Raw genomic sequence first — 136,221 nt, 5'->3', positions numbered from 1 at the left:
GTGTAATTTAAAATTTTTACACACAAATTAAAAATAACAAAATAATTAATATATTTTTAAATATAATTTACTAAAATAATTTCATCATTTTAATAAATGCATTTTTAATTATAGTAGTTAAAAAATAAAAATAAAAAATAGAAAAAATAATATTTAACATTATATTGTGTAACAGTATGAGTTTCGTTAATTATTATGTTTTATCAATAATTATGATATTCTGAGGTGTAGTGTTGAAAGATTTTAGAACTAAGAAATTCTTTAAGAATTTTTAGGTATTTTAAGAAGTTTTTATAGACATATTTAGTTTGACCATAAGAGAAAATGACCTAGAGACATGAACTAGAGAAAATGACTCTAGAATCATGATTTTTCCTTTCTTATTTTTAGATTCCCTAAAGGCGTGGGAGATCATTGTTGATCATCGAAGTTGTGATTCAAAGCTATTGAAACTAAGGATTAATGTTGGTGTGGACCTTGTCTTTTCTCCTTTTCTACCTCGTTGGATTTGATCGATCTCGAGATAAGGAAAGCTAAATTCTTAATTCTTATTGGATTGTTGGGTTGTTGGTGGACTGATTACATAATTTAGATGATAAATAATGACAGTTATATTGTTGAATTGCATGGTTTTCAATGATAATAATTAAACTTTGTACTTTTTGGGTTTCAAGGAGAAAAACATGGTGATTTGGAGAATTATGGTTGCATGTTGGGGAATTAGTTGGTGGTGCAGCCATGATGCATGTGTATGTATTGTTATTGGGACTTTTAGGAACGATGTGTTAATCTTAGGAAGTTGAATTTTTTTGTTACTAGTCATCGATTTTATAAAGTGTAATGATTATAATGGATCGTTACATATTAAGAAATAAAAATATTATTTATTTTAAAATATTTTTAAATGTCAAAACTATAGTTAATTTGGGATGGAGAGAGTAATAAAAATTCAAACTTTTAAATGCATTAATAGAGAGTAGAAGAATCAAACGTACCATAAATGATACATTATGACTAATAAAATAAATTATAAAAATTAAACATGTAATTTTGCGAGAAGTCATGCAATAAAGCAAATATAACAAATGAGTGGGAAAATTGAAACATAAAATATGCCAAAAATAGTAAATAGTAGCACATATAAAGAAAACAAAAGAAAAAAAACATTAAACTAATATTTTTTATACATCTATACAAATCTATAAAGAGGATACCATTTTCGCTAACTACCTTGATCTCTACTTTTTTTGACCATTATACCCTTTTAATTTAAAAAATTAGAAAAAAAAATTTTTAATCAAATTTAACAACTTCGAAATAATAAATCTACACTAATATATAAAAGGGATACTACTTTCAATAATTATTTTTGTTTACAGTTTTACATGGACCATTTTATCCTTTATTTATTTGTCAATAACTACTTTTTTTTATGAGTAACATCTTATTTTTTCCTTTTTTATTTATTTATTTTTCAAAATATAATGCAGGTGTGAAGTGCCTTTTTCTTGCAAGTAATATATAAAGGGAATACCACTTTCAATAACTATCTTTGGTAACCACCTTATCTCTACTTTTTTTTACTATTATACCCTTTTATTTTAAAAAAATTAGAAAAAATATTTTTTTACTCAATTTTAAGTTACTACTTTAATAATTATTTTGGGTTTCTATTTTTACATGGATCATTTTATCTTTTATTTATTTTTAATAACTACATTTTTATGAGTAATTTCTCATTTTTTTCTTTTTATTTATTTGTTTATTTTTTTAATACAATGTAGGCACGGAAGGCCTTTTTCCTACTAATCTATACTAATATATAAAGGGGATACCCTTTTTGCTAACTACCTTGGTCTTCACTTTTTTTAACCATTATACTCTTTTAATTTAAAAAATTAGAAAAAAAATATTTTTTAATCAAATTTAAGAACTTCAAACTAATAAATCTATACTAATATATAAAAAGGATACTACTTTCAATAACTATTTTTGTTTCCATTTTTACATTGACCATTTTATCCTTCATTTATTTGTCAATAACTACTTTTTTTTATGAATAACATCTCATTTTTCCTTTTTTATTTCTTTATTTTTTAAAATATTCTATACTAATATATAATGAGGATACCCTTTTCGCTAACTACTTTGATCTCTACTTTTTTTGACCATTATAACCTTTTAATTTAAAAAATTAGAAATAAAATATTTTTTAATCAAATTTAAGAACTTCAAACTAATAAATCTATACTAATATATAAAAGGAATATTACTTTCAATAACTATTTTTGTTTCCATTTTTACATGAACCATTTTATCCTTTATTTATTTACCAATAACTACTTTTTTTATGAGCAACATCTCATTTTTTTCTTATTTATTTATTTATTTTTTAAAATATAATGCAGGTACAAAGTGCCTTTTTCTTGCTAGTTATAATAAGGGAGTTGCTATGGTACCCTCAAAGATTGAGGGGTTTCAATACATTTTTTTTTGTAAATTTATAAAAATTAAAAAAAATTAATTTAATTATAAAATAAATAATCTATATTATATTTATAAAATGAAAAGTAAGAAAAAATTATAAAAATTAAAATTATAAGATTTCAATAATGTTATACAATATTAAAAATAAAAAATTAATAAATAATAAAAATAAAAATTATTAAAATTACAATATAGAAATTCAAAAATTTAAGATAAAAGACAAAAATATATTTAAAAAATTATTAAAATTAAAATATAGAAATTTAAAAATTTTAAGTGAAATTATTAAAAATATAAAATATAAAATAAAATTATAATTACAACTGTACCGGTACCCTCCTAAATATTATGGGTACCGTAGAATTTCTCTTATAATAATAGGTTTTGTCTGTGTAGATTAATATTTGAAATTATACGCGTGTTTGAGTGTGACGTGGAGAAACGAGTCGGTTGGCATAGGAACTACGAGTGCGCAAAATCAGTACTAGTGGCTAACCAAACTCTACGTGTCGACTCCTTATTAAAACCAACTTTATGTGGTTGTTACACAATCTTTAAAAGGAATCATAATAAATATACGGTTAAACAAAAACTAGTTGTCATTAAATTATAGTGAGTTTATATATTTCTTTAATTTTTATAATTTTACTTAATTTATTTTTTAGTTTTTATAATTTAAAATGATTTTTTTAAGAAATTTTTTATGATATCCTTCTAAATTACGATATTTTGTTACAGTCAATTTTTAAAGTTAATAAAAATATTTTAAAGTGTAATTTTTTTCTTTTTACTTTTATTTTTTTTCCTCTACACTAAGTGATGTGTTATTGACAAAAATATAATTTAAGTAATTGATTTAGTCTTTTTCTCACTAAATACTAGTCAAGTATTTTAAATCATTTTGTAAAAGTCAAAATAACCCAAAAAAATATAATAAAATTTTATTTGTTGAAATAGAGAAATATTTTGTGAGTTTTTTATTTAATTTGTTTCTTAAAATTTACATACAAATATAAAAAATCTCAATTTATCATGATTTATAATATATATAAAATATTGTTAGTAAATCCAAATGTTTTATGTAATATATATATATATATATATATATTAAGAATTTTAAGAAAATAATAAATGTAATCAAATTATTCTAAAATATCAAATGTTCACATATATATTTTTTTTTAAAAGATAAAAATAGTTTCAAAACCCTTTAAATTTTCAAGGGTACTGTAGAATTTCTCATTTTTTTAATTCTTATATTTATCTTTTTCAAACTTTTAAAGTTTTTTATGATATAATATAGAATTTTTTAGTTTTTATACTTGTAGGATACAAAAGAGATATAAAGTGTCGAGAAACCTAAGTTAGAGTAATTCAGACAAAATAAATTCAACATAAAATACATATAAGGTTAAATTAATACTTCATTTATCATATCAATACAAAAAAAAGACAATGTTACAAAAAAATAACAAAAAACTCTAACATAATTAAAAATTACAAGTATAGGGACTAAAAAGATTTATCTTAAACTATAAGAATTATAAAAGATAAAAAATATATAAATATAAGAACTAAAAATATTTATTTTAAACTATAAAATTAAAAATAGTATATAAAATTATAAGAATTAAAAAAAATATTTTAATCATTTACTATTAACTATGTCAATGCAATTAATAATAATATCATGTTATGACTGTATATAAAATTTTTAGATTATCTTATATTATTAATAAAATTTCTATATTTAATCGGTAATATTTTGTACACTACAACAAAATAGATATTTAGTGACATTAATAGATATTTAGTGACATTTCTTACTTTCTACTCGATGTGCGACTTGTAAGATGAAAATTATCTTTTACTTATATATTTTTTAATTGTCTTATCTTCTAATTAATTATTTTATCAATGGTCGATGTGAGATTTGAATTTTTTCCAATACACCCCTCAAGTTTAGGGACTATTGAGAATAGTAAGTTATAGGTCTAACTTAACCCTACAAAATAAACTTGTAAGGTGAGAGTTATCATCCATTTATATACTCATTAATTATCTTATTTCTGGTCGATGTGAAACTTAAGTTTTTCTAAATATATAATTGTCTCTAATAGTAAATTTTGGTGTGATATAAATACATTTTTAGTGACCATTATATATTAGTTATTAATATTTTTATTAAATAATAAAATAAAAATAATTAATTTATTACCATTAAATAATTGTCGATAATAATCAATTTTATTGTAATGGTATAAAATTATATTATATTTATAATGATGTGATATTATGAATTTTGACTTAAGTTTTATATTTACTTTATTTCACAATTTAATCATACGTATTAATATTGATATTTTATCATGTTAATAAACTGATCTTACCAATTTTGTTAAATTATCTTGTTTTGATTGAGCTTGATTTTGTTTCCCGTAAATGATTAAAAGATAACTTTTAAATAATAAAGAAAATTGATTTTAACAAAGTTCAAATTATGGAAAGGATAGATAAACACATTTTAATTAACTTGTCTAATGTTCCTATTAACAATGTTAGAAAATATTATGTAAAGAAACTATTTTAGAGGTTTGATCTTATATCTCATGAACAACCTAGTTATTATTGATTTTTATCATTATGAAATACCACCTTATTCTCCTTGTGTCAAAGAATATTCAATGCAACAACAATACAACACCTAAGTTAGTTATGATAAGATACAAACTAAATTTATAATTATATATCCATGCATGTTAGTTTGTTGTTGTGTTTTATTATAATTTAGGGAATTGCTTGGTACATGTTTGAATTTCCATTTGAGAAGCTTCAAACGGACAATCCTGATTTTCGAAGCATGAAACGAAGAAGTAAGTTTGAGACATCTTTAGACAAATGTACGTTAATGTTTAGATGAACGTTTATACAAACATACTCTTGGTAGTCCAAGCTGAATTTTGGACTATCTATCATGGTTTGAAGATTTTTCGAGATACAAATATTCACTATTCTAGTGAAATCTAATTCTATCTTGGCAACTAAGTTTTTAAATGAGGAGTGTCTCAATTACCATGCTTGTTATTCTTTGGTGAATAAAGTGGTAGAACTTTGCTTGAAGACATTCATATTTATCAAATTAAATTACTAGTAACTTAGTTAAACGTGATAGAACTTTGCTTGAAGACATTCATATTTATCAGTTACGTGCTCCATAAATTCAAATTGCTTTGCATACTGATATTTTAGAAGATTTTAATTTGACATTTAACCCCATTGTACCCAAAAAAATTATTTAATATTTTATGATATGTTTAACTATGATTGAAATTCAATTACACCTTAAAACATTGTCTCAATTGATTCCATAACAGGTTAAGTTCTAAAAATCTTGGTTCAAATTATTATTAGGGATAAACAACAAATGTGGAAGTAAAATCACGTGGCCTTATATAATGACAAACAAATAACCTAAATTTAGATTGAACATTAAAACCTCTAATACATATTTATATATTTTTATGTTTGTTCGTACTACCAATGATATTTCTAACTTGATAATTGAGACTTAGTTTGAAATGTACAAATAACCAAAGTGAATGCAACAAAATATTTTTTTTATACATATGGTGAGAAATCGAACTTCTAAAAACATATATTTAAAAACACAACTATTTATCTATTATACCAAACCTTGTTGGTAGTACTCTTTTAGAAACTAACAATATTGTTTTTGCATTTCTTTAGTAGTATAATTTTGTAGACTTTTTTTACATAAAATTATAAGTGTTGGAAGTTTTGTTAATTATTAATTAAAGGCTTTGAGATAATTTACTTAAAAGGTTTTTGTAACGCTATAAGTATTTAATTATTGTCTTTTAGTAATAATTGTTTATCTATATGGTATTTGAGATATGTTGTGGGGTTTTGAGAGTTGAGGGACTTAAGAACCTAGTTAGTTTTGAATGTCTGTGGCCAAAGGTCTAGTTGACCATGAGGAGAGAAAGTATATAAGATTTTTTTTAAAAAAACTAAGTCTCATAAACTCAACTTTTCAGATACCTTAGAGAGAGGGTAGAGTGAGAAGCTCTAGTGGCTAAATCTTATTCTTCCTCTTCTACTACTTCTCTTAAATTATCAAGAGCCTTAAAGCTATGATCTTGGTGGTGGTGATTCAAAGCTACTTGAAGTTGAGAATTTGACTTTGGGTGGTTGTGAAGCTTACAAAAGTTTGAAGTTCTTCCTTCTCCTCTTCCTCAGTTTCGATTGCTCGGAGTCGAAGTAAAGGAAGTAAGGACTATTTTGCTTGTGATGTGTGGGTTATGCATGAATCAAATGAAGAATGAGTGTGATTATGTTGGTGAATTTCATGATTTTTGGTTGAAAATGTTAAACTTGAGTGAGTTGGAACCATGAAGGTGAAAACTGGGTTATTTACTTGATTGGTGGTTGCATGTTGTTTCTTATGTTAAGATCGAGTTGGAGGTGTTTTAAATGTATGATACAATGCTTTGCATGTTAGGTTTTTTTTTTCTTTTGAGTTTTAGGTCTTAGGGGCAATTTCCGTGATCTGTAAATGCAGATTCCTAATATGACGTTGGGTGCATCTTCGTGACATCAGGCACTGTTCCAACCAGAGGTGTTTATCTTATTCATGTCGGGTGCATCTTCGTGACATCAGGCACTGTTCCAACCAAAGGTGTTTATCTTGTTCATGTCGGGTGCAAGATCAATGACACCGGGTATGAGGAGAAAGACTTGTCTTAGGTTGGGATGATGTTAGGCATGGTTTGAATAATGTCGGGCGTGACAACATTGAAAAGTCTCAAACTTTGTGACAATAGGCCCCCAAATTGGGTGGCACCAAGTGTAGGTAGAGGCTCTCTATCTAGACGACACCGAGTGCGAATGAGGTGACATTGGGAATGAGTTAAGCAAAGACTCTCTACCTGATATGAGGTCGAGTATGGATTTTACCATATCAGACGTGAGGCCTCAAGGGTTCTCTACCTCAGCCATGTCAGACATAGGTTGAGTGACATCGGGCATGAACGAGATAGAGAGCCCATTACCTTAGTGGCACCAATCGCGGGTTATGTTGTTAATATGTGTTGGTTGATGAATGTTTTGGTGAACATGAATAGAGTATGTGAGTCTATTGCATGTTGTATGATATATGATGAATGTTGAGTTTATATATATTCAGTTATGATAATATATGTAGATGTGATAAGATGTATTATGATGGTGAATATTGATGTGCTATGTGAGAATAGTATATTATAGTTGTATGATTGGAGTGTGAATAGGCATTGATGTGCTATTATTGAATAAATCATTGAGCATTGGTATGTTAGTCTTGGATGAGTTGTATAACATTGATATGCTAATTATATGATTGACGTGATTTGATCTCTATATACATTGACTTGTAATATATATAGATGATGTATGTTGAAGTATTGATGCTAAAAATATTGTAGACATTAAAGCATGTTGATTGGCTTAAGACTAAAGTAAAAACTGATATTTGAAAGTTGAAGATCACATATAGGGAATCCTGTTTCGGTGCTTTAGGAGGTCAATTATTGAAAACCCTCCTTAAGTAAGTGTGAAACTCTTAGAGTATATTTTGTTGAGTCTCTTCTAAGTTCCTAGTCAATATGGAGTAAAGTATGAATTTGAGGGTTACACCTCTCAATTGATTACTAGAAAGGTTGTGTAGTTCTTTATGGATAGTTAGTGGATTAACTCCATATGTAACTTGATAATGTATGTCATGGTCGTGATACGACTATATCCAACTATATCATTATTGACAGTGAAATCAAATTTTCCTAGTGTAACTGGCGACACCTAAGAGATCAAAGGTATGGATTAATATCCCATTTTAGTTGTTAATCCAGTAGGCACATTGAGCATGAAAATGATTGAGTTGGTTTGATAAGATCAAATCACTTAGACTGTTCAGGTGTATTAAGAGATTTTCATAGGTGAATGCGTGATAGTGCATTAGTTGTGATGTGAGCATGTGATGTGGTTTGAGTTGATTGTTGTTCATATGCACTAGATAAATACCTTGTTGTATGGTATGATTGTGATGAATGTTTGAATTGCTTGGATGTTTAGCTTGCAAACATGTCAACTTTTGTATGTTATAAACCATGTGGCATGTTTTTTGTTGCCTTACATGTTAGTGAGTAGTATAGACATTCCTTCTTATACTTGTATGTTTTTGAAATCTAGTTGATCGTTACATGTTCTCCATGTAATTTGGATTGCGATGTTTATGATTTCTAATGAAGTAGGGCTAGTTGGAGAGGGCTTTTGGAATTGCCATGAGGCCATGTTATTGACGATGTAATTGACGACTACTTTAGTTGACCTATATAGACGTTACTTGACTAACAACTTAGAATTTTATATTTTGTACTTTGGATTATTATACATATACTTATATAGTTATTTTAATTATATCCACATATATACTTGATATAGTGAACACATTTTAATATCGTGAGTATATAATCCTAAGTAGTAGTTATAATTTCACTATAGTAGTTGTGAATTGTGAGTGTAATGGTTACAACAAATCATTACGATTTTGATGCCTTTAATTGATAAAAATGGTTTAATTGATATTATGTGATAGTAGTAGTGAAGTAAAAGTGTTAGTTTATAAAATTTTGAATAATAACTAAACTTTTGAATTTTGTGAGGATTAAAACTGAATTTTTTATTTTACAAAGATTTAAATTAAAGCTTAAATTTTGTAGGAATTTAAATTAAACTTTAAAAATACTTGTATTTTTTCCTATACATTTTTTCTTTCAAATCAATCATGGTAGAATTTTATTTTCTGGTCAATACTATACTTTTTAATAAATCAAATTGACCTTTAGCCTGTTAATGCATGTAAAGTTTATTCCCAATATTAAAGAGAAAAATGTTACATTAAAAAAAACAAGAGAAATGATTATTCAATCTATTCAAACTCTATTTTTCTCCTCAAATAAGCATCTTACACTTTAACTTTTATTTTAATTGATATTTTATCAATAGGCATGTCGAATTTCAATTTCATTCCAATTAATCTTTAATTTTTTTCCTCTTCATAAATATATTTTTTTCCACCAAATTACAGTTGAATTACTAATAAAAAGAAAGATCCCAACAAATTTTTCATCTAAATAATTATAATTTTTTTTTATTAAAAATCATATTTTCATTTATTAAAATGTAAAATTAGAAAAATAAAAATAAAAGGCATAAAATTATCAACACAAAAAAAATATTTAATTTTTAAACTCTAACTTTTATTATGTTTCAATTTTAAAGTCATTTAAAAAATAAACTAATCAATTATTGATATTAAAATAAATAAAGGGTTGACGTTTACTTTTTTGTCAGTAATTTAACCTTAATTTAGCATAATTTTTATAAAATAAATAAATTTTAAGGATTAATTTGACATAAAATAAAAATATAGCTACACATATATATACATATATATATATAGTTAATTATTTATATACTACAAAGTTTTTTACTGTAACGACCCGGCTGGCCACTACACTTCCAACCACCGCACACCGGAAACACTAGACAGAATAGAACGAGTATATAATTATAGGGTCTAGAATATAAATATATACAGAGTTCCAATCCAACTAGAGTTAGAGTGTACAAAAGAGATTACAATCAAATGCTACTATCCCAAGTAGCTACACAGCAAAAAAATCATAAAAGCAATCAGCTCTACAGGTCCGCTGGAGACTCATCATCAGACGCCCACCTATCCCTGCTCTGCTCCCATACATAGTATGATCATTGCAGTCCAACATCATGGAGACAACAAAAGGGTAAGCTAGTGTAATTAAAATTCAACATACAAATATATATATCAATATAAATAAACAACAGATACAGTTATCAGCACACTTGTACAGCTTATACCACTCAACAATATCAGCACCGCAATGCGGCAATATCAGCACTGCTTAGCAGCAACAACAGCACCACTCGAGTGGCTATAACGGCACCGCAAAGCGGCAACAACAGCACCGCCTTAGCGGTTAGAATCAGCACCACATGTGTGGCTAACAACAGCACCGACTTAGCGGCTATAATATCACACAACTCAGTACAGCCCAGCCCAACACAACACAGCACAACACAGCATAACACAACACAACATTTCAACACAATTATTATTTTCTACAATTCAGCCCAACCGTCTATAATTCCACTATATTATAAAATTTCACTTATTAATCCATTGATTTCAGCTCAACAATACACCTCTAATACAGCTAACATATTTATCTCAGCTTTATCCCCTAGTCATCACAACATATTCATCAAATACAACTTGGTTCAGCATATAACATCATTGATTAACAATCTCAGCACAATTCAACAGCCAACATCATATAGGTCATCATCTCCTTGCGCGCCCGGCGTACTCGAGGTCGCGCCCAGCGCGGCTTAACCCGAGAGCACCAGGGCCAGCGCGCCCAGCACAGGAGTACTCGCACCCGGCGAGACTCAACCCGAGAGCACCAAGGCTCTCCCGCGCCTGGCACAATTCTAAATTGCGCCTAGCGCCTGCCTGGCAGAGACTCAAGGAGTCTCGTGCGCCCAGCGGGGCCTAACCCGCGCCCAGCGTGGGGAAGGCAGAGACCTACCAAGGTCTCGCGCCCGGCGCAATTCGTATTGCGCCCGGCGTGCTCTTGGCAGAGACTTCCAAGGAGCCTCCGCGCCGAGCGAGTCCAAACGTGCGCCTAGCGCGACACCAATTATCCCAAAGCATGTTACTCTTGATATCGCGCCCAACGCAGCTCGAGTCACGCCCGGCGCGGGCCAACCAGAGACTCCCATTTGCAAGCTCGCCCAGCGCACACAGCCTTGCACCTGGCGGGCTTGCCTAAACAGAGTCTCCTGGTGGTCGCGTGCCCGGCGCGAAGAACAGTGCCCAGCGCGAACTCATCAGTAACTTCCCCAAGTTCGAAAAATTTCCAAAAACCTGCAAAACTTAACAAAAAAACCACATGCAAACGGTTCAAAGTGTCACAATTTCATCATACATCATGAAAAACATCTCCTTTTCAGCATGCATTCACAGATTATGAAGATCCCCCAAATTTTCACCCTACCCCGAAAACCCCAAAGGTGAGTGTTCCTCACCACAGCTCATCAATTTCACGAAATCAGTTATGCCATGTGATTATGCATTCTTTCACAAACCAAACAGCCATAAGTCTAGCTTCCCTTACCTCGGTAAAGAATACGAGCTTCCGGGAATAAAACAACGAGAAGAAGATGAAGAAGAGTTTGAACACCCACTGAAGGAGAAGAGTGAACCCCGAAACCAACTATGCACTCCACTTACTCAGCTCTACCACCTTGAATCAGCCAAAAAGAAAGGTCCCAAATCAAATGAGTGAGCAAAGAGAACCAAGAGTTAGGGAGTTAGGGAAGGGAGAACAAATTCGTACGGGTCTCACCAAAAAGCTTGAGCAACGAAGGAGGAGAAGAAGAGAGAAGGTTCCGAACACTCAGCTAGCACCTCCCAACTCTAGCTCAGCACCTAAAGGTACCAAAGGTCAGAGAAAGGAAAACAAGGCAAAGAGAGGAAGAGTGAATGGGGGAGAAGAAAAGAGTGAAGGGAAAAGTTGAGAGGGAAGAGGGGTCTCACATTTACACTAGCAACCAATCATATCTTTTAAATTATTTTACTTTTTTTTATTTTATTAAATAAATAACTGATATGACACTATTAAAAGATATGATTGGTTGTCAATGTAAAAAAAATTTATACTGACGATGTATAAGTGATTAACTTTTATATGTATATATATATATATATATATATGAAAGAGTTTAATAATTGAATAGGGCAAATGAAATCAAAGTTAAAAATATTTACTTGTAAAAGACAAAGTTTAACATATTTATTTATGGTTATATTAAAAATTGTTGTTGACTATGTTTTGGTATTTGTAATCAATTTTTTCCATCCTGTACTTTTTTTAGTCTCTATTTACATTCTTCATTTTTATTTTTATTAATAATAGGTTTTTTTTTTTTTTTTAACTTTGTCTACTCACCCTGCAGAGCATGGATTTATTGTTCTAGTTTGTACAAAAATTAAAGTTTAACAAAGTTGGATATTCTTAAAAAAAAAAAAAAAACTTATATAAACTACATGTTAAAATGTAAATTTCAAACACACTATGCATTTTAAAAAATTACACGACAGCAAAAAAAATAAAATAAAAATTATATTTTATTAATAAGAAAAGATATTATATATTTATTGTTAAAACTATTTTGAAAGAATTTTTTTTATTAAATCTAAGAATAATTGAATATAAAAGTAAAAATAAAAAAAAAAAGTGCGATAATCAAAATTTATTCCGACTGATACTTAGTGTGTGTTTGACACACGTCCATATGATGCAAAAACTATAACTGAGAGCGTTAGATCTGAGGTAGAAAATCACGTCCATAATGGTTACCAAACACTGTGTTATTCCTTCACACACGTCACACGTGAATTAGTATGTGTGTCAGTGACATGCTCAAAGCTCGTCCGGGGATTGTAGATTTTTCTCTCGTTTCTTGTTTCTTTCCTAAGCAAGTTCATGCAAATCGCCACGGGTGTTTTTGTGTATTTTCTTAAAAGTACAATTTAACTTCACATCAAATTAAAAATAACTAAAACTGGTTATGAAAAACAACAACAACAACTTATTTCAAAATATAAAATTATTGAAATAAAATAAATATTTAGTCGCTATTGCTTAGTAATTTAATAACTTAATAATAATGGTGTGAACGAAAAGGTTGGACTTTTAAAGCAATTTCATTTTGGCCAATTACACGACGAGGTTGGTTAGTTAATTTCGCTAACCACAATAGGTTAGAAAGAAAAGTTTACGAAGAAGCTATAGTTGGAGGTGCTTACACATCATGATAATTTTCAATACATCTCTTTTATGTTTTTCTCGTGAGAAGGGAGGAATTAAAAGAAAAGAGGAAATAAGATTGATTTCATAGAAAATTGATAGAAAATAAAATGTAATTTATAATTAATTGATAGAGTAAAATTATTTAAAAAATAGAAGAAAATTGATATTTTAAAATTATATTTTATGTTGTTAAAATAATTTCTATATATTAAATATTATTTATATATTTAGGACTTTCTTCGACTAGATGATTTGTAGGAATTTTTTAAACTTATTATTTAATTTAATTTTTATTTATCATAATTAATTATAAATTAAATATTAATACTTTAAATTTTCTGTCATAATACAAATTATTTATCTTAAATCTAAAATATTATTTATATATTTAAAAATATTTATATATACTAATTTTAAATATAATTTATATATTCACATAATATTTATTTTTATATATAATTTATTATAAATTTTAATTATATATAATAAACATGTCTTTATATTATACAGATTAAAGTATTAATTTTTATGTATAAATAAATAATATATACAATTATCATTTTACTCTTCTCTTTTTATTCACATTTGTTTTTATGTTTATGAACATAATGCATTACCAATTCTATCATATTAGAACATGATGATTTTCATGCACAATGCATTATCTATTAACATAATACAATACTCATGAGAGAAATTTTGTTTTTAATAATACAATATCCATTACCATAATGCATTACATGATAAAACTTTATTTCTTCAATCATGAATGATTATAATAAAAAAGAAATATAAATTATTTTTGTTTTCTTTATTCAATTTCACACGACACTCTTCTTATCTTAAAGGATAAATTTTCATCCCATGAAACAAATCATCTTCACTTAATCATTCACTAAGCCCTCTACCAAGCACATGTAATTTTTGAATATACCCGTAAACCGTCTCTTATATGAGATTTTTTTTTATTAAAAAAATTCAAGTTTCACATCAACTAGAATTAAATAGTATATAAGTAAAAAGAAACCATTACCTTATAAGTTAATTTTATAGGGTTAAGTTAGGTTCAAATCTACTATTATAAAACTTATAAATCTACGTAGGGGTTAATTTCTCTAACCCCCTATACGGTGAATCCTAATCCAAAACACTCAAACTATATAACGTGTTAAGATAAGTTCTCCAAATTTTACCTTTATGTTAGAATTGGTAAGCTTCATACGAAACTTACGTGGTACATATTCCTTGTTATTTCTACTCAAGTAAAAGTGATGCTCTTCTATAGTTAGCCTTAATATTTCTAACTTTCCATTTATTTATTTTTTCATTCTCTAATCAAAACTATATCGTCTAAAGAAACATACATCTTGGCAGCCGCTCTGAGATATGTTGCGCAAGGGCATCCGAGAATAAGGTAAAGACTAAAGAGATGACGACTCAAAACTGACCCATGATGCAGTTCTATTATTATAGTATAATATTTTTAAAAAATACAAATGATTAATAAGAGTAGAAAAGGAAGTTGCTATTTCACAAGAATTGATACATGCTCACAATCCCCGAATCCTCAGGTAATGCTTGGTAATAATGTAAAATATAGAAAAGAGAAGAAAAAAGTAAGAAATATAGTAGAAATTAAAATTATTTGATAGGAGTAAGGTGACAGAGAAGGGAAGAAAAGATTATTTTTTAAATTAATTTATATTGAATTAAATAAATAAATTTCAATTTATTAAATATTTTCATTTATTATAATAATTTATTATTGTATTTTATATTTAAATTATTTAATTTTAAAATAAATATATACATATATATATATATATATATATATATATATATATATATATATATATATATATATATAATCAATTATTGTAATCATAGTCGATTATGTATATATATATCGATACATAATCGATTATCCCTGCATATATATGAATGTCGATAAATGCAGATGCCAAAGATGCTTTAGCTACCCGGTTACTTCCCCCTTCACTCCTCATGTTTGAGTGGAAGTTTTTGGTGGACCTATGCCAAAAACTTCCGACACACCTCCACTTCACCAAACACACTTCTAAATCCATCTTCCACACGCTTCCCTCTTCTTAGCTCCTCATCCTCTTCTCTTCTACTACACAAAACAAGGCATTATTGTCTTTAGATTATGAAAGCTGCACTGCACTGCATCAGCACTTCCATCTTTCAAAAAAGATCAGTTACGGCTACAAGCGTACAATTGCTAGTATGGTGTAAGGGCATCTATTTGTTGAAATTTTCAATTATTTCCACATTTGTTCAAGATTTCAAGGAGTTAAACGTCATCAATATTGTACACTTTTAACATCAATGCAAACATTGACAAAAGCAAAAACTGATAATAACAACCGTGAGTCGATATGTTCTTCAAAACCATTCACTGATCAGTTTATTTATCATTGCCCAATTAGACGGAAAAAGCAACAGGCAAGGATCACATGGAAGTTTTCAACGGTAAAGGCTTTCAGATCTCAGGTTCTCTGCAATTTCAGTCTCCCATCGGTCCCCATTTTCGAGCAGCTTCTCTTTGTCATATAAAAGCTCCTACAGCAAGCAAACACATAACCAGAACTAAATAAATAAGCACAGAAACAATTATTGGCACTTATTAATAGGTAGTACTTAAAAATATAATTAATAATAAAGATAGATAGAAAACATTATTAGCAAGCACCAACAGTTCGTATTATATAATTCAACGTAAAGGAAATGAAAACGAACCTCATGAGTCTCTGTAGCAAATTCAAAGTTTGGCCCTTCAACAATGGCATCAACAGGGCATGCCTCTTGACAAAACCCACAATAGATGCACTTGGTCATGTCAATATCATACCTGAAAGATTTATCAAATAAGAGAGCAAGAATAGAGTGGGGAAAGGTGGACAAGGGGCAGATAAGGCAGGTAATTCACCGAGTTGTCCTGCGGCTGCCATCTTCTCGCTCCTCAGCCTCAATTGTGATTGCTTGTGCCGGACATATCTAATATAAGAAGTATTATTTAGACAAAATAATAACATAAAGCTGCAACCTCTAAACAGAAAGGAGAGAAATGGGGAAAGTATGAACAAGGGGAAATAAAACACGGAAAAGGAATATTAGGACAATGATAATATGTAACGAATTGATCATTTATTGTAATTATTACTTAGGGTATTCATAAATAGATTACAGTTTAATTGTTTGGGGTTTTAGTGTGTTTGAGAAAGATTTTTCCCTCCAACTTTTAGCTGTTTCTATGAAAGAGGAAAAAAAAAAACTATTTGTGAAATATGCTGATTGTTTGGAACAATCTGAAATTTGTAAACACCTTTTTTTTCCTGAAAAATAAGTTTTTTTTTTCATGAATCTAAAAATTTAAAGCTTATAATTATTTTCCAATAGTTTTTTTTTCCTCCTAGCCCTGATTTATTATATAAAACTATTTTTTTTTTCTATTCTAAAACGAAATTAAATATTTTAAAATTGTTTTTCAACAAACTTATTTAAATAAAAAATTCATTCTAGTTACAATCAATTATTGAAACAATCTAATTTTCAGTTTTTCCAGACACTCTTAATTTGTTGATACTTTAGGATTACTGGTAAAAAAAAGTTTTAATATAAAATCATAATCACTAGCCTATCAAGCATTCCCTTATTGAACTATCTGGATTTCAATATTTAGAGATTGCCATATGGTTTGAGCTAAAAACCTATGGTTTGAGACTGAACTATACCCAGACATTCTCCTTAACACACGCCTATACAATGTAAATTAATATGCCTTTATTCCTATTCTCTACTAGCCCTATTTGGTTATCCTCCATAGAGGGAGATAATGCTGCAGTACTACAACTGTATCAGTTAAAGAGAAAGTATCTCAAAGTAAATAAAACTGCTATTTTGATGTATATGAAATATACCTATTACAGCCTCCAAGGATGAGAGGGTTTGACTTTGACAGCTCTATTTGGGACAACTCAATTAGACAGATTTCTACCTTAGTAATCACAAGTATATTTTTCTACACCTGATTCAACTAATGACAACTCAGATTATAAACCTACCTAGGGTCTAAGCCTTACACTCTAGGCAGTGTGGTGTTCAAATTTGAAAATAGCTGCACATTTGTTTCTACATAAACCAACGACAACCTACACTTGGTAAAATCTACACACGACAGGAAAATGCAAAATAGTCTTAAAAGTTGGCTAGTCCAGTTTATGCAAACAACAGGAAAATGCTGTCATGCAGTTACATGCCATTTGGTAGTATGCATGCTCTCAAGGATCATTGTTAAACCAACATTATTGGATAAACAGTCAAAGCCTTACAGCTTCACAAAGTTTGCAAGCAATACAACGTTCCTCCCCAGTTGGATATCGTCGGAGTGCATGTTCACCACGGAAACGAGGGCTCAAAGGGCCTTTCTCAAATGGATAATTAATCTGCATTAGAGAATTCATGCATTAAGCATTTAATTAAAAGCTGCAACAGTATTGGCCAGCAAAAAGTTATAGTAGATACTTACTGTAACTTTTGTTTCAAAAAAGTATTTCAGCGTCAACATTAGACCTCGAACCATTTCAGTGAGAAAGAGAGTGTTGATGCTACGATCAAAAACTGTCATCCAGAGCATCAGCAATGAGTCAGTTGCATTATAAGCAGAAAAAACACAAAAATCAAACTGAAAATTAATGGCTTCCTAATAAATACCAGAACTCCAATCCTTTGAAATTTCCTTTGCAAGTTGCTCCCTTTCTTCATCCTCTGCAGTTTGTACATCAAAAAATTATGATATACATGAAGGGGGCATAAATTTGCAAAACATGCGTGTGAAAAGAAAATGGAGATCCAATAGATATCTCACTTGACAGACAAATGATGATACCGTTGAAGGTATTTTGTAAAGTTAAAGAAATGTCATGTTTGTTCACTGTAACCAATTCTGAAAAGTCATTCCCTTGACCGGTTGACACACTTAATTATCTGCTGGGGGAGGGGGTGATGTTAGGGGAAAGGTAAAAACTCAAAGGGCCAGTACCACAGTGAGGATGGGGGAGGGCATTGCAGTGTTTCAACCTGCGCACTCTCCTTGCATGTTACACAGCTCTACCAACTGAAATGTCCGCAAGGAATACATATATTTTTTAACAGTGCATGCGAACCCAGCTCATTACCACCTTTCAGAAAGTTCATTTATTGTACAGAACAAACTACGAAGAACCTAAACTAGATCATGATTTTCATAAAAATTGGTGCAGGAAACAATCAATATTCATATAGTCAGTCCTCAATAATTTTGCTTGCTAACCATTCTATAAGAGAAAAGACAGATGCTACGCCTGCAAAGATGGTAAGAGAAATGACAGACCTTTTTTGGTAGAGAAGGAGTGAGCACTTAATCGAAGGCCATAGTATTGGGAGCTGTGCAGCCCTTGTCCGCTTACAGCCTAAACGAGCAGAACAAAGAGGGTAGCTTAATCTAAGTATTTGATTTTGCCCCCTAAAATAAAAATGATCCATATCTAATTCACAACAAGCGTTAATATATCTAGTTAATTATCAGGAGCATCACATAACCTAAGGGAGAGGGGAAGAAATACAGGGTACTCAGATAACATTTGGTGTTCTGAACTCAATCAACATCTAATTAAGAGCTTTTTCTTGATTATTTAATTTCAACAAATAACGAAGAATCGAAATCAAATTAATGTTACCAGCTGGCGGGTACGAAGAGCAAGAAGTGATTTCCGAGCTAAGATTGCAGCCATTTGTGATTGCCGTGAAACCTGGAAATGAAAACATTAGATAATCAAATGCAGTATACGATTTATTTCAAATAGAACAATCAAGTTGAAGCGAATCAATTATTTACAAGGACTTGAAGGTAAAACGAGGAACCGAAAAAGTGGGAAGAGGATATTGAATTAAGGGGGGAAAACAAGTGGCGGTTTGAGAAAGCAGCGCGAAATTGAAGCAATTGGAGAATAAAAGGATTTGTTAGGGCTGAGCATTGAACGTTGATGGAGAAAAGAAAAAGAAAGCGAAGAGAAATACCTGATGGCTGATGCAAGTTTGATCTCAGAACAAATGACTGAGAAACGAGAAAACAATGAAGTACGGGAATGGAGTATGAAATATTTTCGACTGTTCCTGTTGAGATTGGAATAACGGGTAGCCCACAATTACCACAGTCAAGCCCAGCCCACTGAGCCCAGCCCAACACAAACTAATCCAACCCATTTCTTGTCACGGGTATTTAATTCTTGAGAGTTGAGAGGTTGCTCCATGTACCAAAACAATAATATTTTGAAAAGAATGTAACTGCGTGAAGAATTAAAAATTGAGAAAATTTTTATGTGTATTCTCCCTGCATAACATTAAGTATATGCATAGGGAGTAATAATTTTACACAAATAATAATAATTATAGTAGTGATTGTACTGTAATCTTAATCCTAGGTATAATAATGTAGGAGTACTGTACATCTTATATTCTTACTGTAGTAACTAAATATTGAAAAATAGGGAGTGAAGACAGCAACCCCGATGAGCAAAAAACAAACAAACAGAACATGTCTCTCTTCAAAATTTAAAGGCAGTTTCTCTCTCTCTCTCTCTCTCTCTCTCCACTCCTTTAATTTATGGCCATTTACAAGGCAAGCACTTTCTCTGCCAAAAGAAAGTTGAAAGTGGAAGCATTTTGAAACCCCTCCTTCCTCCTCCATGTCGAAACTTTCTCTCCACTTCCCCTTCATCCTACTCCACCGCCTCAAAAGATCCATGCTTTCTCTCCTCTTCTCCCTCCCCACTTCATTCTTCGCCCTCCTCCTCCTCCTCCTCCTCTCCTACAACGCCTTCACCGTCTTCTCCGTCCACGTCCCCAAAAACAGGAAACCCCTCCTTCTCCCTTCCCCTCCAACACTCTCCAATCTCTCTTCTCCCCACAATCCACCACCTTTTAACGACACCCACTTCCCCCTTCTCCCAAACACCACCCAAAGTTTCTCCCTTTCTGCTAAGTCCAGAAGAGTGAGGAAGCACAAGCGTGGCCTCAGAAGCCTCCGTTCAGAGCCCAACTCTCCCTTTTCACTTTTCCGTGCCAGACTCAAAGCATTCTTCGACAATTCTTCCTGCAAGCTCAGGTTCTTCATGACATGGATTTCGCCCTTGAAGGAATTCGGGGAGAGGGAGTTAGTCTCAGTGGAGAGCCTCTTCAAGTCGCACCCCGAAGCTTGTTTGATCATAGTGTCAAAGTCTCTAGACTCTCACTTAGGAACTCAGATTTTAAAACCATTCGTGAGTAACGGTTTCAAAGTCATGGCCATTGCGCCGGATTTCGGTTACATTTTCAAGGACACGCATGCTGAGGCGTGGTTTAATCGGTTAAAGGAAGGGAATGTGAACCCTGGCGAAGTCTCCTTAGGGCAGAATCTCTCCAATTTGCTTAGGCTTGCTCTCTTGTACAAATTTGGAGGTGCTTACATTGATGCTGATGTCATGGTGTTGAAGAGCTTCTCCAAGCTGAGGAACACCATTGGTGCACAGAACTTTGATGCTACTACAGGCAAGTGGAGCCGCTTGAACAATGCAGTGTTGATATTTGACAAGAGGCACCCTTTGCTTTTCAAGTTCATTGAGGAGTTTGCACTCACCTTTGATGGCAACAAGTGGGGACACAATGGTCCTTACTTGATCTCCAGGGTGGTGGCTAGGGTGAGTGGGAGACCAGGGTTCAATTTCACTGTTCTGCCTCCTTCTGCGTTTTATCCTGTGGATTGGAGAGGGATTAGGGGTTTGTTTATAGATCAGGTTCGTTCCAAATGGCTGGTCACAAAAATGGACCAAATTCGCAAAGAGAGCTTTGCGGTGCATCTATGGAACAGGCATAGTAGGAAACTTAGAGTGGTTAAGGGAAGCATTGTGGATAGCATCATTTCTAGTTGTTGCATCTTCTGCAACACTTAGCTTCATTTGTAGTTTTTATTAATTAGAGTTTGTAATTAGTGAGATAGAATGACTGTTGAAATAAAATGGTTACAAGCAATAAGTTGTTATGGGAGCAATTGTGTCTTCACTGTTAAAAAGGGTATATTAGATGGTTAAAATTGGAGGATTAAATAGATAATATGGGTTTGGAGTTTGGACCCTTTGTATGATCCTTTTGTTGTATCTATTTGAATTAAGGATCTATATGATGTGGAAAGTTTCAGTCATTTTCGTTCTCAGTAACACTGAAATCTGAATGGTGGAAGAGGGTGGCATGTTTGCATGTGGCTTGGGATTGTAAGTGGAAAGTAAACATGGGAAGATATTGAAGAAATTCATCGTGTTTGGGACTATTAAATTGTGAAAGGGATTTGTCAGCATCCAATCTTAATAGGGCACCTACTTTTTTCCTTCCACGTGACATTCGCTTTCATTTTGGCTTATCTTCTCGCGCATGTGTTTTGTTTGGGGAATTATACGTAGCCCTTTTTAATATAATCTTTTGCACAAATGAAAAGTTTGGCTCATTACTAGATCATAGAAGGGAAAAAGCAGAGAAAATTTTGGGAAGATAGGCTATGTAGTCATAATAGTAAGATGTTTGAGTCACTTTTGAGGTGCGATTTATTACTTGAAAAAAGCAATCATATGGAATATGGTTAGGTTCAACTTTAAGGAAAAAATAGATGATCAGATGAAGGCAGATTTCTGATCTACTAATCATAGAACTTTATTCTATATTGTGTTTTGTCGTGTTGATACTAATCGTAGGAATGTTGATAAAACTATTTTGAAAATTAAATTAAACTAAACTATAAAAAAATGAATTATATTTTATAAAAATTAAACTATATTTTAAATTCAATTAAAAAATAAATTACTATAAAATATAGTTTAGTGCACTATAATTATAAAATAAAAAAATGTTATAATAACTTTTACATAATTGTTGTATTTAACATGTGCAGTAATGATTTTTATTATAAATAAAATTATATATTTTTAAAATGTTTTTACTCAATTATATATTAATATGAATAATTAAAATATTTTCTTTTTAATAATTATTTGATAAATTATATTTACGGTGATCTTTAATTGATTTGACAGTATAAATAATGTATTAAAATTAAACTTTATTGTTAAAACACATTGACTATAAGTTAAATTATTTAACACTTAAGAAAATTTTTACGGTAACTTTAAATCATGTTTTTTTTACTAATTTGTTTTGTCTATGTTTAATTCACTTTTATTGTTTTTAGTTAAATGTAAATGAATAAAACAATATTTTTTTATGGATTACATACTTTTTCCTTTAAATAGTTAACTTGACTACATATTTATATATAACTTGAACTCGATATAATTGATTAAGTTGAAATAATTTTTTTACTAGTTGATAGGATTGTTCAAAAATTATCTCAAACTAAATTAATATAAAACTAAATTTAACTAGATTATAAAAAATACTCAACTATTTTTCATAAAAACTAAATTGAATTTAAGTTTGGTTTTAATAACTAAATTACTGCAAAAATTAATTTTTTTAGTTTAAATTACAAAAAAATGTTTGATTTAGTGTACAAAAATAGTTTAATACAATACAAAGTATAGTTCAAATAAATGGAATATTAACCGTGGTTCCATAATTACTTCTTATGAGTTTAAACTATTTTACTTTAATTTTTTATAAGTGATTTTTTGTAAGCGATTTTGGTTGACATATCACTTAAAAGATTTTAACTTTTCCAAATTAAACCATGTTTAACACTATTTATTTTATTAATATAAGTTTAAGAATAAAATTTAATTTAAAATAATTTTTATAATGTAACTTAGTTTAATTTATAGTAAAAAATAATAACTCATATTAAATTATAGTGTAGTTTGAACTATTATAACTATAGTTCATTAAATTAGAAAATAGTTTAACTTAGTTTTTGAAAATTATTTTATAATTTGTTTCAATTTAGATGAATTATTTTTATAATTTAGTATAGTTAACATATAATATAGTTTAGTTCAACCTTTTCAAACACCCCTAATTAATTGTGTATGGATCAACACGACATCAAGAGCAGCATGACACATGGTCACATGCAGATAGGTGATCCACCAAATTTCAGCTCTCAAGGATTCAACCACTGGTAGTTCAAACACACATTTGTTGCCTAGGATACAACCCCAAGCATATCTTTACTATTGACAACGAAATTTCAGAGATTTTCATGTCTCTAGGTCCTAGGATGTTACAGTGCTAGTATTTTTTGCTGTCAACCTTTCATTCTTATAAGTTACCATAATTTACTGTCATATAAAATTCGGTTTTATAATTTAGGGAAATTTCTCTCTATCTACGGTGGCTCAATGTCGATGTCTTTATTGATTGTTTAAATCCCAGAAAATGTTCACTTCAAACCCATAAATGCGATATGGGTATTTATTTTGAGCGGTTGCTGTTGTGCCTTTGTACTGATATTTTCGAAAGCACTTTAGCAATCAACGTGATGGTCTCAAGTCTCAACCTCTCTTGTCGTCGTTCCCTCCTTAAACTTAAGGACTAACTTTTAAATATATACAAATTAGTCTTAATTTTAAAATGTTGTATGGACTATATTTATAAATAAAAAAATACCTGTAAATTATAAAACACTTGGCAAGAAATGAAAATACTATTGTATTCTTGTCACGGAATAGACAATTTTCTCCCTTCTTAAACCATATTTTACTCAAGTGAAAATAAAATAAAATAATATATATAGGCACACGCATAAATAAATGAGAAATCAAATAATATCGATGTATTTTTACTAGTTATTATATTACTCAATAATTTTATATTAAAAATAAATTTTATTGATTCAAATTTTGTTAAAATTGAACAATAATTTAGAAGCTATCAAATTCTTTATATTTAGTATATTTTGAAATATATACTATATTAATTTTGATTTATATGAATGATGTATCAATTCATTTTATATTAATATGAAAGTTTATTTATATAATTTATATGTAAAAAACTTTTAATTTAACAATAAATTTTAAAAAATAATTATTTAATTAAACGTTATTAAATAGTATAATAATTGATAAAAATAAATGTTATATAAACATATAATAATAAATATTTTTTAAATAATTCCATAATAATAATTGTGGATTGTACATAAAATTTATTATTTCTATATTGTCAATTATGTTATTAGGTCTTATTTGTTACACACTTTTTTGTACAAATTATATATTAATTTAAATTAATAAATTGCTATATTCGTAATTGAAATTATAAGTATTAATGACTTCACTTTTTAAAAAAAAACTTTCATTTTGTTTTTAATCTTGTAAAAATTCATTTTCTTTAAACCTGGATGTTAATACAAAATGAGTTGGAAAAAACTGAAGATTTTTTTCTTCACAAAATTAGTGACTAAATGAAGAATTAAAATTAATGTTAAGACTACAGTGATTGATATTTGCAAATTCAAAGACTAATATAAAACTTTGCTCCAAAATTATTCATATACTTAATGTATTATTTATTAATATAATTTTTAATTCTTTCTTGTTACCTGTGTCATTTTTTGTTTATGTAGATTGCATGTCTCTATCTTTTTTTCCTTGGTGTCATCTCTATCTATACACGTGAGACATAAATAATTTGATTATATTGATAACAAGTTTTTTAAAAAGTGGATTTTTGTTATAATTTTACGTCTAAATTAAGATTGAAATTGAGTTTAACTAACTTGAAAATTATAAATGACTTGATTCCTTCCAAACTTGGGCTATGTTACTTTGCAAATTTCATTATACAAAATGAAGAAGAAAGAAATTGCTAGAGAATAAAAGTACAAACTCTTCTAATTAAAATTAATTTGATCCACTAAGATCAGTCTAACAATTAGGGAATTCAGGTATTATACACGATATTATAGATTCTAACCACATAAAAAGTTGAAAATTTTCACTTATTTATTAAATAAGTTAACTTTGATAAATGAGTTGGTAGTTTAGTAGTAGCAGAAAGAAAACTACTCTATCTAGATTGTATATTTCTTATGCAATTTTAGCTTTCTAATTTTTTTAATTGATTAAGTTTTTTTCTCTTTCTTAACATAAGTAAATTTGGTTCCTCCGTCATGTTTATCTAAAACTTTCAAATTATTTTTCATCTAAATATTTTATAACGATAAATATATGATAAATGAAATAATGTTAAGAGTTTAAAAGCCAAAATCTAGAGAAAACTTGAAGGTTCATACAAGATATGAAATAAGGGTTTTGTTTAGTGAAATTTGATATTTGGGTTAATAAGTTTTGTATAAAAGAAAAATTAATTGATTTAATTTTGAATAAAAATGAAAATAAACATTTAAAATTAAAAAGAAAAGGAAAAAGGGTGAAATTTGTTTAATTTAAAAAATGAACTTAATAAAAAAATTGGGAAATCAAAATCACATATAATCTAAATTATGGAAGAAAATTACTATTTTAAACCTTGAAATTATTACAAGCTATTAAATAAGAGTTCTGTGTGTATATATATATATATATTTTTGAAGGGATTCTGTGTGTGTATGTACATTAAAAAAATGAAAGAATCGTATTAAATAAAATGGAATTGGACAACGCCCTAAACACTAACGGGTAAATAGAGACACAAAGCTCGTGATGCAAAAGAGACAATACAATTCCAATTATGGCTCCATGAAACAATTCTATATGAATTCATCTTCAACAGTCTGTAAAAAATAAATAGAATACATGCAAACACTAAGATATGCTACTAAAGCTTATATTGGTGCTGGTAGCTTGAAGGGCAACACAGGTCATGTTTCTCCTTGTTTTGTTAATAAATGTAAACCATGTCCCTCTCTATTTAGAACAAATCCTTCTATGATGTAAAAGCAGAAATGCCCGCTATTACAAAAGAACCAAACCAGTATAGTACTAGCTTTGACATATCAAGGATTTTAGTTTAAAGATTTGGTATGCTACCAACTCATGACTTCTGCATCAGACGCTCTACATCTCCCATTTCTACCTCACTTTCTTCCAAATCATCCTCGTCTTTGAAGAGTACTTCAATTTCCTCCAAAGTCTTTCCTCTAGTCTCTGGCACACAATAATGAACAAAGGCGACAGCACAACATGAAATAACACCAAAAACAAAGAATGTTCCTGCTACCGTGATTGCACGAGAGACTGAGAGGAAGGACATGGAGATTGCACCACTACTGACCCTACTTCCCACTGCTCCAAGAGCTGCTGCTTGAGCTCTAAGTCTCAATGGAAATATCTCAGATGACAGGACCCAGCATATGGGGCCAAGTCCCACTGAGAAGGAAGCTACATTTCCACACACTGCAAGAATTGCTAATGCGATCCCAACTTTTGCATGACTCAGAAAAGCTAGAGACAAGCTCAGGCTAAATAAACATACCGTCATCCCAATTGTGCTTGCGTAAAGCAAAGGCTTTCTCCCCAATTTGTCGATAAGAAATATAGCTATCAAGATGAAGAGAGTTTTGGTGAACCCAACAGCAACTGTTGCTGCCAGAAGCTCAGAGTTGCTGGTAATCCCCGCATTCTTGAAAATTGTGGGGCTATAATATACAGTTGTATCTATGCCTGTAACCTGTTGGAAACACTGAATTCCACAACCAGTTATGAGCATTCTTCTAACAGGAGGAGTAGGGCACAATATTTCTTTCCAGACAGCTTTTGATTCATACTTGTCAGCGTTAGCTGATCCAGCAGCTACCTGAATTTCTTGCAACTTTTCTTCAGCCTCCTTCTCACTATCATTTATCTTTAACAACACTACTCTAGCTTCTTCGATCCTATTCTGCACCACTAGCCATCTTGGGGATTCTGGTATGACAAACAGTGCAAGAGCAATAACAACTGAAGGGAGAAGTCCCACACCAAGCATTACCCTCCAATTTATATGTGACGGAAGCCCTGAAAATGCGTAGTTTGATATGTAGCCAAGAAGGATTCCAAAATTTATAAATATCTCGGGAAAAGAGGTAAGAGATCCCCTAGCAATGGCTGGAGAAATTTCGGCAATATAGACAGGTGCAATCATGACACCAAAACCTATACCCACCCCAGCCATGAGTCTGCCTATCATCAATACTTTAAAGGATGGAGCAAGAGCCATAACAGCTCCACCTGTTTGGAAGATAACTGCTGCCAAACCAATTGTCCATTTTCGACCGAGCACATCAGATGTCTTTCCACCTGCTAAACTACCCAACAGGGATATTATGCTCAAAATTCCAACGAGTACTTCTTGCTGAACCTCAGTTATCTTCAGATCCTCCTGAATGAATATAATTGCTCCACTCATAACACCCACATCTGCAAAATGATAAGCAAAGACAACCAGCTAGAGTCTCAGTTTTGGTCCCTATTAATAAGTGTAAAAAACCTTTACACTAAGTGTAAAATAATTTTGATAAATAAGTGTAAAAAACCTTTACACTGCCAACTACTTAGAAATTGACATAGACATGATTTTTACACTCTAACACATTCCTTCTAGTACACTCTTTTCTAATAGTTAAAATTTATTAAAAACTACAAAATCACAAGTGGAGCTTATTAAATAAAAAAACCAGACTCGCAAAATTTTATGATGTCCAAAAAATACACAATGAGATGTTTATGTAGTCCATATTATAAAATAAATTAATACAATGGTTGCAAACAAGGCATAAACCAGTTTAAGATTTAAGTTTTAAGTTTCTGTGTTCAATTATAAGTAAGTGTCTGACAGGAAAATTGCATATCATATTCAAGCAAAGCACATATATGATATAAGACTTACTAAGCACAAGCACAGACACAGATATACACAAACATACAGGTTCATAAATAGACACAATAATAACAGCCTTACAAGTGGGGATTGTACCCACATTATGTCCAAACACGCTTTTCCTCTACAATTCTTGAACACAAAACCGGTGTTGCAAATTACAAAACAGCCCCGAATTTTACATTCATCGCTGTGATTGATATAGTGAAGTAATCAAATAAAAGTCCTAAAATTAAACTATCAAGTCCCATAGAAGACAACAACCCCATCCGTTTTTTAATTTTAATTTTTTTATTGGCAGATATTGGGGAATTTATGAGCAGATCAAAATTAGAACAAAAAAGAAAAAAGAAAAAAAAAAGAAATAGAATTACCTACCATAGCCGAGAAGCACGGAATTGAGAGAGGCGAAAACGGCGCATGCAAAGATATATTTCTTGGTCTCGTGCTTCTTGTTCTGCAAAACTTGGTCTTCCTCAAGTGGATCAGAGGTCATCTTGATGTATTTCGTTTTGGCACCCATCGGAATCTCAGATATCCCGTCCTCATTCCCGTTTTCTTGGACCCCAACTAGCCCCATTCTTCTGCTTCTGTAACCCTTAAACAGTTAATGATAATAATATGGACCAATTGGAGCTCCTTGTTCTCTAACAACAGAGAGCGAGGAACTCAAATGGATTATGTTCCTAGATCTGAAATGCGGATAGGAATTGAATGAGAGAGGGAAGGAAGGATTAAGGTGGAAGAAAAAGGAGGAAAAACTGGCACCCCATTGGAAAATGATTTTCTCAAGTTTCGGTTTTGGCCAAAAGATGTGCGAGAAATTACCACATTGTCAAGTCAACACAGTGTGCCTTACTTGGACTTTTTACTTTTCTTCTCTTTCAATGAACCGTGTATCTAGGGAGAGAAACAAAAACAAAACACATACTATGAGTACCATATATTAATTGTACAATTAAAAAATAACACCAAGATTCTGTACGTTGATAGATCCAGAAATTTTAGGTAGTTGGGGTAATATTTACTCATATATTTGTAATATTAAAAATTTTATATATAATTTTTAAAAATATAAATATATATTATAATTATTTTATAATTTTTTATATTTATAATTATGATTAAGGATAGAAATAAATTGGATAAGACTAGATTATATTATAATTTAATATATTTGAACCTAACTTTCTTTAAAATTACATGTCTCTGATACAACTTATTTATCTGTCATAGATATTTTTTAAGTGTTTGATTAGAATTACAATTTTAAAAACCTACTTTATAATAATTTAACAGTAATAAAATCATAAAAATAAATATGAAATTTTATAAAAAAAAATAAGTTTAATTTATTTCATATAAAATGTTTTTAATATTTAACATAAATTTTTAGATGATAATTTATTTTAAAATATATTTTATAATACAAATTCAAAATAAAATATAAATCTTCCAACCTTTCCTATTTTGATTTTTTTAATTAACATATGCAATCTTACAATCTTTACTATTTTGATCTTTTTAATCAATATATACAATAAATAGAAAGTATAAAAGGTAAACATGCATAGTGCAAATTTTATTATATCAAAAATTAATATTTTAACATATTACTTTATATAAGTGAACATTAATATATATATATATATATATATATTATAATTAAACTTTTTTTTAAAAACTAATTCATTATTAATAGGTATTCTCTATCACATATGAAAACTAATTTCCTTCAAAAATTAAAAAAATATTAAATAAATGAGCACTTCCATCAAATTTATATTATATACATATGATAATTTAAATATATATATATATATATATATATATTATTAGAATATAAATTTTATTTTTTAAAATATATTATTTTTTGGATAAAAAAATATATACATAAAATGGTAGTGGGACAAGTGCCCCCACTATTTCCTATGTAGATCCATCCCTAATTCTGTACAAATGATGTTATAGAAATTGTTATATGAACTATATTTTTTATATTAAAAATAACATCATCTGCTAAGTATTTTTTAATAAGTTTCAAATTTCATTTTATAAATAAAAATGTGATTAAAAAATTGTTTATTAAAAATATTTAGTAGCTAAATTTTCTATAAAAAAAAAATATTGGAAAGCTAACGAATATTTTACATGGATGATTGGTTAATAAAAATATAATAAAAAATTATTGCACGTATATTTTACTTTAAAAAAAAGAAAAAAAAACATGTCTCAGGTTGTGTCTCTGCTGTTGGTACTAGGTATTCTGAGAGTAACGCCTACGACATTGTGACACGTCATCGTACGGAGGGAGAGTAACGCCGTTCCAGTTCATACTATGCGGTGTGGAAAAGAGGATTCCACCGACGGCGAGGGGTACTTTTGGATTCACGAATGCATGGTGCTCTTCCTTTAATACCCCTAGTAGTGTGGGCCCTTCACTCGCTTTTACTTTTACAATAAGTATATATACTTTTTTTTCTTCTTAATATAGGCATAATTAAATTATAGTTATTTTTTTAAAAAATTAAACTTTAAGAAATTAATATGCAATAATTTATTTTTTAATAAAAAATAATCAAAGTCAAACATTCTGAAAAAGCAATTAAAAGTCAAAATTTTTCTTTCAAATTACCTACAAATGTTTAGTGTTATAAGTTTCATGCTCTAAATATTCAGTCATCGGTGCAGGGAAGTGTATTGGATATCATACAATGATTAGTAATATGACCAAAATAGTATATGTAAGTGAAAAACAATTATCACCTTACAAATTGATTTTGTAAGATTGAGAAACTTGAGTTTGAGTTAGACTCAATATGTTTGTAGGTCATGGTTTAAAGGATTTAGAAGAGAAAAGGAATGATTTGCATAGAATTGAAAAAAAGTTAAGTTATATGGGAGAGTGATTTATGAGGAATTGAGGGTAAATAGAGGTGGATGCCATAAAAAAAACACTCTTAAATTGAGGGATGACCAAGTAAGTATATATAAGTGAAAAATATTCCTCATCTTATACACTAACTTTGTAAGATTGAGAAACTTGAGTTTGAGTTAGACTCAATGTGTATGAAGATCATAATTTAGACGGGATTAAAAGAGAAGAGGAATGTTTTGCATGAAATTAAAAAAAAGTTATTTGAGAGAGTAATTTGTGAGAATTTGAAGATAAATAATGATTGAATATAATAAAAATATAAATATAATTTTTTTTTTTTTTGCATAATACTAATTTTTTAAATAATTATAAAATTTGCTATATTTTCTAATAATCAATTTTCATCTTTCTCTCTCATTTTCTTCCATTCCTCAACCTCTCCCAAACAAAGCAAAATACCAATAAGGAGAAAGGTAACTTCTTTGAAAAGAGTGAACATATGCCTTGATTGAATTAGGCTTTGTTGAATGGATTGCATTAAAGCCCAAACGGCCCAAAGCACGCTGAACCGTTACACGTGCCCAGGTTCGAATGCAAGGTATTTATTAACCAATGTTCTTCATCATTTGTGTTTCTTTCATCTTCTTCACTTGTCATCTGATTCTTATCCCTCGCACTGAACTCTGGTGTTAATCGAATTTATCGATTTCGGGAAAACCTCCAACGATGGCCGCGGAGACGCTCCCCTACCAGAATGGCGTCGTTGCCAACTCCACCGACTCCACCGCCTCTGCCAAGAAATCGCGCGAGAGCGAGCGTCGCCGCCGCCGTCGCAAGCAGAAGAAAAACAACAGAGCATCGGAGGTTCCGGCGTCCGACGCCGCGGAACAAAGCGACGATGCGAAGGAGAACACTGAATCAAAGCAGGTTCTCATCGTTCCAACTTTTATTACTCTGATACTTTCTCAGGTTTTAGTACGTTGGTTATTATCCTTACTCCATTTCAAGTTGTAATCAATAATTGCTTTGTTGCTGGAAAGGATAGATAAGAAGGAAATGGATTCTAGATGCGTTTTGTTCCAATAATGTTGCAGTGAAATTAGGGTTTTCGTACTTGAACAGAGCTCGTCGTTAGTCGATTCAGAGATTTTGGTTGAGGATTAGCTAGTGAGAGAATCTATAGGGCTTTGCTTCGTGAAAGGATTTGGAGGGAAAAGATAGGAAAATGATCCGTCTAGTTGGACTAGACCATGTTCCATGTCCACGGAATTTATTCCGCCGTTGCACCAAACATAGTTATTCATCCGTTGCAAATTTAGTTTGTTTCGATTGAAGTTCTTAAACTGGACTAATTACTATTATTATTCTATTGAGCGTCATTGTTGAGTGTTTTTGAGGTATATAGGTGATTAGATCATGTCTCGTGGCAGATCATTGTTTCCTTTGATAACAGAGTGAAATATTCTGGATGTCATTGAAATATATCATAATTTGTGCACAAATTATGTCGGTATTTTCTTCAATTGCAGGTTGTTGAACAGATTGAAATCGAGTATGTGCCAGAGAAGGCAGAGTTAGAGGAAGGCATGGACGAAGAATTTAGAAAAATCTTTGAGAAATTTAGTTTCAGCGATGTCACTGCTTTGGAGGTAATCTTTGTGTCTCAATTGTCTTCTTCTCGTTGCAACTTTTTTGTATATTGTGACTGAAGGTTTTTTATTATACTACTAGGATACTGATAAGAAGGATGGTTCAGAAGAAAATGCAGCTGCTAAGAAGAAGGCTGATTCTGATTCTGAAGAGGAAGAAAACGATAACGAGCAAAGAGAGAAAGGCATCTCAAACAAGAAAAAAAAGGTGTAGGAATTTGTAACTTGTTTTTTTTATCTGTTTATTCGTTTCTCACTAAACTCTTCCTTTTGATAATTATTCTAAAAGTTTTAATTCTTTCTCGTTCAGCTTCAACGGAGGATGAAAATTGCTGAACTGAAACAAATCTCCTCAAGGCCAGATGTTGTTGAGGTATGAATTCTTTGTATAGCAAATTTTGATTTAAATTGTTGAGCATCCCCTTCCTACTACTAGGTTGGTCTCAAGGCCATTATGCTAATCTTATGTAAGTTTCTTTTTCATTTTGAAGGTGTGGGATGCTACTGCATCAGACCCAAAGTTGCTGGTGTTCTTGAAGTCTTATCGGAATACTGTACCTGTACCTAGGCATTGGTGTCAGAAGAGAAAATTTTTACAGGTTAGTCTGCATTCTAGATGTATGGGGTTAACAATGCAAGCATGTATGATAGTTGTGGCCTGCACAAGGGATGTAGTTATAGGGTGAGGAGGATAACGTCGATAAGGTTTCTCTTATATATATGTATGTGGTGCTTGCAGGGGAGCGGCTGTGGCAATCACCAACCCTGGACTTGTAGGTGTTTGGCAATGGGCGACCTTGAGTCATTTATCTTTTATTTTCTTTGTTAGATTGAATGGATATGGAGCTTGTATTATGTTATATATAATGGGGAACTATAATCAAATGGAATTTTTGCATAATATTAATGGGTATTTATTTATATCAAAGATGCTAATAGTTCTGCTTTGAATTTTCAGATGCCTTTCCATTGTGCTTAATGCTCGGGCTGAATTCCCTCTTATCTTCAATTTTTTATGATTGATATTACTTGGCCCAATTACATAGTGGTGTATGTTCATATAAGTATTTGTATCTCATCAAAAGTTGTTTTGTTTGACAGGGTAAACGAGGTATTGAGAAGCCACCCTTTCAACTTCCTGATTTCATTGCTGCTACTGGAATTGAGAAAATCAGACAGGTATTGTACCATCGTTTGCATATGTTTTTCAAGAAATCATCTGTTTGCATATGATGCGACTCTTTTTGGAGTGACCTTCTACAAAAAGAAATTAAGTATTCTCTGATTTATTTATAAATTTTGTATGTTATTTGTGTCCTTGAAACTGTATTTCTTTGTACTATCAAAAGCTGCTATTCTTTTTTCTTCCTGATGTTAGATTACGAAGGTCTGATTCTGGGAAGAAGCTCTTTTATGTTTTAGAATTTTGTTATTTATATTTGATGGATGGGCGGGGGTTGTTGGTTTTAATAAGAAGCTTGCAATGTATGATGCACGGATATGATACATAGCTGATACAACGATTTGTCAATTCTTGAAAATATAGGATAGGATACAGTTAGGATACATATTTAAAAATTCAAATTAATATATATAAAAATAGCAATTGCAAATAAATATCATTCAAAAGTCAAAGTTAAGAATACATTTCTTGTATTTTAATTTTTAAACATCACTAGAAAAATGTTAAATCATTTCTTATTGTCTAGAAATAGGAATAGTATCGATTTCACCCCTTCCTTGATTATCATCTGTAAATAAGACAACTTCCATTTCTGGTTCATTGAGAGATAATGATGCCATTTCAAGATTTTCAACACCATCAAAGCTACCCCATGCATCTCCATCAATGTCCCACATTCTAGTACTCCCTTGCATATATTCTTCACTTTTCCAAGATGAGTCGCAAATTAGTATGTGCATAAACCAAGTCTTTTGCTCTTTTAGGATTCAACTTATTTCTTTTCAACGAGTGAATGAAGGAATAAGTTCTCCAATTCCTTTGGCAACAAGATGAAGAACTAGGTTGTGCAAGAAACTTTAAAGAAAACTTTTGAAGGAGAGGAGTAGAAGAAGCTTGCATCACCCATCAAGATTTAGGATATAATGTCCATTTATCTTCAATTGAGTCAAAAGAAGCAAAATTATGAGCTTTTGATGAAAATTCAGCATATTCAAGAACAACCTTTCATTGAGAGGATGCCTTCACTTTTTCTATCAATAGTATCCCACATCTCATAAGACCAAATGAAGTGTGAGACTATCTGTGTTTGTGTCACAAGCTCTAAGCATATTATAAATAGGCTTAGTGAAATTAAGAATATATATAATTTTGTCCCACCATACATCATTCAAAATAAATTCTTTTGCAACTTTGACCTTACCCACATCATCTTCTCTGTAAGAGTTTCATTCGTCACTAATAACCATTGATTGCAAAGCTCCTTTTAGAATAGATGCCAAGCGTGATTAAAAATTGCCGATCTCATGGAGTGATTCATGATAAAGTTCCTAATGAAAGAAATATCATCAACAACTTGAGTAATCCAATTACATTCAACATAAGCTACCTCATTCCTTTCTGTGTTTTTGGCAGTAGTACATATGTTCTTCAATGCAAGGTTCAATGTGTGAACAACACAAGAAGTTCAAAAAAATTTAGGAAAAGAAATTTCAACAATCATTCCAACGCCTTTGCATATAGGAGCATTATCTGTTATAATTTGAACAACATCTTGTTCTCCTACTTCTCTTATAACTTCTTCCATCCTGTCAACCATATAATGTTTGTTTTTAATCTCATCATAAGCATTAATAGCTTTAAAAATATTGGACCCCCTTCCCTTGCAGCCATAAAATTAATTAAAGGTCTTCTTTGGACATCTATCCATCCCAATGATACTATGCTAAGACCTTTTGCTTTCCAAGTCGACTTAATAGGTTTAAGCAACCTCTCAACTTGTGCCTTCTCTTCTTGTAAGAGAGTTGTTCTCAAGACATTATATCCAAGAGGGAGAAAACCATTAAGCATGTGGTTTGCAACAAATAAATAAGAATTCACACAATAGGGATTTTTGGCAAGGTTGAAGGGCAGTCTAGAAGAATAAAACATTATTGCATTGGGAGCTTTGAGATTATCTCTATCTTCTACATTAAATGCTTTCTCTTAAGACCAAATTTTCTATTTTTCAATAAAGAACTCTAATGCATTTTCTCAGTAGGTTATGGAACATGCTTAGGTTTCACTTTATTTTAAGCTAATTCAATAACTACTTTCAATTCAGTCAAATATTGATCATTTACACTTTCGCACACAACTATACCAGTTCCATGAACCCTCAACAAATGAGCTTGAACTCTTGAATAAGAACTTTTAAAAGTTTTATGACAAAAATTACAAGACCAATTTTTATTTCCTCCCCCTTTTGATCTTTTATCTAATATGCTAACATATTACCATAGAGGAGCATGATCATCTTGTACAACATCAACAAAAAATAACTTGGAATTTTAAATTTGACATTAGAATTAGAACCAAAAGCATTTGGTGTTGACATTATAAATTTATAATTTTTATGCTTTTGCAAAAAAAAAGTGTCTATGTTAAATAAATTATAAAACTTATAAAACAATTTTTATTTTTATTCAAACTTATAACAAATAAATTTTATTATTTTATTAATTTGTTATAAGAAATATAAAATTACAAAACAATAAGTAATTTCACAAAAGACATTATAATTTGAAAATATAAAAATAATATATTATCAAAAAAATTTATTTTATAATTTTATACTAATATATTTGAATATAAAGAAATTATATAAATATTGAATATTTAAGTATTTAACTTATTTTAATATTATAATTTCATATAAATTAGTATATATTAAAATTAAGTAAAGATAATTAAAATAAAAAAAATTATGCGAGACCAAAATTTTGTCTGTATAAAAAGACTCTCTATTTTCTAGAAATTATTTTACAATTTTTTTAATGCTTTTTTAGAGACACCAAAAGAGAATTCAAATAAAGAAGAGAATTAAAAATAATTCCAGAAACCACGGATCACTATGAATCATGTTTCTCAATAACGTATCATATCGAGTCATGTTTCCAAAAATATGTATCGCGACGAATCTGTAATGTATCTCTTCTTTTCCTTTTTTTTTATAAATAAAATTACTGCGGATATAACCGAGATACATATCCGTAACATATCAGGACAACTCTGTAATGAATACGTATCTGGGAATAAAAATCATGTATGCGTGTCTTAGAGCTTGTAATCCTCTAAAATGTTGGTCATTTGTCATAAAATCAACATATTATTGACTCATTTGTAATATTGATTGAATTGGGGATGTTGATGGGATAGCCTTGTGAGTGTGACCGGTACTACATCTAGTTCTTCTTTCACATCCTCTGTTTAATTCTGTTCCCAACAACTTAACATATTTATGTATATTGGAAGCTTTTCTGTGCTTTATATTGTCTCTTTAACTAACTAACTACTTCTTTGCTGTAGTTCCTATCTTTTGATTATCTGATGTTGTCTCATGCAGGCTTATATTGAGAAAGAGGATAGTAAGAAGCTGAAACAAAAGCAAAGGGAGCGCATGCAACCAAAAATGGGGAAAATGGATATAGATTATCAGGTTTAATTTGTGTTTACCTTTATCCTTTGCACCATTTGCATTGCTTACTTGGTTTTCTGTTTACTCAAGTCTCAGAACTATTTTCATCCTTTCTAATTGTTCTTTTTCGTGGTTGCTAGGTTCTTCATGATGCATTCTTTAAATACCAAACAAAGCCTAAATTGACCTCTCTTGGAGACCTTTATCATGAAGGAAAAGAGTTTGAGGTATTTTTTTTTGCTTATTTTCTGTTGCAACATTTTTTTATTTTAATTTTGCTGTAGTATTAGCTTAGGACTCGACAGTATTAGAATCTTGTTCTTTTTATTATAGTAGAGTGGATCTTTAATGTGTAGCAATAGGTAGTTGATGAAATGATGGAGTTGACTAAAATACAGTCTGTAATTAAATTCAAGATAGGAATGCCCTTGCACCATCTATGCACTTTCATAAAAAAATGGAATTTTTTTGATGGAGCTAAATAAAGTTATTAAGTAGCAAGTATAGTTTGATATATATTTCTGTGTTTTTCTCCTTTCATTTGCAATGTTTTGTTTAAGTCATTTGATATTTTGAGGTTTGAATTTTAACTTTTATAGGCATTCAATTTGAAGTTCTAGTCCAAGAGTTCAGTTATTTCTGTTTAGATGGTTAAGCTGTGTTTTTTTTTTTTTTTTTTTTTTTTTTTTTACTTCTGACCTTTTAGAGGTATTCATTGATCTGTTGAGTGTCAGGGTTCTTGGCATCCTTACTAGTTTTAATTTGGTTTTTGGATTTTTATTTAAGCATATCTTTTGATAAAACAGGATCTTATATTTATGCTATGTCATTGGTTGGTGCACAGGTGAAATTGAGGGAGATGAAACCTGGCATGTTATCACATGAATTGAAAGAAGCTCTTGGTATGCCTGAGGGTGCTCCTCCTCCTTGGCTTATTAATATGCAGGTAATATTACTGCGTCTTCTGTTGCATTATTCATTTAATTCTGTTCTTGGCTCTTTGACCACATTCATTATGTTTTTTTCCCAGAGGTATGGTCCTCCACCATCATATCCTCATCTGAAGATCCCTGGACTGAATGCTCCCATCCCCCCTGGAGCTAGCTTTGGTTATCATCCCGGTGGATGGGGCAAGCCCCCTGTTGACGAAGTATATTTTTATGCATATTCATTGTTTTACCATTTCTTTTTTGGTATTGATGGTTTCCTGATTTTTTTTTTCAGTGAAAAGCCCTCCTTTTATCTCACTGACTTGTTTACTTGTGTTAATGTGAACAGTATGGGCGTCCACTGTATGGAGATGTTTTTGGTGTTCAACAACAAGAACAGCCTAACTATGAGGTTTGGTTTCAAGGCCACTAAAATTTAACTTATAATATTTTGTTCAACTAGGATTAAACTCTACATCAAGTGGTCATATAGAGGTTCAAATATCATGAAGCAAAAATCAACAGAACTTGAGCTGTTGGGGCATAGTAGTCAATAGCGGGCGGAGCGGCCGCTCTGGAGCGGAGTGGCCTGACCCCGCAACCTCGTTGCTGTCGCGTGGCGGATTTGTGTCGCGGCCGGAGCGGCCGCGTCGGTGGCGTCGGTGGCGTAGCGGAGCGGCAAAAATCGCGGAAACGCGGCACGATTTCGACATACCCTTCATTAAGGATAAGTCCGTCTTTTCAATTGGGCTTTTTTTGCCCTAATGCTCCGTTTTCCCTCTCGCGGTTTCGGTTCTCGCCCTCCTCTCCTCTCTCTCTCTCGGATTGTTTCTTTCTTCTCTGGCGATCGTGCGCGCAGTCCTCCATTTTGGCGACGAACTCCAGCTCCGACGAACTCCAGCTCCGACGCACCTCCAACTCCGACGCGCCTCCGTCCGCTTAGTTTGTCTTCTGTTCTCCTTTGACTCTTCTCTCTTTTATGCAACATTGCAACATAATTTTATTTTTAATTTTTTATTAAATTATTTCAGCTGATTTTGTTTTTAATTTCTGATTAAATTTAATTCAACAAATTTTATTTTTAATTTCTGATTAAATTTAATTCAGCAAATTTTTTTTTAATTTCTGATTAAATTTAATTCAGCAAATTTTATTTTTAATTTCTGATTAAATTTAATTCAGCTGATTTTATTTTTAATTTCTGATTAAATTTAATTCAGAAAATTTTATTTTAAATTTCTGATTAAATTTAATTCAGCAAATTTTATTTTTAATTTCTGATTAAATTTAATTCAGAAAATTTTATTTTTAATTTCTGATTAAATTTAATTTAGCAAATTTTTTTTTTTAATTTTTGATTAAATTTAATTCAGCTGATTTTATTTTAGAGTTATTTTTTGTTTTTTTTAGCTTTTATATATATTATTAATTATTTAATATATATAAATTAATATTAAAATAGCGGTTATCCCGCTCCGCGTCATCCCGCTATCCCAATTTTAGGGTCTCCGCTCCGCTATCCGGGATTGACTACTATTGGGTGACAACTCAAGCTTTGTGGATTTTTGCTTGACGACGTAGTATCATAACGCATTAATGGTTTTATATTAACACCTTGTGATTAAATAAAACATTTCTCTTTTTACTCTTAAGAGAATGTCATGTTATTTGCTTGAATGCAAAAATTTCTTTGGGTGAGAAATAAATATAATAAATTTTTCATAGGATTGCAGTAATATATCAACTCAAAAAGGTCATCAAATTCTGTGGTATTCCATTTTGATATTTTACTTGATGTATCAAAATGCAGGAAGAGCCAGTTGACAAGACCAAACATTGGGGAGACTTGGAGGAGGAAGAGGAAGAAGAGGAGGAGGAAGAGGAGGAAGAAGAAGAAATGGAGGAAGAGGAACTTGAAGCTGGTATTCAGTCTGTTGATAGTCTGTCAAGGTATTGTTAATTAACCATTTTTTTTTCTTGTTTATATATTATGATAGTAGCATTGGATTTTTTAAATGCCTCAGCTTGACTAGAGTAGTTAACATTTTTTTTGTGATTAGGATTGCTATTCTTCATGATTATTAACTTGTGAAATTATTTAAAAATGATGTGGCATGATTAGCTGTCCTTGGACTAGCTTGTGTTAACTAGAGCTCATAATCAAAATCTTATTATGAGAACTTAAAAATATATTTTTTTTTGCCCCAAGCATTTGAGCACAACCAAATATGCACTAGCTGTTAAACATTTACAAAAAGAAAAAAAGTTGAATGATGGTTGTCAATTAAGAAATGACTTTGTAGAATTTAATTTGAACATTTAGCATTTCTATTTTACAATTGTTATTATTGCAATTATTGATTGGTTGAGAGTAAATATATAAGAAACACTTACCACTCTTGAAATAAATAATGGTGTTCTTTACCTCTCAAAATGAAATGATCTCATGAATAGATTAGTTAACAGATTTTTTAGTGTAAATTTTTTGTTATACCATTTTATTCTTATAATTCTCCATTTATTTTATTTGGGTGTATGTGTGTCGATTGGTGGGAGATTTTTTTTTTGGGGGGTATGTGTATGTTTGTCGATTGATCGTCATTACCGTCCCATCTCTTAACTCTTTTCCTCTGCATTTTTCACCTCAGTACTCCCACTGGAGTGGAAACACCTGATGTTATTGACCTCCGGAAGCAACAGAGAAAGGAACCTGAGAGGCCTCTTTATCAAGTAAATATTTTCTATTGCTGTTTTTCATCAGCCTTGACTTCTGATTTGACTTGTTTTGTAATTATCTTTATGTTGTTTTCAATGAAGGTACTTGAAGAGAAGGAAGAAAAAATTGCTCCCGGAACTTTGCTTGGAACAACACACACGTATGCAAAATACTTGTTCCTCTTTTTTTTTTTTTAGTGTAGTATTTGAGTAGCATATTATTTTTCCCTTCACAGTCGTTTGTTTACTGGGTTGCCACGTTTTTTTTCCTCCTATCTACAGCTATGTTGTTGGCACTGGCACTCAGGACAAGTCAGGTGCTAAAAGGGTAAGTTTTCTCATGTTTAAGATGATGATATTTGTTTGTTTTGAAGGGTAGCGTATTTCATGTATTATGGCTTTGGCACTTTCAGGTTGATTTGCTTAGGGGTCAGAAAACAGATAAGGTGGATGTCACTTTACAGCCAGAAGAATTGGAAGCGATGGAAAATGTTTTGCCTGCGAAGTATGATTTTTTCTATCTTTTTTATAATTTTTTAGAGTTGGTTAGTTTTGTTTGTGTAAGCTAGATGAGGCAGTGATTTCTTACTTCTAATGGAACAATACAGGTACGAAGAAGCAAGAGAGGAAGAGAAGATGCGTAGTCAGCGTGAAGATTTCAGTGACATGGTTGCAGAGGTGTGTTTACATTCACCTTTCAAATCATATATAGACATGCATATTAGATTTTGTAACTCGCCAATTTGACTTATAATGAATGTTGTTATCTGGTGCAGAACGAGAAGAAGAGGAAAAGAAAGATGCAAGAAAAGGAGGGCAAGTCAAAGAAGAAAGACTTTAAGTTTTAGGGTGCACCTGGTTCTTTTCTATTGCTGGAAAATGGGGCTGCGACCCTTTTGTACTGGGGCAGTTCTCACATTCCATTAGTTGAGAATTTGTCGTTAGCAGCGGTAACGCGACTGTATTATTGCTTGAAAGAAAGCTGTGAATGTTCTGGATAGGAATATAGGACTACATAATACTATGAAGACTCTACGCATACGCGTGGTAGGTAGTTCAGGCTTTACAAGTGTCCTAAATGTAGTTTAATAGAAATATTCTCACTACTGTCATGAATATTTGTAGGCTTATTTTCATTTTTGGAATGACTCATTGTTGTATTTTCTTTTCTTTTTTCATTTTTGTATGGCAACTTTTCGAGTTAAGGAAGAGCCGGTTTGTCTAAATTAGTTCTCCCTGCGAAAGTTGAATACTTTTACAACACTGATGTATCTATTTGGGGGAGAGGTGGGATAGGAACTACTTGGGGTTTAATTATTTTTTATTAATTTTGATATAATTATGAATAGTTGAACTTAAAATTCTTAAAATTAACATGTATAATTATATCAATTTCAATTATAAATTTTGTATTAAAATGTGTAATATGATTAGAGAGATTGATTTTAGATGTTTGTAAAACGTACATTCAGTTTACTTGTTGAGTTACTTCTTTAGGGTGTTAAAGATAGAGAGGAATACACAAACTATAAAATAAAATTTGATGTTATAAAAAAAATCTTTAAAAATTGGGTTGCTTTTCTTTTCGGAGACTCGGATAATTTATGTATGTATTTCTTAATTCAAATTTGATAAACTTCTCTGATGATTTTGAATAATATATTTAATAAAAGACCAGAGAAATGAAAGCAACATTTTTTATAACACTCTTAAATCTTTATTATTGATTAAATTTTCCCTAGTTTTTGTAATTTTTAACAAATCTTTATTACTATTATAAAGAATATTAGGAAGTGTTTGAGAAGGCGTTAGCTAGTACTCTTCAAAATATTTATCATACATGTATTAATATAAAAATGTTATGATAAATCATCAATAACTATTTATAATATTTTTCAAAAACTTGAGATATTTACACTATCAATGGATTAAGTATGTTTTTATTTCATTTAATCTCTTATTATTATTTTTTTATTTTTCCTTAAGTCATGACAATAGTAATTCTTTTTCTTCTATTTATTACAATTAAAAAAGTTAAATTTCTCTCTTTAATATATTAGAATTTTAAAATTCATTAAATTGTTAACTTGGAACGGATTTTGAGACATTTTGTGGACATTTATTTGACAGACAAAATTCATCGAATAATATTTTTATTTTTGAGGACAATAATTTTTTTTTATATCAGTCAAATTTTTTTAAAATTATACAATTAAAATATTTGATTGTTTCACCGAAATTTTAATCGAATCGGGTTGTCCAATTTTTACACATGAAATAAAACAAATATACAAAGTGAAAGTATAGTACAAGGGGACAATATTCCCGACTTTAATTTGGTTCTTACACATACAAAGATATCTGATTTTAATAGATTCTCAAATGCCTCGTTAGTGTAACTTTCACAGCTTTGTATGTAGTGTCTCTTTAATCAATCAGACAATGAGTACATCATTTTCGTGTTGTAATAAAAACCTCAAAGAAGAAAAATCACATATGTTTGTCTGCATACTGCACAGGATTATTTTGTGTCCACATTCCACTTCACAGTAAACATTTACCGCAAAATATGCAATCTTTCAAATCAATCATTTTCTTATTTATTTATTTTTAAAGAAAAAACACCTTTTATAAACTTTTCAATAGCAAAATCTCACATGGTAGCAAACCACACGCAGAAGTTTCGAAATGGATGGAGTTATAAACTTTATAATAATAATAACACTTCCCTCGTAACATTCTTTCCGAATAATATATAATATATAGTAATGGAAAACGTCAAATTGGGTCACTTAGCCGATAAGATAACGAAACATGGAAGTCGCAATCACAGTCTTTGTTTCTGAAAGCATCAGTGGCCCAAATGGTTCAATCAGGTGGCCCAGCTTCTCCCGTAATGGCCCAACACGTGTCCTTCTTAAGATAAGCAATTGCAATAAAATAAACTAACGAGTAATTGATTCGAACGATTACGAAACTAAAACCACGTGGTTGCTGGTTCCACCTGTTACAGCAAGAGCATCAAAACCTCTTATTTCCACCCTTAATCACTTTTTTTATTTTTTATTTTATTTATTTTAACGGACATAGTAGTTTAGTTTAGTTTAGTTTAGGTGGCATCGCAGATGGACTTAATCCCTTCAACTTGGATTTAATTCACTCTGTCCTTTTCATATTTCTCCGACAAACATTCTTTCTTTTGTCGTTTATCACTCCATCACACTAGACCCTTTACCTAACCAACCGACCAACATTCATTTACTTCCAAATTAACCATTAAAAATTAAAATACTACTAATCAATATCTTAAGAGTAATAAAGTGTTATTTCAATAAAATCTCTGTCATTGATTCCTTAAGACACTGGTTAAAAATAATGATAACATCTCTGAATATGGTAAATGTGATCAAGCACATTTAATTGTGATTTCTTACCGTAGTCGTGGCTTAATTATATATGTGCAAGTGGCTTTTGGTTTCTCATTTCCAATAATAATTAATCTTGTGAGTTGTGACTACCACCAGCACCATGTTGGAGAAATTATTACTACTCTTTAGTATTTCATTCATTCATGCGTTAGAAAACAAAACCAAATAAACATGTGCAAAACGATAGAAAAATCCCTTTATTTAATTTATTTAATATCTAGAATTAATAAAGGAATAAAAAATTTCATTTCATTACATCAATCTGAACTGAGGAGATTTCGGAAGAAATAGTTGTTTATAAAGAAAGAAAAAGCACAATTTCGGAAGAAAGAGTTACTATCAAGGTAAAGAAAGAAAATCACCCCCATAATTTATTCGAAGCTTTTTTTATTTCTTCTTCTTTCTTTTGCCATTGTGGTAAACACATTATTGAAATTAAAATTCTCAAGTAATTAGCTCGAAACTGACATTATTGAGCATGTTGCTGTCATTGTGTTTGTGTGAGACATGCACTTGGTTTATTCTTTGCCCCAAAGTGTCGGCTGGTACGGATCCAATGTATATGAATTCGTGTCAAGACATTCAAATATGACACCTTCTACAATTCATTTTAAAACCCTCTATTCAATTGTTTCTACAGTAATGATACCTTCTATCAACATATTTTAATAAATAAATCTCTTATGTATTCGGTGCTTTAATTGTGAAAAAAAAAATTTATTTAAAGATTATGGGTTTGAATTTTATCAACAACTTGTTAATATATAAAAAAAATAACTAATATCAGATGATTTCCACAAGAATTCCCTTGTTTTAAAGGTGTCGAATGTTGAACTTATTCGCCTCAGGTTTTTTTTGACCTGATATTTGACTCAGGGTTGTTGTGATGTCTCTGACAATCAAATCCTGTAGTACGTGTCACCTAATCATCCTATTAATTAGTAGAATTTGGGTCGTCCTCTATAACATCCTAAAATGCTGCTTCAAACATTCAAACTCTCCTCTTGGTAAAACAAAATTAAGTATATTATATAGTATAATACCAATTACCAATTCTATATGTATCCTTATAAAGAACAAATTATACGAGAGCCACACACGAGCCAGGACTTAATTTTTAAATTTTGCGCTTAGCTAACGAATGATGAATGGTTCAATCAACAGCAATAGGCCAAGACATGAGACCTACACGTGCATGTAACATAGAGATATATACCCAATTCGCAGCATGTAATCACATGACATAGGTCCATAGAACACCACTACATGCACTCTTTCTTCCATTGTGTCCCACAAGAAACCATGTGTTGCCAACTGTTTTTAACCTTCCTAAGAATCTTTGGCCCCACTATTACCACCCTTCGCTTTCCTCTAATGTCTATCAATTAAGAAAAAAACATGACCGTAGTGTACTTGCCAACTTTGTGTTTGTATTGGTGGCCAAGTTTGCTGCTTAAATTATTATAGCACAGCATCATGCACATCTACGTGCCTTTTAAAGCCAAAACACAAAGCACTATCAATGGTCTATAATAGTCCACGTGTCACCCACCCACCTTCACCTTAGGGGTTAAGTATCTCTCTATTTCCCCTTTTATAATACTTATGTGTAGAGAGAACCAAATGAGAAGTTGTTACCTTAGTCTGCATAAGTTTCATGAGATTTCATTTTCCTCCACTTCCACCACACACAAACACAACTTCAAGTAATTCTTTCTGCTCTTCTTGTTATAATTATTGATCCTTTACAGATAGATAAGATCATAAATAGGTATTAGATTTAGACAGATTGGAGAAAAGACATGCTCACTTCTTCTCATCTTCCTACGCCTTTCCTTCTGTCACCAATTTCTTTAGACCCTCACAAGGTTTTGGCTATAAGCAGCAATCTCATCCTCTTCTTATCCCTCAGATTCATTTCTCTTCTCACATCTCGATCAAAGGGATAAACTTGCCACCTTTCTCATCTAATTTCAGAAGGAAAAAAAGAAGAAAAACTTGGCCTTTGACTCTAACTTTCTGGTTAATAGTGCTTTCAGATATGGGTTTGAGTTCTAAGCAGGTTTCTAATAGAGGACTTGATTGGAAGCAGACCTTGTTGCAGGCTCAAAACTTGGAGCTTCCAAAGCCTCCACCTATGAGGAAACAACAGCAACAAACGCAGCAACCAGAGCCTTTGAAGTGTCCAAGATGTGACTCTATTAACACCAAATTTTGTTACTACAACAACTACAACAAGGCTCAGCCTCGCCATTTCTGCAGAGCTTGCAAGAGGCACTGGACTAAAGGTGGAACTCTACGCAATGTTCCTGTCGGCGGTGGCAGGAAGAATAAGCGAGCCAAGAAATCAACCACTCAAACCACAACCACAGCCACAGCCACCACTTCTATTAGTACCACCACCTCAAATGCCAACATGGATGGTGAGTTGAGTACTCGCATCAAAGTTCCTCCTCTTGCAGTGGATGATCATCACAAAACCATACCTTCCTCTCTCTATCTTCCACAGCAGAATCTGATGAGTTCCAAAGACTCCGAAGACAAAGACTTTGGTATTGGTAATGGCATCTTTCTGAGTTCGACTGCGCCTTATCCTCAAAACCAAGGCCTTCTCTTCCCCTTCACAACATCGAACTCTTTTGACACGAACACGTGTGCAATATCAACCTCTTTGCGATCCTCCAGTGTGTATAACTATGGTGAAGAGTTTAAAATAATGGAGGAGCCAACCATCAACAGTGTTATGCCCGGCACCAACACTCAGCCATGGGAGATAGCTGCAACAAGTTCTGGCTTGGAAATGTCTAACTATTGGAGTTGGGAGGACATCGATTCGTTGGTCTCAACTGATCTTAATGTTCCTTGGGATGATTCTGATATCAAACCCTGACAAAAGAAAAGAAAACAGTAACCCATGTCCATAGATTAGTTATTTTAGTTTTGGTGTTTTGTGTTTCATACGGATTAGTAAGTGTTCTTGTTTTCAGATGGATCTTATTATCCACTGGTTTTTCTACACCTATAAGTCTTGCAAAGAAAAGTATTTGGAGCTGTCTTATTTTAGTTTCAGCTTCAGATTCAAGCAAGGGGGTCCGATTAACTGTAACCCAATGAGTTTGCCTGTTCATCTCTCTATCATTTCCTGTAATAAAATGTTACGTTAATGTCTGCAAGTAGTTTGGCATTATTCATTAGTATAGGCAATTTTGTTTGTTTGTTTTCGTTGGAGATCCCATATTTACTATCCATTTCACAAACTAATTTTATAAAATTGAATTAGATTTATAATTTATTTATTTATAGATAGTATTAAAATCTATTTTAACAATTATTAAATTTTTAATTATTATTAAAATTATTATGTCATTTATTATCGGACTACTATGAGGTACGTTTGATATAATTAGTTTTCCATGTAAGGAAGATGAATCCGAGATCCACTTTGAATAAGTGATAAGAGATCAGACTAATGCATATAACTGTAAAACTATTTTCATTTTATAAACTAATTTTGTATTGTTTTAATGGTTTCTTCTGATGGGGGATGAGTGGATAACTATTGACAATTTGACATGGGGTCTGCTCCAGCATAGCTGAACTGACAGAATGTGACGGAAGATTCTTGTGGATATGTATATATGCATGTGTTGGAATGATTTAACATGGATTTGGTTGGCCAAGATTCATCACCACCACTTGTTGAGAATCATTCTTTGCTAATGGGCCAGAAGGAATTCTGGTTGCAGAGTAGTTTATTGATATTATGATATTCTGTTACTATTATATCCCTCACGGATCTTTATCTGTGGGCTTATACTTCACATGGTGTTTTCATATCTGCTCCTGTTTAATAGAACAATGTATGGTATCTTGGCCCACCATATTTTTCAAGACTTGTTTTTGCTCGTCATTTCTTCTATGATTGCATAGTCAGGACCAATAGTAGACCCCTTTAATGTATGAAATTTCGCACATAGAACATAGAAGATAGATATATATCATGATTTTGAAATGTAACTGTATCAAATTCAGAACTAACTTGAGGAATAGTACTCGCGTACCTTCTTTTGGGGACAGGCTTTTGAAGGAAGGTTAACAAACAGGTATTGCACAGAAATGCATGCTTTTATCATATGTAACCTATATAATAATGCACATGATTAGGTTGAGCATTGATTTTTACACATAGTGTTGTAACAAAAACTAGCCATCAAATTTACTTTTGGGTGTGTAATTACTGAAGTTAACAAATGCTATATAAGATATATAAAACAAACAACATGACTAAGGATATACATGAAGAAATAATAAGACTCAAATTAGTGAAGTAAAAGCTACTTCTAAAAGCTTCAACGAGACTTGAGTCTAAAACTTAAATAATATTTTCTAACACAATGTCAAACCAAAGTCCTGGTTTAATGTGGGGAGGAAAATACTGCTCACATTCTATTCTCAAGCAGATTTTCATATAACATTTGGAGAGTGTGTTATAGGTAGGCAGGGGAACAAGGTACATTGCCAATGGAATAAAAAGAAACAGATTTAAGGTCTCTGATTTTTCTTTTTAAAATTTGATCATATTCTAGGTCTAAAACTAATTCTGAATCGAAATTTTTTTAGATAGCTTTATATTGGATAAAAAAATTATACCGAATTTTACTATCAACTTACTTTTATAATAAAAAAATCCAAATATAAATCACATTATTTTAAAATTAATTTGACGAAATTAATTTTACAACTTAACCAAACACAGAGTAAGTCGGTTCTACCTTGAAAGAGATGCCCATGAGTTTGAAAATCTTGACATGAACAATCACCTTGCAAGTTGGGTGCAGAAAACGACAGCTTCAAAGCCCACTCCATCTTTACAATTGTTATGTAATTGTAATGCCTAAATGTTTTTCTTTTTCTTCTTTTGTCGGTAAAATGTGGTGACTAAAATTTTACACAAATACACAAAGGAATAATATACAGTGTCAATGAATAAAATTGGCATAATTTTGAACAGATTTTGAGATGAAACAAATTACGCAGAAGGGGTGGACTTTTGTTTCTAACTTTGGTATGTATATATTGTCCTATTTATATGTACTGAGTCTATGACATTCCATAAACTTTTAATTTTTTTAGAACTGTCTCTGGTAAATATATACTGCAAGTATCTTTCTCCCACATAATTTTACAAAACAATGCTAATTTTTTTTGGGTGAAGACAACAATGCTGATTAGTACGAAAGTGACGAGCACGAAAGTACACAAGATTGAATAAAGTTATCTTCTATTATTAAAGTTGTTTTTCTTACTGTACATCATTATTTAAATATATAACAACGAAATGTCAAATTTCAATGCCATTGAGTTGTAATATACATGCGAGTTACGCGAGTTGTAACATATGCGGAAAGCCAATACCCACTTAAGAATTTAAAAGTCAAAAGCTATAAATTGTTATTGATATTAGAAATTACCAGTCATGTTCCACATTGAACCATGAATTTGTACACAACAATGGAACCAAAAGAGAAAACTAGATATCCCAAAAGCACTAAAAGCTAAGAGTCACCTCCATCATATTAGGTTACTCCTTTCACCACTCAAAAGTGTTTTTTTTTTTCTTAAAAAAGAAAGTTGGACTATGACTATGATTGATCAGGCAAGCTTGTCATCTCCAATCCAATTGGCCCAATTAGCTTCACTTCCAACACGAGGCATGAGGTGGATGTTTGACTGAGAGTCAACATTGAAGATGGCCCCACAAATAACCCCTTGGCTGTCAATCCGAGGCATTGGTTTCATCTTCTTTGTTGGATGTTCAAAGCTCATGAGACCATGCTGACTATGAAACATACACCCTGCAATTTCAACACCAGTTATGGCTTCAATACACCCTTTGAAATGTAGTAATCTGAATGAGTGGAAAATTACATACCAGTTGGAAATGGTGCAAATGATTTAGCACAGGTGGCTTTAACAAGGTGGAGATTTTCAGAAATAACTAGGGAAGCATGAGGTGCAATACCCCAGTAGAGAGGAATATGGGCATTAGAAGCCTGTTGAGTGTTGAGAAGATGTGGTTATTAGATTGTGATGTGAAATGAGAATAGAAAGAGAAGAGTGAAGAGACATACAGATGCAAGAAAAAGAGTTCGATCCCTGTTGTCATATATGAGAAATCCAAAAGAGCCTTCAAGTTCTTTGAGGACTTGATGAGCAGGGTATGGAGCCCTATCACGAAGAGTCCGATATGCTTGAATGATAAACATTGCCTCATTTCCTCCCTTTGATAGCCCATACTGCTTGTTCAGCATGCTAAGGTTGTGCAGCTCACCCAAGAAAACACAGTATATGTCATCCAAAACACTAAACAACCTCTGATTGTGATTGTGATCGCCATCCATGGAAGGAGCATAACCTAACACACCATCACCATTCCCAAACCTCATCCACAAACCATTCCACCAATTCCCAAATCTCATCAAATCCTTCATCATCTCATCCCTTTCCTTACCCTTACTGCATGAATTCAAACATGCTGGACTCTTCAGCTCCTTCGGTGCATTCACTAACTTCTCATTGAAAATTCCCAACATCTTTGTTTGCCTCTTACCTTCCAATCTCACTGCACAATCAACATCAATAACCTATCAACTTCTCCACAATAATAATAATAATAATAATAAATCAAATCATCATCCATACGCAAAAGTTAAAACCACACTCTTAAAAACTGAGAAACCTACCCTACCAATATTAATAATCACCAATCCAAATAGCTTCAGATGAAGAATCAGTGGATCGTGCTTTCATATATATACATAACTTTCAATAATAGGAAGACAGAAACTGCGTGTCATGTGAACGTGGCAATTCTATCCGAACAAGAAAAAGCAGATAAAGATGAAAAAGTGACTAATCGTTACGTTTACAATAATATAATATGCTGTCAGAACTGATTTAAAATGTTTAAACTATGGGCTAGGCTGATTCGGAATGATGCTTCCATATATGAAATTGTGGATATATATTATTATGTGTAAATTAGATTTGGCTGAAAAGTTAAGAGCATACTCATAAAGCAGTCATGAAATATTTTCTAAAAAAGGAAAAAAGTTTATTTTCAAAAGATAAAAGAAATGTTATTTGTAGATATATTTAGGGTGTCTCGCAAATCTATTCACTCTTGTTAGATAACATCTGAAATCAAATTTAACTTTATATTATTTAATGAACTTACCTCAGATAAAGTAAAATATTTGTAATTCCATATATATATATATATATATATATATGCAAACTTTGAGATAGATAACATGTAATCTCATTGAAAATATGCAAACATTCCACTTGGATGGGATACACAATAATAATACTTCCGAAAAGTATGCAACAATGTGGTTGTAAACATAGGGTATGCCTCATCCATGATGTTTAAAATTAATTCTACTGTTTAAAATAATTAAAATTATGTTTATTGTATGCTTAACTATTAGCAAAATTAATTTTAAAATATAAAAATTTTCATTTACTTAAAAATAACTATTAATAATTTTTTCATCAAACAAAATCAATTATGAAATTTTATCTAATTAGATTAATAATTATACATTTAAAATCAATTTTGATAATAAATTTTTAAACAACATTTAATATAAAAATCAAGATTATATCTTTTATTAATCAAATAAAAAAAATTGTATTACTTTTAATTTATATTTATTTAATCAATTTTTAAAATTTACGTTATTTCTAAATTAATTATATCAATTCATACTTCAACTCATACATAATTGATGTTGTTGGAAATTGAAATGAAAACTACCAAAATTAGAAAACAGAAAAAAGGCAAAGTCTTATCCATATCGATATGACAATGATCTGACTCGGCTACTTAGAGCATCTCCAGTGAGCAACTCCCAACCACTTTAAATGGGTCTCATTGTGCCACGTCACTCATAAGCAACTCATACTATATTTTTACAATTTTTGCTCCAATGACAATTGCTTATAAGCACTCCTACTTTTTTACAACTCATACTACACTTTTTGACAACTCACATTATACTTTATGGTAAATTTTTAAAAAATTAATTATTATAGATAATATATAAATATGAATAAAAAACAAAAGAAATTACATAATAAAAAGAATTACAAAATAAATTGATAAAAATTTATAAAAAAAAAATAATATCTAAAATATTAAAAATTTCTAAAATAATTTTTTAAATTTTTACTTATTCGATTTATTTGAAATTTAAATTATTTTTTCAACACTTTTCAATTTATTAAAAAACATGAAATGTTTTTATTTTTTAAAAATATGAATCAATAATCGTGTGCTTTTAATATAAAAATAAGCATGTAAAAAATATTATCAGCATGTTATGGTTTTTTTTATCATATACAAGCCGCATAAAATTTTTACCATGTTAAATTTCAATAAAATTAATGTACATTTAAATTAATTTTTTTAATTATTACATATGAAGTAAAATTTTATTTAATTTTAAAAAATAATATTCTAAATATGTAATAATTTTTTAATTTAAAATAATAAATTTATTATTATTATTATTCTTATTTACATTTTCTTCTTCTCACCAACTGCTCTTTCATCATTTTATTTTTTTTTGTTTTCTTCTTCTTCTCTCTTCTCTCCTCTTCTCTCTTCTTCTTCTTCTCTCCACTGCCACGTCTTGGCGGGTTTGGTCGCGCGGAGCCGCACGCGCCGGGGGGTCTGGTCAGACGGATCTGCGCGCCAGAGGGGGTTCCGGTCGGAGCCGCGCGCGCAGGGGGAGAGGGTCTGGTCGGAGCTGCGCGCAGGGGGAGGGGGTCCGGTCGGAGCCGCGCGCAGGGAGAGGGGGTCTGGTCGGAGCTGCGAGCAGGGGGAGGGGGTCCGGTCAAGAGCTGCACGCGAGGAAGGGGTTCGCGGGGGGAGGGGGTTCTGGCGCGGGGGCTGTCGGGACTGGCTGTTTGGAGGTTCCACGTAGATCCGATTCAACCAATCAAATGCCTCTCCTCAGTGCTAAGCACCGTTGCTTGGAGAAGCAACAAAGAAATTTTTTTAAGCAACTGGGTTGCCACGTGAGATCACTCTAACGGGGATTTCTTCTAAGCACCGTTGCTTGTCAGGAAGCAACGCTCTAAGAACTTGCCGCAGGAGGTGCTCTTACAACTTCCAAGCGCGTGTTCTACCATCCGTACATCATGCCTCGTTTTAATTTCCTGCTGTCAAAAAGATAATATTCTTGTTAAAAAATATATTATATTATCATTATATTATAAATTTAAATACTGCCAAAAAATTATAATTTTCAATATCTCTTTTTATTAATGTTTTATCTTTTAAAAACTATTATTTAAATATAAATTTAGACACATAATGCTAGTTTGAAAATTATTGTTTTAAAAACATTAAATTTTAAGATTATTATAATTATAACAAATTTAAATTCATATTATATTTTAAGCATAATATCAGATTAATATGCATGAAAATAAAGTCCTAGCAAATAAAATAAATCATTGATCTACTCATAAAAACAATTTAGTCATTGATAATGATATGAATATATCATTTTGTTTTTATTTAGTTCGTAAAAAATAAGTGAAAAATGAAAAGAGGAGTAAACATAAAATTGATTGTTTGATTAGTAAAAAATGTGAAGCGACACTTTATTTTCACAAACAACCAAAATGATATAAGAATAATGGTCATTGCATTTCATTTTGCTGCAATCTTTTTTTTTTTAAGCAATTTTATTTCGGTTCAAAACCGCTATAAAATATATCATTTTCTAAATATTTTTTTTTAGATATTTATCAATTAATTCTTATATTTTTTTAGTATGTATTAGTGAGATCAAGTCATTTCATACATTTATAATAGTTGATTATCATTATTTTTATATCTTTAACCTTATTTATAATCGGTAATATTTGATATGAAGTATGATTATTTCGACCATTTATATTAAAAATATATAATTTATTCTTCTTCTAATAATAAAAGATAAAAAGAAAAAAATAAATTTAATATATCAAAGTTTATTATCGTTTTTATTTATTGTTATATATTACCAGTTTAAACTACCTATTTATTAATATGGATTAAAGAAATTCATAGCAAATAAATATCCACAAAGCAAAAATAATTTTATCATAAAAAATTGATTATATTATTATGACTAGTGAGGTAGAGGCATTTCGTGCCTCTAATAATTATTTACTAATAAAATATTAAAAATTTGTGTATAATTATTTAAAGAAAATTTAAGATTTTTTTTTATATCTGGGAATATAATGGTATATTAAAAAATGGAGACCAAAAAGCGGTTACAGCTCCTATATCTCCTTTATAATAGTTATAAATTATAATTTTTTTTATTTTATACATTTTTATTTATTTTATATTTTAATCTTTATAATTTAAAATAAACATTTTTAGTTCTTAAACTTTTTTTTTTAGTTCTTTTTGGTCCCTTTAATTTAAGATAAGTCTTTTTAGTTTTTATATTTGGAGTTTTGTAATCTATTTAGTTACTGTTGTTATTTAAATTTTTTTTATGACATTCTCTCTTTTGTATTAATGTGATAGATGTTTTCAATTTTCTACCCTCACAATTGTAAGGGTAAAAAATTGAAAACTTCTACCACATCAACACAAAACAAAAAATATTACAAAAAAAAATTAATGATAGAAACTGAAAAAATTTAAAAAAATGTAAGTATATTGACTAAAAAGACTTATTTTGAACTATAAAAATTAAAAAAGAATTTAAAAAACAAGTATGTGTAACGATCCGCTATAGTCCACACATTTGACAGTTCAACTACTACTAACAATAAAAATTAAAAAGAGAACTACCAGATTCACATTTATATAATACTTGGATATACATGTCATAAGGTCTATATGCATACAAATAACAATATATCTACTATTGAATTAGAAATAGTGTACACATAACTATATAGTAATTGGATATAAAAGTATGAAAGAAAATGTTAGTTGTAGGTCAAGCAACATACTACACCAATTATACAAGGGTAGCTCTAAGAGATCCTTATTACATCCATCAACATGACCTCAAAATGAGTTTCAACAGTAACTTATTCTTGTTCTACCCCCTTACCAAATATGATCATCGTGATCCAATCATATGAAAAAATGCAAGGGTGAGTTAGAACTTAAAAGAAATAAATGTAAACAACTCAACTTAATTCATCACATTATCAACTTAAAACTTTTTAACACAATATAATATATTATCAACTCGAACAATACAACATTCACACCCATATTTGCAACACAACAACATATCTCATCACAAGTCAACATAGCATATGAATAACATAACTCAATCAACACATCATATGTACAACACAACAACTATATGTGTCATCACACATTTCAACTGGGAGATCCCCTGCAACACAGGTGAGTTGTTTATGACTTGACCTTACCAAACCAACAACCTATCTTTTCAATCAAGCTAGATCAACAGCCAATTGGGATACAAATTTCTAACAATATGGTTGCTCAGATGTTGTCACTTAAATTAAGAAGTTTAGTATTTTTTTCAAGCTAAAACAACTTAGATGTGAGTCTACCATGACATTAGCTAGCTTAGCTAAACCACATATAAACTACTTTCCAAATACTATGCTCTTATAGTATTTAGTTAGGGATTTTAACTCTCAACATACCTTACTCTAAATTTGGTCGCTTTATACATGTTTGTCTCGACCTTGCTCACATACGAGTCAACATTGATTGCTTATAGCTAGTATGTTTTGACCTGACTCACATACCACATCAATTTAGGTCCTAGAGGAGACTCAACTATCCACTTCAAGGGTTAACTTCCCATGAAAAGTTTTAACAAACTGGGCTCTCGGAACACCACAACACAATATCCTCACCATGGGATATGCAACTATAAAACAACTTCTTTAGTACCAGGTTAATCAACATAGCTATTCAGCAATGTCACGCAAACCAACTCAATCATATAGCACAACTAAATCATCATATAACATGTAATAGATCCAACTATCTTATACATGTTCACCAATTTTATCATAAAATAACAAGTTAAATAAAAGGAACCTGCCCTAATACTATCCACCCTACACTTGGCACCATCGAGGCAAGGAGCCCTCTATCTCATCCAATTTGACGTCATATAACTCGCATCTGTCATGGCTGAGGTAGAGAACCCTTAAGACCTCACGCTTAGCGTGACAAAGTCCCACGCCCAACCTCATGCCAACCCAAGATAATTCTCTCTCCTCACATCTAGCATCACTCCTTTGGTGCTTGTCATCGATCCAAGTAGGGCCAATTCTCTCACCTCACGTCTAGTGCCAATCAAACTATGCCAGATGCTAGTTCAACTTGATGCAATTCACTCTCTCCATGCCCAACACCACCAATTATGCACCTAGTGTGAGCTAAACAGAATACCCCCTAATTGAACCATGTTCAATGCCACGAAGGTGTGCTCAACGCAACAATGAGTTCTACACCCTACAAATTACAAATTTGGCTTAAACCACCTAAAAAATAGAAGAAGCCAACATGCAATGCACTACAATACACTTATACACCATCAACAACTTGAATCAACTCAAAGCAACAACATGCATTCACAAATCATTACAATCCATCAATTTTTCTCAATTCATTCGAGAGAACACCAACTCCCAACCTCAACATTCAATCTACACCAAATCAACCAACACAACTACAAATTCCATGAATAACATTCAACTTCATGAATCAAAAACTAAACAATTTATAGCTCCCTTTACCTCCAAGTTTCATAATTTGAGGTAGAGAAGAGGAAGAAGAAGATGAAGCTTTTCAAGAACTCTGTACAACACCATACTCACTCTGATTTCTCAGTTACGAAGCTTCAAATCACTACTCCAACCCTCAATAATGAGCTCTTATTGCCCTTAGGAATTTGGGAGAAGAAAAAGTTTAGAAAAATCATAGCTCCTTTAACTGCTATCTCTCTAAGTGTTATGAATAAGTGAACTTATGAACTTCACTTCTAAGGAAAAGTCTTATATACTCTTCTGTTATAGGTCCAACTTGATCTTTGCTCAAAGATACTCTTAAACAATTAAAAACTCATAAGAAATTTTATAATTTCAAAGTTTCTCAACATTCACGCAATAATTCAACACAACACTAATTTTTTAATTAAATCAATAGCACTTATTAAAAGTGTGCAATGATATAATATGGATTAAAAAAATATATTTTAAGTTGTAGGGACTAAAAGGTAAAGTAAGTGAAACTATACGATTAAAAAAATATTTTAACCTAATATTATTTTATTTTCATCTTATTTATTTTTCACTTATTTTTCTTAAATCAAACAACTAAATTTCAACTTTAATTTTTTGCTTATTTTTATCTTCTTTATTTCTTTTTGTTCTATTTCTCACCTATTTTTTTTCCTTCTCTACTAAACACACCCTTTTGTTCTATGAAGTATTTTCTTTCTCATAGATAGGGGTGTTCACGGCTCAAATTTATAAAATTTATAAAATTTTATAAAATTGGATCAGTTAACCAATATGTTTTTTATAAAGTGTATCAGTTTGATTTTTTAAAAACATATGGATCAAATTTTTTAAAATCGTGTTGATTTAATACAATATGATTATCCACTTTATACTTATATATGGATTGATTTTAAAGAAACTAAATCAAGTCAAATTGATTCACTCTACAAAAATGAATTAAGTAACTATACCAATTTTGTAAAATAAATCAATTTAATTTTTTTTTTCAAAATAAATCAAATTTTTTAATATGAATAAAATCGATTTAAATTTTTTAACACCCCTAAGTCATAGAATTAGTAACTTGGATAAATATTGTAACTCAAAATCTAGAGGACAAGTGAGATAACAACACATTTATTTGGTGTAAAAAAATAACCACATTTCTAATTTGTTTGTTATCAATTCTAACCGTGTATCAGCATAAAATGACCTATAATGAAGACAACTTTCTGGCTTCTTCCCCTCTGCCACGAACTCAATCAAAAGACCTGCTTCTGACAATTTCAAATGGCTAAAATCGGGTGTATTATGCTTGACGAAGGGATGCTCAACGAATACGAGTACTTAATTATCAGATTTACAATAAGACCATGTAAGGTAACAATACCCAATTGATATAAAGGAGTTCAAGAATAGATGCGACAAAAAAAAATAGCTGTCACAGTTAATACCTTAAGGAGTCAATGAACTCAATACGATAATAAACGAAAGAGTTATAACGCTTGAAGAACAACCATACGATCACGAGCACCGACTCAAGCCGAACCCAAAAAATGGGAAGGACTTTTCCATCTTCATACAAATTTTAGATTCAACATTGAATATCCAGTTGTTAATATAAAATTTAAAATTTAAATATATATATATATAAAATAAAAAATAAAAAAAAGTGATGCATAAAAAAGTAGGATGTTGATGGTATTATTCTAATTCATGTATATATTCCATAGCTCACTGCCAGTTCTCTGCTTGGAACAACGAAATTAGCTTCTGACTTCTGATTTGCAGTATTTTGTTCACTAAAAGTAAACCATTAAGGAATTGGTTTCAACTTTCAAATTTCAATGAAGTCTCACTAACATTCAACCAAATAACCAAAGAGACACATATAATTAACAACAAGCCTATTTTAACAGAGAGAGCCGTAAGGGATATTTAGTTGCCAACAAGAAACATTGTATGGAAAAACAAGCAGCCTATCTTAGTAGCCAAAATGGATACAATAATTAAGCTAACAGCTTACTATTTTTTTTACAAAAACCACCATGAAGAAAAATTTGTTCAGTAACTTTGCCTGCCATCACCCTCGGTTATGACATCCTGGAATGTTCCATTGCTAGGAATCATGGGCAAGACATGCTCCTGATGGGGTACAATGACATCAAGAAGATAGGGGCCAGGGGTATCCAACATTTTCTGCATTGCCCCTCTAAGCTCTCCTTTCTTGGCCACACGAGCTGCCGGTATCCCACAAGCATCTGCAAACTTCAACATATTGGGGAATATAGCATTCTCATTAGAGGGGTCTCCAAGATAAGTGTGAGCCCTGTTGGACTTATAGAACCGATCCTCCCACTGAACAACCATTCCCAAGTGCTGATTATTCAACAACAATATCTTAACAGGGAGCTTCTCCACCTTGATAGTGGCCAGCTCCTGAACATTCATCATGAAACTCCCATCCCCATCAATGTCAACCACAACAGCACCCGGGTTGGCCACGGCTGCGCCCATCGCCGCTGGCAATCCAAACCCCATGGCACCAAGGCCACCCGATGTTAGCCACTGCCTAGGCCTCTTGTACTTGTAAAACTGGGCTGCCCACATCTGGTGCTGCCCAACTCCAGTACTCACAATGGCATCCCCATTAGTCAACTCATCAAGAACCTCTATAGCATATTGAGGACAAATCTCTTCCTCAAAAGTCTTGTAACTCAAAGGAAACCTCTTTTTCTGCTCATTCAGCTCTTCCCTCCAACCTCTAAAATCAAGCTTTTTCCCAAGCCCTCTGCTCTCCAACAATCGATTAATCCCTCTCAATGCCAGCTTCAAATCCGCGCAAACCGACACGTGCGGCTGCTTGTTCTTCCCAATCTCAGCAGAATCAATGTCAATGTGAACAATCTTAGCCCGGCTAGCAAAAGCCTCAAGCTTCCCAGTGACACGATCATCAAACCTCACCCCAAAAGCAAGCAAAAGATCACACTTATCAACCGCATAATTAGCATAAACAGTTCCATGCATCCCAAGCATTTGAAGGGATTTCTCATCACCAACAGGATAAGCACCAAGACCCATCAAAGTGCTAGCAACAGGAACACCAGTGAGTTCCACAAAACGCCTCAACTCCTCACTAGAGTTCAAACAACCACCACCAACATACAAAACCGGTTTCTTGGACTCCAAAAGAAACCTCACAATAATCTCTAAAAGATTCTCATTGGGGGACTTGGGCAACCTAGCAGTGTAACCAGGTAACCGAATCGATTGATCCCATCTGGGAATAGCGAGCTGCTGCTGAATATCTTTGGGTATGTCAATCAACACAGGACCAGGCCTTCCCGAAGTGGCTAAGAAAAACGCTTCGTTAACGATTCTGGGGATGTCATCGATATCAAGGACGAGGTAATTGTGCTTCGTGATGGAACGCGTTACCTCCACGATCGGGGTTTCTTGGAAGGCGTCGGTGCCGATCATGCGCCGAGGGACCTGCCCGGTGATGGCCACCAGGGGGACGCTGTCCAGCATGGCGTCCGCCAGCCCGCTCACCAGGTTCGTGGCGCCGGGGCCGGAGGTGGCGATGCAGACGCCGGGGAGGCCGGAGGACCGCGCGTATCCCTCGGCCGCGAACACGCCGCCCTGCTCGTGGCGGGGGAGGACGTTGCGGATGGCGGCGGAGCGAGTCAGCGCCTGGTGGATCTCCATGGAGGCGCCGCCGGGGTACGCGAAGACGTCGGTGACGCCCTGCCGCTCCAGCGCCTCCACCAGGATGTCGGCGCCCTTGCGGGGCTCATCTAGGGCAAACCGCGAGGCGAAAGGCTCGGCGGCGGCGGCGGTGTCCGATAGAGCGGCGGAGATACGGAGGGAGCGGCGTTGAGAGCGGGATGGGGTGTTTGGGATGGAGAAGGGTGCGAATCGGAGAAGGGGTTTGGGGGATGGCGAGGATGAAGGGAGGGTGGTGAAAGAAATGGTTGTTTTCGAAAGAGTTGACGCCATGGTGTTGCAGCCTGCAGGCCCTAGGAATCTCCGATGCTCAAATCTAATATAGTACCAACCATGCATCAATATCAAATGTCAATTCTCAATACTGTCTTTCTCTTTTTCACTCACAAAATTAATTTAAAATGTTTTTTATTTTCATTTTTTTCTTTATTTTTTTACTCATTTTTTGTCTTCTTTAATTTCATCTTATATATTTTAAGATTCATCTTTCAATATATTGTTATTTATTTTTATATTTTTATTTACATTTTATTCCCACAACTATTAACAACAGTATCATAAATCACATTTAATTAACCAATTAATGAATAATAACATATCCTCATATCATATATTAAATCTTTTATTCAATTATTAGGTACTTTTTTTAAAATGTATTTTTACTTTTATCTAAACAACTCTAATGGAAGAAACTATCATGGTTCTTAATTTTAAGAACTAATTTTTCCAAGAACCTTCCATTAAAGCTTAGTTGGTTAGTAACATGAGTTTCTTAAAATTAAGTAACAAGTTTTTAAAGGAATTTTTTTTTGTCTCTTTCTTTGATCAACTAGCAATAGTTTTTTAAATTAAAATTTAAAATTATCAAAAAATAAAATATAAATACAAAATCATAAAAGTGTGAATTGTTTAGAAAATTTTATCATTAGAATAAAATTTGTAAACATTTAGTATAAATTATTTAAGAATTAATGTGATGAATTATTTATGTAAAGTATAAATCTCCTAATTAGAAATACTATCACTAAAATTACAATGACAAATACTCCACTACCATGCACACTTTTTATAAAAGCTTACATCGATCATTTGAATTTTTTTTTTTTATAAAGATAAATATCAATCATCCAAATCAACTAAATTTATTAGAATTCTTTTTTTTTTTTCAAGTTGATTCAACCGTTGATAAGACTATTTGTAAGTATTGCTTATAATATTAAAAAAAAAGTTATATTTATTCAGTAAGTAATTTTTATGATACCTTTTAAATAATAATTATTTTTAACTATCTCCTAACATCCTTTTGAACTTCTAATTAACATGAACTATTCTTACCCGAAGTTAGGATGAAGTCATTGTCTCATACAAATTACTTTTTTTTCTTCTTTCGACTGAAGTGAAACATTTTACTTTTTCCACCCTTTACATGTTTAGTTCATGTAAAATTATTCTTTATTTCTTTAATCATTATGATTTTGGGAAAGTAAACTATTTTCTGTTACATATGCTAATAAAAAAAATCGAAAAAAAAATAGAATATCATAAGTCGTTTAGTTATATAAACAACCCTTTCTTCTTAGTTCTTTAACATTTGTGTGTTAAATAAATTTTAAAAAATATAATGTTAATTATTTAAATATTTTAATTATTATATTTTTATTTAAAATTTTAAGTGTACTATATGAGATTCAAACATCTTATTACATGATTAAGTATTTTATATTGACTAAGTATTAGCAAGACATTTATTCGAATTTTATTCCAATAACTATTTAACGATCATGATTAAAATTGTATAATAAATGTAAAATTCATTGTTAACATTAAAGTATCATTAATCACATTTAATAAATAAATGAATGAATAAGAATGTATCATTGTATAATATATTAAACTTTTTTGGTGTCTAAAAAATATATTAAACCTTTTTATTCAATCATTAGGTAATTTTTATATATATATTTTTACTTTTATTAAAGCAACTCCAATAGAAGGCTGTTATCATGGTTCTTGTTCTTGATTTTAAGAACTAGTTTTTATAAGAACCTTCTATGGAAGCATGTTTAGTTAGTAATATGAGTTTCTTAAAATTAAAATATTAATTTTTTCTGTCTCTTCCCTCCCTTAATTAGCCAACAATAGTTTCATAAATTAATTTTTTTAAATTACAAATAAAAAATTATAGAAACATGAATAGTTTATAAGATTCTATTATTTGAAACAAAATTTATAAAAATAATTAGTATAAATTATTTAAGAGTGATGACAAATGACAAGGCCTATTTAAAATAGAATAAAAACCTTGGTGAATTGTTTATATAAATCGACCATTAGATATACTCTGCAAAACTTACAATGACAGATACTCCCCCAACCTGCGCAATGTATCCTATTTACATAATCTTACATTATCTGAAAACCTTTAGGTTTTATTTATTTATATATATATATAAATATTAATCATTCTCGAATCGACTAAATATATTATAAGTAAATATGTATCGAGAATTCAAATTTGTTTGAAGTTAATTTTTTTTTAAGTTAATATTCCACTGTTAGTAAGACCGTTTGTAAGTGTTGTTTATAATATAAAAAATCATATAAATATTTTTTATATTTATTAATTTATTTAATAAGTAATTTTTTTCAATTCCTTTTAAATAATAATTATTTTTAACTATCTCCTAACAATCTTTTAAATTTCCAAATAACATGAATTATTCTTATCGGACGTGCTTGAAGTCATTGTGTCATACCTTTCTTTTTAAGTCAACATTTTACAACCCTTAACTTGTTTAGCTTAGTAAAAATTTTGTCAATTACTTTAATTATTACTTTCCCCTCTTCTTTTTTATCTATTATATTTTAAGAAAAAAATTATTTTTATTTATTTATTATTTTCAAATTTCAAAACAACATTTATATTTTACTTAATTTTTAATTCATATATGACAATTAATATATATATAATAAAATAAAAAATAAAAGAGGATATAACAAAAAATATTAAAATCATTATAATGCTATTAAAAAAATTGATTACATTTATTGATTTGTGTAAAACAAGTTTAGATAGATTATTATAAATGAATGGTGATATTTTGGGAAAATAAATTAGTTTCTATTAGAATATTTATAAAGGGAGTTGATTATAAGCAACTCTCATTTATTTTAAGTAAGTCTCACTGTGTCACATTATTTATAAGTAACTCATATTATATTTTTACAATTTTTGTTCTAATGGGTGTTGTTTATAAACACCTTCATTTTTTTATTGTTTTAGGATGAACCATTGAAGGCTCTCCATTTAAAATTTTATAGTTCCAAACATCGAAGTTTTAAGAAAGAATGGATCTAAAAAAATTTCAAATTTTTTTTGTCACGTCAGATTATTTCAATAACAATTTCTTGTAAGCTCTGTCCCTTATTTTTAAGATACATCTTAAGTACTACGGTTGAATTTGCTCTTATATATATTAATAAAAAATTAAAAAAAGATCATATGCTGTTTGATTGGTTCATGTAAATGTAGTTGTCTTTTCAAGTATTTTTTTAAAAAAGAAGAAGAAAGAAGAAGTTGAGATGGGGGGACGAAGCTTTTGAATGATACTAACACGTGTTTCAACCGATGATAAAGAAAAAATTGAAGTTGAAGTTGAATAAGTGCCTGTTGGGTATTACTTTGGTGATCCACATTTGAGAATGAATATCTTTGGGTACGTCTATGATGCCTTTCCGAAGTGGCTAAGAAGAATGCTTCGTTGACGATTCTGGGAATGCCGTGGACGTCGAGTACGAGGTAATTGTGAATTATATAATTTATCTTTATAATTATTATATATACATGTGTATCCTTATATTAGTACGATAGTAACATTTTTTAATTTATATTTTATGTATATTCATATATCTATTAGTTAAATTTTACAATTATAGTAAAGCTAATTTTTGCTAAGCTAATTTTTGCTAAGCTAATTTTTGCTACTAGTAGTAATCATTTTGTTTAGTGTGATGATAAAAATTGGTCATTATAAATTATATATAAATAAATATTTAATTTGTCATCCATTGCACATATGAAAATATCAGTAAAATAAATTTAGGTTAAAATTCTTATTTGGTCATGTTCTTATCGGAAATCTGCTGTAGAGTTGATCCACCAGGTAAGATTGGTGAGCCTCCTTCACTGGTACGCTTGTGTTCCAAGATGGGGGTAGTACTTTCAAAAGAGACTCCGATGCTAAAGTTAGGCTTTGTATGAGTATGAATCTCGTATATATAATGCACGTACCTTGATGTGTATTAAGATTTTGTTGGGCTTGGGCTTGAGATTAGTTGTGATTTGATTAGGTAGAGGATCTCGCCTAGACCGAGATTCCCCGAGATCGGTTACAATCTATTTAAGTGTCGAGCTGACGCAGCGTGGCGCGTGTCCGAGGTCAGCTCGTGCTGTGGTACCGAGTTCGGAGCTCGGTTTCGGAGTACGGATAGTACACTAGCCCTCCGAGCTCCGAAGACCGTAGGTCGAGGAGTTAAGACCGAGCTTGACAAGGGGTCGTGACTTTTCGCGTACGCCTATTTGTCATGACGCCATGTGTCATAACCATCACCTCGTTCCCATAACGCGTGGGCAGCGCGGTGACAAGATTGTATTTTTATTTGTTTGATGACGTGGCCTCTTTGGGCCGATGTGGTGTTCCGATGTCCATGTTTCATGGTCGGGCTGAGGAGCTCGGCAATAATGAGCTTACTGCTTGGTTAGGCTGGTAAACTTTTGACCGAGTCAGCAGATTGGTGAGGGACAAGTCGGCAACTCGGCTGGCCAGTACACTAGCCCCCCAAGCACCGAGTGATGTAAGAGCAAAGGGGCTTCTGAGGAGTTCCCAAATTTTTTGTTTGAAGGTTCAAATTCGACCTTGTTAAGTATATGTGATCTCAAGGTTCGGACTCGACCTTGGCATATCAAGGTTCGAACTCGACCTTGGTTAAGAAAATGTGATCTCAAGGTTCGGACTCGACCTTGGCATATCAAGGTTCGAACGAGTCCGAACCCGACCTTGGTTAAGAAAATGTGATCTCAAGGTTCGGACTTGACCTTGGCATATCAAGGTTCGAACTCGACCTTGGTTAAGAAAATGTGATCTCAAGGTTCGAACTCGACCTTGGCATATCAAGGTTCAAACTCGACCTTGGTTAAGAAAATGTGATCTCAAGGTTCGAACTCGACCTTGGCATATCAAGGTTCGAACTCGACCTTGGTTAAGAAAATGTGATTTCAAGGTTCGGACTCGACCTTGGCATATCAAGGTTCAGACTCGACCTTGGCATATCAAGGTTCGGACTCGACCTTGGCATATCAAGGTTCGAACTCGACCTTGGTTAAGAAAATATGATCTCAAGGTTCGAACTCGACCTTGGCATCAAGGTTCAGATTCGACCTTGGCATATCAAGGTTCGAACTCGACCTTGGTTAAGAAAATGTGATCTCAAGGTTCGGACTCGACCTTGGCATATCAAGGTTCGAACTCGACCTTGGTTAAGAAAATGTGATCTCAAGGTTCAGACTCGACCTTGGCATATTAAGGTTCGAACTCGACCTTGGTTAAGAAAATGTGATTTCAAGGTTCGGACTCGACCTTGGCATATCAAGGTTCGAACTCGACCTTGGTTAAGAAAATGTGATTTCAAGGTTCGGACTCGACCTTGGCATATCAAGGTTCGGACTCGACCTTGTCATATCAAGGTTCGAACTCGACCTTGGTTAAGAAAATGTGATCTCAAGGTTCGAACTCGACCTTGGCATCGAGGTTCGGCTTCGACCTTGGCATATCAAGGTTCGAACTCGACCTTGGTTAAGAAAATGTGATCTCAAGATTCGGACTCGACCTTGGCATATCAAGGTTCGAACTCGACCTTGGTTAAGAAAATGTGATCACAAGGTTCAGACTCGACCTTGGCATATCAAGGTTCGAACTCGACCTTGGTTAAGAAAATGTGATCTCAAGGTTCGAACTCGACCTTGACATCAAGGTTCGGATTCGACCTTAGTATATCAAGGTTCGAACTCGACCTTGGTTAAGAAAATGTGATCTCAAGGTTCGGACTCGACCTTGGCATATCAAGGTTCGAACTCGACCTTGGTTAAGAAAATGTGATCTCAAGGTTCGGACTCGACCTTGGCATATCAAGGTTCGAACTCGACCTTGGTTAAGAAAATGTGATTTTAAGGTTCAGACTCGACCTTGGCATATCAAGGTTCGCACTCGACCTTGGTTAGTCGTCATGGTTAATGTGCCAATACCGAAAATGTTTGGGAATGGAGTTGCTTTGTTGATTTATTTCTGAGGGGTGCCTCGTTAAAACCTTCATTGGCCAAAAACCCTTTTCTTTAGTGGGAAAAAAGACTGAGGAGGAAAAAGAGTACATCCCCTGAATTTACAAGTTAAGAGAAATAAAATTTGAGGTGGGTGGAATTTCAAGTTCCAAATTTTCCTTTGGAGGGGTCTGTTCTTGTTTCTCCCCGTAATCGCCAAATAAGGTCGCCAACTTTAAATGTTCGTGGCCTGACCTTGGTCTTGCTTTCCTTGTGGTTTGTCGCGAATTGCCTTGCGGAACTCGGCATGCTCTTCCATCTGGATGTACCCAGCAGCGCGAGCTCGGAGCTCGTCCATGTCGGGAGGAGGTCGTCGGCAAAGGCTGTCGACGAAAGGTCCTGGCTTCAACGCCATGAGCATGGAGTGCAGTGCAACCTCGGGGTTTAAGTTGCGAATTTTGACGGGGATGCCAGCGAAGCACTCCATGAATGTCATTAATGGTTCGTCGTCGCCCTGTCTGAGGATGGCCAAGGCGGCGGATGTGATGTGATGAGGTCGGCTCGTTGCGTATTGCGCCGTGAATCGTCTGACCAGGGTGCCGAAGCTGTCAATTGACTCGGCAGGTAGCTGGGTGTACCAGTTGAGCGCGGCCCCTTTGAGCGAGGTCGGAAAAACCCCACAGAATAGCATCGTTATTGGTGTAGAGGTTTACCTGTGTGGTGTACAGGTTGATGTGCTCGTCTGGGTTTGTCGTGCCGTCGTAGCGGTCGAGGTGGAGAGGCTTCCATCCGAGAGGGAGTGGCGTCTCCATAATGCCATCCACAAAAGGATGATGGCGGAAGGTTGGTTGATCCCCCGCGACATGAGTAGGAGCATTGCTGACCTCATGGGCTGATTTGTGTGTCGGTGCATGAGATCGATGTGTGGCAGGCTTTGGAGTCAATGTCCTATGCGCTATTGGCGGTTGAGAAACCGAGTGCCCCTCTTCCTCGTTTAGGTGACTCGATTGAGGGGGTTGATCAGAGGTGCGCCGTGGTAGCTGAGCGCGGATACGCTCATTCTCGGCGCACAGTGCCGCTAGGTCTGCTTCATTGACGGTTCGCATCGCGGCTAGGTCAGTTTCGTGTTTGGCACGCATGTTTTGCAGATCGGCGGTGTGTTGCTGCCGCATCTGCTTGACCTGCTCGATCAACCTTCTCAATGTTGCTTTGTTGTCCATGGTAGTTGCGTAATCTAGGTCGTCTGTTGCGCGTCTGCTATGGATTCTGGTAGAAACTATAAGAGTGGCCGATAAGAGCTGTCTTGATCGGCCCCACGGTGGGCGCCAAATGTTCTTACCGGAAATCTGCTGTAGAGCTGATCCACCAGGTAAGATCGGTGAGCCTCCTTCACTGGTACGCTTGTGTTCCAAGATGGGGGTGGTACCTGCAAAAGAGACTCCGATGCTAAAGTTAGGGTTTGTATGAGTATGAATCTCGTATATATAATGCATGTACCTTGATGTGTATTAGGATTTTGTTGGGCCTTGGGCCTGAGATTAGTTGTGATTTGATTAGGTAGAGGATCTCGCCTAGACCGAGATTCCCCGAGATCGGTTACGATCTATTTAAGTGTCGAGCTGACGCCGCGTGGCGCGTGTCCGAGGTCAGCTCGTGCTGTGGTACCGAGCTCGGAGCTTGGCTTCGGAGTACGGATAGTACAGGTCCTTTATAATATTTTTTTGTTTCAATTTAGTCCCGCTTTAATTTTTGTTTTCAATCTGGTCCCCAATAATTTAAATTATTGCAATTTGGGACTTCCGTCCAAATGATTTAAACGGAGTTAACTATTGGCCACGTGGATGTCAGGTAAATGTCACGTAGATGCATAGGTGGATGCTAAATTCCATGAATACACTTGGAACCAGAACGGTCTGTTCTAAAACTAGAACGGCCCGTTTTGCATGTACATTTTATGTGTTAATTTTGCAATTGGAACGGTCTGTTCTGAAACTAGAACGTCTCGTTCTAGTGTTAGAACTGTCCGTTCTGGATTCAGAACGGTCCGTTCTAGATGTCAAATTTACACACTAATAGTGTAACTAGAACCCGTTCCAGATGCCAAATTTACACACTAATAGTGTAACTATAACGGGAGGTTCTGGTTTCAGAATGATCCGTTTTGGTTCCAGGTGTATTCGAGCAATTTGGCATCCATCTATGTGGCATCCATCTGGCATCCACATGGCTAACAGTTAACTATGTTTAAATCATTTGGACGGAAGTACCAAATTACAATAATTTAAATTATTGAGAATCAAATTAAAACCAAAAATTAAAATTGAACTAAATTAAAACAAAAAAATATTATAAAAAACTAAATAAGGATTTTAACCATAAATTTTATAAATATCCGACTAATTGAGTGTTTGGATGTGCATTAGACAGCCGGGGAAATAGCCAATACTGACTTTTTCATTTTTTTTAAAGGAATTAACACGATTTTAACGTAAAACGTGTTCCTAAAAAGAAGAAAACATAAAACGTGAATATGTAGGCTGATGTACGCGCTATACATGGTGTGATTAAGATAAAAATAGTAAACCCAAAATCAGGAAACAATAATGGAGTGTGCCTGCCGGTTGTGACGTGAAAACGAGACAGCAAGGACAATGACCAAAAGCGACTTAACATTCGTTTCCTCATTCTCTGTCTCTGGATTAACCAAACTTCACTTTTGTTACATGATTTTCAAAAGAGCATTGTTACAGTGTCCAACATTTTCTTTTTCAAAATAACGCAAAATATACTCGATCGCATCCCTTTGTGATTCATGATTATAAAGGACCGGAATGAGTACTGATAAAAGGATATAAAAAAAAATATATGTAACTAGACAAGTTATAAAAAAAAAGTGGAAAATTATGTATATTTATTGTTTTAGATTTTGGGATAAATTCAAAAAAAAGAAAAAAGAAGAAGAGATTTTATAATAAATAAAGTAAGAAAAAATAAATGAGATAACAAAATAATAAAAACATAATATAAAAAATAATAATCATTATTTCAAATTCGAGTATAATAATATGTTTTATGACAATTAAACTGAATTGTCATAATTTTATCTTTAAAAAAATGTTTTGATAAGTTAATTCTTAAATAATGTAAAATTTTATAAACAATAATTTTATGAAATGAATTTAATTAATTATATTGATTAAAAAGAAATGATTTAATAATTGAATTAATTAAAGAGTATGTGGTGAGGGAAAATGGGCAGTTGGGTAATGAGTTGCGTATAAATATCCGAAGGGGGCCTTGTCTGAATGACAGCCAGAAATACCTGTCTCTCTCTCTGTTTCTCTGCAAAGCAAGAATCTGAAATCTCTCCTCCTCTTCCTTCCAACAATCATCAATCAGACAGTGCATGGCAGCAGCCAGATTGTCAAGGCATGAGATATCAGATCTGTGTCTTGGGAAGCCGGCGCTGAGGTCCCTCTCGGTGAGCGACACCGTAGGCGACGCCCTCGCGGCCCTCAAGGGGATCGACGACGCCTACGTCAGCGTCTGGACCTGCAACCACTCCTTCCTCAGGAACCAGAAGGAGAAGGAGAAGGAGAAGGAGGAGATTGGGAAATGCATCTGCATCGCTAAGGTGTGCATGGTGGACATGATATGCTTCCTCTCCAAGTCGCAGAGCCTGTGCGCCCCTCTCTCGGCCCTCATCCCGGAGTGCTCCCCCCTGGTGCGCCACCTGGCCCCCACGGCCACCATAGTGGAGGCCATAGATGTCATGTACGAAGGGGTGCACAACCTCGTCATCCCAATCCAAAACAAGTACCCAACAGAATCAGACACGCTCCACGCCAACAACACCGCCTACTGCTGGCTCACGCAAGAGGACGTCTTCCGCTACCTCCTCAACTCCATCGGCGTCTTCTCCCCCACGCCCTGTAACCCCATCAACACCCTCGCCATCATCGACACGCACAACCTCTTCGCCGTTGCCCACGACGACCCCGCCTCCTCCGCCCTCGACCTCCTCGCCCTCTCCCTCCTCTACCAGAGCTCCGTCGCCCTCCTCGACCCCCACGGCAAGTTCCTCGGGGAGATCTCCCCCTTCCGCCTCAACTCCTGCGACGAGGGCGTCGTCCCCGCCTTGGCCGTGCTCTCCGCCGCCGACTTCACCTCCTTCATCCACTGCGGCGGCCCCCCGGAGGACCTCCTCCACCTGCTCAGGGACACCCCGCCCACCGCCCTCTCCTCCTTCTCCTCCACCGGCTCCGACGACGACGACTACTGTTTCTCCGGGAAGAACTGGAAGGCCGGAGGGTACTCCGGCAGGGCGGCCAGGCGCTCCGAGGCCATCGTCTGCTACCGCTGGAGCTCCCTCGTGGCCGTCATGATTCAGGCCCTGGCGCATCGCGTCAGCTACGTGTGGGTCGTCGAGGACGACGGAACCTTGACGGGGATCGTTACTTTTCAGGGAATGTTGAAGGTTTTCAGAGACCACCTCAAATCCATGTGCTAACATGCACCCACCCACTCCTTTCTTCTAGATAACATAACATAGCATCCACTTCTCAGCACCCACAATCACAAACCATTTTTGTTCTTTCTTTTTACATTTAAATATTGGAATGGAAACCCGTCACCTGTACACAGATGCCAGGAGAGGAGAGAAACATGATTCTGCAAAAAAGAGAGAGAGAGAGAGAGAGAGGAAAAAAAAAATTTGAAACCACAAATGTTACCCAGGTATCTGCAAAATTTGGCTGTTTCAATGTTGTTATTCTTATTAAAATTAACTTAGTTTCCAAAAAATATATTACTAATTTATTTTTTAACACAAAAATATGTTCAAGAATTTTATCTCATTTTCATGCATGGATATTGTTAATTGTTAAAAATCATTATAAATATAATTTTAAGATAATTATAACATAAAATAATATGTGAAATGAATGTATAGCTAAACAGTGTAAAAATTCTTACAACTATCCGTATCTATTAAGTTTATAATAAATTTCATATCTTAAAGTTGCACGATATCATATAACTGCCGCTTTTTGTTTCAAGTTCTTTGTATTAGAAACGGCTACGATTTAACTTTGAATCAAATTTGATGATTACTTCTCCCATAAACTACTTAATCCTATATTAAGTGAAGAACCTATTAATTAGATAAATATTTATAATTTAAGGATCAATTAAGATAAATTAAAGTTGTTGTGAAAAAAAAATAATAATAATTAGGCGGATTCTACGAGCGTGTCGATGACATTAGCATATACCGTATAAAAAGATAAAGATCCCTTTGAAATGTCAAATCCAATTTCTAGGAAAAGCTGATCACGAAAGCTACGTGCAATGCAACGTAATTCGCAGAAAATGAATTATAGCAAATATTTATTCGATAAATTTTTTTTAAATTTCTCACTTAAGCTAGTTACCAAAAAATATGAAGAAAAAAAAAAAGCAAACACTATTTAATATATTTTATTTATAGAATAATAACGTGGTTGATTTTGAAGTTCTTTTTATTGACAAGGATTTTGATTATGGTATTTGGAAGTCGCAACCACGAATTTTCCAGAAAGAGACGGTTGATGATACAAATTAAAATCTTCCAATAAATTATCCTTTTCTTTCTGTTTACTAAAAAGTAAATTGTCAATATTCAATATGTGAGCTTTGTAATTGTTGGCTAGTTGGTACTAGTTAGGTGGGTGGATTCAAATTTGCATTCTGGAGGAATTGAATAGCCGTTGATATCTAAATAATTAGTTAGTGCTACAACCTACAGTAACTTGATTGACGATTGGTGAAGCACAAAATTGCATTATTTCCACATTGGAAACTTTATTATTTTATCGCATAGAAGCAGAATCCACCTTAATTTTACTGCATTTTCATCTGGAGGCTGCCACTTGCCAGGATGAAATTTCCTTATAAATCTCTTTCGGTAACACTTATTTTTATCTTAGTTTATTTTTGTGTGTACAAAATTTTGAACTATTTTATCTTATAACATTTAAATCACTCTCTTTCACTATCTTTTTTATTTAATTTCTATTTCCTTTTTTTTTCCACTTCCCATTAATTTCCAAAGAATCACTTATTTCGTTATTTTTTTTTATTTTTTAAACTATTTTCTACTAGCTGGCAATCATAATTGCAACATAACACAAAGGCTTTTGGTCCAAAAGGACCAAAACAAAATCCTTAATCTTGGTTAATATGTAAGCCTATTTATAGTTATATATGTAAGAGAAGCCCAGCCCATTATTTTTCCTGAGTCCTGACCTTTTTGATTCGCATTAGGCTTTGCAATTGCCAGTTGCCACATTTGCCTTCTACCTATATTTCAATTTATTTCTTTCCACAACTGCCTCATGTAATGAATTTTTTTTATAGTAATTTCATTTAAATATTTTATACATTCCTTTTGCATTAATCAATCTATACAAAATCACAAGAACGATTTTGACTACAAGAACGATAAAATCATGGATAAACTAAGTATGAAAACAAAAAGTAAAATTAAGCTTCTATGTAAGTAATTTTTTTATATAGATAAATGTATGTATTATTTATGGTTTATTATGGTTTATGTATGTGCAAGAAAAATATTGGCAGATGCAATCTATTTCTAAAATATTTAATCTGATATAGTAGCAATTAATTTTGTTTTCCACAGTGAGTGTTACGATGTTACTAGACATGACATTGCATTTTTTATGTCATTCAAATGTTTTTCAACATTATAATTTTGTCATACAATCCTTTTATATTTTTTAAAAAGTAATGCTGCAAAAAGAGTAACAAAAACATGTTCAAATCAATCGGTTTCACAATCTTATTATGTAACAGTATAAGTTTCGAAGTTTTAAATTAATTATATGAATTGGAGTTAATGTTATTTTAAAACTCTAATTAAGATTCTAAGAATCTTTAAGAGTTAAGTTGTCCATGAATCAGTTTTAGTTAGAGTTAGTTAAGTTCGTTGAAATAAGAATATATAAGATTTTTCTTAAGATGTAAATCTTATAAAATTTATGTTTTAAAGAAAATTAAAAAAAAAATAGAGAAAAGGTCTTTGAAACTCAATAAAACCCTTTTCAATTTCTTATTCCCTGATTCATCTTCTACTCTTGTAGTTGATTGAGTGGGTTGATTCAAAGCATGTATAGTCAAGAATCTCGAGTCTTAAGTCATGCAGAATTTTTTTCTTCTCATCTCTTTGGTTTGGATTGATTGGAGGTAAGAAAAGTTTGTGGATTAAAGATTGTTTGATTTTAATGGTTGTTTTCTATTTGAAGATCATCTATTGTAGTTGAGATTGATTGAATTCGTGATGGTTTGCTAAGTTGTGATTTTTCTCTCAGAGTTGTTCATGAGACAAAATATGATGATTCTTAGCTTTTGATGGATGCATGTTGTTTTTATGGTATAATTATGTTGTACGTGTTGTTTAGATGTGGTATAATGCAATGCATGTTGACAAGTTGTTGTTTTTCAGGTGGATTGGGCAAATTTTGCATAAGTGCAAAAATTAATATCACAATAGGTGCACCTTCATGGTGTCGTGGATGGTTCAAAGTTTTCTTAACATTGGGTACAAGACTAGTAGTATCAAATGTGAAAAGAGATAATCATCTCTAACTTGGTTACACTGAACGTGATTTGAATAACACCAAATGTGAGGAAAAAGAATCATCTTGTGTTGAAATCACATCGAGCACCAAATGAGTGGCATTGAATGTGGATCAAGTCAAGATCCTCTGCTTGTTTGGGGTTGGGCATGGATTTTTCCACACTAGGAATAAAAGAGTGGGAGACTTTTTGCTTCAGTCACTACCAAGTGCAAGTAGTTTGGCGTTAGGTGTTGAGATTTCCGTTGAAGTACTTTTGTTATAATTGAAATTTAGTTTAATTCTATCAACGGTCTCAAACACGGCAAGTATACCGGCCGTTCAAGTAGTAAAAATATCGTATCCACAGGGATTAGAAGGTAATATAAGCATTTATTGACTATTCGTGACTAAAGAATAATTCCAATTTCATAGTTTGTGCAGTGAATGCAAAGTTGTGACTATTGGAATGAAAGCTGTAAATAAATATTGTTTTGTGAGTGGAAAAGGTAAGGAATGGTATTGTGGTATTGTGAGGTTGTGGGGGTCAGATTTCACCAAACGTCAAACTAATGTATCCTTAATCTCTTGTTGAATTTATTGCTTAGTCAACCCATAAGTTTACTCAAACCTAATCCCTTAGAGCAAGAGCCTAGATGTGGATATTGAATATCAATCCCTTGAGTACCCAATATCTACATCCGCATTACGGGCTAGGGTTTAAGACTACTAATGGGCTAAGCTCCATTCCTAGATACATTTCCCACTAGGCATTTGTTTCAGAGCTAGTTTCAAGGGTTATTTTCCAATACCCAATGGAACCTATATCATGCAATGAGATTAAATCCAAAGCAAGCATTAAGAATAGAAACAAACACAACAACGAATAAAACAACATGTATATATATCATTAAAACCGTAAAGATTACAATAGAGTACGTTGGTTACATCTAACCCCACAAAATGGGTGAAACCACTCAACAAAGAGGGCAAATACAAAATAGAGATGGAAGAGGAAGTGAAGAACCAAAGGAAAGATCCGCACACGGACGATCCCAAGCCCTGGGAATCCCTTCCGCAGCTCCTGGAGGCGCCCAATGTGTGAATGGGGGTTTCTCCCCCGAAAATGGCTTCAAATACGAGCTTGGGGAGTCAGATTAGGGTTTCGCGCCCGGCGCACAATTCTTCGCGCCCGGCGCAAGTTCTTCCAGAGAAGTCAAGCACTCTCTGTCTCAACACAAGCCCGGCGCAATTCCTTTTGCGCCCGGCTTAATTCCTTTTGCGCCCGGCTTAATTCCTTTTGCGCCTGGCGCAATATAACTGGCAGAGATGAAATACTCTGTTTTTGTCACGCCCAGCGCAGGTTATATTGAGCCCGGCGCAGAACCTCTTCTCTGCTCCTTAGCTTCTTAGGTTTACAATCCTAAGAGTCTTCAATCCTCAAGTCACTAGCTCAATACCTGCACAAAAAATGAGGAGTATTAAGGTATTGTTAGCTGAATTTGGGTTAGTTATATCTGCACACAAAATGAACCAAAAAGAGAACAATTATATTGCAATGGTTCAAAGGATGAGTGGAATTTGTTCAATAAGTCTCATCCAAAAAGAGGTAAAATTGAGACTTAACATTAGGCATGTGTGAGACAAGAAGCCCCTTATCTCAATGGCGTTAAGTGTCTACGGGATGACGTTGGACGTGAGTTGCATGATTTTAAAGAAATATTTAAGTTGTTTTATAATTGATAGATGGCGATTAAGTTTTATGATGAAGATTATATGATGATAATTCATTATTTTTTGAGTTGATATACTATATGGTGATATTTAAATTGTTAAGTTATGAGCTAATAAATGATTAGGTTGTGAAGTTATATGTTGTTGTAGTTAATTAAGTTTTTGAGTTATTAGGCATGTGATGTAGATATATGTCTTTGTTGAGATATATAAAAATTAAAGGACACTAAAAGTTGTTTAAAAATTAAAATATCCTATTGTGTGGATATAAGTTGTGGTGCTCCACGAGCTTGATTGAGAACCCATTCAATAAGTAAATTGACTTTTGAATGGGTAGTTATTTTAAGTTGTCTCCTATAAGTTTTATGTGAAATCCATATGTGGACAAGGTTGAGGTCTACATGTGTAAAGCGACCAACTGAGTAAAATACAAGGCCGAGCACTTAGTACCTAATCAAGTATTGGAGGGACATAGTATTTAGAGGGTAGTCGATAGGCTAATTTCATACTTAGTATTGCAAGTTAATGTCATGGTAGACTTATATCTAAACTATTTTACCCTAATAAAGTATTCGACTTCCTAGTTTAATTGACAATATTTGAGAAATCAAAATAAGTTGTTAAATAGGTTCTCTTAGAGGCTTGAAGTTGTTTATAATGACATGATTGCAATAGGTCAAACATTGTGATTCAATAAGGTATAGCCACTTAAATTACTCACCTCTACTATGGAAATTCTCCACAATTGATATGTGTGATGACACATTAATTATTTATTGTTGTCTATGTTGATAATGTTGTTATGTTGAAGTTGTTAGGATGTGTTGTAGTGTAAGTTGTATGTGTTGTAGTTGGTGATGAGCTGAAATTGTGTCGTGTAAAGGGTTGTTGTTGTATATATTATTTCTTTTTCATAAGCTCACCCTTGCTTGTTTTTCTTGTGGTTGAAACTATATTTGATATGAGAGTAGGACAAGATTAACAAGTGGACTTGTGTTGTTTGGTGGAGGGTCATGCTGGTCATGACCCGATTTTGGAGATGTTACTCTTATATAACTTGTTTTTGGTATAAATGTTTGACTGAAAATTAGATTTATTTTTGCATATAGTGATGTAGTTGATGTATTTGTATATATGTAGAGGATATATATGTAACCACGTAAGGGAATTTATGTTTTCCCTTCGATATCTAAGGAGTAGGGACTATTTTAAGTTTTTTTACCTTTTATATATATATATATATATATATATATATATGTGTGTGTATATATCATATGCTTGAATGACCAAATAATTATTATATGATAAATCTAGATTAGTTGATTTTGTTTAATTTTATTGATATATAATAATTAAACTAAAATAATTATAGAAACTTATCATATCGTTACATATTAAATTATATTTTTTATTATATAACTCCTTATAATAAGTGTGTTTGATAAGGTATTATAGAAATTTAACTAACTTATAACTTCATTTGAACAAGTTTGATAAGATTTTAACATTTCAACTCCTAGCTTAAGCTATTCACTATCTTACAAGTTTTCTTTTAACTTATATTCTATTTATCAAACATACCTGATATCTAATACTTTTAATATATATATATATATATATATATAAATTAAATTAATCCATTCTTAACTTATATATGATATATATTAGGTCTTAATTAGATCGTATTTAATTGAAAATTTAAATTAATAAATACAGGGATAAATCATCTTAACTTCTCCCGCGAACATTCTTGATGGCAAATAAGGTGTATATATATCGTCGTAAAAGAAAAAGTGTATATATAACTTTATAGTATGGGTAGTGATTAATGTTTAGTTTATTTTGAAGCAGGTTGAAATGGACAAAATAGAGAGATAAAGAGAAAAGAAAAAAGAGTAAGAAATATGATAAATGATGTAATAAAAATGAGATAAAAGAAAATATCAAAATGATGACACTTGATTGATGATGATGTGGTGAGTTGGACACCACCCAATATATTTTGAATGGACCTAATCTTTGCATCACCCACTTGCCCCACTAGATATTTTTCTACCTTCTCCTTAGTCACCCGAGGGACATTCTCTCCCAACGCAAACCTTATCAAGTCTTTTCGTCTTATAAGTCCTCCCATAAGATATAAGGGTAAATTTGATGTTCTTATGTGTAATTTTTTTTATATTAAAATAATATTTGATTAATAAAAGATACATTTAATAAATATAGACTAAACCTTGATTAAGAGCTTTAATACAGCATGTGGATTATGCTAATGAAAAAAAAAATTATTTGCTTTTGTTCCACCTATTATCCTTACTACACCTTGTTAGGAATACAGATAAATAATGCAATTTGCTTTTAGGAATAGATAAATAATCTTGTATCGTTCTAATGTTATTTATTTAAAGTATCGACTTTCTAAACTCCAGAAATAAAAAAGGGACTGATAGAATTTTGCATAAAGAAAAAGTTGCATTGATGGCATCCTAGTCCTAGTTTATGATTCAACTTATTTCATAAGATGGGGTTCCCTTATTAGCGGGGCTACCTTGAAAAGCACTCTATTTGAAGAAAACGACAGTGGCAAATATATATTGCGTGCGTTTAATAACACCATTGAAGAACATAAGGCTTTAATCAATGGTCACTGTTGCTAATCATGGTTTTATCTTAAATCTTTTTCAGTGCCACATTGTTTGATACTCATACCGCCAGTAATTTAGCAAGAATTATTGTATTTTTCATTGCATTTTAACAGCAAAATTGTAAAATCTGAAACCTCTTCTTAGTTAGAGTCACTTGCGGAGTGAAAAAGTTTCATCTTCAATGAACAGTAAATGATTCACCACATGTATTTTAATTAAAGATTCAAATTCGATTTAGCTTGAACAAAAATCGTGATAAAAGCTATACTTTATTATACTCCCTCAAGCTAATTAGACAACACATTTTTTTTCTTCCACAAAGTCTTCGAATTAGACCCTAATTGATTTGTCCGATTAGTTGGATCCTAATTGTTCAGAGCAGAAAGGGTTAGGCAAAGAATTATTCTGTTGTTAAAAATTGGAACAAAAAGAACACATGATTTACCAAAAATTCATAAATTATTGGGTCATCTCATTGACAAATAAAAAAAAAGAAGTAAATACATATCATAAGTAATGTAATGGATGCTAGGTAAGTGGTTGATTGTTGGCTGTTGTGGCAACAAAATTATGGGAGCCATTTTCTTTAATTTCGGTTTACAATCATTCATTCACATAAATTATTTATAGATAGATGCTACTAAAATTTATTATTCTCTTTCTTATTTTGTTTAGATTTCTATAGACATTTTTTTGTTTATCACATCACATCATATTATTTATTTCTTTCTTCCTTTCTCTAAGTACCCAATATGAGGTGTCTATGAATATATTTTTTGAAAATTTACTCTTAAATGTAAATTCTGATATGTCAACTCTTGTCGAAGAGCAAGTAGCTTAACATTTTATACTGATATATATTTTTTTTTTGGTACATTTTGATACTTTTCTTACTTATACATCATTTTAACTTATTTTAACCCATTAACTTGGGATTTATTCTGAACATGCAAGTGATGCAACTAAGAGAAACAGGGGAAAAATCTCCATAGTCCTCTGTGTCATGAATGATAAATCTTAATTACTGGCTGAAAAAGTAAGGATGATTTATCTGAATGTGGTTGATCTACAACTTAATTAGTAGCATTCATGAATCATTGAGGAATTAAATAATAATGACTTCTTTTGTGGTCCCTTACAAAAGTCCAAGAATAATGTTCTGAAATTTATATTCTTTTTAAAAATAATTTATTGTATTCGAATAGAATTACTAATGTAAGCTTAATTGATTTTGACATGATATATGCTAACCAAGTTCACCGTGACAGATTGATTTACTTTTATTTTCCCTTGTCCAATACCATGTTAAGCCTTACCCGTTACATTACTTTAAAAAAAACATGAGGACATGTTATAAAATTTTCATATTCAACCGTTATGTCCCTTAAGAATCCAAAACTTTGTATACATACCATGTGCAAAATATATGGCAGTGAAGTTTTGCATCAACCAAGAGTAAAATCTCAAGCATATAATATTCAAACGAAGAAAAGAGAATGATTTTTTTTAAGGAAACAATATTTCATTTGAAAACAATTTTATTTGAATTTGATAAAATTATTATAAACGAATTTTTTTTAAAAAATATGTAAGATAAAAAAAATATCGTACTAATTGATATACACATTCAGTATTAGAAAATATAACAAAATAAGATGAGAGATTTATATATAAAAAAAAAAAAATAAAACTTGTCCATAATTAATTTATTAAATATTTTGATTTAAATAATGAATTTTCACCTTTTTAATTTTATATTGTTTTCCCAGAGAAATAAATTTTTAAAAAACAAGATCTCTCTTTTATCTGCTCCCAGAAAGGCGAAATAAATTAAGCAAGCTAGAAAACAGAAAAGATATGCATATATAGGGAACAATTTTCGTTTCAGTGATGATAAATCATTATTAACTAACATGTGATAATCAATAAATAAATATGAGTAACAAATAAAGTTTGTATCTATATTATGCATGAATTATTGCCAAACAATTATATTTTTGCCCTCTTTCGAGGATGAGGAATCACATTTGATTCCTAGATAAAAAGAAAAATATCCGTAGTTTCTCTAGAACTAAAATATCGCTATAGATAATAGATATCACTAATTCACTATCAGTTAAATATACCTATCAAGTTACATATATGTTTGAAAATAGAAAATTGGTATGACTTTTACTGTAATATTATTTTTTTAGGTTAACTATATAATTAAAAATTATTTTAGATATGATTTTAAAATAATTATTATAAAAATTAACAATTTTATTATATATGCTAATTTTTAATTGAATAATAATTTAATAAAATACATTATAATATCTTTCTAATTAAATTCATTTGGTATTACAATAGTTAAAATATAATTTTAGTCAATATTATTTACATAACCAAACCAACAATTAATTAATAGTTAATGTTTTACTTATTCTATTAGTTCATACAAATCACGTGATTGTTTTGTGGTATAATTGTGTACAATTTTTTTATTTACTAAATGTTAAATTCATTAGGCATTGCGATAGTTAAAAATTAATGTGATTATTATTTTTTAATAATTATAATTGTTTTTTTTAATATTTTTTTAAAGTAAAAGGAAAGTTGAAAACTTTCAAAATGAAAAGCAACTAGTTAATAAAAAAAATTATATGTCACTCATGGCCTTTTCAAATTCTATTTTCTTTTACTCTTTGGATGAAATGAAATAGCTTTTTAAATTTTTTTAAAAAAGTTGAAAATGTGCCTCTTTGTTTTGTTTCATTTAATAATAAATTTATTTTTTAAAAATATTATTAAAACTTTTAACTTGTTAGTATAAATTTTTAAAAAAATGTTTTTTTCTTCTTCTAAATTTACTTTAAATTTGAGAGGATCAAAATAAAAATAACTAGAATTAAGAAATAAAGAATATTTTTTGTTTAATATAATATATAAGAAATATGTGTAATGTAAAAAGAATTTTACTGTAATGTCCTTTTCCCACGATTTTCTTATATAGTTTTATATTCATACGTTATGATTTGTTTTGTTATTTTATCTTATTTTATATGTATTTTTTTACTCATTATTATGCTTATATTTTGTACACCGTAAAAATGATTGTGCTGTTATATGACTTTTACAAAATTATATTTTTTCATAACTTTTTTCTCTAACACATTAGTTATAGATTTTATGTTTTTACTTCATATAAGTGCATTTGTTTATATTTAAAAGCTTGTATTATATAATGTCGGCTCAATAGATAGATATTTAGTCCCTAAATAAAATAATTTTATTTTTATACTTTTAATTTAAGTTATTTTATTTTAATTCTCTCAAATTTTGATTTCTACTATTTTAATTTTTTTTATTTTATATTTTAACCTCATAATTTTTTTATAAAAAAATACAACTTTCACTTGATTGATCCTTAAAAAAGTAAAGTAATATATTTAATCATAATTTTATACTAAAAATAGAGATCTAACTAAAAATACAAGAGTCAAACCATTTAAACTAAGAACCAATTTTATATATGACAAAATGAATAAAAGTGAAACAATTTTTTTATAAAAGAAAATGTTTTTTTTAAGACTAATGTAAAAGCATTTTTTTTATAAAACTAAGAAATAATCTATTCTAATATAATACTTTTTTTTTTATATAATTATAATGTTGAAAATAAAATCTATATCTCCATTCTTATTATCTCAATTCTTTACACTAATCCTTTTACAATGAATCTACCCTTGTTAATAAGCACAAATTCATATTTTTAAATAAATTAAGAAAAACCACATCAACCATTAAGTTTTTTCGCAAATGAATAGAAAGGTATAATTCATTCTCCAATCGTTGGGAACTCTAATAGATAAAAATAAATGTATTATGTATAAGGTTATGAACTCATAAAAATATATATATGCAAGAACACGAGGTGCTAACAAATATTAGAGGGAAAAAAAAAGAAATGAGAACAAATATTAGAGAAAGAGAAAGAAATGAGAAAAATATAAGTATAATTAACTTTTATATATTAAATAGAAATATTTATTTTATATAAGAATATTTTTAAGAATTTTTTATCAACTAAAAAATTTGTAGTTTTTATTTATTTATTTTTAATTTAATTCAATTTTTATTTATCATAATTATTTATAAATTGATATTAATATTTTAAAATAAATAATCAATAAATAAAAATATTTTTTTAAAAATTATTTATCATAAATTTAAAATATAATATATATATATATAAATATTTATATATAATGATTTTAAATATAATTTATATATTCAAATATAATATTTATTTATAGATAATTTATTATAAAATATAATTATACAATTAATATATATGTATTACATATGCTAAAATATTAATAAATAATAAAAAAATAGACAAAAAAGGAAAATAAGTGTCACATTTTCATTCCTCAATTATCTAGGAATACATTATACATATGTTTATAACCATTTTTTCTTCACGTTTTTTAAGACAGTTTTATCTTTAAAATTTTAAATAAGAAAAAATAATTTTAGAAATTAATCAGCAACCACTTTGATGGAAGAGTTTATAATGTTTTTAGTTTTCGCTCTTATTTTTCATTTTAATTTATAAATAAAATATAGATAAGTATAAAAAAAAAGTGAAAATTGAAGAGAATGGCAAAAGTGTAAATAGATAGGTATAAATGGGAGAAAGAGGATGGGTAGCCATCAGTGGTGCGTAGAGGGAAAGCTATCAAAGCCTAAAAATAAGGTGAAGTGGATAAGAATTAGTTAATATTATTTAATTACGTAATTAATTAATAACAAAAAAAAGTTTAAGGTAGCTGCGCCACGTGTCCTACCGAAAGCTTTTGACGATGGCTTTGAAGAAGAGTGTGCGAGACAGTGAGAGCTATCGCCTATAGTTGAGTTGAGAGAGAGAAAACATGAAAGTTTGTACTTTGTAGTATGTTTTGGAATTGGGTTTAGAATCTTGTTTGGGATTGGGAGAGAAAGAGAGAGAGATGTACATAGCTTCCATGGGAAGGTCTTTCAAGGACTCCTTGAAACTGCTTGAAGCTGATATTCATCATGCCAATACCCTGTCAGTTTCTCTCTTCCTCCTTTCAATTTATTTTTCATACCCCTTTTACAAAAAAAAAATAAAAAATCGCTTCTTTGTGATCAAGTTTTTGTCTTTGTTTCTAAATGTTACACTCAGGCCACCCTTCATTTTTGTTCTTCTCAAATAGGTTTGTATTTTATTTTTTCTATTTGGATCATGGCTCTCTGGGGTTTAGTTTAGCCTCTGATTTTTGTTCCAATGTATTTGCTTTCCTTCTCACTTCTCCATCAACCATCAATTTTTTTTTATCATAAATACGGTGCATTTAATTTTGTTGCAAATTCATTTGTCAAGTATTTTTCTATTTTTTGATTTTCCACTCACCCACTGTGCCTTATCTTTTTTATTTGTGTATATATATATATATATATATATATATATATATATATATATATACACACATCGAACTTGTGGTTTTTAATTTGTAAATAACTGTATTTTACTGTTTCTCTGTGTATCTTATGCTCAAAACTTAGGGAATTTGAATTTTCATTAAAGCTGGAGTCATGTGGTTATGAGAAGATTTTGTTATGGTTTTCATAATTTCATTTATTTGGATTCTTTTGTGTGTACAGTGCCAAGACAGCATTTTTCTCCTCTCATGATATGTGTGATATTGTCACCTGGTGGCAGGGGCTCAATGGTCCCCTGAGTAATTTGTCTGATTAGAAAATACTACGTGATTATTTTTTTATACCTAGTTGTGTGTGTGTTTTTCTTTTACTTTGTTGGTTCAGTTACTTCAGCATTTTGAAAAATTTGTCGTGTTTGTGATAATCCGTTAGTGAAATTTGTGTAGAGAAGCTACAGATAACAGATTTGAGTTCTGATTAGTTCTGAATGGTGTCCTTTGGAAGGTTGCTTTTTCTTGTTTGTTTCCAGTCATTCTTCTTGCTTATATTTACGCTCCTTATTGCAATTGGGGTGTGTAGGGCGTCGGATTTTCCAAGGGAATATGATGGTGCATGCCTTCAGATGAGAATGTCATACAGTCCAGCAGCACACTTGTTTCTCTTTTTGGTGCAATGGACAGATTGCAATCTCGCCGGAGCCCTTGGACTGTTGAGAATCCTAATATACAAGGTCAGGTTAAGGTGTTTTGGATGTTTCATATTAATCTTGGAAATTTGGTCAAAGTGACAACTAACAAATTTTCCTCATGCTGCAGGTATATGTGGATGGGACAACTACAATGTCTACCCATGAAAGAAAAGCAAGCATCAGAGAATTCTATGGTATATCTATCTATCTTTTTTTTTTTTTTTTTTTTAATCTAATAATTAGCAAGTTCGCTGCATTTTAGTCCATATGAATTGCTGATGTATTGAATTTCTGCATTGATCAGCGGTCATATATCCCTCGTTATTGCAACTGCAAAATGGTGTAACTGATACAGAGGATAAAAAACAGAAGGCTGTATGCATGGAGAGGTATCGTAAAAGGGATGAGGAAGATTACAGACAATCTTCAGACATAGACATTGAAAGAGAAGAAGAATGTGGAATATGCATGGAGATGAATAGTAAGATTGTGTTGCCCGACTGCAACCATGTCATGTGCCTGAAATGTTACCATGAATGGTACTTTCTCTCTTTGATGCTCACATTTCGTTATTTATGGCTATGAGTTGTTCATGTTAAGAAGTATGTTGTGAGATTATTTCTTCTACTTCTTGATTCTTTGTATTTCTGTGGGAACATGATTTATGGATGCTTTTTATTTGGTTCTGTTAATTTCATGCCTTATAGATAGAACTGAAGAGAGCATTAAGTGTCACTATAGTAAAATGTAATCTGTCGAGCCTGCTTGGGTTTTCATAGTCATAGTTTTTGAAATTGTCCAATTTGTTTGGGCTGCAATTGTTTATTACCATGTGAAATAAGATGGTTTCTGCCACGGCAAACTTTGCTAGTAGTGTAACAGGCGCCATAAGTGACCTGGTTTTAGAATTCAGTGTGATGCGATAACAGGCACCATGTGTGTGCGTGTTTAGGAACAGGTTCTCAATTTTCATTGTTCTGTTATTGCTCTTAATGTAATTATTCAATTAAAAAGTAGTAAACCGGTGGAGCATTAAACTACTGCAGAGTGGGAAAGAATTGAAGGGAAGTTGATTGCAACTGCTTTGACAAGAATTAAGTGGTTGCAAAAGGAGGTTATCTTGCTCTGCAAAATGTGTTATATTATGTTTTGAACTGGCCAGCTACCAATGTTACAATTGCACTTTCACTCTTTAATGAAATTTGTTTTCTTCCAATGTGAGAAAAAAACAAGCATATAATGTCAGGAACCTGAAGCTTGATTTTATTGACTGAATAAAATTGAACAGAAAATCGGAGAAAGAATTCGTCTCCAAGGATTCCCCGTTTCACAAAAAATTTCTCCATTCACAACTCAATACTACTTAGTTCTTCAATTGATAAAAAATAGAACGAGTCTCCTCTTCCCCTACAGCCCTTTAACTAACTTCTATGCTAAGCTTAACTAACTCTTTCTTACCTCCCTCCTTTCTAACTCCTAACATAAAGATTCTTCTTAACTTGGAGAAATGAAATAGCTTTTTATACTGTACTATTATAGACTGCAGTGATTAGAAAGGAACATTGTGATGCTATTTTCTTGTGGAACTATTATAGGATATCCAACCTGATTATATTTATTAAAGATCTCAGCTGAAGAGTGTCGAAAGAAACAATTTATAATTTAATTATTACTTCTGAGAATTATTGTTAGGAACCAAGAATATTGTATATCCTAACAATTAGGCACAAAATAATTTTGGATAAGCTAACACTCTGGATTCTGCGAGCTTGTCAAGCATACACATTGCCCTTGAGGTTTATTTGTAGGTGAATTCTTTAATTGGAATATAATGGTTTAATTAAAATTGCATGAGAAGTATACTGTATGGATTGGATTATGAAGCCAACTATTGTCCTTTAGTCTTTGACTATTAGAATGATGATTTTTTTGTTTGGATAAAGGTAAAAGATTTTATTAATTTAAGAAGTTTTGACCATAAGATATGGCCAAACTAGCCACTACAACAGTATACATAAAAATCGCCCTGTAAAGTGTATCCCAACTACATATGTAAAGTTCCCCTACCTTATCTGTATATACATGTAGTCGTAGCCCAAAACTGATTAGGAACAATGATTAAACACAGTCGAATTAAATCATCCAAAAATGCAACAGTGTGCCTCTATCATCTAACCGAAAGCAACACAACACTTGATATGAAGACCTCTCAATCACAACATAATTATTGAAGTGGTCTAATGTGAACTGTCTGATTAGGATGACTATTCATGCACTTCAATCTTCTATTTAGTGTTTTTTTATTTTTTATTTTTTTATTATCAAATAAGCATTGTCACACTTGTGAGTTGTATTACATTTCTGACTGGATGGAATCATGAAAGATTTACCTCTCCAGGCTCTTGATGCATTAGTAGTCTGTGCCTGTGTTAACGGTCAATCTGCCAATCAGCTATTATACTGTTAACTGGCTAGGTTTTTCTAAGCAACTCAACATCAGTTATTCTTTTCATAAGACGACTATAGCAATCTAGATCGTGTATAGTTTGTCCTAACCTCTTTCAAATTTGTCGGTGTGATGTGACATGATTTTGTCTCCCATATTTCTGTATGAAATTCTAGTTGCTACATCATCATACCATATCCTTAAGACTCAAGTGTTTTCTTGTTTAGTTGAAAGCTTCATGTAATTTGCTATGTTTTGCAGGAGGACAAGATCACAGTCATGTCCCTTTTGCCGCGACAGTCTTAAGAGAGTAAACTCAGGTGATCTTTGGGTGTTCACTGATAGTAGGGATATAGTAGACATGGCAACAGTGACAAGGGAGAATCTTAGAAGGCTTTTCATGTACATAGATAAGTTGCCTCTGATCATTCCAGACTCTCTTTTTGACACATATGACTCTCACCTAAGATGAGTGATTGCAAGTTGCAACAGACAGATTTTACTGTCTGGTGTGGTCTTGAAGAGGTAGTTACTTCCATTCGATTCATAAACTCCGAATGTAATTCGGAAAATTTAGTTTATATAGAGTTGCAGTGTTGCTTCCAGAAGTATCCAGCCCTGTGTTTATGTGGGTTGGTGGTGAAGTTGAGATGGTAAATTGTATGTAGCTCATGATCATTTGTATATCCTGTACAGATTGAATTACTTATTAAGAAGAGGTTTGCATATTAATATTAATGTGCCTCTTTTGTTAGAAAACGTGAATCTCTGGAGTTCAGAAATACTACTCCCTCCCGAAACTAATACTCCTAATTAATGTGGCTAATGTTATATCAAGTGCATATTTTTATTAGCTTAATTGGAAAGGATTCTTTTATAGTTTTCTTTTTAAATCTAAAACAATGGGCTACTACATGAATTCATATTCTTGGTCAAAAATTACTACTGCGAAATTGTCTAAACATCATCACTCTACCCGGTTAGAAATGAATTGTGGTGTGTTTTCTCTACGATGTTTAGTCGTACAAATTTAGGGTAAATTTATTTTTATTTTTCAACTTTAAAATTGATTTTTTAAGTTTTTATATAATCCAAAATCTTGTTTTAATTTTTCATGTTACAAGTAACATTTAATAGTGAGAGATTAAGATAATTATGTAGTATTAGTTGAGTTTAATATAATATTTTTATTATTAAAAATACTAATAAGAGAATTTTGTACAATATTTTATAAATTTATTGATGAAATTTAACTATAAGAATTAAAATAATATATTTTTTTTAAATTGTAGGGATTAAAATATAAATTTTAAATTGGATTTCTCCCACCAGGTTAGAGTAGTAATTATATGCATTATGTTTAAATTTTGTTGTTGTTTAAGGCGGATTTATCACGGGCAAACACTTTTCATATTGGGTTGGGCCAGCTAATTTATTGGTCGGTTGAAATTTTGTAGACTGTGGGCTAAACAAACTGGCTTATGGCTCACTCACCTTATAAAATATAATTTTACTTTTTTTTTATATAACAAGTTATGAAGTGTTTTTAATCACTATAAATAAAAATAAAAAAGTAGACTTTCTTTTGTATTATAAAATAAAAAATATAATATATAACAATAGAAAAAATAGTGAATCAATTGTAAAATTAAATACAGATTTCAATGTACATAGAATATCAGTTTTAAAATAGATACTAACAACACATGTAATATTAAATTTATTACGTGAGATTTTACATTATAAAAAAAAGAAAAAAATCGACGGGCTATTTCAGCCTATCATAGGCCAACAAATTTGAGGCCAACCAAAATAAGTTTTGGGTTTGAATTTTTACGGTCGAATCCAACCCACGTATCATACTAATCAGAGCCGGTCTATGAAAATATTAGAGTTGATTCGGTTTGTGTGTTTTTTGATATCTAAAATGGGAGTAAGTTGTGTGAAGTTTTATATTGATTTTAACGGTAGAAGAGGAATGGACGATAGAAAGAGCGGAAATTTCGAATGGTGGTGGAATCGAAAAGAGGCATAAAGTTAAAGTATGATGGTAAATTAAAAAGAGGATCCGTCACCGTGTAAGACATGATTTAGCAATTAGCAGAAGTTAATAATAAGAAATAGATATTTATATTTGGTTTGGGCAGATCCGGTAATTTTCCAGGCTGTTATGTCGGATCAAAGGAATTGTGAGCAGTGAGAGATTTGGCAATTTCCTTGTATAAATAGAGGCTTCTTCAATCCAATGTTTCTGTGACTGTGAGGGACAGAGACATAAAAAAACAAATAAAGATGGGTAAAGGAGAAGATCGTGAGGGTGTCGTTGCCGGGGGCTTCTTCTGGTCCTACTCCGACGAACCCCACGCCACACGACGTCGTCAGATCCTCTCCAAATACCCTCAAATCAAACTACTCTTTGGCCCTGACTACTCCGCTTTCTTCAAGGTTTCTCCTTTTCCTTCTCTTTTTCTCTCTCTGCCTCCCAATTTCCTCATTTCACCCTTTTCATTTGCTTTCACAATGCTCATCATAAATCTGCATCATCTACTCCTTTTTTTTATATGCTCTATCCCACTTAGATCTATTCAAGTTGCACAGATCTTTGAACATTCTTGTCATGCGCATTTCAATTTGTACATGATGTTAGATTACGACATGGATTTGAAATGTAGGTTAGGTGGATGGATAAGTTTCTACACGTCATGTATGAGTTTTAAGGTAGTTATTGTAAAAGTGATTAAGCGTTTATTTCTTCAAAGGTGTGTACATTGTGTTAGATTAGGATATGGATGTTAGGTGGATGGATATGGGTTGGTGTGTGCTAACATAGTGTTTGAAATTTGTGTTGTTGCAGATAAGTGTAGTTGTTTTGCTACAGCTTGGTACTGCTGTCTTACTTGGCGATGCAGGGTGGGTGAAGATGTTGTTAGTAGCATACTTTTTTGGTTCATTTCTCAACCACAATCTCTTTTTGGCTATCCATGAGTTGAGTCACAACCTGGCCTTCTCGACTCCAGTCTACAACCGTTGGTTAGGGATTTTTGCTAACCTCCCTATAGGTGTGCCCATGTCTGTTACTTTCCAGAAGTATCACTTGGAGCACCACCGCTTCCAAGGCGTAGACGGCGTTGACATGGATGTCCCTAGCCTCGCCGAAGTTCGTGTCGTCACAAATGTCTTTGCAAAAACCATTTGGGTCTTCTTACAGCTCTTCTTTTATGCACTTAGACCTGTCTTTCTCAAGCCAAAGCCTCCTGGCTGCTGGGAATTCGTCAACTTCTTCATTCAGATAGCACTTGATGTTTCCATGGTTTACTTTTTTGGCTGGAAAGCTCTTGCATATCTGATTCTCTCCACATTTGTTGGTGGTGGCATGCATCCGATGGCTGGTCATTTCATTTCAGAGCATTATGTGTTCAATCCTGATCAAGAGACCTATTCTTACTATGGTCCTTTGAATTATCTCACATGGCATGTGGGATACCATAATGAACACCATGATTTTCCTAGAATTCCAGGAAACAAGCTTCACAAGGTGAAGGAGATTGCTCCAGAGTTTTATGATGATTTAGCATGCTACAAATCTTGGAGCCAGGTCATCTACATGTACATTATGGATCGAACAGTTGGACCATTTAGCCGAATGAAGAGAAAGCCTAGTAAAACCCAATAGATGCTCCCATAGACATCATTCATTCCCTTTTGTTTTGATTTTTCCAACTTTTGGCAATTTTATGCGTAACAGAAGAATGTAAGCTAGTTTTGATCCAAATAGCAAGTCATTTGTTCATATATTGGTTTTGGGGCTCCCTCCCCCCCCCCCCCCCCCCCCCTTCGATTTATATTCACGTTTTCTCTCCTCTCCCTTTCTCTCACACACACGCTAGAAAATGTTCATGATGAATAATTTATTACCTACTGGCTACAACATTAAAAGGCTTGTTGAGATGGCTGAGCATTTTACTTAAGGAATTGAATATCAAACAGAACATAATCATCGACCATTTTACTAGTGTATATATATGAATATCAAACAGAACATAATCATCACCCGTTTTAGCATATAAAGTAGTCACATTAGGGCAACGTTATAGCAGTTTTGTTCGTAATTCTTTCCCGATGAGGTTGGTGAGCCAAGGATTCCACTGAGCTAAGTTGTAAACTATAAACTGATTGCTATTCCTATTCATTTACAGAATCGAAGTTTGACTTAATAAAGCCCTTCATGTAAATAATATTTTTGTTGGATCCTTAGGTAAGTAAAGAAAGGTTAGTATTATTAGCACCCAAAGATAATACTCAGAACCAAATGATTAACTTGTGATATGAACAAAATAAATCTACTACCTCCAAATGATTAACTAGTGATGTGAGCGAAAAAAATCTACTACCAGCTAGATAAAAAACATAAGATATTGACCTGTTGTTCATTACTTTGCGAAACTCAAAGCATCCAAAGATTTTAGCAATGAGTCAGTCGACCTAAACGATGATTGATGAAGTAGGTAGGAAAGATACTTGGATGAAGTTATTTTGTTTTATAATTCAATTATTTTATATTTTAATAATTCCATTCCAGGCATTAGTAAATTAGTTGCTGTGGTGTAGTGGTTATCACGTTAGTCTTACACACTAAAGGTCCCCAGTTCGATCCTGGGCAGCAACACTTATATTGCTATTGATAATTTTACTTTTCTATAATTTTGAAAAAAAGGAATTTTCAAGGTGAATCTAGGCCCATAGATAAAGTAATCGCTTTAGTCTCCAATTTATGTTTAAGGCAGTTTTGGCTCTTTTCCCCTTAACGAAAAGCTACATTTTGCATGGCCTTTCGAAAAGTTTAAAGCCCTTTTTTTAAATTGTGTAAACATTGTTGATATCGACTTTCTTCAGGAACTGTGTTAATAGTTATTATGTCATGTGGACATATAAATGAATAAAATTTTTCAAGTCACGCTGTCTACCATAAAATATTGAGAAGTTCAAGCTCAATTACCAAATGCCAGATATATTAATAAAAGAATGTGTTATACTCTTACTAGTATTTCTCAAGTAACAGTGTAAAGTGATTAAAATGGCACAGCAATGTCAAAGGTAACATGAAGAAAAGAAATTAAAAAAAAAATAGAAAGTATTTTGTTAGATGAGGAAAACTCCAAAATTTCTCGAACTACCTGTAATTCATCATCGGATAGAAAATCAAAACACGAAAAACTTTCTTTTAGCCTCTGCTTCTATAGGTATAAAAGAAGATAAAAAAAAACTTTTTTTTTACTATATGTTTAAGAAAAATAATAAAGAAAATCATCGTGACATACCCAAAAATACTTTTTCCCTAAGTAGCTATGAAATGAATCTCTCTATTTTTTATTTTTTTTTTATTTTAATTTCTTAAAAAAATATTTTTTTTTGTTTTTTTTTTAAAGTAATTTTATGTTAAGAAATAATGACAATTTTTTTTGTCATATAATTTGTCGATTTCTTCACTCTTTCACTCACCTAAATAAACATTTTTTTTTATACTTTATATTTCTACCCATCTAAACAACACATTTTCACTTTATTCATTTTCCATTTCTATCATTTCTATTTCTTTAATTTTTTTATTTATTACTTTCCTGAGTTTCCTCTATTTTGCTCTTGATCCAAATAAAGCATGACAAAATCGTGAAAGCCAAAGTAAATCTGTGGTTATCAAACTACCAAATTTTCCACATTCCCTGCTTTAATTAACACGGCATGAAAACTTTAGAATCTCAAGGCAAAACGGCATTAGCAGTCATACTGTTGCCCATAAAATGAACTAAACCATGCCGATAAGAAGGATGAATGCAAAAATAAATTCCTAAAAAAATGTAGCCTATAAAAGAATGATCAAGTGCAAGTTTTTCTGTGTTTTTTTGTAAGACTAGGATTTTATCAGTTATCAGTTATCACTATGCAGAAGTGCCAGGCATATCCTCAGGCAGGTGAATTGATTCTACGGGTTGTGGCCTCGGCTTCTGAACTGGGGCAGGCTTTGGAGGCCTGTTAGGACTAACTTTATCAACTGTGTCTTGTTTCACATCGAACTGCAACATGCAAGATATACAGTAGGGTGGGTCATTACATATAAAACTTTGAATATAGCCTTCAGATTCATGCACCCTTGCAAATTCTTTACATTCAATAATAAGAAATGTTACACTTCAAAACAGGTTAGATTAATCGATTAGTCCATTAACTATTTGGAGATTTTTAAATAGGTTTCTATACTATAAAAACTTGCAATTGGGTCTCTAAACTTGTAAATAATTTTCAATTGGATCCCTGATCAGTGATCACATTTCTGTTAGGATTTTATTAAGTATAGGGACCTAATTGAATTCTTTTAAATAATTCAAGGACACTGAATAAATAAATTTGCAACTCAGTCACTGAACTATTCGAAAATTTTCAATCGAGTCTCTGTACTCAATGGAACGTTGATGAAAATATGGTTAAGGACCCAATTAATAAATATATGGAAAACCTGCTTGAAGGCAAGAGAAAGCAGAGAGAAAATATTAATGGTTTAGCAAAGAGAAAGCATTCAATTTTCTGTAGAACTTTATCTGGAATATACCAAAAGTAAAGGAACAAATAAACGTTTTTTACATGATTTTTCAAATTAAAAACACAATTGATTCAAGGCCATTGAACTGATTTGAGATGGAAATTCCCATTCACCATGTTGTGCTCTCTACCTATGGCACGATATGGATGTAAAGTTACTATGGAAAATATATAAGATCACAGTTACTACAATAAACTTTTCATTTCCTTTTCCTGAGAACTACAAGCAAAAAATGTATTGTGTGAAGTGGGCATGGGATGTCCGAAAGGCAATAAAGCTAAAAATCATTTCCTTATGTCATCATTTTAAAGATTCTCATGCTTAAGAGTCCTTTCATTTGTCTTTTTTTTTTTTTAATTATATATATATATATATATATATATATACCCAAGGGAAAGGGGGTACACAACAATTAATCAAATTTAGGTTTTTGAAATCAAACTGACCTTATAACCGCAACCAGATACACAAGCAAAGAAACATTCCTGTATCAGAAGGTATTAACCATCATTAATTCAAAAGCAAAACTTTCCCATAACTAATCTTAAGCCACTAAGAGCTATGATTATGTTGCAAGTGAATAACTAGTGGGCATATTTATTTACGTAAGTTTTGACTTTCCCTCATGTGATGTGAATCCCACTTCCCAGCATATGGATATTAGAATTTTGAATGAAGGGGTATACAAGAACAAAGCAAAATAGGTTTTTAAAATAAATCTCCATTGACTTCGTAATGCCACAACACTTAAAGAGTGTCTACCTAAACTGATGTTCTTGCTTCTACGACTTGTAAGATGTCATCTCTTTACTTTCAAAATTCTCCCTTACAAACCAATGTCAAAAGTCAAAACTCAAGATATCATTTGAATAGTATATTGCTGGAACATGCACAGCATCAAAGGGACTGAGTTTTTGGTGAGGAAAATAATATTCCTCAAACTTTACAACAGCCTAGCTTTATGCCAATTTCTGGAGCTGCCTAAAGAACTAGCTAAATGACCACATTAAAACAAATCAAGTAGTAAAATCAATTGTAGCTCATTATTTGGTAAGCATAGACCAAAATGAAAGTCACGTAGTTGTGTAGAACCTATCAAACCCAAGGCTGAAACTTAAAATTCAAATAGTGATCAAGTTTAAATTAAAAAAGGTAGAATGAAACAAAAATGTAGCATTGGTACAAGACATTATAGAATGTTATGTATGTTTATCATTTGGACTCGGGTATTTATATTTAGCAGTAAGACAGAAGGATTTGGTAAAAAAATAAAGGGAAAATGTAAAGGGTGTGTAGAAAAATATGCCTTTGATATTTACCCAATTTTATGTTCTTCCCTCCAGCAATAATCCGCAAAACCAAACACTTGAATCATGGGCTTGAGTTGAATAAGTATGAATTCAAACTAAATTTAGTATGAGTTAAAAATTGAAACCAAGTCACTACCAATGAAGATCCATTTGCAATCTTGCTTTAATTTTTTAGCACATTGCATTGTTCTGTTTCCCACTATATACAACTACAAATGATAGAGTATTGGATCATTATTTTGTCTACAGTTTACACAAAACTGACAGTTTCTCCTACCGGTATGTTTCTTTATTACAATTTATGGGGTTGTAATGCATGCATTTGGAACATGATAGATGGGTTGTGCAATTTTAAATTTGGTACACATAATGATTTGGACAAAACTTCAAGGTGGTAAATTTCAATTTACCATTAAATTTATGCGAGTTGTGAGAGTAGAAACCATTAAAGAAAAACTTTGTTAGAATAAGCCAAAGCAGCAATAAACTATGTTGCATGTAGCTAAATACTAAAATGGAAACTTGGGAGGTAAAACTGTAAAAGAAGCATGGGATGGGAGGAAAGAAAATACCTCTGAATAACTGGCCGCACCAGGTGAACGATCAATATAAGCACTCCACTGTTGGTCCTTTAGTACAGGGTCCTTGTAACATATTTGATTGCATTCCTCCAGACCTGGTTGGCCAATAATTTATCATTCATACATTAGAATCAAATTCTGCAAACTTGCAAGAGCTACTTCTACAATCATCATTTCAGCCCTCATAGTAAGATTTAGTGCACAGTCAGGTAATCCAAAATGTGACAAGATCTCTGACCATGAAAGGAATGAAGGCTAAGCTCCTGTTTCTGTTGATTCTGTGTTGCATCTGAGTGTCTTAGTTTGATGTGTGGTGTGGCACATGTTGTATAGATACTAGCATGGTAATTGAAACAGATATGGGTATGGAATATAACAATTTTAATGGAACTAGGAATGGGTACATTTATCTGCACACACACGTAATGGTAAAATTAAATAAAAGATAATAAATTTCAGTGTCACATAAGTGGAGGAAAATAACTGCAGATCGTTCAGAAAATATCTATAGTAAAAATAATTAACAAAAATTAACTAAACTCAATTGGAGTGCCGACTGTTTTAAATTGTGCACTGATGTCACCAGTTGGGTTGCTCTCCCAACTCAGTCAGCATTGCACCCAATTGAAGACACTCCTCTCACAGATAAGATGAATTGGTTTGATTTAGCAGGGAGACAAAAATGAGAAACAAAGAAAAAGAGAAAAAAAAAAAAAAAACAGTTGGTGCACGACCACTATTTCAGGCAACGTCAAGTTTTTATATACGACCACTACCACAATTTAAAACTTTGCCAAAATCCCTAATCCTGACTGAAAATTTGTCATTTTCGTGAAAAAGAAAAAGGGTCTAGCTAGTAACCAAGTCATAACCAGTCACATTGAGGCTATTATCGAGTCGTGTGCCCTTTTTTTCTTTTTTGAAACATAATAATGGTATGTGGAGCGTCCAACCAAGCTAAGGAAAGAGTCAACCGAAGTATACAGAGCAAATGCCGAGCTTCTATAAGGTCAAAGGACCAAGACCCTTGAGCCCAAGACCTTTCATGCACGTGGGAAGGGTAGAATAAGCACCACCCCTCCCGACAAAAGGCCGGAATCGGACAAGTTAGAGAGCACACTGTATAAATAGGTGTGAAATTGTATACAAGGTGACAACTTGACAAGGTTAACTTGTTACTAGAAAGCTGAAACTTTCAAAGACCAATTTGTAAGTAAGTGCACTTTGAGTTACCAAAGCAACACAAGTAGTCAAACTCTAAGAGACCAAATTGGATACCTATTTTTAAACAGTTTATTAGGGATAGGAACGACCTATTGATGCAGAAACACAAAAAAACTGAAATTTAACCTAGATTTTAAGGAAACAATAGCAAATTTGATCAGCAAACCCTTTGAGAAGATAAAAAAAAAAATGAATAAAGTATGGAAATGATCTCACATTCCTCCCATGTCTCCCCGTCAGAGTTGCAGCCCTTTTTGCAGAATACTCTCCCTAGAAGGAAATTTTGAATGAGAAAGAAAAGCAGAATACTTATGAGGGTTCCATAAATCTTGAAATGAAATTGAAATGAAAATAGTAAATATATATATATATATATATATACATGGGATTTGGGTAAGTGCAGCGTATTTGTTGGTGCATTGATTTCCACATGGAGACGCCCATTGTTGCGGCATCATCTTCCTCTGCTCTCCAACTCACAAAAGGGTCAACGGTCAACACTTCCTTATCCCTGTTCCATTTCGGATCTCAATTCTCAACTGCTTAATTCCGCTAAATTACAATTTCCCCCCTTCAGAATCAGATTTTATATTCACTTTCGCTTAATTTAATTCATTAATACCTCATCAACTAGATTTAAAATATTTTAATTGGATTCTTCCTTGTGTAAATTTTTTTAATTCAGTCTCTGCCATTTTTAGTTTTTCCTGTCGCTACAAATTGTCATTTTTAAAAAATTATTTTAGGTGGTCAATAACTAATTGCAGAACCTACATTTGTTTTTCATTTACAAAAATAAAAAAATAGTTTTAAGGACCTATTTAGAATTTCTAAATAGTTCGCAGACTTGCTTGGTAATTTAAGCTTTAGTTTTCTACTAATTTAATATTTCAGTTTAATTTAATTAGTCACAGCAAATTTGTTAAAACACTTTGTATTATTTCTCTAAAAGTTACTCTTAAGATTATGAAAATTTATTATCTTTACTCTTTCCGCTTAATTATTTTTTGTCCTAATTTTATTAGTGCGTAGGAAGAGAATAATGATTAGACATTTTATTTTATTAATTTCTACCTAATAGTTTTTTTTATCATCATGAGAAAAATGTTATTTGATTAATTTATAACATTAGAAGTAAACTAGTATTTTATATATTGTATAGGTTAAATATTTATTATATATGGTTAAAATTTATAATAAATTGTATATATAAATATTATATTTAAATATATAAGTTATATTTAAAATTTGTATAAATGAATATTTTTAAATATATAAAACATATTTTAGGTTTATGATAAATAATTTATATTTTTATTTATTGATAATAATTTATTTTAAAATATTAAAATATAATTAGATAAAAAAAAATTTAAAAAAATCTAAAAATTATTTTCTCAACCGTATAACAATTCATATAAATTCTTAAAAAACAGTGTAAACAATTTTTAAAACTCAAATAAACATTAAGGAGGTGTATTGAATTTGAATTTCAAAAAATTTTAAAAAATTTATTATAAATTAATTTTTTTATAATATAATAAAGTCACGTGATATCTAAGATAATCAAAATTTTGGTTAAAAGTACTTCAAGATAATATTTTATAATAATTTTTTTACTTAAAAATAATATGTTAATATTTAAAAATATATAAGATTTCAATGAATTATTTTAAAAGATGAATTTTATGAAATTTTCAAAAAGAATTTACATATAATTTACTTATTCAACAATCTTATTAAAATTTTTAAGATTTGACATGACTTTTATTTTTTTCTTTTATATTTCTTCTTTTTTTTGCTTTTCTCTATATCTCATTTTCTTTTCCCTCTCCTTCTCCTTTATTTTTCTTTTCTATCTCATTTTTTTTTCTCTTTCTCTTCTGTCTTTCTTTTTTCATGTTTTTTGTATCTTACATTTTCTTTTTCTTTTTTTCATGTCTCTTATTTATTTATTTATTTATTTTTTCTCTCTATTTTTAAATCTTTGCTCTATCTATCAATATATTTGATTGCATTTTTATCTATCAATATTGATATATAATTTATCAGTATTTGTTTTTTTTTTAATTATTAAGTATTTAAAATTAATTTTGAATTATTAAATATTATATATTGTAAAAATTTTAAATTATTCAAATTTAATTTTTTTTTATTTTCAATAAAATTCAATATTAAAATGTCAAAACTTTAAACATATATTAAAAATATATTTTTACAATTCTACCAATTAATGAATATAATAAATTTGAACATATTTTCCAAATTTAATAGTATAAATGAGAAAATATAAATGTTTAGAAGATTGTATTAGAAAAATGTTACTTAAAAATACATGAAACTAAAATCAATTGTTTATTAAAAGATTGAAAAATTTATTAATTTTATTTTCTTTGTTGAACCTTGTCATTTATATTATTTTTTTTATTAATTATATATATTTTTTAAAATCTATATCATCCATTGAAATCTAATAAAATCTATTAAAATTCATATGACAAAATCTTAATTAATTTTTTTAAAAAAAATCTTAAAAGTCATTACATTTTTTCAATGTTTTTTTTTTAAAAAAAAAATCTTAAAAGCCATTAAACAAGAATTTTTTATGCTAAAAAGCTTATAAAATCTCAATCCAATACATTAAAAAAAACATTAATAACATAATAATCTCTTGTATAATAAAATCTTTATTAAAAATAATCTCAATTAAGTTATTTTTTAAAAATGTCCATATATAATCAATATTTATTTTTTAACTCAAGTTTCCATAGCATGTTATTCGAACCGGAACGAAAGAAAGAAAGCAAATGCCATATATCAACATTAATTTTCATCTTTAATTCTATAAGTAAAATGTTACAATTTTTTTTAAAAAAAAAGAGCATAAATGCACAACATATCTAAATTAACAAGTTACCAATAAACTAACGCTCCAAGTGCCTATTAATAAGAACTACATAATTTCATTCCATTCATCTATCATAAGATGGGTGAGAAGAAAATGGCAACACTTTATATGTGTATGATGAGTTTTGGTTTGTTAACAAGCATGGTAAGTGGATTTCAAAGGGAAGAAATAACATGCAATGAGGCTTTAACTTATTTGTTGCCATGTGAGCCATTCATGTTGAATTTGGGTCCACTAGAACCATCTAGTCAATGTTGTGGGGGTTTAGTGGCAATATTTCTAAAGACAAAGAAACTTGGTGTTCGAAGATCGATGTGTCAATGCATCAAGAAATCTACACTTGAAGCTGGTATCAAGCATGAAAGAGCCCAACTTCTTCCTCAGTTTTGCAAGATTCACTTCGCCTTCCCCATTACTCCAAATGCCAATTGCAGTTCTTAAGTCCCATTTTTCTTCTTTTAATTTCTCATATACATTATTTTTTTTATATATCATTTGCTTATTCTTAATTTTATATCTAATCACATGCTGAGTTTCGTGATGATTCAAAGTGTGGAGTGCAAATAATAAACGTATGGTCTACAAGTTTGTAGTAGTACAAAAGAAGTTCTACAACTTGATACAAAACTTGATACTTCAATTTTTATCATTAAATATACCTACACCATAACATAATCTAAAGTGTAACATATAACTTAGAAACTTAATTATAAATCTTTTTCATTTCACTTAATCAAATTTTATTTTATTTTTGATTTCTTTTGTTTTAAGGCCCACAAAGTTGTAAAATAATAACAACAGAATATTGAAAGAATAAGTAAATAAAAAAACAACGAGAAAGGAATTCGAGAAATCTAATTAACCAAGAAATGTATAATAATTAATGGTTTAATTATCTTTTTAGTTTATATAATTTCATGAACTTTACTTATACATACTTTTTTAAATATTTTTTTAATCTTTATAATTTCATAATTCTTATTTTTAAGTTTATATAAAAATGGACAATAAAGATTAAAAAGATATAGATAAAATAAATAAATAAATACTAAAATATAAAGATTATGAAAGTATTAGGACGAGAATGATAATTATACCTAAAATAATTATTGGGATACAAACAAGTTCCACATCGATAAAATATGATAAAAAATAACTTATATAACACAAACATACTTCAATGATTTAACAACCCCAACATAAGTACCATAAAATAATCCCAACAATAATAAAACAAATCACCTACATGGAAAGTTTCATATACTTAATTAAGGTCGATTTAACAACCTATCAAATTAGTTAGGAAAGAAAAATGCTAATTGTTATGAAATTTGTTTTCGTGAAATGCCCGACAATGAAATTTTTTTCTTGAAACAGCTTTATCTTTTTAAAATAGTTAATTTTATCTCCCATCATATAATATGTCATCTCTCGATTAGTTGAAAAATTATGTTACCCTTTGTAAGAGAAGTTATTCGTACCAATATTTTGCTGCTTGCACAAAGTATGTGTGGACATCGTATTGAGAATATATTGATTGTAGGTTACATGGTAGAGAATAAAAAAAAAATGTGAAATACTATTAGTATTAGTACTTGATATCATGATTAAAATATGAAAATGAAATAGAAACAGACAATTGTAGGTGGTCCAATTGTGCCACGACGTACTGTTGCTGACATTGTAGAACGTGGGATTCAGTGATTAGAGATAGGATTTTATGTCGTTTTTTATTCTTCACGAGCCTTGGTTCTCTGGTATAAATTAAAAAAAAAAAATATTTTAAATTAATTCTTATAAAATAATTATTTTTATTTATAAGGATCGAATTTAGTACATGAAAATTTACAAATTCAACCAACTTTAACTACATCCGTGCGTAATTAATTATACATTTTATTTTTAACAAAATCAAATTAATAATTTTTCTTTTGTTATAGAATTGATTTGATTCAGATAATCCATCGTCTTTCTGAACAAAGAAATCTGTAGTTGATGTATGATGTACCCTAAAATAATGTAACCCCATAGTTTGTTATCTAAGATGAACGAGAGTGTATTAAGCTGACATATATAATCTGCTGTAATAACCATTCACCATAGCATAGGCATAATCGAAGTATCAAAGAGAGAGTGAGAGATGGAGCAACTTCTGTGGAGGGTACTGCCTTTGCTAACAATCCTTGTTTCCTTCATAGTATTCTTCTACTTGCAGGATTCTTACAGGGCTCAGTTATATCCTATCATAAAGGTTCACTTCCATTCCAACTTTGACTTAAGGGTTGTGCACAAGACTTATTTTTTGCCACCACTATAGTCACTGTGACTAATTTGGAATTTTTGTTGTGATAATCTCAACTGCCATGGTCTGGGAATTTGAAGAGGGTGTGGGTTTGGGGTGTTACCGTTATGTAATGAGGGTTGAATGTTGTTGACTTTTTGTGCCACAGTTACCAGGGGGTAAGTGCAGCCTTCTTCCCCATCGCCACTTCTGGATAACCAGCAAACGCATTGTCACCCCACAAGGGATCATTTCTGGTTCAGGTTTTACTTTTCTAACCCTTTATCATTATAGTTTTATTTTACTCTTTTCATTTTGTGTAAAGTAAGGTTGTTAAGGTTTTTGTGTAAACTAAGGTAGTGCGATTTTGTGTTCTGACCGTGTTTACATCACAATTGACTCTAATAGAAAATACTTGTAACAAAATAAAAAGAAAAGTGAGGTTGTGGGAAAAGATCAAACTTCAAATATAAATAATTCCATCTTCCAAAGATGTTCTTTAAAATTAAGGATAGAGGAAAAAAGGGGTACACTTGAGGTGAAGGTTTTAGGAGTTAGGACTTAGGACTCACTTGAGTGGCACTAGCATTAATTCAGTAATTTTTAAGACCATATTTTCTCTTGACCGTTTGTTGTTTCAATTGTACATGTTAATCTTTCACCAGGCTATCACTATGTACATCTGTAAATTGATTCTTTTATTTGTGGACCATCAACAGTGGAGATAAATGAAGGGAGGATAATATCTGTCATCGAGGGAAATGGTAAGCAGGGAAAATCTAAGCAAGAAGAAGTAATTGATTATGGAGATGCTGTTGTCATGCCTGGCTTGATTGATGTGTAAGATGTGAATATAATCTTCTTTTTATTTATTTCTGCCACTTTTCTAGATGCAGGTTCTAAATACAACAATGTTGAAAAATTTAACAAGAACATTGGGTCTGCAAGAATTTGTTATAGAGAAAGTAGGAATAACACTTAATGAGGAAAATATAGTAAAATAGCACCTAAGATGGTTTGGTCATCTGAGAAGAAGACCAATAGACGCAGTGGTGAAGAGTTAATCAAATTGAGGATAGCTAAATAATTATAGGTAAATGGAGATTGGAAAACAAAGAAAAACTACCAAAGTTAGAGACTATTAAGGAAAATAAGATCTAATGGCCTATTTCAAAGACTTGGCTTTTGACAGAACATATTGGCATTAACCAACAAAAAGAAACTAGAGAAATTTAAAAATAAAAATAAAAAAGAGGGAGAAACATTTTCACATCCTTTTTGTTTCTGTTAACTTTTAGAAGAAAAACAAATTGTATTGGAGTAGGAATGCTAGACTAGAAGAGTTGATTATCAATACCTTAATAATCAGTGGATTTTCCAGATGGTTCACATTTTATATCTTAACATGATTTATGTGTGTCATCCTTCGTCTAATTACTTAAATTACTTTGACAGGCACGTACATCTTGATGAGCCAGGAAGAACTGAATGGGAAGGATTTGATACTGGTACCAGAGCTGCCGCTGCTGGTATGCTTTTTCCTTTATTGATCTACACATTTCCTTCATTAGTAGTATGCCTTAGAAATTGATATCAATATCATAGTTCAGGGGAAAGCTTAGTAGTTTCCTACGCTTCATAAGTACATTCAGATTTCAAGCTTAGAACAAAGAAAACAATAACTTGTGATGACTTATCAGTCTTCAGGTGATGCTAATTAGTGGATAACTATAACTTAAATAATTTTTCACTTTCTTCTGAATTATAGTTGTCCTGTGACTCCTGTCTAAGTCAACAGTAGTTGATATGCATAACTTGTTTAGTTTGGTTTGTATACATTACATAGATGCGTTCCAACACTCTGTTTTAACAGGTGGTGTAACCACAGTGGTTGACATGCCTCTAAACAATCAACCCACAACTGTGTCTAAGGAAACACTGGAACTTAAGGTATAACTGATTGATGCTGTATTTAAATAATATTCATCCTCTTATAATGAATGTTTTCATTTCGAAGAGATAAAAGGAGTTCCTTCTGACATACATCATCTAAAATTTTCCATGCAATTGAACTTTTGATATATTGGTAATCGATAATTGGAAGTGTTGAATTTGCTAGGTTACTTATGGTTAATTTTTGAATTGAACAATTTTTCTTCTCCTGACAAAAGTTTCCACCTGTTTCCAGCTTGAAGCTGCAGAGGATAAAATCTATGTTGATGTTGGTATGACCAACAGACTCTGCCTCAGCATACAATTAATTGATTGAGTTACTGAGATTTTCTTTTATAATCTTGTACAGGATTTTGGGGAGGCCTAATCCCTGAAAATGCACTTAATACAAGTATTCTCGAAGGTCTCTTAAGTGCTGGTGTTCTTGGTGTGAAGGTAACAATTTGAAAACTAATGCATCACTATTGCAACTTTTCTTAGAGGTGAAGGACATATGCAGTGGGGTCAATTTCATCATTCAACTTTTTTAAAGAAGTTAATTATTACATTAGATATTTTACCTAGCATTGAAGTGGTTTAGCACTATCTTGCAGGCGATTTCTGAATTTTCTGAGTTCATTTATTAACTCATCATTTTGGAATTAAACACAAAATATATGTTACGACATGTGTTGTCTCTTCACAGTGCAAGGCATCATATATCTGTATGATAATATCCATTGCCTTTTGTTCTGACTTTTCTTCCCCCCCTTTTTATGTTGTAGTCTTTTATGTGTCCTTCAGGAATTGATGACTTCCCTATGACTACTATTGACCATATCAAGGTACATTCCTTTTAAACTATGTGAAGTTGTAGCTGAGAATTTTTTTTAATCAGTCCATAGCACTTCATTATATTTTCCTTGCATACCCAATTCTGCTCTCATATGTTGCTTTGCTTGATATACTGTGTTCTTCTCACATTACTTTGCACTCAAAAGATCTTCTAGGGTAATGTTTTTACACTAGGGAGTAGCTTTCCTTTTGGCATTGTTCAACTGTTTTGAAAATGTATTTGTCAGGAGGGTTTGTCTGTGTTGGCAAGATACAGAAGGCCTTTACTTGTGCATTCTGAGATTCAACAGGATTCTGAAAATCGTTTGGAGCTTAATGATAATCGTGATCCACATGATTACTTGACCTATCTTAACACTAGGCCACCTTCATGGTAAGACATTTTAAGGCTTTGTTTTCTGAATAAATAAACATGCCATTAAGCCATAACTTCATTCCAGATAAATGATTTATTTGTTATGCTTATATTCCTTCTGCAATGTCAAAAAATGAAATTGTTTAATTGCTGCTTAAACTTAAGTTTTCATATCTGAATTAGCTCACCAAAGGCTTCCACTCGAATTGGTATTGAGCTCCCTCTAATGAGGGAAAGTGTGGGGCTGGTTCCTAATTGAGTAGAAATCTGGACCCCAATAATGAGGTGAAAGCTGTGACTGAGGTCTCAGGGTATTGAGAAGATTAAAGTACCCGTTATAAAGCCTCGTAATTTATATAACAGGAAGTGCTTATGAAGACATGGCTCTCAAAACTTTTTTAAATATTTTTAAGAGAATCTAACAATATATTTTTCCCGAAGATGCAATCTATTTGGAATATTGGATGAGCACAATATCATGTATCTTTAATTGGCAGAATGCTCATTGAATTTCCAGAAAAAAAATATTAAAACTCGTCTTCACTTTTCCAGGGAACAGGCAGCCATTACAGAACTTGTAGGTGTTACGAAGGACACTAGAATTGGTGGTCCTTTAGAAGGAGCACATGTTCACATTGTCCACTTGTCTGATTCAAGTGCTTCCTTAGATTTGATTAAGGTATTGTGTGCCATTTTCATCTTTTAGAATGTGTGCATTGAGTTGCCATGTTAAAATTAAATATGGAATTTACCAATTGATACAGAACAAGCAAAGAGATACAAACAGACAAGAAATAAAACAAGATAGGAGAACCTAGAAAAGGGAGAATGAATAATGTCAATATCTGGATTAGGAAAAGGCTCTGAAATATAAACTTCAATTCTATGTAGATAAATTCTGCAGCCTTAAATAAAATATGTAGTTCTTTTTTAAATTTTTTTATCTCCAAATCAAATGAGGAAATACATAGCAGTATTCTAGATTACTACGTGCTTTTTATATTCATTTCGTACATGTTCATGATCTTAAACACTATTGTAGACACAAAAGATTCCTTTGTGCAACCTATAGTGAAAGTGAGAAGCAGATTTGCCCATGACAAAGTCCTTCAAGACTAACAGATTTTTCTGCCTTGGTTCCTCTAATCCAAGTCTACCTTTCTATAAGGCTATAGATAAAAGAGGGATCCTTGGATCATAACTAATAATTACTAACAACTATGCTATAATAAAAAATCAAAACTAGTATTGATAAGGATTCTTATGGATTCTATTACACAGAATCTTATCAGTTTTATTTCTTATCATATGTCACGATTGCTGTTATCTTCATAACTTAACAAAACCCGTTACAATAATTTAAAATGTCTTTTTCCCTGTTGGTTATTTTTATTTTACTCCCTTTGCTTGTTTAAAAAACTACAGAAACTTTTTTCTCCCTTGATATGTGTGCCAATCTTATACATTTATATTGTACAGGAAGCAAAAAATCGTGGTGACAGCCTAAGTGTTGAAACTTGTCCCCATTACTTAGCTTTCTCGTCTGAAGAGATACCGAATGGAGATACTCGTTTTAAGTGTTCCCCACCCATTCGTGATGCTTTCAACAAAGAAAAATTATGGGAGGCTGTATTAGTAAGCTCCAACTCCACAAATACCACGTATTGTCTTACTTTAATCATTTATGATCTTGTCGGTTTACTTGTTTTATTCTTCATTTCAGGAGGGAGACATTGACCTATTAAGTTCTGATCATTCACCAACTGTGCCTGAACTCAAGCTTCTTGAGGAGGGTGACTTCTTGAGGGCTTGGGGTGGTATATCATCGTTGCAGGTTAATTTTCATGCAGTGAAGTTACACCATTTTTCTTACTGTAATAATATAACTTAAACCTATTTGAAATCAATTATAAAAATACAAGTTGATTATTGAATGAATACTTGTCATGGTCGTATAGTAAATAAATTTATCTGGGGAGTATATCCATTGTAGTTTTATTATTTGTTAAGAAATGCAGCTAAATGATGTGCTGTGCATCAGCAAGAGTGTGTAACCTAACCACTATAATTTTTTTTTCTTACTAATCTGTGAACTTTTCTCATGACTTCTATAAGTTCCTTTCAGCTCATTGCAATAAGCTTCTCGGTGTAGCTTATTCAAACAGGTTAAATGATCAAATTTATGTCTTAAACCTTCACGTTTACCCAACTGCACCCTAAAACTGTGGCTTCCAAAGGCAGTCATATATAAAAATCATTTGTAGTTATAAAGTAGAGGGTGATCATAAAGAATGCAGTCATCCTTAAGGACCATGATGGTGGATTTAGGCAATATTTTAATCAGAAAGCCATGTGCTAGTTTCCTTGTTTCAGACTTTCAGTTGAATTTGATTTTTTTATGTTGCAACTGTGGATGCTATAATTGGTCTAAAGACTAACTGGTGTTCTATTGGGTGACTTGTAGTTTGATCTTCCAGTGACGTGGTCATATGGGAAGAAATATGGACTAACTCTGGAACAGTTGTCTATATTGTGGAGCAAGAAACCTGCAGCATTTGCAGGGTTAGAATCAAAGGTGATAAAATTGTTGTTTCTTTCTTTGCCTCTGATTTGATGTAGTATAATTAATAATTACAGTTTTATTCCCTTGATTTTGTATATTCTATAAAAAAATAGCGCAATCTGTTTTAACTAAAGTAAATTGCATTCTAATTTTATTATTTTCATTTCTACATGGAATGATGGAAAATTGTTGCATTATTCCTTTAAAACAAGTAACTGAAAAATATAAATAAAAGAAATAAGATTTTGGTCTGGACCTGTCAACAAAGGAGCAATGACTGAACCCACCTTAGTCCTTTTAGTCATGCTATTTCAATCCTAACATAGTCAGTCCTCATTGCCTAAGGACTAAGGAGTCAGGATTGACTAAAGAAATGAACCTTCCTTATACTTTTTAACAAGTTGTTGCTACAAGATTTAAGATTGTCTAAGATAGCAAGCTAAGGGAAGGTCCTTTGAAATGTTCCTGGAAAATATTATCATTAGCTGAAGGAATTCAATTTAAATTAAAATAGTTAACATTATCTGTATGATTTGGTTGCGTAATTATTTTTTCTTGAGAAGGTCACGTGATAAGGCACTTGAATATTTGCTCTTTTAAAATAATTTCAGTTCAAATCTAACTAAATTTCCATTTATGCTTTAGGGGGCCATTGCAGTTGGAAACCATGCAGATATTGTAGTTTGGCATCCAGAGCTGGAGTTTGACCTCAATGATGATCATCCTGTTTTCCTTAAACATCCTGTATGTTTTATCTTTTCTTTAACCTGTTATTAAACTCATTCTGTCTGAATTTATTTTTTCTTAATTACAAGTTAAACTTAAAATCATTTCAAACTGTTATGTGGTGGCTTCTTAATAAAGTTTTCTTGTTTGACAAATTGCAGTTGGGAAAAATAGAAAAATAGATGCTGAATAAACCAAATTGTTCCTCCCACTACTTTTATATATACAAAAAAATTGTTTTGCTGATTCCTTTTCCCTTTGGAGAAACCAATTTAACAAAAAAAAGAAAAAATATTTTCACCGTTTCATAAAAATCAAGTGTTTCCTCTTTATAAATAAACGGTAAAATAATCTAAGAAATGTGTACACAATAAAAGGCCTATAGTCTTTATTATAGTCATAAATTACTTATGATGTGAGAGAAGTTTGGAGAGTAGAATCTATGCGAATGAGATAGAAGTGGTTATAAAAGGATAAAATAGTCCAAGAAATGTGTACACGAAAAAAATCTATTGTTTTTATTATAGTTATAAATGCTGTTAATATTGCATGATTTTTCATGTCACGAAGAAAATATATTTGGCTGATAATTGGGATGTTTTGATGAATTCTATTCGTAAAATTTGTATGTAGAGCCTCTCTGCTTATATGGGAAAAAGGTTTTCCGGAAAAGTTTTGGACACTTTTGTTAGAGGAAACCTTGTGTTTAAGGATGGAAAGCATGCTCCTGCAGCCTGTGGTGTTCCAATTCTAGCAAAATGAATTAGTTAAATATTGGTGATTCACATAACTTTCCAATCTCATTTCAATTTCATTTGGTTCTCTAAGAGTTCCTGATGCTTATCATGATCCTTGTTCATTGGTTTCTTTCAGATGGTAGTTTGGTTGGGGCATAAATAAGAGATGGAAGTAGCTGCTGGAATCGACCATTGAGCTAGCATTCTCCTTCTCATTGACTAGTGCACTACCATGTATTATAGTCGTTTGGATGTTGGACAGGACAATGGCATATTAATGTCGTACTTTTCTTGAATGTATATCTAGTAGATTACTAATTCCAAGCTTGTCTTCACATATCATTTCGTGAAAAGAATATGCAGGTTTCTTAGCTTAGAAACATCATGGTAACATAATCCTAGTCAATTTGTCAGGGAATTAAATAGACAAATAGGAGAAACTGAAATCTCTTGTCCATTTCTAGTACATGTTTAGTTGTACGTTTAATATCCACGTTTAAGTAAGAATTACCTTAAAATTGAGGTAAAAATAACTAATTATTGTTTCAACTTACTTATCCGCGTCTAACATACTGTTGGGGAGTCTTTAACATGGGGCAGCACTCTACAATAGGTAGGGGTGTTCATGGATCGGTTTTTCAAAAAATCGATCCAAACCGAACCGAACCATTTTATAAAAGTGGATCGGTTAACTGATCCATTTTTTATAAAGTGGATCGGTTTGGTTTTTTTAAAATTGGATCGGTTTTTTTGAAATTGGATCGGTTCGGTGCAGTGCAGTTATCCACTTTTTTACTCATATATGGATCAGTTTTTTTAGAAAACCAAACCGAACCGAACCGATCCACTTTGTAAAAATGGATCGGATAACTGAACCGGTTTTATATAGTGGTTCGGTTCGGATTTTTTTTCAAAATGGACCGGATTTTTCAATATGGATTGGATTGATTATGAATCGGTTCGGATCAATTTGGATTTTTTGCACACCCCTAACAATAGGTAGTGAATAAGTCACACAAGTGAGCTTGACACCACAATATATCATAAAACCTTAATGCATAAGGTAGGTGAGTCTTTCTCACTTATATATCACTCAACATGCCTAATTCTAATTAATGTGAGACTTCGCTTCACACTTGAATTCCAACACATACATGATGGTGGATCCAAACACACAACTAATCTTGCAAGTAAATTCTTCTTCTTTTAGTACACAGGAGATAGAACAAACAGAAACATTGAAGCGTGTTTAGCAAAACTAACATATTAGTCGTCCGAAATTTTATAAACTAATAAAAGCTTATAAAGCATAAGTTAGAGCAAAAAGTTGAAACTTTATTATACTAGTTAATGATTAATGTTAAATAATATAAAAAGGAAATATTTAATTATTTGTTTTTTTTGTGTGACAATTAATTATTTGATTATAACATACATTTATTTGTGTCTCACTAATATTTGGTTCATTTCTAATAACATATCATCTTAAAAACTAGGACAATATTTTATGAATTTTATATTATAAAAAATGGTGAAGATTTGCTAATTTCTTCTTTTTTAATCTAAAAAATATATAATTTAATTGAATAAACTCATTGTTTAAGTCATTTTTTTTTGTTTTAAAATAATTTTTAATAATATTGTTTTAAAACAATAATTTTTTTTAATAATTCTCAATTGTTATCAATTTTTTTAATTAAATTAAGATTAAACAATGCAATAATTAATTAAAAGTAATAGTTTGACATCAAACAAAGTAATCTAAAATAGGGTAAAAGGAGATTTCAAGTATATTTGTGAAAATTAAAAAAAAAAACTAGAAACTTATAAGTAATAAATTAGTTTTAGTTAAAATAACTTTTAAAAATAAAGTTATAAATTATTAAAATAAATTAAAACAATTACTTTAGTGAAATCAAACTATAAATTAATTAAATGCGATCTGGTAAACACACTCATGTGTATGCATATCGATTCATCAAATTCCAATTGAAAAAGGATACACATAGAGAAAAACACTCGCCATTAATTGGTTTTTAAGGGCATCTTGAAAAGTTAAAGATTAATAATACATTTAAAAAATTAAAATTAAAAGAGTTGGATCATATATACTGTATGAAAAATAATAAAAAAGAAAGAATAATTGATTCTTTTTTCTTTTACTACTATTTACTAGCACTCCACGTCGTACTGTTGCTGACATTGGAGAACGTGGAATTCACTAATTCGGAACTGAATAGGATGCTATGTCGTTTTATTTTCTTTTATATTCTTCATGTAGCTTTTATTTCGCTGCATTTTTACTATTAGGAACAGAATATTTAACACAAATTGCATACAATTACAAAACGAACACGAACCTAAATCCTAATCTCACACTTGTCATTCAGTTAAACTAAACGGCAACTCAATCATTGAGTCGGCTAAGAGATAGGTTGAAAAAGTATGCGTAAGGTCTTTAAATTTCTTGCTCATAAAAAAAAGTGCAACCATAGTAATAATGGAGGGGATGAGAAGAAAGGCACGTTTATCTTTTCATTCACAGTTTGATACATTTCAAAAAGTGAAAGAATGCAACAAAATTTGTGAGACTCGTGACTAAATGTAAATTTTCCCATTTAAAAAGAAAGATGAAAGGAGTGAATTATGAGTAAAAAATTAAGGTTAAATTATGTAACACGGTAAGTTATAGGACGTTATAGTTATTTTTAATTATATGTTATTATGCTGAATTGTTGTTTTGTATTTAGAAGTTCAAGAAGTTGGTGAAAAATTCTTGTGAGTTTTGCTGTTAAGAACGTCTTTAAGTAATAGTTAAGTTAGACATGTAGAAGAAAGATATTTAAGATCTTTCTTTAAAAATGAACTTCATAAGTTCATTTTTTTAAAGGAGTTAGAGAGAGAGAATAGTAAGAGGAGTTTTGAAGATTTTGAAACCTTCATTTTTTCTTCTTAGATTCTTAGACGAAGATTGAAACTTTGAGTGTTGAAGATCTACTCTGGGGTTTGGTGCAGAATTTTTGTGGAGCATCTTCTTCCTCTTCCCTTCAAATTCTCAAATTATAGAGGTAAGGGAAGCTAGATTCTTAATTTTTAGATGGGTTGTTTGGTTGTTTGTTAATTCGTGAAACTAAATTTTGTTTGAACCCCTGAAATTCGTGGCTGAATTGGTTGAATTTAAGTAGATTGCATGTTAAGTTGGGGTTGTTGATGTTCTTGAATGAGTTTTCTTGAATGAGTTGGAAAAAAATGGGTGATCTTGATACCTTGATAGTTGCATGTAGTGTCTTATGAAATTTTTGAGTTGTGTGATGATAGTAGATGACTATTTTTGAGTTGTATGTATGAATCTTGTAGTTGGATGAGTGAATTTTTAGAATGATTGGGTGGTTCTTCCATTATTACGTTCATTGTTGCATTCATGCATGTTTTCTAGGTTCGATTGTTTGAAGCACCCATAGGAGGTCACTCAAAGCAAGCATATGCAACTAAGTTAGGTGTGCTCTCTGACTTGGCTTACTCAAAGTGAGATATGATGGCTCATAGCGAGAACTTACTCGCTTAGAGAGAGGTAAGAAGGTGTTGTAGGGATAGTCTTTGACTACATTTGCTTAGAGCAAATACTTGAACGCCTTAAGCAAATTACGCTCGCTTAGAACGATAGTTGACTCACTTGAAGCGATCAAATCGAGACTCCTAAGAGGTGTTCTTTGTCTAAGCTCAACCAAAGCGAATTTTCGTCGCTCAAAGCGAGCCTAAGGGTACTTCAAGTGTTGGTTCTTTACCTATTTTTGGAGGTCATGTTCTATATGATGTGTGATGAAGACTCAATGTAGTTATTGTATGTTGATTGGTGAGCATGAAAAGAGTAGATTGACCTAATACATGTGTTGAGATGAAAAATGTAGTTCATATGATGTGCATTGATTTATAAAGATGATGTTTTAGGTTGTTAGTTTTGAACATGTTGTTAAGTTGAAATGAATGAATGTAAAGTATGTTGTGAGGTTGTGTAGCTATGATGACTATGATCTATGTGTGATGTTGCTTTGTTGTTGACATAATGAATATTGAGAATACTTTAGTTATTTAGGCATGGTGTTGAAAATTAAACTGTGTTGATCGACCTAGGATTAGAGAAAAAATTGTTTTAAAAGTTGTATATCCCATTGTGTAGATATTGTGTTGTGGTGCTTCGAGAACCTAATTTGTTAAAAATCGTTATTGGGAAGTTGGTCCTTAAAGTGAAAAGTTGAGTCTTCTCTATATCCTTAGTTGATGTGGAGTAAAGTATGAAGTCGATGACTACCACCCTTAATTGATTACTGTAAAAGTTATGTGGTTCCTTGAGGATAGCTAGTGGTCTAATTTCACAAATAACGTGGTAATGCATGTCATGGTTGTGGTACGTTTATACCCAACTATACAAGTCATGACTACGGAACCAAACTTTCCTAGTTTAAGTGGCGACATTTGAGAAATCGTGACTGTGCTGTATAGTGAAATCCAAATTTGTTGTTGATCTAGCAAGCCCAAAAATATCATTTGTGTTTATTGGTTCGGTAGGGTTAAGCAACTTAGACGGCTCACTTGTATTGTAGGAGATCTCTTAGTTGAAATGTGTGATAATGCATATAATTATTGTATTGTGCATATGATGTGTTTGCTTAAACTGTGTTGTTCATATGCAATATTGATCTAGAATGAAGTATGTTGACGTGTTGAGTTATGAGATGTTGATATGTGTTGCCTGTGTTGACCTTGGGTTGCTATATACCGAGTTGCTTGTATTGATAGTGCTAAATGTTGTTGGAATAGTTGCTAATAAATATGATGTGATGATGAATAGTGTTTATAATTCTTTCATTGTATATGTTGTTTCTTTTAACTCTAATTTACTCTCGCGTGTTTCCATGTAATTTGGATTGCGATGATCATATTAGAATGGAAGTAGAACATGAATAAATTTATGGAGATGTGCAGTGGAGGCCACTTGATGGTATTGGAGTTGATATCCCCTTTTAAGGCTACCTATTGGTAGTCATTGTATAGTTTTGCTTGATCGACACTTAGAAATATTTTGATCATATGGATTACTGTACAATTATATATACATGTATGTATCGCATTGTTAGTAAATGTAAATATGTATGTTTATAGTAATTGTCGAGTATTTATTTGATCATAATGATATACTTAGCTAGAATTGATTATTTTATTTTCGTTGCGTGTTGATGAACTTTTAAGTGTAGAGATCATGACTTACAAATTACATTTTGAAGCCATATTTTATTCAATTAGTTAAATTTTTTTATTATTAAAAATTTAATTTATCACTCTTTCTGTTTAACTTAAACTAACAAAGTTATTTTTGTGTAAATATGATACAATAACTAAAATAACATTCTCAGGTGTACAATTTAATGCTAGTTTTTTTTAATTATTTTAGTTCAATTGTAAACTAATTTTTTGTATAATGTTTTAAATGAATAATAAAACAATTTGTGACCTCAACATTGTAACATTTCTACACACGGCCTGGTCTTAAGATGACATCTGTACTGTGTCTGCTGCAATAGCTATACCATAATCAAACTATAAAAGGAGAGAGGGAGAGAACAATAATGATTGTGAGAAATGGAGCAGTTTCTATGGAGGGAGTTACCTTTGCTAACAATCCTCGTCTCTTTGATAGTATTCTTTTTCTTGCAGGATTCTTACAGGGCCCAGTTACATACTCACATCAAGGTCCACCATCTATGCACTTTAATTCTTTCTCATGCTTTTTCATCCATCATTATGTCGACAGACTCTGAAATCTTAAAATCCTTTAGTTCAACTTTGACTTATAAGTTGTGCACAAGACTTTCTCGTTTTTTTCCACTATACATAGCCACTGTGACAAGTTTGGAATTTTTGTTATGATAATTAATCTCAAATGCCATGGTCTGAGAATTGAAATATAGACTTTCGTGCCACAGTTACCAGGGAAAAATTGCAGCCTTCTTCACCATCGCCATTTTTGGATATCCAGCAAACGCATTGTGACCCCACAAGGGATCATTTCTGGTTCAGGTTTTACTTTTTTAAACCTTCATCATTGTATTTTTATTTTACACTTTTCATTTTGTTCCATGATGTTTTACTCTAAAGATTATCCTAAAATAACGGATAGAGAAAAGATAAAAAAGGATACACTAGAGGTGAAGGTCTTAGGAGTTAGGACCTATGAAGCATGGACACTTTTTCCTTGTTGACGTGTGGCAGTGGTGTGTTAGACATTTCTCATTACTTCATTAGGTGTCCAATTAAAAAATTATTTTCAGTTTCGGGGATACTTAAGTCGACACCTTTTACACAATTTGGACATTTGGGCAGACACTTCCATATATGGATGGACACACACTACTATATAGTGCTTTTAAAAATATTTACTTTCACCAAGCTATCACTATGTACATGCGTATTAATTCTTTTGTTTGTGGACCATTAACAGTGGAGATAAATGAAGGGAAAATAATATCTGTCATCGAGGGATATGTTAAGAAGGGGAAGTCTAAGCAAGAAGTAATCGATTATGCAGATGCTGTTGTCATGCCTGGATTGGTCGATGTGTAAGATATGAAAATAATTTTCTCATTCTTTATTTCTGCCACTGTTCTGTAGTTGCATGTTCTAAATACAAATATTTTGAAATGTGTAATAATAATTTTGGGTATGCAATATTTATAAGAGAGAAAGTGGGAATAGCACACTTATTGAAGAAAATATGGTAAAATTCTACTAAGATGGTTTTCTCATGTGAGAATAAGACCAATAGAAGCAGTCATGAAGATTTAGGAGGGAGCCTAATAATTATAGGTAGAGGGAGAGTGGAATACCAAGAGAAACTCCACGTTAGAGACTGTTAAGAAGACTTAGGTGTAAATGGTCAATTTGAAGACTTGGCTTTTGAGAGAACACTGGCATTGTTTGATCCATATTGCTTTCCTCACTTATTGTAATATAAAATGTTAAAATTATAGTGAAAATATGGTTCTAATACATTTTTCATCATTGAGTTCTGCCTCATTAATCTTGGTAGCAGTCGTTATAAGTAAAATTCATTTGGAACGATTAGATTGTTGCATAAAAGTAGCGGGCTTGCAAAGAAGATTATATACACATAGGAACTGAAAAAAGGATTTACTTCCTGCCGGAATAAGTTCTATCTATCTAAATTATTATTATCCATCAATAATTTTTTATGCTATAATTTTTGCTTCATGAGTACCCTCTAACTTTAACCAACTAAAGGAAACTAGGGTAAGTAAAAAGCTAAAACAAAAATTAAAAAGAGGAGGAAAGCAGTTTCGAGTTTTTTCTGTTTCTGTTAATTTTTAGAAGAAAAACAAATTGTATTACAAGTAGGAATGCTAGACTAGAAAAGTTGATTATCAATACCTTCATAATAAGTTGAGTTCCGCATGGTTCTTTTTATATCTTAACATGATCTCTGTGGGTTGTCGTCCCTCTAATTATATAAATTACTTTGGAAGGCATGTGCATCTTGATGAGCCTGGAAGAACTCAATGGGAAGGATTTTATACTGGTACCAGAGCCGCCGCCGCTGGTATGCAAATATTCTTCCTCTATTGATATGGATGTTTCCTTCATTAGTAGTATACCTTAGAAAGTGATAACATATTTCAGGGGAAATCTTAATATTTTTTTTCCAATGCTTCTTAAGTACATCTAGATTTCAAGCTTAGAACAAAGAAAACAATAAATTGTTATGACTTATCAATCCTCATCTTCTGTTACTTGGTGGATAACTTCAATAATTTTACCCTCTCTCTTCCTAATGATAGTTGTCCTGTCTATGTCAACTGATGTTGATATGCATAACTTCTTTAGTTTGGTTTATTTTCATTACATGGATCTGTTCCAACACTCTGTTGCAACAGGTGGTGTAACCACAGTGGTTGACATGCCTCTAAACAATCACCCTACAACTGTGTCTATGGAAACACTGAAACTTAAGGTATCAGTGATAGATCTTGTATGTGGGTTTAAAGTTTTTAATCGTAATAAGTTCATATATGTAATAAGTAATAAATAATATCTATCCTATTATGATGAATCTTTTCATATATGTAATAAGTAATAAATTATATCTATCACTTAAAATTTTCCACTCAAATTTTGATCCTGTGAGAGTAATCTGTCTTTGGTGGTGTTGAATTTGCTAGGTTACTTATGGTTAATTGTTGATTGAATAATTTTTTCCTCTCCTGACATAAGTTTCCGCATGTTTCCAGCTTGAAGCTGCAGAGAATAAAATCTATGTTGATGTTGGTATGAGTAACCAACTCTGCCTTAGAAATTAGAATACAATTAATCAAGTTTCTGAGATATTTTTAAAAATCTTGTGCAGGATTTTGGGGAGGCCTAATCCCTGAAAATGCACTTAATACAAGTATTCTTGAAGGTCTCTTAAATGCTGGTGTTCTTGGTTTGAAGGTAACCATTTTAAAACTTATGCATCACTATTGCAATTTTGCTTAGAGGTGAAGGACATATTCAGTGGGATCGATTTCATGTAAAGAAGTTAATTACATCAAATGCTTTACCTAGCATTAATTTGATTTATTTACCTTAGTACCAAGAATATAAGGATTCACCAATTCTGGACATTTTCCGGGGACCCTGGCTCTTTTTAAAAATCTAGTATTTATCTTTGAAGTGGTTTGGCACTATCTTGCTGGGAATTCCTGAATTTCTGTGTTCATTTATTATCTCATCATCTTGGAATTAAACATGATTTCTTCAAAATATATGTTATGACATGAGTTGTCTCTCCACAGTGCAAGCCATCATATATCTGTATTATAATATCTGTTGCGTTTGGGTCTGACTTTTTTTTCTTTCCTTTCTTTGTTTGTAGTCCTTTATGTGCCCTTCCGGAATTAATGACTTTCCTATGACTACTCTTCACCATATCAAGGTACATTCCTTTCAAACAATGTCTAAGTTATAGCTTCTTTTTTTTTTTAATCAGTTCATGGCACTTCTTTATATTTCTTTGCATACCCCATTCTGCTTGCATATTAACATGGCATTGATTTGTTGCATTACTTCATATACTGTGGTGTGATCGCATTACTTTTCACTCAAAATATCTGATAGGTTAATGTTTTACACCAAGTAGTAGCTTTCCTTTTGGCCTTGTTCAATTGTTCTGCATAAGTATTTGTCAGGAGGGATTGTCTGTGTTGGCAAGATATAGAAGGCCTTTACTTGTGCATGCTGAGAAACAACATCATTCTAAAAATCATTTGGACCATAATGATAAAGGTGATCACCGCGCTTACTTGACCTATCTCAACACCAGGCCACCTTCCTGGTAAGACATTTTAAGGCTTTGTTTTCTCAATAAACAAATATGCCATTAAGCCATTAAATTATTCCACATAAATGATTGTTATGCTTGTTCATTCTGTAATGTCAAAGCGTGAAATTGGTTAAACTACTGCTTAAACAGTTAAACTTATCCTAAGTTTCCATAGCTGAATTAGCTTACCAAAGGCTTTGGCTTGAATAGGTAATGAGATTCCTCTTATGAGGGAAAGGTGTGACCATGTGACTGAGGGTATTGAGAAGATGAAAGTACCCTTGTTCCAGAGCATTGTAATTTGTATAACAGGAAGTGGTTATGACTTATGAAGACATTACTCTCAAGATGTTTTTGAATATTTTAAGAGAATCTAGCAATATGAAATATCCGTCCCTAATGTTTTTCTATGATCAAATCCATTTGGAATCTTGGATGAGCACAATAATATCATGTATCTTTAATTGACATGATGCTCATTAAATTTCCAGAAAAAAAGGTATTATAGGTCTTCTTTACTTTTCTAGGGAGGAAGCAGCTATTAAAGAACTTATAGGTGTTACACAGCACACTAGAATTGGTGGCTCTCTAGAAGGAGCACATGTTCACATTGCCCACTTGTCTGATTCAAGTGCTTCCTTAGATCTAATTAAGGTATTGTACGCTGTTTTCATTGCTTAGTATTTGACTAGCATTTTGCAATGCTGTTTGATAATGGACTCCTGGTTAAGGTTAAATATGGAATTTACCAATTGATAGAGAACAAGCGAAGAGATACAAACAGAAAAGAAATAAAACAAGAGAAAGATAGGAGAATCAAGAGAAGGGAGAATAGAGATAAGAAGAGTGATGTCAGTAACTGGGTTAGGAAAAGACTCTGAAATATAAACTTCAATTCTATGTAGAAAACTTCTGCAGCCTTCAAAAAAATATGATGTAATTTTTTTCTATCTTCTAATCAAATGAGAAAATGCATAACAGTATTCTAGATTACTATTTTTTTTATATATTAATTTAGTATATATTCATGATCTTAAATACTATTGTAGACACAAAAGATTCCTTTTTGCAACATATAGTGAAAGTGAGAAGCAGACTTGCCCATGACAAAGTCCTTCAAGGCTAGCAGATTTTTCTGCCTTGGTTCCTCTTATCCTTGTCTACCTTTCTATAAGGCTATAAATAAAAGAGGGACCCTTAGATCAAAACTAATAATTACTATTTATAAACAATTATCCTAATGAAAATCAAAACACAGAACCTTACTAAGGCAAAAACCATAAACAAAATTAAAATTCTAAAAGATAAAGTAAGCCTGAGATAATTACAAATAACAGAAATATCAGTTTTATTTCTTATCATAATTCAACAAAATCTGTTACAAAAATTTAAAACACCAGTTTCCCTGATGGTTATTTTCCTTTTACTCCGTTTTGCTTGTTTCAGAATACTCCAGAAAGCTTCTCCCATGATATGAGTGCTAAATGCTAATGTTACATATTTATATTGTACAGGAAGCAAAAAGTCATGGTGACAGCGTAAGTGTTGAGACTTGTCCCCATTACTTAGCTTTCTCATCGGAAGAGATACCAAATGGAGATACTCGTTTTAAGTGTTCCCCACCCATTCGTGATGCATACAACAAAAAAAAATTATGGGAGGCTGTACTAGTATGTTTCCTGTCCACAAATACAATGTATTATATTGTCTTTAATCATTTATGATCTATTAAGTTTTACTTGTTTGATTCTTCATTTCAGGAGGGACACATTGACCTACTAAGTTCTGATCATTCACCGACTGTTCCTGGACTCAAGCTTCTTGAGGAGGGTGACTTCTTGAAGGCTTGGGGGGGCATATCATCTTTGCAGGTTAATGAATTTTCTTGCAGTGAAGTTAAACCATTTTTCTTATTGTTATTCTACAAGTTGGTCATTGAATGAATACTTAGTCATGGTCATATAGTAAATGCAAATAATCTGGTGATAGAAAACATTCTTGTACTTCCACTGAATGACAATTAGGAGCATTTGGAAGAGCTAATGGAAGCTTATTTGACTTTATGAAAATAGTTCATGACTTCCATTAGTTATTTTCAGCTCATTTCAATAATCTTCTTGGTGTAACATTCCAATAAGTTTCACGATCAAATGTATGACACAAACCTTTCTGTGATAATATAGCTTGAGTTGTTTACCCAAATGCGCCTAAAACTGTGGCTTCCAAAGATAATTATATATATAAATGATTTAAAGTTATAACTAGAGTGTGAGGATGAAGCACGCTGTCATCCTTGAGGACCATGATGGTGGATTTATACAATATTTTGATCAGAAAGCCATGTGCTAGTGTCCTTGTTTCAAACTTTCAGTTGAATTTGATTTTCTTATATTGCAACTGTGAATGCTATAATTGTTCTGAAGCCTAACTGATGTTCTATTGGGAGACTTGTAGTTTGATCTTCCAGTGACGTGGTCTTCTGGGAAGAAATATGGGCTAACTCTGGAACAGTTGTCATTATTGTGGAGCAAAAAACCTGCAACATTTGCGGGGTTAGAAGCAAAGGTGACATAATTCTGGTTTCTTTCTTTCAGCATGTTAGTATAAATTTTTCCATAAGCATTCACAAAAGAAAAAAAAAAGGAAAGTAAATAAAAAATAAGTTTCTCCATAAATTAAAATTGATTTATGTATAACCTAATTTGTAGAAGTTTTTACATATTAAGTTATCCAAAAACTTATTTTTAACTTATGTATAAGTTAGTTTTTAACTTATGGAGAAGTTTATTTAATGTTTAACTTATTTCAGTCCTAATACAGCCAACCTTACCCTCGTTGCCCCAAGATTGTATTTGTCTACAAGAAATGATCCTTATGCTTTTTGTAGGAGTGAACTCGTACACTTTTTACCTCATTGTTGCTTCAAGATTTAAGATTGACTAAGATAGCAACCTAAGAGGTGGTTCTTTTGATATGTTACCTCATTGTGTAATTTTTACTTTTTTTTATTAAAAAAAAGTCACATGATAAGGCACTTAAATATTTTACTCGTGAGATTGTCAAGTCAAAGTATAAGCTTCTTAATTAGAAAATAATTTTAATTCAAATCTGAATAAGTTTTTATTTATGCTTTAGGGGGCCATTGCAGTTGGGAACCATGCAGATATCGTAGTTTGGCATCCAGAGCAGGAGTTTGACCTGAATGATGATTATCCTGTTTTCCTTAAACATCCTGTGCGTCATTATTTTTCTTTAACCTTTTATTAAACTCATTCAGTCTATGACTTATTTGTTCTTAATTATAAGTTAAATTCAAAATTAAAACCGTCTCAAACTTTTATATGGTACCTTCTTGGTAAAAAGTTATTGTTTGACAAATTGCAGTTGAGAAAAATAGATGCTAGAGGAACCAAATTGTTCCTACCACTACTTTTATATATACATAAAAAGTTCCTCTCACTCTAGACTATATTATTTCTTTATTTGTTTTCTTAATTCATTTTCTCTTGGGAGAAACCATTAACAAATATCTTACGTGCTGTTAATATTATATGAATTTTCAAGTTATGAAGAAAATATATTTGCTAATAATTTGGTTTTTTTTCTGAGTCCCGTGTGTAAAACAATGACCATTTTGGTATTTAGGGCCTCTCTGCTTATATGGGAAAAAGGTTGTCCGGAGAAGTTCTGGACACGTTTGTGAGAGGAAACCTTGTGTTTAAGAAAGGAAAGCATGCTCCTGCAGCCTGTGGTATTCCAATTCTAGCCAAATAATTAGTTAAATATTGGTGATCCCCGTAACTTTCTAAACTCATCTAACCTCATTTGGTTCTCTATGAGTTCCTGATGCTTATCATGATCCTCATTCATGTTTCAATGGGTTTCTTTCAGATGGTAGTTTGGTTGGGGCATAAATAAGAGATGGAAGTAGCTGCTGGCATCGACCATTGAGCTAGCATTCTCCTTCTCATTGACTAGTGCATTAGCATGTAATATTGCAGTTTGAATGTTTGGACGATGACATATTAATGTCGTACTTTAATGTACATATAGATTATAATTTTACAAATTCTAGAGCTTCTGTCTTCACTCTTCACATTTCATTGCATGAAAAGAATATGCATGTATCCTAACATAATGTTAACATAAATCTGGTCAAATTATAGGTTAATATAAATAAAGAAATAGAAGAAACTGAATCCTTTTATCCTAATCCTGCAAGTAGCTTCTTCTTTTAGTAGATGGGAGAGAGTAAAATAAAAATAAAAACTAGCCACCATACTGGAAAAAAATGACAAGCAACATCAGATAAAATCATTTGGAGATCAGCTAGTCGTGCTCATGCCGTACAAGAATATAAAGTTGAGTAGAGATTGAGGAACGTTGTTTAGCTAGGAAGTGTGAACATATGCAGAGTATGTCTGAAATCAAGTGTTATAGCTTTTTATTTTTTTGTCTGACATGAAATTCATTTTGAACCTCTTTGTTTCTAAAGTACTGTTCTGTTCACTCTTACAATCATCAGTCATTCTTTATAACTGGAAGATATCTATTCAAGTTCAACATCAACAACAAAAATTTTATCCTACTATGGAGTGTTTTTGAGAAAACTCTGAAAATTAAATTATTTTAATAATTAATTACAGTAAAAATGAAATTTTATTTGGTTAAATTTGGTGCTAAGTGATTTTAAAATGTTTAATTTTGTTTGAATATAAAAAAAAGATTTTTATGTAGTAAATCAGTTTAAAAAGAAAAAAAAACTATTGAAAAATAATTACAAACTTCAATTTTTTTCAGCTTCTTAAAAACAGTTTATTTTTTCGGAAGAAAAATGCTGTTTGCAAATTTAAACTATTATTCCAAAAGCATAGTTCTTTTTTCTTTTTCAAACAGCTTTATCTAAAAAAAAACAATTGTAATTTGAGATTATGTTTTCTCACACATGCACTAAATGAGGTTAGCTTAAAAGATATATTCATGATAAGACATAAGGCTTTTCTGAACAAATAAACATGTCATTAAACCATAAATTTATCCAGATAAATGGTTTGTTTGATTGTTCCTACTGTCATGTTAAAACTTTAAAACAATGAAAACATGAAATTGTTTAACTGCTGCTTGAAATTATCCCGAGTTTTCACAGCCGACTTAGTTTACCAAAGGCAGTACTCAAATTGGTAAATGAGCTCTCTCCTATGTCCTTAAAAATATATATAACTCAGGCCGATCGACTCATCAATTTTTCTAATTGGGGCTTCTTGAAAAGTTAAAGATGAATAATGCTTTTAAAATTTTGTTTCTGAAAAAACACGTAAGTGGTATAGTACTAGTTTCTTGATGCTTCGGGAATTGAATTTTGTTTTGCTATAATATGGTTATGGTCAATTGGTGGAGTCTAGAAGCTCCGGTAATGATGTCGAGATCCAATATATAAACTTTAGCAATTGAATGTAAACCACCATTTTTACAGAGTTTGACTGCTTGGAAACTCGTCAAAGTCTATCTTCTACAGTTTATTCGTAGTTACACTCAACTCCTTATCATGGGATGTAATGTACCTACAAGATACACCCCACTTTTTCCCTTCCAGGAACAAGTAAATTTGTAAATATAGATAATATTTAAATTTACTTACATTTTAACGAAGAATAATGAATACAATATGAGTATGAATAATATTTATTAAATTAAATATGTAGATAATGATAAATATATATTTATCTTGTAGTTGTATTTGTATCGATTTTAAATTTTTAACAATTTAATTTATTTTTAAAAAAATTATTTGATATTTATATAATTTTTAATTTATTTTAAAATTATATCAAATGAAATTTTTATAATTAAATTTTTTTCTATTTTTAAAAAATATTTAATTAATTTAGATAGATAGATATACTTAATATCTGACAAAAATTAAAATAAGAACACAAATTTTATTACTATCAAGTATTTAAAAAAAAAAAAAAAAACCAGATATGAAGTACAAGAAAAAGAACTCTAATAGTCCAAAAGTTGCTAATGGATAAGCGTGATTGGATTGGTCCATGCTTTCGGATAAGCACAATAGAGATTTCATGCTATTATTGTAATGAATATATTTTGTGAGACCCTTCCCTCTTTCTCTTTTTCTCTCCTCATTTTTACTCTTTCACTTCCACTCACTCTCATTTTCCTTTTCTCTCCTTTCCTAGTAGCTGATTCCTTCTTCTTTGTAGTGGTTGTGGTAAGCTTGGTTGCTGAGTAGGTGGAAGAGCTTGTGGACGCACGAATTTCCTTCTTCCTCCTCCGTTCACCATCTTTTCCGATCTTCTTCTCTGTGATCCCGAAGCTCGGATTCTTCGCCGAGGTAAGGGAAGCTAGTTTCTTTTGTAGATTAATTGCTGAAAATGAGTTCTAGTAGCTCATTGTTGTCTGAGATGATTTGAGCTGAGGTTGATGAAAATGGATTTTTCCGGGGTTTCGGGGTTTGGGTGAAAATTTGGTGATCTTTCCTTGTTTGTGGTTGCATGTTGAAAAAGCTGGTATTTTCGGGTTGTATGATGAAAATGTGATGTTTTGGACCGATTGCATGTGCCTAGGATGTTAATTTTGCAGGTTTTGGGTGGAATTTTCGAACTGGGGTGAGTTGCTGTTTGAATCTGCGCCGGGCGCAGTTCTTCGCGCTGAGCGCGACTTGAAATGGGGACTCACTGGGTGAATCGCGCTGAGCGTAGGGAGAACCGCGCTGGGCGCAATAGACCTCTGTAGGTCTCTGGTTGATACGCGCTGAGCGCGCATTTTAACGCGCTAAGCGCGCATTTGGATTTCAGAATTGGACTTCATAGTCTTCATGAAAGTTGTAGCCTTGGATCTTATCTTTCTAATGGCGCTGGAATCACCCAAAAAGGAGTTTTAGAACTCCAGATATGGCCGTTTTAGTGAAGAGGGGTCAGGCTGCCAGCTTTACCTATAGCTGTTGCGGTTTTTAGAATATTTAACAAGGTAGATGAATGAATTAAGACTTGGTGTCTTCATGAGAGTTGTAGGAAATTTGATTATCTTTCATATGAGATAAGGATGAGCATGGTAGGAGTAGTATAACTCATGATGTGTTATTTTCTGTGAAGGTTGCCATTTTCCATTTAGTGATTTGGTTAAGTTTAAAGTTGTTTTAGGTGCTTAGGTTGATTGGTGTTGTTTGGGTGGGTAATTTGACAAGATAGATGAGTTGTAAATAAGAGGATTGGGTCGGAGTATGTGTTGAACATGTCGTACGTTGTGAAATTGTTGATCATGCTATTTTATGTTGTTGATGATGAAATGCCACGCTGTAATGGATATATATGTATATGCTGATATTGATGCGCTGCGCTGAGCGCGGCCCTTGTCGCGCTGGGCGTGAGACTCCTTGGGAGTCTCTGCCCTGTGGGCGCTGGGCGCAATTTGAATTGCGCTGGGCGCGAGACCAAGGGGAGGTCTCTGCCTTCCCCGCGCTGGGCGCGGGTATGGGCACGCCGAGCCCGCGAGACTCCTGGGAGTCTCTGCCTGGCATGCGCTGGGCGCGTGTGAGCCTTGGGCTCTCTGGCTGAGTCCCGCCAGGCGCAGGCATACCTGCGCTGGGAGCGCTAGCCCCTGGTGCTCTCTGGTTGTACCGCGCTGGGCGCGACCATGAGTGCGCCGGGCACGGAGATGAGAAATTTATATATGTTGGTTAATGTTGTTTTATGCTTAGTTGAGTTGTAGACGAATATAATGTGATGACTAATGGATGATGTTGGTTGATTGATGTTGAGTTGTACAGTTGAGTTGTGTCGAAAGTTGATGTTGAGTTGTACAGTTGAGTTGTGTTGAAAGTTGATATGTTGAGTTGCAAAAGTTGTGTTGTGTTGAATGCTGATATGAATTGCTGTAGGCCATAATGGCTGAGTTGTTGTAGGCCATAATGACTGAGTTGTTGTAGGCCGAAAGGCTGAGTTGCTGTAGGCCATAATGGTTGAGTTGTTGTAGGCCATAATGGTTGAGTTGTTGTAGGCCATAATGGCTGAGTTGCGGTAGGAGATCTCCGAGTTGATATGCGTGACGACGCATGGTGTGCTGATTTCTGATTATGCTGTAAGATCGATGAGTTGTATGCTGAAGATGTGTGCTGTTATGGCTAAATGATGTGGTGCTGATTCTAACCGCTAAGGCGGTGCTGTTGTTGTCGCTTTGCGGTGCCGTTATAGCCACCCAAGTGGTGCTGTTGTTGCTGCTAAGCAGTGCTGATATTGCCGCATTGCGGTATTGATATTGTTGAGTGGTATAAGCTGTATAAGTATGTTGATAATTGTATCTTTTGTTTATTTATATTGATATATATATATATATATATATTTGTATGTTGAATTTTTAATTACACTAGCTTACCCTTTTGTTGTCTCCATGATATTGGACTGCGATGATCATACTATGTATGGGAGCAGAGCAGGGATAGGTGGGTGTCTAAGGATGAGTCTTCGGCGGACCAGTAGAGCTTATCGTTTTTGTGACTATTTTGTTATGTAGCTACTTGGGATAGTAGCATTGATTGGACTTTGTGTTGTACACTCTAACTCTAGTCGGATAGAGACTTTGTATATATTTATATTCTAGATCCTATATTTATATACTTGTCCTTTCTGTCTGGCATTTCCGGTGTACAGTGGTGTGTGTAGTGACCAGCCGGGTCGTTACATATCTCATATCTATATGATTGAAAATAATTAAAAATGATAAGCAATAGTACTAATTTATATAATGATCCTAGTAAAAAATTAATTGGACTGTTTTCAAAGATTGCAATAAAATAGACAGACAAATGACTTGGGGTACCACCTCTGCATGTAACATGTATCTTGTACGTATTATTACACGTATCACCGCGGAGACTAAAAACATCCTGTGAGGTTGCCACATGCATAATCTACAATAACACTATTTGTAAGCTTGTGAATATTTTAATGGTTCCATTCCATCACAAAATAGTTGAACCTAAGTCCTATGGAAGTCTATAATTAATTGAATCAGCTTTGAGAAGAGCACAGACATTGAAGCAACTAAACTAATAAGCAAAAATGTTGGCGGTGTTTGCAAAAGCCATTGGAAAACCACCGGAGGAACTGAGGCTTCCGGCAATGGGGTCCAATAACTCAAAGACCCCAGAAGAAATTGTAGACAAATTTCAATCTTCGTGGCTGGATTCTACAGTTTACAACCTTCCACATGGGAATTTTATGGCTCTGTCCCATGTTGACGAAAGTCCAATACACCCCAGGTAGATATAAAGGTTTTTTTTTCTTCATACATTTATCTATTTTCATTTCTCATGTACATTCACTGGCTACGAAATAGCTTTCTGTAAGAAAAATGAATCTAATAATAGTACTATAAGTTCAAAGTTGTTCATAGCTTTGAATTCTCTTCACGCTTCTCAACCAAAATTATACTAGAAAAACGTCGTATTCAATTAACACTTGGCTACTATGTATACTGGTAAATCAGTGAAGCAATTACATGGATTCAACTTGATGCCCAGTTTAGTTTTAATTCTTGAAAACCATTTTTAGTTTGGTTAGGTGTGTCGGTGTGTGTTAGGAATTATGTTAGATTATTTTAAATCACGTATATCAGCTAATGTGATTTTGACTAAATATTTATATGTTTAGTCTTACATCGAAGAATTATGCAGGAACTAAAATTGATTTTGAGTTGAAAACTTTAATATATTTTGTATTGGATATAAAAATTTATACTATCTAAACTGTCTTCACTTCAAAATCAATTTTACAACTGTTAAGCCAAACACACCTTAATTCCTCATTGTTGTGAATGTATCAGGTCAGTTGTTGTTTTGGATGATATCTTCTGCATTTTTATGGGAGCTCTAGCAAACATTGCTGAGCTTAGACATCATTATGGCCTCCCAAGGCAAGCAACAGAAGCCATGATTGTGGTTGAAGCCTACAAGGTCCTAAGAGATCGAGCCCCCTACCCACCTGACCAAGTTGTTAAACATCTTGAAGGAAAATTCGCATTCATCATCTTTGATGCCAAGACAAATACTCTTTTCATAGCCAGGGTGAGTTATGATCACAAATGGTTACCTTTTGTTTGTTCTTACTTCTCAATTCTACATTTCTACTCGGATATAGTTTGCATTGTAAGTGTTGGTTTTGACGTGGTTAATACCGCATATGTTAGGATCGTGAAGGAAGTGTGGAATTCCAATGGGGAATGGCAAAAGATGGATCCTTAGTCTGTTCTGATAACCCTACAATCATTATAGAGGGATGTGGACAAGCTCGAGCAGCTTTTCCTCCGGGTTAGTTTAGCTTTACTAACCTTCCATTCAGATAAAAGTAACTATTTGATTATTGTGACTACCATTTAGCCTGAGCTATTAAGCTGAAGCGTTTGAATAAAATTTTTCTATAAGTATTTATAATCAATAAAATAAGAAGATAAAGCGAATTAAGTTTCTTGAAAATTTAATTTGAGCTAATTTATAGACTTTCTTATCCTCTCTAAAAGTTGATTTTAACTTATGCACAAGGTAATTTTAATTTGGGAGAAACTTTACTCTATCTTTTTTTCTTCTTATAAATAGAATCTTGGTCTTTTCTGCTTCCTGCTACTCCCTATTAGGCAGAATGCTTTGCAATTTTCATGTACTTCTATTGGAATGTAGGGTGCATTTTCATGAATGGAAGCGGGCTGATAAGCTTTGATCATCCACTTCACAAGGTTCGAGCTGTTGCTCATGAAGATGACAGTGGAAACATCTTGAGTGTATATTTTCAGGTGGATTTGTACACAAAGATTCCCAGCATTCCTCGCACTGGAAGTGCAGCTAATTGGGCTGATGCTGCTGAAGTCAAGGGAGAATAATTGACCATTATTATGCTCAAAAAGTATGACCAATTTCAAACTTGGTGTAATAAATAGTATCCTAGAAATTCTCTGTTTATAGATGCTTGTCTAATGAAGGGGAGAAGCGAGCATTCGCCATTTCATCCCCATGTAACAAGGTTCAGAGTTTAGACATTGCAAAATCCTCTACTGAAGTTGCTAGGTAGAATACAAATGTATGTTACTTCTACCTTAAAAATGACTCTTTCAGCAGAATCAGTCTTGTTGTAACTTTGTAAGCAAATAAGCAGTACTCTCTTCTTTAATTTTGCTCTCTCTTATCCTTTCCAAATCTCAGTATGAAACATTGAACCTATTTTTGAAGATAAATAAGTACTTCAATTTTCAACACATATTGTTGTTGTACATTATTCAGCAATTATTGGCAATGGGTATTAAACACACAAGTTGTCATCATGCTAAGAACATAAGCAAGTTCCAACAATTTAATAATCAGATAGGGATCACAGGCATAGCCATAGCCTATCCTTTGTTTTGGTGTTGGAGGCTGCAGGGTTGAGGTTCCATGTTGATGTATGTTACACCACAGAATCCACTTGGGTTGGGACAATTAACAGGTGTACAGAGTAGAGGACCATGTCTTAGATTGCTAGTGACACGTGCATGCTTAACTGAATCAGGGTCTGTACCTGAAGGTGGAGGGAACCTGGTGGCAACAGAGGAAAATACAAAACTAACAAAAAGCAAAACTGCCAAGTATTTTATCAATCTTGGTGTGGCCATTTTTAGGTGCCTCCGTGCTTGTTTCAGTGCCAAGTATTTAAATATTAAAAGGGTTGCAATTGCATGGTTTGAGGAGGAGAAAGTGGCGTATGAATATGAAGTTCAAGTTCGTGGGATATAATAACCGGGTTTTCTGCGTTTAACTAGCTGTCATGGTGCTTGTGTGACTTCAAAAAGAAACGTATGTGTTTGTTTCTGTTGTCTACTGCCAAAAGTTTATGCTAATTCAAATTGACACATTTAAAATATATTAAAAGTTTATTATTCGTTGTCAAAAAAGAGATTAAGGATCGAATACCATAAAGAAGACTTGTGGTTTTACAACACAAAAAACTATTAAGCTTAGCCTATTTACTCTCTCAAGTCTTTTATTATGGTAAAAATGTCATACATTATTTTTATTATCTATTTAATTTAATAAAAATCATTAATTCTAAAGTTATATATGTGAAAAAAAAATAATATATTTTCTAAAATACTTGAAAATTATATATTTTTATATGTCTAAGAATATATAATGAATATTTCAATTATTATTTTTTTAAGTGCATATTTTAATTATTCTTAAAGTTATATTTTTAAAATTTATAATTTTAAAATAATTTTAAGATATTGAATAATTTATATTCTACCAAATACTTTTGATAAGATACAATAATTTTGTTGGGATACAAACAAGTCTCACACTTATAAAATAGGACAAGAAATAACAACTTATATAACACAAACATATTTCAATGATTGAGAGACCTTTTGAGTAATGACCAAAAACAAAGTCGTGAGAGCTTAAGTCCAAAGTGGACAATATCTCATCATTGTGGAGTATGCTTGTGTAATAACCTTATAAAAATAACCCTCATAAAATTTCCTTAGACAAATACATAAAATAACCCTAACAGTAGTATCAGAGCTGCCTGATTAGATGCAGTAACAACCCTCATAACTCATAACATATAATGTGATATATAAAGATAGATTCCCCTGCATGAAAGGTGTTAGGTCCCTTGTTTGAGGAGAGGATTGTTGGATACAAACAAGTCTCACACCTATAAAATAGGACAAAAAATAACAACTTATATAACACAAACATACTTCAATGATTGAGAGACTTTTTGAGTGATGACCAAAAACAAAATCGTGAGGGATTAGGCCCAAAGCGGACAATATCTCATCATTATGGAGTATGCTTGTGTAATAACCTTATACAAATAACCCTCATAAAATATTCCCTCAGACAAATATCATAAAATAACCCTATCAAATTTTTTACATTAAAAAACAGACACAAATATTTTTCTATTATATTTTATTAGGGTAAATGAGACATATCTTACTTTGTTATTAAATAAAAATATTAAAAATAATAAGATAAAAATATTAAAATAATAAGATTATAAAGAGTGTGATTGTGTGATCAGTGAAAAGTTTTAATTTGGTTATGAAAAGTTTTAATTTGGTTATGAGACATGGGTTATGAGACATGAGAAGTTACATAGTTAGAGTATTGAATAAGAAGCTGAATATGTTAAAAATAAATAAATAAATAAAAGACACAAAATACAAAAGAAAACAAAAAAAAAATAGAAAAGATGAGGCTAAATTGTACTTTTAATTTTTTATCTTATTTTTAAGATGAGAGGAGATTCAGTTATTCTAAAAATAAGTTTTGATAGATTTATTTCACTCAATAACTCATATTTTACATTAATTTTTAATGACCCAATCATTAAATTAAAAGTTCTTAATGCATAAATTAAGTTTACAATTTTTAAAAAATAATTAAAACTATTTGATATTTCATTCATTAATTTAAATTGATGGATAATCATAAAAACATTTTATAAATTAATTTGAATCTATATAATGAAGTATCATATTATTTTAAAAATTTGTAAAAATTCTATATATTAAGATATTTTAATTTAAAAATTAAATTATTAAAATTTTATATAAAATATAAGTTATTAAGTGAAATACGTTTATTAAAACTTACTCTGGGAGTAGGTTCATTAAAATTTACTTTTGAAGCAAATGAATTGCTTCTCTTTTAAGATTCATTTTAGTAGTTTATCTTTTAAAATATTTATTTTAGTTATTTATTTTTAAATTTGGATCGATTTGATCATTTTGAAATAATGATTATTTTTAATTTTGAGACATAATTTTGAATTATTTTTTTGACTAATTCAAAACTTAAAACTTGTCTTATTATATTTATTTATATGAAAATGGTTGAACACAACTAAAATTCAAATAAAAATTTTCATAAACATGGTAAAAATCACATAAACATATGTCCAAAAAATAATTAAAAAATTCAAAAAAATAATTTTATATTGTTTTTTAATTATTTATGAAATACATTTTTCACGTAATTTTCACTATGATTATAATTATTTTAAATTTAAATGTTAATTAAATTTTGTAATGTTTATATTGGTGAATGTAATGTTATTAGATTGATGTCTTAATCAATAAAATAATGATTCAAAATTATGTCAAAAGTTTGAAAATAATTATTTCTTTTAAAAGATCAAATTAATCAAAATATAAAAGATCAATAACTAAAATAAATATTTTGATTGATAAAAGATGAAAAAAAAAAAATTTAAAAAATTAAATAATAAAAAATATAATGTAGTCAAATAATTAATTATTATTAAGAACATATTGGTCTAACTAAGTGTGAACACTAAAAGTAGTTATTATAAGAAATGTTTCCTTTTTTTTCGATTAAAAAAAACATCAATAATGACTTTATATAATAACTAGTGTAAAAGGAAAAGAGTTTACATAATGACTTGGGTATTTCCTTCATGTAGAGATCAGTGTAAAAAGGGGCATTATGGACATTCTTGTACTTTATATAAAATATATGCTTAAATATTTTTTTAAGTATTATAATTATATGATTTTACTTTATAGTTATATAATTATAGTCTCTAAAATTTTAATTGAGTAATTTTAATCTATCAAATATTGTAATTATGTGACTTTTAGTTACTCATACATTATAATTATATAATTCTTTTTATCTATTTAAGTTACATATATTATTAATAATATATATATATTATCAAATATATGAATGAAAAATATTGCATATGTTATTAGTATTTTTATTAGTAAAAATATTATATTAAATCTATTTTATATACATAATTGTCTCAATATATTAAATATATTATTCATGACATAAAATGTAACACCCCAATTTTTTTTATTATTATTATGGGTATTTTCGTAAATTTATTAAAAGCTTAGGAGTATTTTTGGTTACCAGAACGGGTCGTTCCAAAGGTGGAACGGGCCGTTCCAAAGGATGTAAATATGTTATTCTGCGTTGCTTCAGAACGGGCTTGGAACGGGCCGTTCTGCTTGGAGAACGGGGCGTTCTCCTTGTAGAACAGGTCGTTCCAGAGGGAGAACAGGTCGTTCTGCTGAGTTTTAGAACGGGCCATTCCGGTTTTGGAACGGGCCGTTCCAGTTGAAAAATTTACGTAGGTTTGAAGGGCCCAGAACGGGCCGTTCTGATTTTAGAACGGGCCGTAGTGGTAGGTGGGCGAAAAATCCTATAAATAGGCCTCAAATCCTCTCATTTCTTGACACCTCTCATTCTCACTCTCTCTTCTCTTCTGTTCTCTCTTCCTTTCCTCTTCTTCTCTCTGAAGACCAAGAGGAACTTAGAGGATGAGATTCTGCCCCAGTTTTAGTTTCCGTTCCTGTTTAAGGAAAGAGAGGTGGAGGTTATGCCCTAGTTCCTATTTATCCAGGTACGGGGGAAAAGGGAATTATTTATATGTAGAGTTGGGTAGAGGAAGAACCCTAATTTTATAATTATTTCTGTTTGGAGAATTCTTGGTTTTATGTGATTCTATATGAATTTAGGATTATGAATGTATGATTTATTTGTAAAAATGATGCTCTGGGAGAGAGAACGAAATTATAGAAAAGTGTCTATAATCTAGGTTTTGGGAAAATTGGAATATTTCTGTTTGAGAAATTGATGATCCTAGTAGATTTTGTATGTGTTGAGGATTAGAAATACATATTTAATTTGTAAGAATGATGATTTGAGAGGGAGAACGAAACTGTAGAAAAGTGCTTGTGAGTTAGGTTTTGGATCAATTGGAGGTTTCATTGTTGGTGTTAAAATTATATTAATTTATGAATGTTATTATTGTATTGATTGATAAGAATGAATGATCTTGATGTGAATTACTTGAGGAGTGTGTAAACCCTTATTTTGTTGAGCTTATCTGTTGTGTATGTGAGGTGGAATTGTGTACGTGATGTGAATTTGAATTATGAGATGAGATGTTGTATGGATGTGATTATGATTGTGATTGTGGTGCCTCACATCAGTGACTAGGGATGGCACGGCCCCTGGGTAAGTGGTGCTACAGGGAGGGCGTGACCCTAGCATGGTGTTGGATGAGTAAGACAGTTAACACACACCACTTATGTCAATTATGGCAGCCCTGGCATAGGGTTAATTGCAAGAGATTGTGTGGATTGTAATGTGATTGTGGTTCCTCACACTAAAGGATCAAGGATGATACGAACCCTGGTAGTTAATGCTTCAGGGACGAGCGTACTCCTGGATGATCAGGGATGATACGAACCCTGGGTAGTTGATGTTTTAGGGACGAGCGTACTCCCGGATGATCAGGGATGATACGAACCCTGGGTAGGTGATGCTTTAGGGACGAGCGTACTCCTTAATGACTAGGGATTAGGGATGGCAATGGGGCGGGGCGGGTAGGGGTTTCATGATACCCGTCCCCGTCCCCGCGAGTGTTGAGATTTCCGTTGAAACACTTTTGTTAATATTTGTAAATTCGTTTAATTCTATCAACGGTTTCAAACACGGCAAGTATACCAGCCGTTCAAGTAGTAAAAATATCGTATCCACAGGGATTAGAAGGTAATATAAGCATTTATTGACTATTCGTGACTAAAGAATAATTTCAATTTCATAGTTTGTGCAGTGAATTCAAAGTTGTGACTATTGGAATGAAAGCTGTAAATAAATATTGTTTTGTGAGTGGAAAAGGTAAGGAATGGTATTGTGGTATTGTGAGGTTGTGGGGGTCAGATTTCACCAAACGTAACACTAATGTATCCTTAATCTCTTGTTGAATTCATTGCTTAGTCAACCCAAGAGTTTAC

General features: G+C 31.9%; 14 protein-coding genes and 1 non-coding gene across 23 annotated transcripts; 10 read left to right on the top strand and 5 right to left on the bottom strand.

The window, feature by feature from the left end:
• Window positions 1-15,708: 15,708 nt before the first annotated feature.
• Window positions 15,709-19,678, bottom strand: LOC109803625 (NADH dehydrogenase [ubiquinone] iron-sulfur protein 8, mitochondrial). Of its 2 annotated transcripts, none has more exons than XM_020365286.3 (9): window positions 19,539-19,678; window positions 19,199-19,270; window positions 18,853-18,931; window positions 18,195-18,248; window positions 18,010-18,101; window positions 17,813-17,926; window positions 16,411-16,478; window positions 16,221-16,332; window positions 15,709-16,043 (listed from the first exon to the last, which is right to left on the bottom strand). In XM_020365286.3, the coding sequence occupies exons 2-9, from the start codon at window positions 19,250-19,252 to the stop codon at window positions 15,948-15,950; spliced, it is 669 nt and encodes a 222-aa protein (XP_020220875.1). In that variant the 5' UTR covers window positions 19,253-19,270; window positions 19,539-19,678; the 3' UTR covers window positions 15,709-15,947. The 2 variants fall into 2 exon arrangements, with proteins under 2 accessions (XP_020220875.1, XP_020220876.1); XM_020365287.3 differs by lacking the exon at window positions 19,539-19,678 and adding an exon at window positions 19,357-19,480.
• Window positions 19,679-19,989: 311 nt separating this feature from the next.
• LOC109804301 (uncharacterized) lies at window positions 19,990-21,890 on the top strand. The gene has a single exon (XM_020366111.3). The coding sequence runs from the start codon at window positions 20,207-20,209 to the stop codon at window positions 21,446-21,448; it is 1,242 nt and encodes a 413-aa protein (XP_020221700.1). The 5' UTR covers window positions 19,990-20,206; the 3' UTR covers window positions 21,449-21,890.
• A 4,254-nt stretch (window positions 21,891-26,144) lies between these two features.
• LOC109804270 (putative polyol transporter 4) lies at window positions 26,145-29,145 on the bottom strand. Of its 2 annotated transcripts, none has more exons than XM_020366069.3 (2): window positions 28,680-29,145; window positions 26,145-27,841 (listed from the first exon to the last, which is right to left on the bottom strand). In XM_020366069.3, the coding sequence occupies exons 1-2, from the start codon at window positions 28,879-28,881 to the stop codon at window positions 26,478-26,480; spliced, it is 1,566 nt and encodes a 521-aa protein (XP_020221658.1). In that variant the 5' UTR covers window positions 28,882-29,145; the 3' UTR covers window positions 26,145-26,477. The 2 variants fall into 2 exon arrangements, with proteins under 2 accessions (XP_020221658.1, XP_020221659.1); XM_020366070.3 differs by having other exon boundaries at window positions 28,676-28,817.
• A 2,661-nt stretch (window positions 29,146-31,806) lies between these two features.
• On the top strand, window positions 31,807-42,335 carry LOC109803565 (uncharacterized). Its single transcript, XM_020365191.3, has 18 exons — window positions 31,807-32,106; window positions 32,709-32,828; window positions 32,911-33,036; window positions 33,139-33,201; window positions 33,320-33,427; window positions 33,930-34,007; window positions 37,394-37,486; window positions 37,606-37,692; window positions 38,310-38,411; window positions 38,496-38,615; window positions 38,744-38,806; window positions 40,205-40,344; window positions 41,043-41,124; window positions 41,212-41,270; window positions 41,392-41,437; window positions 41,523-41,614; window positions 41,718-41,787; window positions 41,886-42,335. The coding sequence occupies exons 1-18, from the start codon at window positions 31,906-31,908 to the stop codon at window positions 41,955-41,957; spliced, it is 1,722 nt and encodes a 573-aa protein (XP_020220780.1). The 5' UTR covers window positions 31,807-31,905; the 3' UTR covers window positions 41,958-42,335.
• Window positions 42,336-46,135: 3,800 nt separating this feature from the next.
• Window positions 46,136-47,710, top strand: LOC109803629 (uncharacterized). The gene has a single exon (XM_020365294.3). The coding sequence runs from the start codon at window positions 46,579-46,581 to the stop codon at window positions 47,425-47,427; it is 849 nt and encodes a 282-aa protein (XP_020220883.1). The 5' UTR covers window positions 46,136-46,578; the 3' UTR covers window positions 47,428-47,710.
• Window positions 47,711-49,963: 2,253 nt separating this feature from the next.
• On the bottom strand, window positions 49,964-51,436 carry LOC109803685 (stem-specific protein TSJT1). Of its 2 annotated transcripts, none has more exons than XM_020365373.3 (4): window positions 51,281-51,436; window positions 50,669-51,159; window positions 50,470-50,590; window positions 49,964-50,392 (listed from the first exon to the last, which is right to left on the bottom strand). In XM_020365373.3, exons 2-4 carry the CDS (start codon window positions 51,128-51,130, stop codon window positions 50,190-50,192), a joined length of 786 nt encoding a protein of 261 aa, XP_020220962.1. In that variant the 5' UTR covers window positions 51,131-51,159; window positions 51,281-51,436; the 3' UTR covers window positions 49,964-50,189. The 2 variants fall into 2 exon arrangements, with proteins under 2 accessions (XP_020220962.1, XP_020220963.1); XM_020365374.3 differs by having other exon boundaries at window positions 51,286-51,425.
• A 7,740-nt stretch (window positions 51,437-59,176) lies between these two features.
• Window positions 59,177-61,408, bottom strand: LOC109804367 (acetolactate synthase 3, chloroplastic). The gene has a single exon (XM_020366184.3). The coding sequence runs from the start codon at window positions 61,404-61,406 to the stop codon at window positions 59,406-59,408; it is 2,001 nt and encodes a 666-aa protein (XP_020221773.3). The 5' UTR covers window positions 61,407-61,408; the 3' UTR covers window positions 59,177-59,405.
• Window positions 61,409-70,656: 9,248 nt separating this feature from the next.
• On the top strand, window positions 70,657-72,214 carry LOC109803948 (CBS domain-containing protein CBSX5). Its single transcript, XM_020365653.3, has one exon. The coding sequence runs from the start codon at window positions 70,787-70,789 to the stop codon at window positions 71,888-71,890; it is 1,104 nt and encodes a 367-aa protein (XP_020221242.1). The 5' UTR covers window positions 70,657-70,786; the 3' UTR covers window positions 71,891-72,214.
• Window positions 72,215-84,218: 12,004 nt separating this feature from the next.
• On the top strand, window positions 84,219-88,713 carry LOC109804288 (E3 ubiquitin-protein ligase AIRP2). Of its 3 annotated transcripts, none has more exons than XM_020366093.3 (5): window positions 84,219-84,446; window positions 85,400-85,550; window positions 85,636-85,702; window positions 85,813-86,047; window positions 88,216-88,713. In XM_020366093.3, exons 1-5 carry the CDS (start codon window positions 84,367-84,369, stop codon window positions 88,424-88,426), a joined length of 744 nt encoding a protein of 247 aa, XP_020221682.1. In that variant the 5' UTR covers window positions 84,219-84,366; the 3' UTR covers window positions 88,427-88,713. The 3 variants fall into 3 exon arrangements, with proteins under 3 accessions (XP_020221682.1, XP_082922799.1, XP_082922801.1); XM_083066673.1 differs by lacking the exon at window positions 84,219-84,446 and adding an exon at window positions 84,536-84,594; XM_083066675.1 differs by lacking the exon at window positions 84,219-84,446 and adding an exon at window positions 84,906-85,324.
• Window positions 88,714-90,146: 1,433 nt separating this feature from the next.
• Window positions 90,147-91,744, top strand: DES-1-LIKE (fatty acid desaturase family protein). The gene is made up of 2 exons (XM_020365334.3): window positions 90,147-90,399; window positions 90,809-91,744. The coding sequence occupies exons 1-2, from the start codon at window positions 90,247-90,249 to the stop codon at window positions 91,625-91,627; spliced, it is 972 nt and encodes a 323-aa protein (XP_020220923.1). The 5' UTR covers window positions 90,147-90,246; the 3' UTR covers window positions 91,628-91,744.
• An 803-nt stretch (window positions 91,745-92,547) lies between these two features.
• Window positions 92,548-92,620, top strand: TRNAV-UAC (transfer RNA valine (anticodon UAC)). Its single transcript has one exon. It is a non-coding gene; the product is annotated as a tRNA-Val (tRNA).
• Window positions 92,621-93,642: 1,022 nt separating this feature from the next.
• LOC109804075 (defensin-like protein) lies at window positions 93,643-98,224 on the bottom strand. Its single transcript, XM_020365841.3, has 5 exons — window positions 98,047-98,224; window positions 97,881-97,934; window positions 96,432-96,535; window positions 94,996-95,034; window positions 93,643-94,025 (listed from the first exon to the last, which is right to left on the bottom strand). The coding sequence occupies exons 1-5, from the start codon at window positions 98,120-98,122 to the stop codon at window positions 93,891-93,893; spliced, it is 408 nt and encodes a 135-aa protein (XP_020221430.1). The 5' UTR covers window positions 98,123-98,224; the 3' UTR covers window positions 93,643-93,890.
• Window positions 98,225-102,524: 4,300 nt separating this feature from the next.
• LOC109803969 (allantoinase) lies at window positions 102,525-110,339 on the top strand. The gene is made up of 16 exons (XM_020365684.3): window positions 102,525-102,823; window positions 103,023-103,116; window positions 103,573-103,693; window positions 104,309-104,382; window positions 104,727-104,803; window positions 105,042-105,078; window positions 105,156-105,241; window positions 105,571-105,630; window positions 105,868-106,013; window positions 106,548-106,674; window positions 107,475-107,630; window positions 107,719-107,829; window positions 108,460-108,570; window positions 109,204-109,302; window positions 109,918-110,061; window positions 110,158-110,339. The coding sequence occupies exons 1-15, from the start codon at window positions 102,713-102,715 to the stop codon at window positions 110,044-110,046; spliced, it is 1,539 nt and encodes a 512-aa protein (XP_020221273.1). The 5' UTR covers window positions 102,525-102,712; the 3' UTR covers window positions 110,047-110,061; window positions 110,158-110,339.
• A 5,250-nt stretch (window positions 110,340-115,589) lies between these two features.
• LOC109803960 (allantoinase) lies at window positions 115,590-123,481 on the top strand. 3 transcript variants are annotated; one of them, XM_020365674.3, is made up of 16 exons: window positions 115,605-115,769; window positions 116,003-116,096; window positions 116,518-116,635; window positions 117,560-117,633; window positions 117,968-118,044; window positions 118,322-118,358; window positions 118,438-118,523; window positions 118,948-119,007; window positions 119,261-119,406; window positions 119,922-120,048; window positions 120,909-121,064; window positions 121,155-121,265; window positions 121,849-121,959; window positions 122,530-122,628; window positions 123,040-123,191; window positions 123,286-123,481. In XM_020365674.3, the coding sequence occupies exons 1-15, from the start codon at window positions 115,659-115,661 to the stop codon at window positions 123,166-123,168; spliced, it is 1,536 nt and encodes a 511-aa protein (XP_020221263.2). In that variant the 5' UTR covers window positions 115,605-115,658; the 3' UTR covers window positions 123,169-123,191; window positions 123,286-123,481. The 3 variants fall into 3 exon arrangements, with proteins under 3 accessions (XP_082922788.1, XP_020221263.2, XP_020221261.2); XM_020365672.3 differs by having other exon boundaries at window positions 115,610-115,769; window positions 123,040-123,182; XM_083066662.1 differs by lacking the exon at window positions 122,530-122,628 and having other exon boundaries at window positions 115,590-115,769; window positions 123,040-123,182.
• Window positions 123,482-125,490: 2,009 nt separating this feature from the next.
• On the top strand, window positions 125,491-130,571 carry LOC109803579 (stem-specific protein TSJT1). Of its 2 annotated transcripts, none has more exons than XM_083066658.1 (5): window positions 125,491-125,746; window positions 128,494-128,671; window positions 129,235-129,475; window positions 129,598-129,718; window positions 130,085-130,571. In XM_083066658.1, exons 2-5 carry the CDS (start codon window positions 128,532-128,534, stop codon window positions 130,282-130,284), a joined length of 702 nt encoding a protein of 233 aa, XP_082922784.1. In that variant the 5' UTR covers window positions 125,491-125,746; window positions 128,494-128,531; the 3' UTR covers window positions 130,285-130,571. The 2 variants fall into 2 exon arrangements, with proteins under 2 accessions (XP_082922784.1, XP_082922782.1); XM_083066656.1 differs by having other exon boundaries at window positions 128,425-128,671.
• Window positions 130,572-136,221: the final 5,650 nt, after the last annotated feature.

Source organism: Cajanus cajan, chromosome 1 (assembly GCF_000230855.2).
Source record: "Cajanus cajan strain Asha chromosome 1, NIPB_CcT2T_4, whole genome shotgun sequence".
NCBI lineage: Eukaryota > Viridiplantae > Streptophyta > Magnoliopsida > Fabales > Fabaceae > Cajanus > Cajanus cajan.
The sequence above is the reverse complement of the archived record's forward strand: the minus strand, read 5'-3'. Positions and strand labels throughout refer to the sequence as shown.

Excerpts from the sequence above, each read along its gene's own strand:
- LOC109803625 (XM_020365286.3), bottom strand. The coding sequence starts at position 19,252 with ATGGCTGCAATCTTAGCTCGGAAATCACTTCTTGCTCTTCGTACCCGC. Across the intron at positions 17,927-18,009 it reads TTTTTGAAACAAAAGTTACA|ATTAATTATCCATTTGAGAA; the intron begins GTAAGTATCTAC and ends TCTCTAATGCAG. Across the intron at positions 16,333-16,410 it reads GGCAGCCGCAGGACAACTCG|GTATGATATTGACATGACCA; the intron begins GTGAATTACCTG and ends TAAATCTTTCAG.
- LOC109804301 (XM_020366111.3), top strand. The coding sequence starts at position 20,207 with ATGTCGAAACTTTCTCTCCACTTCCCCTTCATCCTACTCCACCGCCTC.
- LOC109804270 (XM_020366069.3), bottom strand. The coding sequence starts at position 28,881 with ATGGGGCTAGTTGGGGTCCAAGAAAACGGGAATGAGGACGGGATATCT. Across the intron at positions 27,842-28,679 it reads TTCCGTGCTTCTCGGCTATG|ATGTGGGTGTTATGAGTGGA; the intron begins GTAGGTAATTCT and ends ATCATTTTGCAG.
- LOC109803565 (XM_020365191.3), top strand. The coding sequence starts at position 31,906 with ATGGCCGCGGAGACGCTCCCCTACCAGAATGGCGTCGTTGCCAACTCC. Across the intron at positions 33,428-33,929 it reads AGAAGAGAAAATTTTTACAG|GGTAAACGAGGTATTGAGAA; the intron begins GTTAGTCTGCAT and ends TTTGTTTGACAG. Across the intron at positions 38,807-40,204 it reads AAGAACAGCCTAACTATGAG|GAAGAGCCAGTTGACAAGAC; the intron begins GTTTGGTTTCAA and ends ATCAAAATGCAG.
- LOC109803629 (XM_020365294.3), top strand. The coding sequence starts at position 46,579 with ATGGGTTTGAGTTCTAAGCAGGTTTCTAATAGAGGACTTGATTGGAAG.
- LOC109803685 (XM_020365373.3), bottom strand. The coding sequence starts at position 51,130 with ATGTTGGGAATTTTCAATGAGAAGTTAGTGAATGCACCGAAGGAGCTG. Across the intron at positions 50,591-50,668 it reads GAACTCTTTTTCTTGCATCT|GCTTCTAATGCCCATATTCC; the intron begins GTATGTCTCTTC and ends AACACTCAACAG. Across the intron at positions 50,393-50,469 it reads ATTTGCACCATTTCCAACTG|GGTGTATGTTTCATAGTCAG; the intron begins GTATGTAATTTT and ends TTGAAATTGCAG.
- LOC109804367 (XM_020366184.3), bottom strand. The coding sequence starts at position 61,406 with ATGCATGGTTGGTACTATATTAGATTTGAGCATCGGAGATTCCTAGGG.
- LOC109803948 (XM_020365653.3), top strand. The coding sequence starts at position 70,787 with ATGGCAGCAGCCAGATTGTCAAGGCATGAGATATCAGATCTGTGTCTT.
- LOC109804288 (XM_020366093.3), top strand. The coding sequence starts at position 84,367 with ATGTACATAGCTTCCATGGGAAGGTCTTTCAAGGACTCCTTGAAACTG. Across the intron at positions 84,447-85,399 it reads ATTCATCATGCCAATACCCT|GGCGTCGGATTTTCCAAGGG; the intron begins GTCAGTTTCTCT and ends TGGGGTGTGTAG. Across the intron at positions 86,048-88,215 it reads CTGAAATGTTACCATGAATG|GAGGACAAGATCACAGTCAT; the intron begins GTACTTTCTCTC and ends TATGTTTTGCAG.
- DES-1-LIKE (XM_020365334.3), top strand. The coding sequence starts at position 90,247 with ATGGGTAAAGGAGAAGATCGTGAGGGTGTCGTTGCCGGGGGCTTCTTC. Across the intron at positions 90,400-90,808 it reads ACTACTCCGCTTTCTTCAAG|ATAAGTGTAGTTGTTTTGCT; the intron begins GTTTCTCCTTTT and ends GTGTTGTTGCAG.
- LOC109804075 (XM_020365841.3), bottom strand. The coding sequence starts at position 98,122 with ATGATGCCGCAACAATGGGCGTCTCCATGTGGAAATCAATGCACCAAC. Across the intron at positions 97,935-98,046 it reads TGCACTTACCCAAATCCCAT|GGAGAGTATTCTGCAAAAAG; the intron begins GTATATATATAT and ends ATTTCCTTCTAG. Across the intron at positions 95,035-96,431 it reads GTGCGGCCAGTTATTCAGAG|GAATGTTTCTTTGCTTGTGT; the intron begins GTATTTTCTTTC and ends CTTCTGATACAG.
- LOC109803969 (XM_020365684.3), top strand. The coding sequence starts at position 102,713 with ATGGAGCAACTTCTGTGGAGGGTACTGCCTTTGCTAACAATCCTTGTT. Across the intron at positions 105,242-105,570 it reads CTGGTGTTCTTGGTGTGAAG|TCTTTTATGTGTCCTTCAGG; the intron begins GTAACAATTTGA and ends TTTATGTTGTAG. Across the intron at positions 107,631-107,718 it reads AATTATGGGAGGCTGTATTA|GAGGGAGACATTGACCTATT; the intron begins GTAAGCTCCAAC and ends TCTTCATTTCAG.
- LOC109803960 (XM_020365674.3), top strand. The coding sequence starts at position 115,659 with ATGGAGCAGTTTCTATGGAGGGAGTTACCTTTGCTAACAATCCTCGTC. Across the intron at positions 116,636-117,559 it reads ATGCCTGGATTGGTCGATGT|GCATGTGCATCTTGATGAGC; the intron begins GTAAGATATGAA and ends TTACTTTGGAAG. Across the intron at positions 121,266-121,848 it reads GGGGCATATCATCTTTGCAG|TTTGATCTTCCAGTGACGTG; the intron begins GTTAATGAATTT and ends GGAGACTTGTAG.
- LOC109803579 (XM_083066656.1), top strand. The coding sequence starts at position 128,472 with ATGTTGGCGGTGTTTGCAAAAGCCATTGGAAAACCACCGGAGGAACTG. Across the intron at positions 128,672-129,234 it reads GAAAGTCCAATACACCCCAG|GTCAGTTGTTGTTTTGGATG; the intron begins GTAGATATAAAG and ends TGAATGTATCAG. Across the intron at positions 129,476-129,597 it reads ATACTCTTTTCATAGCCAGG|GATCGTGAAGGAAGTGTGGA; the intron begins GTGAGTTATGAT and ends CGCATATGTTAG.